Source organism: Salvelinus sp. IW2-2015, linkage group LG18, assembly GCF_002910315.2.
Source record: "Salvelinus sp. IW2-2015 linkage group LG18, ASM291031v2, whole genome shotgun sequence".
Classification (NCBI taxonomy): Eukaryota; Metazoa; Chordata; class Actinopteri; order Salmoniformes; family Salmonidae; genus Salvelinus; species Salvelinus sp. IW2-2015.
The window spans coordinates 46082936-46227114 of NC_036858.1; the positions used below are offsets into that span (position 1 = coordinate 46082936).

A 144179-nucleotide genomic window follows, 5' to 3' on the forward strand; every position below is an offset into this window, starting at 1 on the left:
ACAGTGAGGACACTCGCAAGGGAGAGAGGGGTCCCTACATGAGTAGGTTTATGGAGCTGAGGCCTCTGCATTCCTGACATGCATGGTTCTGCTTCAGTGAGCTGGTGACCCTGATCTGAGCGCACCCAGGAGGTCATTAGTGGCAGCGAGTAACAGACACACTGTCTCTGCACCAGTAGGGGTGGGCAGTTTGCATTGTGTGGAAGGCAGGCGTGGAGAACACACTGAGAAGCGGGCTTGGCTGGGGGCTTTTAGTGCCCTGTGTCTGTTCAGGTTGAGAGGAGGAACCCCTAACAGAGCTGGGAGTCTTCAGGCTCTACCAGCAGCCATCACGGAAACACTCCCCTCCTGTCACATTCCTGGACAGGCACAGCATACGGGCTTTAGTGGCAATCCAGAACAGGGTGGTGTCAAAAGGGGCCTTTTCACTGGCTCTCATCCATTGGTAATTTTTTAAAATCCTAAACTATGGGGATAAGGATTCTGTTTCCTGTGGATCAGGTTTGGTGGAGGAAATGTCCCGGAACGTTTTCCAACCACCCTCCTGTTCCGTGATCTAATCCTCACAGGCACCAAAGACAATAAACCGTCTAAAAGAGAAACATGTAGACTAGAGTGGGCACAGCCAATGGGTGCAGGTGCAGTCAAAACACCTGGGCAGCAACTGCAGGTACGGAATTCTGATCTTATCTGCCATTAATCAAATCCCACAGTTAAAATGAACTAGCATTCTGTCTGTAGAGAATTCATTTTTCTTGAATGAGAACTGAAGCGGGAGAGTGGTGCTGGTTCATCATTAAACCTCTTCTTTTTGACCCTGGACTGACTCTCTAACACTATTTGTTTCCATTTTTTATTAACCCATCTACCCTCTTCGTTTTTCTGCTACATATACATACATTTTACATATACATTTTGCATACATGGTACTTTTATATAAAGCAATCACATAACAATAATACATTACCAAACATAAACTCTTTCATCCCACCCCTCAGCCACTCTCAGCCCATCCCACCTATCACCATAGACCAGCCTCGTTTGGTTTCTATGTGCAATATATTTTTCAATTGTCCTGTGATGTTTTACATTTTGAACCTTTCTAATCATATAGTATCCACAGATTGTGAGCTAAAGATGAAAACCTTGGCTTTCCAAATTTCCCAACACTGCTATTTGTAAGATTAATTTTACCTGTAACCAGAAACAATCTACATGGGGGCAATACCAGAATAAAAAGTGTTGAATCAAGTGTTGTTTTTTTGTGCCAGTTCATAAACCATGTGCCTTGGAATCAATACATCGAAGTTCTCTTCCACACTGTATTTAGACGTCATTCGCTGACAAATTGTATTCGGATTTGGAACCAAACACTAAGATCTCTATTGAGTCACAAGTGGAAAAGTCATTTGCGTAACAGTTCCGACAAAACAGACAGATGTTGTCTAATGAAGGGAATGTATAGCTTAGAAAATTGTAATAATTTTGTGGGATAGTTGTAAGTTCCCAGTTTGTGGAATGCGCTATTTTATCTTCACAAATGCATTAGATGGAGATGCAGTCGGGCAGCAAGACATGATGTACAGTTATTCAAGAGTGAACTTGAGTAAAAAGGTCAAGTGTGTCCAACACAGTGGTGGCATTGTCCACTTCTCTTACGTACTGGCAGGCAATCAGATTATGATATCAAGTGGTCTATTCCAATCCACATTGAGAGTAAAGAAATACAGTTAGTGGTTGGGAGTCACATGATAACAAGTTGCTTGGATGAAAGTGCATAAAATAATGAGTAAGAGAGGAAGCAAGGGGAATTCCGACAATACATTTTCTGCAGAAAAGCTTTCTTTTTTTCCCACTATTTCCATGGGCATTGGGGTGAAAGGTGATAACATTTGTTGGCATCACAATTACTCCCTCCCTGGGAATGGTTCACAGTGTACTGTGTAGCTTTTTCCCCCTTCATCCAATGTGACAGCTAAGCTTTCATAGCATATCTGAGGCGTGGGTTGTTCGCTCAGGGCTAGCACCAGTTTCACACCAGCTGTGGCCCTTTTAACACCCCACCAAGAGCTTCTTTCACCACTTGTTAGTCCACCTCTAGGTAGTGTAGACATTTCAGGAAGCACAGCTCTATTCAAACAATAACACCTTGCTTAAAAAAAAAAAGCATCCACAAGAGCTAAACTGATTTGGATGACATTCTGTCAAAGCAAGTTGAGGAGACTAAACTGCTGGATTTAACCCTAGATAGCAAGCTGTCATGGTCAAAACATATTGACTCAAAGATTGCTAAAATGGGAAGAGATCGGTCCATGATAAGGTGTTTCTCTGCTTTCTTGACATCTCAGTCGACCAGACAGGTCCTTCAGGCCCTAGTTTTGTCGCAAATGGACTACTGCCAGGTTGTGTAGTCACCATAAAGAGGGACATATGGAAATTGCAGTTGATCCAGAACAGAGCAGCACGTGTTGCACTTACACTGAACAAAAATATAAATGTAACATGCAACAATGTCAAAGATTTTACAGTTCATATAAGGAAATCAGTCAATTTAAGTCAATTAGGCCCTTATCTATGGATTTCACATGACTGGGAATACAGATATGTATCTATTGGTCACAGATACTGTGGTGTATTGACAAATGTATTGTGTGTTAATGAGTTTAGAGGTAAAATGGTGGCAAATAGCCAATGGGATTTGCAGGGGTTATGCAGGGGTTGAGTTATTTGAATTAACAAATGATAAATGGGGTTTCCGTTCTTGCATTGAAGTGATTGGATTACGAGATGCAAGGGAAGTAAAAGTTCAGTGATGTATTGGAGAGCTGGGCTGAAGACACTGTAGACGACTGTAATATGTTAAGGAGAACATTAAATAAATCTGTTCCGTTTGTTATAAGTACGCTTTGGAGTCTTCAGTAAAAGAACCCAGCATCTTAGGATGCAACAGATACCTTTAAAAACAAGTATGGGCATAGATCAGAAAACCAGTCAGTATCTGGTGTGACCACCATTTGCCTCATGCAGCACGACTCATCTCCTTCACATAGAGTTGATCAGGCTGTTGATTGTGGCCTGTGGAATGTTGTCCCACTCCTCTTCAATGGCTGTGCGAAGTTGCTGGATATTGGCGGGAACTGGAACACGCTGTCATACACGTTGATCCAGAACATCCCAAACATGCTCAGTGGGTAACATGTCTGGAGAGTATGAAGGTCATGGAAGAACTGACATTTTCAGCTTCCAGGAATTGTGTACAGATCCTTGCAACATGGGGCCGTGCATTATCATCACATGAGGTGATGGCGGAAGATGAATGGTACCACAATGTGCCTCAGGATCTCGTCACGGTATCTCTGTGCATTCAAATTGCCATTGATAAAATGCAATTGTGTTCATTGTCCGTAGCTTATGCCTGCCCATACCATAACTCCACCGCCACCATGGGGCACTCTGTTCACAACGTTGACATCAGCAAACCACTCAACCCACCATGTGCCATGGAATCAATACATCAAAAATCTCTTCAACACTGTATTTAGATGTCAGACATTCGCTGACAAATTGTATTCGGATTTGGAACCATTCAAGCAGCTGGCACACAGTTCAGATACAACACAAGACATGCAATCAGAGGTCTCTTCACAGCCAGGTCCAGAACAGAGGCTGGGAAACGCACAGTATTAAAAGACAGCCATGACTACATGGAACGTTCTGCTACCCTAGGTAACTCATGCTAGCAATAAAAACAGATTTTAAAAAATTGATAAAAGAACACCTTACGGCACAGCGAGGACTGTGAAGAGACAGCCATTTTTATATATCTTGTATTGTAATTATGTATTTATTGTATTATGTAGCTGGGTGGCCTTGCACGAATCCTTGGCTTGTGCGAACCGGAACGCTCATAGGGCAGGAGCCATCTCCTCTTTCGTGAGGCAGCAGGAGATTATGTAGTATTATGTATTTTTGTTTCGTTTCCTGTTTGGACCCCAGGAAAGGCAGCGGCTAATTGGGGATCCCAATAAATACTGCTACTAAACAGAAATGGCACAGAACAGAATAAATAATCTATATAGTCATTCAGTCGATCTGTGCCACTTGAGAGCTGCAGTGGTCTAAGCAATTAATACTTAACAGACGAAGTGCAAATTGCACTGATAAGTGTGAGGTAGATCATGACAATTCAGAAATATATAATGAATATGGACACGCACACATCCCCAGACAATATACCAAAGACCCATTACCAGAAATGACCTCAAATTAAAAAGCACTCTTATAAAAATCATTGCAACTGGAGGCATTATGTGTGAGAAATTGATCTGATAAACCAAGATACTATTTTAATGCGATTTCATAAAGACTGGTATAAAAACAAAACGTATGAGACCTATGAAATATTCACGCTATAAATGTTGAGTTGTATCCAGTGTACACTGGATAGGTGCAGTGAAATGTGTTGTTTTACAGGGTCAGCCATAGTATGGCAGCACTGCAGCAAATTAGAGTTAAGTGCCTTGCTCAAGGGCATATCGACAGATTTTTCACCTTGTCGGCTCAGGTATTCAAATCAGCAACCTTTATGTTACTGGCCCAATGCTCTAACCGCTAGGCAACCTGCCACCTCAAGCAACCAGAGTCAGGCATTTAGAGCAAAATAAATGTAGCCTTAGGTGATGCTGCTTCGAAGATGCCCTGTATATGGTCTGTATTCTGGCCTGATAGAATAATCACTTTAAAACTGTGCAAATGATACATTGGAAAACAGCAGCAGCACTGAGGATATAACTTCCAGTACTGTTTAGCTACTGAATGAGTCATCCAATAAGGAGATTTTAGGATAAAACTACAGTCTGAGTAAGGGGTTCTAAGTGGTCTAAGGCTGTGTTTAAACAGGCAGCTCAACTGTCATATTTTTTCTACTAATCAGTCTTTTGACCAATCACACCAGATCGTTTCACATCAGATCTTTTTCAGTGCTAATTTTATTGGTAAATTTGGCAGAATTTGTAAACTAAGGGGTTTCCTCAAGAACCAAGGTAATGTTGGCCATCACTCTACTGGAATGTCATCTAGAGCAATTTTCTACAACCCTGATCCTTGGAACCCCCAGGGCATGCAGGCGTTATTTTTCCAGCCCAACTAATCAAGGGCAGGCTGATTCGCTGAAGCAGGTGTGTTCATAGTAAAACCTCTGCAAGGCCACCCTTAGCCTTGTAAATTTGCCGATTTGTAAGTTAAGATTTGTCTATATTCTTTTCTCAAAAGTCACTAGAAATAAGCATTTAAAAACAGTTTTTAAACATGTCAGAGGCCTTCCTACGCCCCCTGTCTAAGCCTACTAACACACCTGATTCAACTAATCAGGTGTGTTCATATATACTGGAATGAAAGACAACACAAAGGTCAAGCGGTCTGAATACTTTCCGAAGGCACAGAATTTTATATATTGTATATACAGTTAAAGTCGGAAGTTTACATACACCTTAATCATTTAGTAACCAAGAAAGTGTTAAACAAATCAAAATATATTTTATGAGATTCTTCAAAGTAGCCACCCTTTGCCTTGATGACAGCTTTGCACTCTTGGCATTCTCTCAACAAGCTTCATGAGGTAGTCACCTGGAATGCATTTAAATTAAAAGAAGGTGTGCCTTGTAAAAAGTTAATTTGTGGAATTTCTTTCCTTCTGAATCAGTTGTGTTGTGACAAGGTAGGGGTGGTATACAGAAGATAGCCCTATTTGGTAAAAGACCAAGTCCATATTATGGCAAGAACAGCTCAAATAAGCAAAGAAAAACGACAGTCCATCATTACTTTTAGACGTGAAGGTCAGTCAATTTGGAAAATGTCAAGTTTCTTCCAAGTGCAGGCGCAAAAACCATCAAGAGCTATGATGAAACTGGCTCTCATGAGGACCGCTAAAGGAAAGGAAGACCCAGAGTTACTTCTAATGAACTTATCCTCTTCAGCAGTGTTACCAGCCTCAGAAATTGCAGCCCAAAAAATGCTTCACAGAGTTCAAGTAACAGGCATCTCAACATCAACTGTTCAGAGGACACTGCGCGAATCAGGCCTTCATGGTCGAATTGCTGCAAAGAACCACTACTAAAGGTCACCAATAAGAAGAGACTTGATTGGGCCAAGAAACACGTGCAATGGACATTAGACCGGTGGAAATCTGTCCTTTGGTCTGATGAGTCCAAATTTGAGATTTTTGGTTATAACCGCCGTGTCTTTGTGAGACGCAGAGTAGGTGACGGATGATCTCTGCATTTGTGGTTCCCACCGTGAAGCATGGAAGAGGTGGTGAGATGGTGTGGGGGTGCTTTGCTGGTGACACTGTCAGTGATTTATTTAGAATTGAAGACACACTTAACCAGCATGGCTACCATAGCATTCTGCAGCAATACACCATCCCATCTGGTTTGCGCTTAGTGGGACTATCATTTGATAATGACCCAACACACCTCCAGGCTGTGTAAAGGCTATTTGACCAAGAAGGAGAGTGATGGAGTTCTGCATCAGATGACCTGGCCTCCACAATCACCTGACCTCAACCCAATTGAGATGGTTTGGGATGAGTTGGACCGCAGAGTGAAGGAAAAGCAGCCAACAAGGGCTCAGCATATGTGGGAACTCCTTCAAGGTGAAGCTGGTTGAAAGAATGCCAAGAGTGTGCAAAGCTGTCATCGGGGCAAAGGGTGAGTACTTCGAAGAATCTAAGATTTATTTTGATTTGTTTAACACTTTTTTGGTAACTACATGATTCAATATGTGTTATTTCATAGTTTTGATGTCGTCACTATTATTCTACAATGTAGAAAATATTAAAAATAAAGAAAAACCCTTGAATGAGTAGGTGTGTCCAAACGTTTGACTGGTACTGTATGTATGTATGTATTTTTTGTTGTTGTCGTAGTAGTATTTTACCCTCTTTCTCCACGATTTTGATATTGCCTCATTGCTGCAACTCCCCAACGTGCTCAGGAGGCAAAGGTCGAGTCATGCGTCCTTTGAAACATGACCCGTCAAACCACGCTTCTTAACACCCGCCTGCTTAACCCGGAAGTCAGCCACACCAATGTGTCGGAGGAAACACTGTTCACCTGACAGAGGTCAGCCTGCAGGCGCCCGGTCCGCCACAAGGAGTCGCTAGAGCGCGATGAGCCAAATAAAGCCCCACCCCGGCCAAACCCTCCCCTAATCCGGACGACGCTGGGCCAATTGTGATACAGCACGAGATCGAACCCGGGTCTGTAGTGACGCTCTAGCACTGCGATGCAGTGTCTTAGACCGCTGCGCCACGGGGGATTCATGAATTACTATTAACATGAATTAAACCAAAAAGAGAAATACAATCAGATTTTTAAATTAAACAATCATCTCACACTTACATTTTCTTTATGGGCCTCTTCACTATTCAACAACATTCACTCTCAACATCTCAATCAAAAGTTTTAACTTCTTGCAAGTCACAATTGTTCTTCATGGAAAATTACAATTTCTTTAGTTATGGTCTTATGCTCTGATTTTATTTTACCAATTGCCAATAAATTAAAATGTCCAAATTAGTTTAACACACTTTGTATGAATTACTGTTAACATGAATTAAAACAAAAAGAGAAATACAAATCAGATTTGTTTTAAATTAAACGCCATACTTTCATCCCACACTTACATTTTCTTTATGGTCCTCTTCACTATTCAACATTCGCCCTCAACAACACTCAAAAGGTAGCCCAGGGTGTGCCTAGGATAATTCATGTCCCACGCTGAGTCGCCAAACTCATTGGAGAGTCTTTCAATGGACATTGACCTAGAAAGTTAGAGTAAGTGACAAATAATAGGGCAAGTACAGTACATTTGCGTTTAATTTATTGCAGACTATACTGAAACGGAAAATGACAGTTTTTGTTTTCCATTAAAGGTGAAAAGACATGATACAGACCACTCCTTCACAATGAGGTTGGCATTAAGAAACATTAGTGTAAGTGATGCCTTTAATGCAGCAGTTATGGGGCAAAACATAATAAAGAGTCTAATTACCCCATTATGTATTGCCCCTGCATTAGGTCACCGTTTTCTACCTACAAATATTACTCCAGGTAGGAACGGCTGAGCTGACCATCTTGTGATGACCATTTACCAAGGGAATAATAGTTAATGTAATCAAACATTCAAGTCCTATGAGCACGAAAGTCAATTAACGATTCCCAATCAAAAGAAAAATGTTAACTGGCATATCATATACAGAACACATGCCTACAGTTCATTTCAAACTCATTTGCTTTTTGAAGAATAGTACCAAAAAATATAGAAAGATAGAAAATCCACCAAAGGTCAGAATGTATGTCCTGGTCCCATCAAAATAAATACCATAATATATTCTCTCTCTGAATATCCCACTTCTATACCTTATGTTCTAAACATCAGGGTCTGTACTGGCTGTACTGTGATGGGAGAGGGTTGATTCCAAATCGCTGTGGCGCTGCACCTAAGGCAGTTCTGAAACCTTGTTGTGATGAAGGCATCCCTACACCCATTCCCGGGTTCATACCCATCCCCGGCCCACTCCCCGGCCGGACTAGGTTTTGGTTGAGCATGTTGGTGTAGGGGGATGCTCCGTAGTTGAGGCCCATGCTGTAGGGCCTCTGGTGCTGGGTGCTGGGAAGCACCATGGGTTGGACATGCCTCCCTGGGGTGTTGAAGGAGAACTCTGGCGGTGGGCTGCTGGGTTTGGATGGGGTGGAGGTGAGCCGGTCCATGTCCTCAGAGGATTTGGGGGGAGGGGGGACAAAGCTGGACAGGCCCCCGTGGTCAGAGGGGCTGAGTGTGCTGGCTGGGAGCACACTCAGGGAAGGCCGGATCCAGTCATCCTTGAAAATCTGAACCGTCAGCGTGGACACGAGGGGGAAGAGGCGGTTGGTCACATGGGCCAGCACCATCTGCTCGTTGGCATCCCGGCGTATTCGGACATGGACGGAGCCAGCCTGCACACAAAGCCGGTGGAAACGACAAGGAGTTAAAGAGTCAGTCTGTGTGTTTACTCCACATTTTCTCGCTCCCTTTCTCTCCCTCTAGCTCTACTGGCAGTACGCTAGGGCATACAGTCTGGAGAGAACAGTGTGGCGACAACCCAGAACTGTGTGACAACAACTGAGCACAGCAGCAACACCACTGTATAAACTTAGTCTACACAGGAATTTACGAGTGCAGCCAAGAAGCTGGCCTATTTATCAATATGACAGCAGTGATGCTGTAATTGCGTAATGTTACCATTACATTATACTGCTATTATGCAGAGTGCAAATAAGTGTTATTTCATTGAATGAGATTTAACGTAGCAGCAGACCAGACAGAATCTGTATTTAAGTAATTCTACGTGAAGCAACATTGTTAGAGCCACAGTCTGAATAATTCACATCTCAGGCGTTTCAATGAAACCAGAATGACTCAATTTCTGTCTTTATGCCATATTCCCTGTATTGGAGTACGACGTGACAACTGTCATCTTTTTGTGTGACTACTCTGTCTTCACAAAGGGAATCAAAGAACATGGCCTTGCTTCTCCTAGAGGCAGAGCAAACAGTGTGAGGCATTTTGCTGGGAGTCTGCTGGGTATAATGAGGAGACAGCAGGGACAGAACGATGATGACATACCAGAGAGCCAAAGCCCACCGTCCAGAAGTGTTCGTTACGGACCTCCAGGACCCCATCCAGAGTGGAGACCTGATGGAAGACAAGTCCAGTTTTACACACATACAGCAGTACATACAGTCTAGAGGTCTGCTCCTGCCCGCTCCCGCTGGCTTTCTGTCTGACTCCCACCCGCTCCCGCAATAACTGGTCCCGAACACAACCGCAGTCCCGCAATGTTATTTTAGGCGTATGTGACGCAGCTTACTTGCCAGCCATGGTCCCAGCAATTCTGCACCCTATAGGCAGTATCCAAATGTGCAAAAATACCTAAGTTTCTTATGTCACATGGCCCATTATATTAGGCTATCGGTAGGTATTACTGGGCTATATCAACCAATAGGCTAGATGTAGTTTGAAGAGAGCAGAGTGGACACTTGCACTTTCTCTTGAGCTACATTTTATAGCCTACCTTTAAGGAGCAGGACAATTTTCAGATGGGACATATGGGTGATCAGTACTTATTTCAAGGCAATGTAGTAAACTATCGCATAAATCATATTTAGGAAGTACATTTCCTTGGAAATGATAACTGCCCCATGATTCTCCACCGATGCATAGGCTATAGCCTTCTGTATTTAATTGAGACCACATGCCCATCTGATCTTGCACGTACGGATACTGAACCTGAAGCAGCAAAAATGATGAGGGCGGACACTTCCACTTTTTCTTGAGCTACGTTTTGCATATAGAATGTAGACTACCTTCAGGAGCAGGACGATTTGCAGGCAGAGACAAATAAATGGGTAATTCATATTTATGGAAAAGGCGCAATGCTCACTCACGATGGTAGCCTATGCACGCGTTGCGCCTTTTCAATTATGATATTTTTTTTTATTGCACCTGGACTCACATTGGTTGAGCGCCCTACACTTCTTTCCATTATCAATATTACTTTACAGTCACCGTAGTAAACTATAGCCTAATCATATTGAAATTAATTTCCTTTGGAAAGATAACTGCAACGTGTAGAGCCCGACATTAAAATTGTCCGATATTGTTTTTTTTAATGCTATATCGGTTTAATTTCCCTGGAGTAGCCCCCCCCAAAAAAAAGGAATCAGTATTGGACCCCAAAAAACATATCAGTCGGGCTCTAGCCAAATGATTCTCTGCCCATGCATAGGCAGCCTACTCTACTTCACTGAAACCACACATACTGTTGGCGCACATGATCTCGCACACCCAACTAGGAGAGGAAGGCTACTGAACTTGAAGCAGCGAAATTCTGAGGGTGTGTGAATAACGCGACAAAGAGTTGCTTTTAATACAATAGGAAGGCTTACAAAGCAGAAAGACGTCCGTTTCCAAATAATCTGCGGGATCTGACCGCATCATGAAAAATGCAGACCACGCCACAATCTCTGTAGGGGTCTAACAGAGTCTCTGCCATGAGGGGACCAGTTTAACCTGATCGTGTGACCAGTCCCAGTCAACTCCCATGGTCTGAAAAAACTATAACTGGCTCTAGTTATAATATTGATAGAGTGGCACAATAGGACCCCAAGGGGCACAATATATTTTAAAACATGGTAGGGAATCATTTCAAGTTGTTGCACACTGTGAAATACACTTCAATAATATATGCATATAACGCACAGAGACAAAAATTGGCTTCAATACACATAGTACACGCAACACATTTCAACTGCCTTATTTAGCGAGTGCAACGGGCTTGAAAAATAGGAAAGAGGTCAAAAGAGGACAACCCTCAGCAAACGCATCACTGATTGCCATTAGGAGCAAAGATGAAATGTTCCCATTCGCTTCCAGCACTTTGCCCTCCACAACCATGGCGCCAAACAACTCAAGAGTTGTTGGACCATCAAAAATGGTGGGGAAAAAAACATTTTTTAAATGTTTTCTGTAAACGGTTTGATCACTGTGTAAATATCCCGTATTATGTAAATAATTTACATGTATTCCACCTCATATGCCTCGTTATTAACATTATATTTCATGTCTAACTAGCTCCATTTGGACATTACCCTTTGTTGTGCCGATGACGTGGATGTCGATTAAGGCAGCCCCCCGCACCTCACTGATTCAGAGTGGTTGGGTTAAAAGTGGAAGACACCTTTCAGTTGAATGCATTCAGTTGTACAACTGACTAGGTATTCCTCTTTCCCTTTATTGTTAGAATTATCTCCTCTCCACAATTCACTAGGGTTGTCCTCATTGCTTTTGTCTAGATGGAGTACAACTATGACCGGAAGTTACTTTTTGTAGCAGGTTAGGAGAGCATTTTAGCGAACCTGCTACGTTAATTCTTCAAACCCGCTGCCTAAGTTCTCCTAACCAGCTACAAAAAAGTACATTCCGTAGCTGTATACCACCTAGTTAAAACCGTCCTTAATTGACCTCCCATCCTATTTCAATAGTTAATTAAACAACAAAAACATCACCCCCACTTGAGTGCTCTTACCTCTCTGAGCAGTTTGTCAAGCTGACCGATGACATGGGAGGGAGTGGTCTAAAGGACAGGACAGAAAACAGCCAGGTGTGAGTCACCAGAGTGTCTCTGCTCAAAACACAGCACTCCAGAAAATCCACAGAAAAACTATTAGTATTTCTTTCATTAGTCCACTGTTGATGCAGTCCCAAAATGTCTCCTGCATCATCATGATGATGTGGCCTTTGCTTCTTAAAAGTCCAATATCTTGAAAACTTGACTGCTCACATGCTAAATATTTTGGGACTGTATCAACAATTGACTGACTAATGAGAAAAAACATCCCCAAATTAAATTTTGGAGTGGATTTTCCCTTTAATGAGTAATGAGCTAAGGTCCTTCAAAGAACATGCTCTCTTTAATTGATTTATTTAACCTTTATTTAACTAGGCAAGTCAGTTAAGAACAAATTCTTATGTAAAATGACGGCCTACCGGGGAACAGTGCCTTGTGCCTTGTTCAGGGGCAGAATGACAGATTTTTACCTTGTCAGCTCTGGGATTCGATCCAGCAACCTTTCGGTTACTGGGCCAACGCTCTAACCACTAGGCTACCTGCCGCCCCAACAGTGTACAGTGCTTCTTCCTTTAAAAGTTTTGAGCTTATGCCACGACCGTTTGTGGTAGATGGTGGCAGATTGTGGTAAATTGCGTCATTCTGACAACAATGGCTGACACTTAAATGACGTGCTGCAACTTTTAAAGGAAGAACAACTGTAAGGAAAACATAATCCGGACAGAACATAACTCAATCATTCCAAGAGTTTACAGTGTTGAGTTACAGTAAAGTTGTGCGATCCACATCACATCCTACAGAGAATCAATGATCCAGTTCAATTTAGACTGTGGACATGTTTGAATAGCCTACCTGAAGGAGCACCTTCCCGCTGTACACACTCATAGGATACATGGTGCCAAAGATCATGAGGCCGATGGCCACCGCCGAAACTGTGTCCACAGCATTGTAATTACTAGAGAGAGAGAGAGAGAGAAAATCATCAGGTACTTCATAATAGATAATATTAGTACGTTATTAAGTTAGGAGCATATAGCTGTCAGGATAGAGCTGGGTGACATGGACAAAAATCCATATCACAATAAACTGACTGAATTATCATGATAACGATACGTTTATAACATTCATGTATACCACCGTTACTCACAATCATTCATATAACTCAGTACTGTAGTCTTGTGGTTAGTGTCCACCTTGAGATTGGAAGGCTGTGAGTTCGATCCCCGGCCGAGTCATACTAAAGACTGTAAAAATGGCACCTTATGAGTCTTTGCTTGGCACTCAGCATCTTTTAAATTTATTTTTATTTAACTAGGCAAGTCAGTTAACTTCTTTGGGATAGGGGGTGGTATTTTGACATCCGGATGAAAAGCGTGCCCAAAGTAAAATGCCTGCTACTCAGGCCCAGAAGCTAGGATATGCATATAATTGGATAGAAAACACTCTAAAGTTTCTAAAACTGTTAAAATTATGTCTGTGAGTATAACATAACTTATTTGGCAGGCGAAACCCCGAGGACAAACCATCCAGGATTTTTTTTTTTGGAGTTCACTGTGTTTTCAATTGGTTTTCTATGGGAAACTAGATTTATGAGGCACCTGGTTGCAGTTCCTATGGCTTCCACTAGATGTCAACAGTCTAGAAATTGATTGATGTTTTTCCTTTGAGAAATGAAGTACGGCTATTCAGAATGAGTGTCAAGCCAAGTGGAGTCTTTTGTTTGGGGCGCTCGACCTGTAGCTCGCTCCACGTTGATTTTATCCGCTATTGAACACAGTATATTCCGTCTTAAATGTTATCGATTATTTACGTTTTAGCATACCTACGGTTGGATTAGGAAAGTTGTTTGAAATGTTTGGACCAAGTTTACAGGTAACTTCTTAGATAAATTGTAGTCATGTTGGATGAGTTGGAACTGGTGTTTTTCTGAATAAAACGCGCCAAATAAATTGACATTTTTGGGATATAAACAAGGAATTTATCGAACAAAAGGACCATATTTGTGATGTTTCTGGGACATATTGGAGTGCCAACAGAAGAAGATCTTCAAAGGTAAGGCATGAATTATATCGTTATTTCTGACTTTTGTGTCGCCACCTGCCTGGTTGAAAATGATTGTTATGCATTTGTATGATGGGGCGCTGTCCTCAGATAATCGCATGGTTTGCTTTCGCCGTAAAGACTTTTTGGAATCTGACACCGCGGCTGGATTAACAAGAAGTTAGCTTTATTTTGACATATTGCATGTGTAGTTTCAAGAATGTTAAATATTTACAATTCTGTAGTTTGAATTTGGCGCCCTGCACTTTCACTGGATACTAGCCTAGAGAGGTTTAAAGAACAAATTCTTATTTACAATGACGGCCTACCAGGGAACAGTGGGTTAACTGCATGTTCAGGGGCACAACGACAGATTTTTACCATGTCAGCTCAGGATTCGATCCAGCAACCTTTCGGGTTACTGGCCCAACGCTCTAACCACTAGTCTACCTGCCGCCCCTGAGCCCCTGCCGCCCACAGTCCTCAATACCTGCCGCATTAAGGAGATAGATTGAGGGTAAGGCCGTGCGATAGACAAGCTTTCTGTCCAGGGTGTGTACATGTACATTAAGCTGCCTCAGGCTCCTGCCCTATGAGCGGCTCGTGCAAGGCTATTTACATATAAGCAGACTTATTTCATTTCAAACTTCACATGTCTCTAGTATAGGCAACTTATCATTATGAGCGATATCAGCAAATGCCCACGATAAGTGGTCGGTGTCGATAATTTTCAGTTTATTGTCCCATCTCTGTCAAGAGTTATCATGGAGGTTGATAAGTAACAAGAGGGATGTCAAACACACATCAGGTCGATAATGGGGGCTTTGTGGAAACACAATTCAGAGTACACATTATTTCTCAACAATACTGATTTATAACTTCCCCGAATCCACTAACTAATTCCATTACACCATGTCGGACTTACTTGATCTCAATGAGCATGTAGGTGATGCAGAGTGAGAGAGCTCCGGCCACGTTGATTAAGACAAAGGGATTCATACGAGGCAGAAGGACACTGCTGAGACCAGGGATAATCCCACACAGGCTGAAAACATACAAACACAAAAATAAAATTACTATACTGAGCCATTCAACCCTGCGGTGATGCTCCAAACGTGTCTAAACTTGTTAGAGTTACTGTGACAACACACATTACCAAAGTGACAACACACATTACCAAAGGGCAACCAAAGAAATCACACAAACAATCCAAGACAGGGACTCACAGAAAGCACCTGTAATATACACATCTTCTTAAAAGTGAAAATATTAATAATGCTGAGACTAAGTGATTGTAATATTCTTTCTACAATCTACTAAACACAAATATAAATGCAAAACATTTCAACGATTTTACTGAGTTACAGTTCATATAAGGAAATCAGTCAATTGAAACAAATTCATTAGGCCCTAATCTATGGATTTCACATGACCGGGCAGGGGCGCAGCCATGGGTGGGCCTAGGAGGGCATAGCCCCACTACTGGGGAGCCTGGCACAGCCAATCAGAATTAGTTTTTCCACACAAAAGGCTTTATTACAGCCAGAAATACTCCTCAGTTTCATCAGATGTCCAGGTGGCTGGTGTGCTCACTGCGGTGCCAGACTCCAGAGGTGCAGTCAAATTGAAATATCCTCAAATCAAATGTTATTGGTCACATACACATGGTTAGCAGATATTATTGCGAGTGTAGCGAAATGCTTGTACTAAACCATTATTTGTAACATTACGATGCTGTCAAACATTGTTGATACTCCGAGTCGGGAATTCATGTCATACGAAAGAATTCCCCTCGACCACGACCACACATTTTGGAAAACAAACGTACTTCATCGACTTTTGGAAATAACAAAACATGCTGAAAAGCTGCTGTGTTGTTCAATGTGTGTTCAGAAAGTATTCAGACCTCTTGACTTTTTCCACATTTTGTTGTGTTACAAAGTGTGATTAAAATGAATGTCATTTTTCGTCAAAAATCTACACAAAATATTCTGAAATGTAAAAGTGGAAGATTTTTTTTTTTACTGATGTTAGAATTTATGAAATATGAAACACTAATATACATACACAAAAGTATGTGGACACGCCGTCAAATTAGTGGATTCGGTTATTTCAACCACACCCGTTTCTGACAGGTGTATAAAATCGTGCACACAGCCATGCAATCTCCATAGACAAACATTGACAGTAGAATGGCCTTACTGAAGAGCTCAGTGACTTTCAACGTGGCACCGTCATAGGATGCCAACTTTACAACAAGTCAGTTCGGCAAATTTCTGCCCTGCAAGAGCTGCCCCGGATCAGCTGCGAAGTGGTAGGCCACACAAGCTCACAGAACGGGACTGCCGAGCGCGTAAAAAACGTCTGTCCTCGGTTGTAACACACACTACCGAGTTCCAAACTACCTTTGGAAGCAACATTAGCAAAATAACTGTTCGTCGGGAGCTTCATGAAATGGGTTTCCAAGGCCGAGCAGCCGCACACAAGCCTAAGATCACCATGCACAATGCCAAGCGTCGGCTGGAGTGGTGTAAAGCTCGCCGCCATTGGACTCTGGAGCAGTGGAAACGAGTTCTCTGGAGTAATGAATCACGCTTCACCATCTGGCAATCCAATGGACAAATCTGGGTTGGCGGATGCCAGGAGAACGCTACCTGCCCCAATGCATAGTGCTAACTGTAAAGTTTGGTGGATGAGGAATAATGGTCTGGGGCTGTTTTTCATGGTTCGGGCTAGGCCCCTTAGTTCCAGTGAAGGGAAATCTTTGTTTCAGCAGGACAATGCCCCTGTGGACAAAGTGAGGTTCATACAGAAATGGTTTGTTGAGATCGGTGTGGAAGAACTTGACTGGCCTGCACAGAGCCCTGACCTGAACCCCATCGAACACCTTTGGGATGAATTGAAACGCCGACTGCGAGCCAGGCCTAATCGCCCAACATCAGTGCCCGACCCCACTAATGCTCGTGGCTGAATGGAAGCAAGTCCCCACAGCAATGTTCCAAACATCTAGTGGAAAGCCTTCCCTGAAGAGTTGAGGCTGTTATAGCAGCAAAGGGGGACCAACTCCATATTAATGCCCGTGATTTTGGAATGAGATGTTCGTTGAGCAGGTGTCCACATACTTTGACCATGTAGTGTATATTCTTGGGACCCAACTCTTCAATGTATTATTTTACAGACAGATGGATGCATTCATCCCGTGTTCTCTCTACGTGGTGTGTTTTTGGATCAGATTATATTTTATTTTTGGGATGTGCTTCGTCCTGTTCATAAATGACCAATGTCTGATCTAATTCAAATGGCTAGCCGTTCATTATGCCGTTGTGATACAATTCATGTACAATTACGCATTCATGTGTGTCGCTTTTCAGCATGTGACTAAAATAAATACATTGCTCTCATTTCACAAAAAGAAAAACAAGATTCCTATAGTGAGTGGAACCCCCTCAGATCTTACAGTTGTGTGGTGATGAGGCAGTGTGCATGCTTTACAGATCAGTTTTTTGTGTTTAATCAGAGATGTTAATGCAGTGCATTAGGAGGTGTAACCCATCAGAGTAGGCGTGATGATATGAAGTGATGTCCTACTCAGACAGATGAGTGCTGTCAACACTGGGGATCGCAGTGTCTGGGACCACACATCATACTCATCAGCATCAGTAGGGGGAGTAGAGGGCAATGAGTTCACTCACATTTAGCCAATGTGAAATCATACACTGACATTTAGCCTGTTTTATTTAATTTGCAGCGATGTATTCAGATCTTGGCATAATATTATTTGATTAGATAAATACTGAGAAGATGAATTCTATATAGTGTTTTTAAACTGCATCCCTGTCCAATGTCAACCTCTTATTAAACATGCATGGATACCAGTCCACTGGTGTCCAACAAGGACACACACAAAAAAATAGGCATTATCTTTAAAAAAGAAAAGAAAACCCATTAACCTTAAGAAGCTCGACCTCCGGTCACTTAATTTGAAGCCAACATTTGAGGGGGGTGAGTGGGGTGAGCGGGAAGCAGGATTTACAATCCCAATAATCTCCTAAATCTCCCCGCTGCATTGATATAATTTGAGTACTAGGGACAGGGTCGTGTGATTCCACGGCCGTCTGTCTGTGCGTCCGGCGCTGCCTAGAGAGGGAGAGAGAGAGCGAGAGAGAACACTGTGTGGATAGAGGGAGCTTTGTTCCAGAGTGACAGTTTGTATAATCCCACCCACTGGAGACAGAAATTGTGGGATTACGGTGAGACAAACACTTGATATGATGTCGGTCGGCTATAAATACAGGCTAAACGCTGTTGCCCAAATAATAGTACACAGTGGACTAGCTCTGAGGGTTATATAATGTCTACCCACCAAACCCCAGGGAGGGTGGTGAGGCCCAGAGACACGGATGACACGATTACAGCAGATAATGAAACAATGAGTCAAAGTAGTCCGGGACATCCTGTCCACTGTGCCTTCTATTCAGAACAATCAGAACTTTACTCTGTTATACAGCGCCTTCAGAAAGTATCCACACCCCTTGACTTTTCACACATTTTGTTGTGTAACACAGCCTGAATTTAAAAGTGATTAAATTTAGATTTTGTGTCACTGGCATACACGTGGCAACGTACACATACACTGGCATACAACGTACCCCATAATGTCAAAGTGGAATTATGTTTCTATACATTTTTACAAATGAATAAAACAATATTTTATTAATAATAGTATCAATACGTATTCAACTCCTTTGTTATGTCAAGCCTAAATAAGTTCAGGAGTAAAAATGTGCTTTAAATCACATAGTAAGTTTCATGGACTCACTGTGTGTAATAAGTGTTTAACAGGATTTTAATGACTACTTCATCTCCGTTCAATTATCTTTAAGGTCCCTCAGTCAAGCAGTGAACTTCAAAAACGGATTCAAGAACAAAGACCAGAGACATTTTCCAATACCTCGCAAAGAAGGGCACCTATTGGTAGATGGGTAAAAATAAAAAAACCAGACATTGAATATCCCTTTGAGAATGGTGGAGTTAATTACACTTTGGATGGTGTACAGTGCATTCGGAAAGTATTCAGACCCTTTGACTTTTCCACATTTTGTTACATTACAGCCTTATTCTAAAACTGATTAAATAGTCCGCCCCCTCTCATCAATCTACACACAATACCCCATAATGACAAAGCAAAATGTAGAAATGTTTCCAAATGTATAAAAAAATTAAAAAAAGTTTATTTATATAAGTATTCAGACCCTTTGTTATGAGACTCAAAATTGAGCTCAGGTGCATCTGGTTTCCATTGATCATCCTTGAGATGTTTCTACAACTTGATTGGATTCTGTGGTAAATTAGACATGATTTGGAAAGGCCCACACCTGTCTGTATAAGGTCCCACAGTTGACAGTGCATGTCAGAGAAGAAAAAACAAGCCATGAGGTGAAATAATTGTCCGTAGAGCTCCGAGACAGGATTTTGTCAAGGTAAAGATCTGGGGAAAGGTTCCAAAATATTTGTGCAGCATTGAAGGTGCCCAAGAACACAGAGCCCTCCATCATTCTTAAATGGAAGACATTTGGAACAACCAAGACTCTCCCTAGATCTGGCCGCCCGGCCAAACTGAGCAATCGGGGGAGAAGGGCCTTGATCAGGGAGGTGACAAAGAACCCAATGGTCACTCTGACAGAGCTCCAGAGTTCCTCTGTGGAGATGGGAGAACCTTCCAGAAGGACAACCATCTCTGCAGCACTCCACCAATCAGGCCTTTATAGTAGAGTGGCCAGACGAAAACCAATCCTCAGTAAAAGGCACATGGCAGCCCTCTTGGAGTTTGCCAAAAATGCACCTAAAGGACTCTCAAACCATGAGAAATAAGATTCTCTGCTCTGATGAAATCAAGATTGAACTCTTTGGTCTGAATGCCAAGCGTCACGTCTGGAAGACACCTGGCACCATCCCTACGGTGAAGCATGGTGGAGGGAGCATCATGGTGTGGGCATGTGTTTCAGCAGCAGGGACTGGGAGACTAGTCAGGATTGAGGGAAAGATGAACAGAGCAAAGTACAGAGATCCTTGATGAAAACCTGCTCCAGAGCACTCAGGACCTCAGACTGGGGCGAAGGTTCACCTTCCAACAGAATAACGACCCTAAGCACACAGACAAGACAACGTAGGAGTGGCTTCGGGGCAAGTCTCGGAATGTCCTTGAGTGGCTTGGCCAGAGCCTTGACTTGAACCTGATCGAACATCTCTGGAGACCTGAAAATAACTATGCAGCAACACTCCCAATCCAACCTGACAGAGCTTGAGAGGTTCTGCAGAGAAGAATGGGAGAAACTCCTCAAATCCTTCCTAACTCAGTTATTGGAGAGGAAGGAAAACCGCTCAGAGATTTCACCATGAAGCCAATGGTGACTTTAAAACGGTTACAGAGTCCAATGGCTGTGAGAGGAGAAAACTGAGGATGGATCAACAACATTGTAGTTACTCCACAATACTAACCTAAATGACAGTGTGCAAAGAAAGAAGCCTGTACAGAATAAAAATATTCAATGCATCCTGTTTGCAATAGTACACTAAAGTAAAACTGCAAAACATTTGGCAAATAAATTAACTTTCATGTCCTGAATACAAAGCGTTATGTTTAGGGAAAATCTAACACAACATATCACTGAGTACCACTCTTCATATTTTAATATTGCACCCCTTCTGAAAAAACCTACACTCGATCCCTCCGATGTCAACAACTACAGACCAGTATCCCTTCTTTCTTTTCTCTCCAAAACTCTTGAACGTGCCGTCCTCGGCCAGCTCTCCTGCTATCTCTCTCAGAATGACCTTCTTGATCCAAATCAGTCAGGTTTCAAGACTAGTCATTCAACTGAGACTGCTCTTCTCTGTGTCACGGAGGCGCTCCGCACTGCTAAAGCTAACTTTCTCTCCTCTGCTCTCATCCTTCTAGACCTATCGGCTGCCTTTGATATTGTGAACCATCAGATCCTCCTCTCCACCCCTCTTCCCGAGTGGGCATCCTGGCGGCGGCCCACGCTTGGATTGCGTCCTACCTGACAGGTCGCTCCACCAGGTGGCGTGCGAGAATCTGTCCCGCACCACGTGCTCTCACACTGGTGTCCCCCAGGCCTGTTCTAGCCCTCTCCTATTCTCGCATACACCAAGTCACTTGGCTCTGTCATATCCTCACATGGTCTCTCCTATCATTGCTATGCAAGACGACACACAATTAATTTTCTCCTTTCCCCTCTGATAACCAGGTGCGAATCGCATCTCTGCATGTCTGGCAGACATATCAGTGGGATGACGGTCACCACCTCAAGCTGAACCTCGCAAGACGGAGCTCTCTCTTCTCCCGGGGAAGGACTGCCCGTTCCATGATCTCGCCATCACGGTTGACAACTCCATTGTGTCCTCCTCCAGAGTGCTAAAGACTTGCGTGATCCTGGACAACACCCTGTCGTTCTCAACTAACATCCAGGCGTGACCCTTCCGTAGGTTCATGCTCTACAACATTCGCAGAGTACGACCCTGCCTCACACAGGAAGCGGCGCAGGTCCTAATCCAGGCATCTCATCTCCCGTCTGGATTACTGCAACTCGCTGTTGGCTGGGCTCCCTGCCTGTGCCATAAACCCCTACAACTCATCCAGAACGCCGCAGCCCGTCTGTGTTCAACCTTTCCCAAGTTCTCTCAACGTCACCCCGCTCCTCCGCTCTCTCCACTGGCTTCCGATTGAAGCTCGCATCGCCTACAAGACCATTGGTGCTTGCCTACGGAGCTGTGAGGGGAAGCACCTCCGTACCTTCAGGCTCTGATCAGGCCCTACACCCAAACAAGGGCACTGTCGTTCACCACCTCTGGCCTGCTCGCCTCCCTACCTCTGAGGAAGTACAGTTCCCGCTCAGCCCAGTCAAAACTGTTCGCTGCCTGGCACCCAATGTGGAACAAACTCCCTCACGACGCCAGTCAGCGAGTCAATCACCACTCTTCCGGAGACACCTGAAAACCCACCTCTTTAAGGATATCCTAGGATAGGATAAGTAATCCTTCTAACCCCCCCCCCTTAACAAGAGGTATAGACTTCTACACCTATCTGATAAATGGTTGTTCCACTGGATATCATAAGGTGAATGCACCAATTTGTAAGTCGCTCTGGATAAGAGCGTCTGCTAAATGACTTGAATGTAAATGTAAATGTTAAAGCTTGGTGGTGGCTGCATCATGTTTTGGGTATATTGGTCATCGGCAAGGACTAGGGATTTTTTTTTAGGATAAAAAGAAACGGAATAGAGCTAAGCACAGGCAAAATCCTAGAGGAAAACCTGGTTCAGTCTGCTTTCCAACAGACAGTGTGAGACAAATTTACCTTTCAGCAGGACAATAACCTAAAACACAAGGCCAAATGTACACTGGAGTTGCTTACCAAGACGACATTGAATGTTCATAAGTGGCCTAATTACAGTTTTGACTTTAAATCAGCTTGAAAATCTATGGCAAGAGCTGAAAATGGCTGTCTAGCAACTAGCAACCACCTTGACAGAGCTTTAAGAATTTTAAAAAGAATGTGCAAATAATGTACAATACAAGTGTGCAAAGCTCTTATAGACTTACCCAGAAAGACTCACAGCTGTAATGGCTGCCAAAGGTGATTCTAACATGTATTGATTCAGGGGTGTGGAAAGTTATGTAAATTATATATTTCTGTATTGAATTTTCAATACATTTGTTAAAATGTATATGAGGTGCTTTTGCCCTAGGTAACCTGGAGAGTGGGTAGGATTGTACGTGCCTTTTACTATTCAGGATGGAATGCGACAGAAAGCCACTTCAATAATATTTGGGGTTTTAGAATAGATTATGAGAGTCAATCTAATTTAGGCCTAGTTTTGTTTCATAGACTGCTACTGCTATATTATTTGAGATCAGGGTGTTATAGCTATGAGGGAACGCCTGCATAATGGAAAGCAAAATATAGCTGGACCTGCAATGAGTTAGAGGCTTGTTTCACATGAGCCTCAGCAGCTCATTCACATAACCCATTAGGAGGTAAGGGAGGGTTCTTTTTCAATGAGTCCTCCAACTCCAAACATGACTCAGCCTTTTGTCATTTTCCACTTCCTGAGTGGCATAATCCAGACCGGGGCACCAGCAGAGAAAGTAGAGGTGCAAAATGATCTCAACACTCTGGACTGAAACAAAACCCACCAACATCCATTATTCAGACAAAACAAGTGAGGCGATTCATCATCCTGGAAGCTACTATATGAGGAAAGGTGGAGGGGGTGGAGTTTCACTGTCAAGCCTCTCCCCAGCCCTGCACAGGGTCTCCAGGGGTGAGGGCCAGGAAGTGGCTGACCTGAGAGTATCCATCAGGTCTTAACCCCAGGGCAAGGGCACACAGCACAATATGGAGGAGGTGAAAGGGAAGATAAGAGTTTCACACCTGACCTCTACAGGCAGGTTTCGCCAGAGGGGGTCATTGTAATCCATTGGAAATGACATGAGACCGGCCCTTGCTGTCCAGATACCTTACAATAATTCCAAGAAGCTCAATTAAGCCAATATTTCCCTGAAAAAGCCACTCCCTAACATCTTGCTGAAAAAATATACTACTACACCCCATGTCATGTTTTATGTACATTTTGAAATGTTTTAGTCATTTCGCTCTTATCCAGAGCGACTTACAGAGTGCATTCATCTTAAGCTAAGTGGGACAGACACCCACATATCACATTCATAGTACCGGTAAGCACATTTTTCTTAAATAAAGTAGCTAGCAGCAAAGTCAGCGCTAGTAAAGGGGGGGAGACAAGTGCGAGTGTTAGTTCACGCAAGGGGGATGCTGTGGGATTATTTAAAATACTATTTGAAGAGGTAGGGTTTCAGATGTTTTCAGAAGATGGACAGGGACTCTGCTGTCCTGGCTTCAGGGGGAAGCTGGTCCCACCATTGGGATGCCAGGACAGAGAAGAGCTTGGACTGGGCTGTGGGAGCTGCCCTCCCGTAGAGGTGGGAGGGTCAAGAGACCAGAGGTGGCAGAATGGAGTGCTTGGGTTGGGGTGTAGGGTTTGAGTATAGCCTGAAGGTAGGAAGGGGTAGTCCCTCTTGCTGTTCTGTAGGCAAGTTCCATGGTCTTGTAGTGGATGCGAGCTTCGACTGGAAGCCAGTGGAGTGTGTGGAGAAGCGGGGTGACATGAGAGAGATTAAACACCAGGCAGGCTGCAGCGTTCTGGATAAGTTGCAGGGGTTTGATGGCACAAGCGGAGAGCCCAGCCAACAGCGAGGCAGTAGTCCAGACAGGAGATGACAAGTGCCTGGATTCGGACCTGCACCGCTTACTGTGTGAGGTAGGATCATAATCTACGGATGTTGTAGAGCATGAACCTGCAGGAGTGAGTCACTGCTTTGATGTTTGCAGAGAACAACAGTGTTGTCCAAGGTTCTTTGTACTCTGGGAGGGGGACACCGTGGAGTTGTCAACCGTGATGGAGTGGTCTTGAAGCGGGCAGGCATTCTACGGGAGGAAGTGTAGCTCCGTGTTGTTGTGCTTGAGGTGGTGGGCCGACATCCAAATGGAGATATATGCCAGGCACGCAGAGATGCGTGTCGCCACCTGGGTGTCAGAAGGGGGAAGGAGAAAAGTAGTTGAGTGTCATCCAAATAGCAATGATAGCAGAGACCATGTGAGGATGAGAGCAGAGTGACTTGGTGTATAGAGAGGGCCTAGAACTGAGCCTTGGGGGACACCAGTAGCGAGAGTACGTGGTGCAGACACAGATCGTCTCCACGTCACCTGGTAGGACTGGCCTGCCAGGTACGATGCAATCCAAGAGTGTGCAGAGCCTGAGAGACACCCAGCCCTGAGAGAGTGAAGAGGAGGATCTGACGGTTTACGGTGTCGAAGGCAGCGGATAGATCTAGGAGGATGAGAACAGAGAAGAGAGAGTCGGCTTTGGCAGTGCAGAGAGCCTCCGTAAAACACAGAGAAGAGCAGTCTCGGTTGAGGGACCCGTCTTGAAGCATGACTGGTTAGGGTCAAGAAGATCGTTCTGAGAAAGATAGCAAGAGTTGGTCAGAGACAGTACGCTGAAGTGTTTTGGAAAGAAAATAAAGAAGGTCTGTAGTTTTTGACGTCAGGAGTCAAGTGTTAGTTTAGGAGGGGAGCGATTCGGGCCATTTTGTAGTCAGAGGGGACGCAGCCAGTGGTCAGGGATGAGTTGATGAGGGAAGTGAGAAGGTCTCCAGAGATGGTATGGAGAAGGGAGGAGGGGATCGGGTTGAGCGGACAGGTTGTCGGGTGACCGGACCTCACTAGTCGCAGGATTTCATCTGGAGAGAAAAAGGGTCAAGGCGTAGGGTAGTTCTGTGTGTCTATTTACCCTTTAGCCTCAGTTTGATTGGGACAGACTGCTAATCACATTACACACATACACTGTGGTGCATATATTTCCTGAGGGATGCTTGGGAGGGAAACTGTCCACTTCTGGACTACAGGGGGAAAACAAGGAGGATCAATACAGCAGGATGACTCATTGAAAGAGGATCTTACCTTCGACTCAGGTCTGCGACATGCTCCTGGAGCCAACTGGTGCTGGCAGCTGTTGGGAGGATGGTGCGGGAGGGAGAGAATGAGGGATGGAGAAAAAAAAAGAGAGAAGACAGAAGACAGGGGTCAGAATTACACACATCAACACAGTGAGAGAGCATCACTCTAGCAGCCCTTATCTGCAGTCTGTTCCCATATATCTTCCTCCACAGTTGCCATTGTTGTGGTGGTAACAGGACCCGAGTGCCATTTGATCAGCAAGCAGAGTGTGTCCTCAGCTGTCCACCCCGCAGGATGGGTTACAATCACAGACGACTGACCAGGGGAGGGCACATATATGATTTTAGAGTATCCCACCGCCATCTGTGATGTTTAAACACAAATGGCTACAGAGCAAACCTCTCAGCTCATATTGGCTAGTTTACTGTGGTTTAGGCAGATAAGTGAGAGGCATTGAGAGAGACTACAAAAAAGCCTTCCCCAAATCCAATTTTCACTCCCCCACATAAGCCTGACCACACCAGGAGTTTTGGGGTGTTTGTGTATGTGTATGTGTGTTTGCTCTCCTTGAACATGTCTCTCCCTGACTCTGAGATGACAGGACACAAAACATCCACATTTTCAAAGCAAAGCTAAATGTTTGGTCCAGATTTTGTACGACAATATTCTCTGAAAGAGACTATGGTGTGGCAAAAAGGGACAGGACATAGTCTTATGCTCTAATTAATTTGTACTGATAAATCATGTGCATGCGCAAAAACACAAAACGTTAATAAATTGATAACAGTTGCAAATGTGCAATAAAAGCTATTGCTTTTTTCCCTCCGCTCTGCTGAGGAGTATTTTTCTCCGCTCTGCTGAGGAGTATTTTTCTCCGCTCATACAGGAGTAATAAAAGGCCTAGTACAATAAGTATTTTTTTTTAAGTATATTTTTTCCCAGTTGCAGCATCCTCAGCACCCGTAGTTCCCATGGCTATGATATTCGGTAGGCCTAAGACATGGTAAAAAACAACTAGACCTAATGGTTCCTTGTTGCACTTTATGATTTTTTTTTTTTTTGTAGCCTATATTCAAATCCAGATGCATCTTATTCGAAAGACATAGTCTATGGGATAGGCAAAAATGTTCCGTCAAACCATGAAAATATATTTTAAAACTAATTTAGGTTGTTTCGCATTTTGTTTACACAACTTAACTAATGTATTTTATAACTTGCTGGCCTGTATTTAGGATTTGTACAGTACGATAGGAAAAAGGCATACCCAAATAGGCCTGTTAGTTTTAAGCGAATGCATAAGCAAATGTTCATTTGTTTTCATGTGTTAGGCTATAAAGAATGTTATAAATATTAATTTGCTTTATCGGTTTATATATTTAGGATTATTACAGTTTGACAGGCAAAAGGCATATAGCTTAAGGATAATAGGCCTATTCGTTTTTTCGCCTAAGCCAATGTTCATTCAAGTGTTATAAAGGATGTTATAGGCAAAAAAACTTTTTTTATCTGATTGTTGTTGACACCTTGACTTTTTCCACATTTTGTTACGTTACAGCCTTATTATAAAACTGATTTAATAGTCCCCCCCATTAATCTACACACAATACCCATAATGACCAAGGAAAAATATGTAAAAAARAAAAGAAAAAAGAAATATCACATTTACATAAGTATTCAGACCCTTACTCAGTACTTTGTTGAAGCACCTTTGGCAGCGATTACAGCCTAGAGTCTTCTTGGGTATGACACCACCGTACAAGCTTGGCACACCTGTATTTGGGGAGTTTCCCCCATTCTTCACTGCAGATCCTCTCAAGCTCTGTCAGGTTGGATGGGGAGCGTCGCTGCACAGCTATTTTCAGGTCTCTCCAGAGATTTTTGCTCGGGTTCAAGTCCGGGCTCTGGCTGGGTCACTCAAGGACATTCAGAGACTTGTCTCGAAGCCACTCCTGCGGTGTCTTGGCTGTCTGCTAAGGGTCATTGTTCTGTTGGAAGATGAACCTTTGCCCCAGTCTGAGGTCCTGAGCACTCTGAAGTAGGTTTTCATCAAGGATCTCTCTGTACTTTGCTTCGTTCATCTTTCCCTCGATCCTGACTAGTCTCCAAGTCCCTGCCGCTGAAAAGCATCCCCACAGCATGATGCTTCCACCACCATGCTTCACCCTAGGGATGGTGGCAGGTTTCCTCCAGACGTGACGCTTGGCATTCAGGCCAAAGAGTTCAATCTTGGTTACATCAGACCAGAGAATCTTGTTTCTCATGGTCTGAGAGTCCTTTAAATGCCTTTTGGCAAACTGCAAAAGGGCTGTCATGTGCCTTTTACTAAGGAGTGGCTTCTGTCTGGCCACTCTACCATAAAGGCCTGATTGGTGGAGTGCTGCAGAGGTGGTTGTCCTTATGGAAGGTTCTCCCATCTCCACAGAGGAATTCTGGAGCTCTGTCAGTGACTCAGTTTAGCCGGACGGCCAGCTCTAGGAAAGGTCTTGGCGGTTCCAAACTTCATCCATTTAAGAATGATGGAGATCACTGTGTTCACTGACTACATCTCAGCGTTCAACACCATAGTGCCCACAAAGCTCATCACTAAGCTAAGGACCCTGGGAGTAAACACTTCCCTCTGCAACTGGACTGGATCCTGGACTTCCTGACGGGCCGCCCCCAGGTGGTAAGGGTAGACAACAACACATCTGCCAAGCTGATCCTCAACACTTGGGCCCCTCCTGTACTCCCTGTTCACCCACGATTGCGTGGCCAAACACGTCTCCAACACCATAATTAAGTTCGCAGACGACACACCGGTGGTAGGCCTGATCACCGACAACGATGAGACAGCCTATAGGGAGGAGGTCAGAGACCTGGCAGTGTGGAGCCAGGACAACAACCTCTCCCTCAATGTGAGCAAGATTCAAATTCTTACTGGGTTGGTAGGTGATCAAATACTTATGTCATGCAATAAAATGCTAATTAATTACTTAAAAATCATACAATGTGATTTTCTGGATTTTTGTTTTAGATTCCGTCTCTCACAGTTGAAGTGTACCTATGATAAAAATTACAGACCTCTACATGCTTTGTAAGTAGGAAAACCTGCAAAATCGGCAGTGTATCAAATACTTGTTCTCCCCACTGTATATAGCCTTATTATTGTTATGGAATTTTCTTGTGTTACTTTTTAATTTGATTAGATTTTTTTTACATTAGTTTATTTAGTAAATATTTTCTTAACTCTTTCTTGAACTGCATTGTTGGTAAAGGGCTTGTAAGTAAGCATTTCACAGTAAGGTCTACACCTTTGGCGCATGTGACAAATAACATTTGATTTGATTCTTGGTGACCTTCAATGCTGCAGACAATCCCCAGATCTGTGCCCCGACACAACCCTGTCTCAGATCTATCTCTATTGACAATTCCTTTGACCTCAAGGCTTGGTTTTTGCTCTGAAATGCACTGTCAACTGTGGGACCTTATATAGACAGGTGTGTACCTTTCCAAATCATGTCCAATCAATTGAATTTACCACAGGTGGACTTGCACCAAGTTATAGAAACATCTCAATGATGATCAATGTAAACAGGATGCACCAGAGCTCAATTTCGAGTCTCATAGCAAAGGGTCTGAATGCTTATGTAACATAAGGTATTTCTGTTAATTATTTTTAATAAATATGCATTTTTTTTGTTGAAAAACCTGTTTCCGCTTTTTCATTATAGAGTAGTGTGTGAAGATTGATGAGGATTTTTATTTTATTTTTTTTAATCCATTTTAGAATAAGGCTGTGACGTAACAAATGTAGATGAAGTCAAGAGGTCTGAATACTTTCCGAATGCACTGTAAATGCAAAATTTGTAAGCTATTGAAAATGATATTAAAAAGCGTTGTTGCGGGAGCTTATGCCGATTGCCCACTGAGCAATTCAACGACAATAACAAACACTTTGATAATATTAGAAAAATGAGCCTATATTGTTTAATTTGTGAAATAAACATTTACTGCAACTTTTATTGACAGTAGCCTATGTGTAGGCCTATATTATTGCCTGTTTGGTTTGCAAGGAGGGATTTCCCAAGGGCACAATTTATTTGCCTACACTTCAACTAAAGCAGAAACGTACCAGGTTTGTTTAAACTTCCTATTTGATAAGTCTCTCTTGCAATTGTTTGTTATCTCTCTCATTATTACTAAACAACTTTCTGAGATGGTTGATCATGAAAGAGTAGGCTATGCCTAGGCCAACAAGTCACATTAAAATCGATTGGAGATTGGGGAGATAAAGATTTTAAAACAATACGCCAGAGTGTCTGCTGCAAAAGGCCCATGATAAATCGACATTGGAAGGATGGAATAAAACATGTTAGGCCCTATCTGACGTTTTGCTCTGCTTTGGTGCTCTCTGCTCTTTCTACACTACTGAGCAAAAATAGAAATGCAACAATCTTACTGAGTTACAGCTCACATAAGGAAATCAGTCAACTGAAATAAATTAATTTGGCCCTAATCCATGGATTTCACATGACTGGGCAGGTGCGCAACCATGGGCGGGCCTAGGCCAATCAGAATGAGTTTCCCCCCACAAAAGTGCTTTATTACAGACAAAAATACTCAGTTTCATCAGGAATTGCAGTCAAATTCAAATATGCTAAACCATTGTTTGTAACATCACAATGTCGTCACCATCGGTGATGGCTGTCAAACATTGTTCATACTCCGAGTTGCTTTTCATGTAATAAGAAGGACTTCCGTGACCACGGCCACAAATTGGGGAAAACAAACATTTTCCATTGACCCCCAAAAGTATGTGGACACCACTTCAAATTAGTGGATTCAGACTTTTCCCGGGTAGTGTTATAATCTGTCCTCGGTTGCAACACTCACTACCGAGTTCCAAACTGCCTCTTGAAGCAACGTCAGCACAAGAAATGTTCATCAGGAGCTTCATGAAATGGTTTCTATGGCCGAACAGCCGCATACAAACCTATCCCCATGCGCCAAGCGTCTGGAGTGATGGATCACGCTTCACCATTTGGCAATCCGATGGACAAATATGGGTTGGCAGATGCCAGGAGAACACTACCTGCACCAATGCATAGTGCCAACTGTAAAGTTTGGTGGAGGAAGAATAATGATCTGGGGCTGTTTTTCATGGTTCAGGCCCCTTAGTTCCAGTGAAGGGAAATCTTTGTTTCAGCATGACAATGCCCACGTGCACAAAACGAGGTCCATACAGAAAAGGTTTGTCAAAATCAGTGTGGAAGAACTTGACTGGCCTGCAAAGAGCCCTAACCTCAACCCCATCGAACACCTTTGGGATGAATTGGAACACTAATTGCCCAACATCAGTGCCCGACCTCACGAATGTTCTTGTGGCTGATTGGAAGCAAGTCCCCGCAGCAATGTCCCAACATCTAGTGGAAAGCCTTCCCAGAAGAGTGGAGGCTGTTATAGCAGCAAAGGGGGGACCAACTCCATATTAATGCCCATGGTTTTGGAATGAGAATGTTTGATGAGCAGGTTTCACATACTTTTGGTTATGTAGCGTAGAACGTGTTATTGATTTGACAGTTGAAAAGTTCTATAGACGATGCAATCGTAAAATACCCCAACCCTAGTATCATGTACCGCTTCTTAAGGATATGAGTCTGAGGTGCTTGTGATGGAGACAGAATAGTCCTAGAAAGTCTGCTTGCTAACCAACAGATAAGCAATCCTCTTTCAAGTTTACTGTCCATAGCCCCATTTCCGTTACAGCATTATAAAGGTGTTAAGTCTATAAATGTTCATTTGAATAATACATTACTAATCATTATGAATAAAAACAATTATTTATAATCATAATGCAAACCATCTTAGTGTACAAAAACAGTCAGAGTAACACATGAAACCCACCCCCCATTCTGGGACTTGTGTTGAGTAAAGCCACAGGAAGGGTAATTTTGCTGGGCCTACTCCATGAATGAACCATTTTAGCAGAGTGACTTATTTATGATATGGCAGCCTGTCTGGCTGCCTTCAGGGATCTGCCGTCTGGAACATGCTTATATAATACAATTTTGAACTCACTGTGTGTGTGTGTGTGTGTGTGTGTGTGTGTGTGTGTGTGTGTGTGTGTGTGTGTGTGTGTGTGTGTGTGTGTGTGTGCCTTTAGCGTGACTAATGCACTCCTGGCAATGAGATGTTAAATGAAGTTAGCCTGTTAATTTAGCCTGGTTTATTTGAGTGTGGGGTAAAGTGAATGACCCAGACAAAATGTACCCAATGTACAGCTTCACCACAACTCATCAATCACAAACAGCACAATCTAAATGTGCATACTAACATGAAAACCATCTGTCATTGTGCACTACATCACTGTTACTCAATGCAACCTGCTAAGGGCCAAAACACAGGAAGAAATCCTTCCAAACCAAGGAGAGGACTGGTGGAGAGAGGTACAACTAGAGCCATTCAGAGCTCTTCTCTGTGGCACGTGACTGGGTAACAGACAGGCTGAAAGAGAAGACAAGTCGTCCATGATCTAAGTCTCGTCTCGAGTCCTAATAATGTTCCTCGAGCAGATTAAGTCATTCCAATGAAAGGCAAAGGAGGAAGGCAAGACAGTCGTAGTGCTCCTAATCAAGCATACTGCTCAATTAAAGCCCTTAATTACATAAGAGCAAAGCTATATAGTCTCTAAGAGGCCATGGACCACATCTGGACCAATCAAAAACATTGGGCAAATCGGAGCTGACACTAACACAGCACAAACCATAGGCGAAGGGGACACAGACAACATTTTGCTTGTGTCGTAAACATTGGGCTCAAAACAAACAAACAAAGACAGGAAGAACAGCTTTCTATGCTGGCCTTTACTAGGTCAAGTGCTGACTGTGTGATCTCCAGGTATTGTATTTTCCTCCCGTCTCCATTCATTCTGGCTCTCTTCTATGGCCATTCTCATCTCTTTCTCTCGCCTTACCGCATCCCTCCCATCTCTCCTAGCAAACTTTTTCTCTGAATACGTGGTTCAATCTTGGGCTAGAGTAAAGACAGTGCAAATGACGTGCCCAGGGCTGTGTGTACACGGTGTATACAATTAAAAGTCTCATTGGATTTCAGGCAGACAGATTTAGAGGGTCAACTAGTCTGGGGTCTGGATTGTCCTAGAGTCCATAACTGTGTCAATGAGGATTTACAAACAAACAGTGTGCCATGACAGCTTGGGCCCTGCTTAGTGGAGCACTGCAGCCACAGGCATCGTGCAGCGCCAGGCCCCCTGCTGGCAGCTCAGGGAATAACAGACAGACTGCAGCAGACAGACCCACATACAGCAGGACCAGGGACAGTGAGGAGGCACCATGGTACTAGGACTGGCATGTACTACAGCTATAATTGATTATCAATGACCGTGTGGAATCCATTACTCACAAAAACAGCTGAAAACCTGATAGTATCCCAGAATGAACCACAATAATGATGCATTATAAATTGGCATAAATTATTATATATTATTATTGACACTAATATTGTCAACCTCTTTTTACACACAGTAAGTTAGTATAGCAGTTTATTATAACCTCAGACATACTAGGCAGTGAGAGGTGAGGAGAGTCAGAGTTGACCTACCTTCTGAGACATAGACAAAGGGCTTGTTCTTCACAGAGAGCAGAGTTAACAGGTTGAAGAACAGCGCTACAAAGGTCCCCACCAACAGACGACCCCTACACACACAGAGGACCATTATCAGTACAACATAGATGCATACTTGTAACACATGTCAAACACAACACATACTCTCCATGGCTTATACAGTAGTCTCCGTTGACTTCAATATTATTGCTAAAATTAATTTGGAATACATGACACTTTCACAATGAAGTGAAATAAGTGAATCATAATGGGAAACAAACACGTGTAAACGTTTCCAAAACACAAACATCCACATAAACATAAAAATAGAGGCAGATTTTAATGCTGGAGGAATTCAGTTGGTGCTGCAGTGTAAATGGATGTTCTCCACTAGATTAAGTGTTCTGGTACCTAGAACATGTGGCGTCTTGCCTGGCTGGCACCTGCTGCCCAGCAGTGATAATAATCTGTAGTTTTAGTGATATTTCCCTGCATTACACACAACATCACATCTCCAATGTTCCACTGCTTTGAAAGGTAATCTCGTCAACGAAGACGGGTTTAAGTCGGTCGTGTTTTCATCAAACTACTAATCTTTGTTTCATAATGGCGATCCAGGATGGTGCAGCTGCAGCGAGGGACGGCAACCTGATTAGCTGAGAATCCCATTGCGTACAGTTTAGAGGGATGAGAGGAACGGTAGGCTAATTCTATCTGGACCCAGACCCAGCTGTGATGTTTGTTTGGGCTGATGTTCTCCCTGGAGTGTGTGTGTGTGTGTGTGTGTGTGTGTGTGTGTGTGTGTGTGTGTGTGTGTCGTGTGCTGTGTGTGCCTTGTGTGTGTGTGTGGAACAGGGGTGCATGGGAGTGCGTGTGTGGACAGGGGCCTACTTACGTGTGCACCTCCGGCTGCTCCACGAATCTCTCCACACTGACAAAATAACAGAAGGGAAGAAAAACTGTCACACAGAAACATGGGGCAATATGGGACAAGTAAATAAACAAACAAAAAATGTTCCACGTGACCTGACCGGGAAAAACTGTTGCCTGTGCTGAGATGTTAAAGCAGAGTGATATAATAGATGGCCAGGACACGCTGGGAGCTAAATGGCTGATTAAGTCTGATAGTGACACTAGTACCACTCACCGTGACAAAAGATATTCAGAAACACCCCTCAAGGCTATACAGAAGTGTTTTTGCATATTTCAACAGGATAAATTCCAACATGTAAACATGACAACATCAACTTGACCCTTTTAAGGTGGACGATCAAAACCTGTGTCCAGTATTCATGGTGGCATGGAGGGAAGAAGGCATGCAGCCAGTCTATATTTACCATACATTTACCACAAATACACAGTATGTATTCTCTCATATTACCCTCCCCTCCCCCTCTGTTTCTCTCTGAATACCGGAAGCCTTGTTACACACATGCTTGTATGACGGTGTAACATCATCATCTCTCCCCTCCCCTTCCAGAAACGTGACCTTTAGATAAACCATGTCTTCTATAATGTGTGCTTCAGGCTAAGGTGTGGACATATGCAGGAGCAAACATGACCACAGCTCTGAAATATGTCCTACACTCATCAACACAAACATACATCTTCTCCTCATACAACCCCATTCAGTCCGGTTCTTTCTTACTCTCTATGCTATTGGAATTAAGGGCCACACAAACACACACACATGGTTGATGTACTAGTTGGCAGCACTCACTCCCCTCCTCACCCCTTCCCTGCCTGAGCCGTGACCGCTGGATAAACCCTGGTTCTGGGCGCTTGGTCCTAGGTGTGGGCACAGGCAGGAGGAGACATTCCCACAGCTCTGAAATATTCAGAAGCCCCAGTCCCCCACCCCACTCCATCCCCTGTCACAAACAGGGGTAAACCCTGGTTCCACCCACCTCTCCTTCAGGATGAACAGAGCTCCCAGCTGCACCAGCACCGTGGAGGAAAACACAGCTAGGACCTCCAGCCGCTCAAACCTGGAGGAACACATGGTAACACTTTATTTGGATTGTCCATCTGTAGACGGTCTAAAGACTATCAGTAACATTTCAATTAACTAACTAACTATCTACTAACCGTAGCCCTAACCCTTATCCTACCCCTAAACTTAACTTTTACCCTTATTCTAAACCTAACCCTAGCCATAACAAGCAATTGCTTATCAACAGATAGTTTGTTAATCGTATGACCATTGAGCCCAGCTCCATGAGGCGGCTAAAGGGGGCACAGCCCCCTCGGTTAGTTTTATGTCCCTTTATAAAAATAGCTAAAAAGTTAAAATGAGTGACAGGTTGGCGCAAAAAAAATCTACAACTCCTCTGCGCTGTGTCAGCACAATGGACAGGACGTGCCGTGGTGTGTGTAGGGGGGCTACGGAAAGCCACTGGGCGGTTAGGTAGGACTACTTTGGGTTTCCACAAAAATCATGAAAAAAGGCTTCTTATCTGTCATCTCGGTGGCAGGCTAAGTGAATAACGTGAATACACCTGTAATATTTGATTTTGATTTATAAGGGCGGGGTCAAGTTTACTATTGAAGCTGCTTCACGCTTAGCTAGCTGTAAAAAGCGTTAGTGTTATTAGCCTTAGTCTATTTAGCTAGCTCGAACCAGCTAATCTGCCACGATCAGAAATTTGCTTAGCCAAAAGTACCCAAACAAAGGAGAAGGAGAGTGATGAGCAGCAGCATCAAACCACCAAGGCCGCTGCCGAGCTCCAGCTAACTCCTTGTGCAGAGCCTACCCACCCTTCCATAAGTGCAGCCAGGATAATGGCTCCAAAGTCGCCTCCACCTCCGACTGTTCCTAATGATCTTGGAACAGAGGAGCCAGCCCAGGTTAGCTTAGAATCCTACCCCAGCCGCAGGTTCTATCCAAAAATGTTAATTTATAGCAACTGGTTCATAGGAAGAGAGTGGCTGGAACACTTGGTTACTGCAGGTGCTATTATGGTTTTCTTGATAGCCTATTGGTTTCCGTTTCTGTAAATTGAACTGTATATAATGGAAACGTTTCTATGGTATTGCTTAATTGATTATGTAGGTCAAATTTGATTCACAGAAGTGTATTGTGCCATATCACAACGTGTTGCTGAACTCATGAGCGAGTGGCATGATTTTCTATGCTTGAAGCGGGCCTGTATAGGCCTATTTATTTGTCAAGACAGCTGTACATGGCTGCTAGGGCTGGGCGATATGGCCAAAATATCATATCACAATATTTTTCACATTATTGACGGTATGATGGTTTTTAATCTTTTTGAATAATACAAGTTCTAAATATGTTTTGGTATTTATTAGGATCCCCACTGCAAAAGCATCAGCTACTCTTCATGGGGTCCACATGAAATAGTACAGGACTTTATTAGTCAAGGACTGAAATACATACATTTAAAACGTCACACATATCAATACATACAGTCGTGGCCAAAAGTTTTGAGAATGACACAAATATACATTTTCACAAAGTCTGCTGCCTCAGTTTGTATGACGGCAATTTGCATATATTCCAGAATGCTATGAAGAGTGATTAGATGAATTGTAATGTCCCTCTTTGCCATGCAAATGAACTGAATCCCCAAAAAACATTTCCACTGCATTTCAGCCCTGCCACAAAAGGACCAGCTGACATCATGTCAGTGATTCTCTCGTTAACACAGGTGTGAGTGTTGACGAGGACAAGGCTCGAGATCATTTTGTCATGCTGATTGAGTTCAAATAACAGTCTGGAAGCATCAAAAGGAGGGTGTTGCTTGGAATCATTGTTCTTCCTCTGACAACCACGGTTACCTGCAAGGAAACACGTGCCGTCATCATTACTTTGCACAAAAAGGGCTTCACAGGCAAGGATATTGCTGCCAGTAAGATTGCACCTAAATCAACCATTTATCGGATCATCAAGAACTTCAAGGAGAGCGGTTCAATTGTTGTGAAGAATGCTTCAGGGCGCCCAAGAAAGTCCAGCAAGCGCCAGGACAGTCTCCTAAAGTTGATTCAGCTACGGGATCGGGGCACCACCAGTACAGAGCTTGCTCAGGAATGGCAGCAGGCAGGTGTGAGTGCATCTGTACACACAGGGAGGCGAAGACTTTTGTAGGATGGCCTGGTGTCAAGAAGGGCAGCAAAGAAGCCACTTCTCTCCAGGAAAAACATCAGGGACAGACGGATATTCTGCAAAAGGTACAGGGATTGGACTGCTAAGGACTGGGGTGAAGTCATTTTCTCTGATGAAGTCCCTTTCCAATTGTTTGGGGCATCCGGAAAAAGGTTGTCCGGAGACAAGGTGAGCACTACCATCAGTCTTGTGTCATGCCAACAGTAAAGCATCCTGAGTAGAGGTCGACCGATTATGATTTTTCAACGCCGATACCGATTATTGGAGGACCAAAAAAGCCGATATTAATAATGCAAAAACAAAGTGTTGGAGAAGAAAGTAAAAGTGCAATATGTGCCATGTAAGAAAGCTAACGTTTAAGTTCCTTGCTCAGAACATGAGAACATATGAAAGCTGGTGGTTCCTTTTAACATGAGTCTTCAATATTCCCAGGTAAGAAGTTTTAGGTTGTAGTTATTATAGGAATTATAGGACTATTTCTCTCTATACGATTTGCATTTCATATACCTTTGACTATTGGATGTTCTTATAGGCACTTTAGTATTGCCAGTGTAACAGTATAGCTTCCATCCCTCTCCTCGCCGCTACCTGGGCTCAAACCAGGAACACATCGACAACAGCCACCCTCGAAGCAGCGTTACCCATGCAGAGCAAGGGGAACAACTACTCCAAGTCTCAGAGCGAGTGACGTTTGAAACGCTATTAGCACACACCCCGCTAACTAGCTAGGCATTTCACATTGGTTACACCAGCCTAATCTCGGGAGTTGATAGGCTTGAGTTCATAAACAGCAGAGCTGCTGGCATAACGCACGAAAGTGCTGTTTGAATGAATGCTTACGAGCCTGCTGGTGCCCACCATCGCTCAGTCAGACTGCTCTATCAAATCATAGACTTAATTATAACATAATAACACACAGAAATACGAGCCTTAGGTCATTAATATGGTCGAATCCGGAAACTATCATCTCGAAAACAAAACATTTATTCTTTCAGTGAAATACGGAACCTTTCCGTATTTTATCTAACGGGTGGCATCCATCAGTCTAAATATTCCTGTTACATTGCACAACCTTCAATGTTATGTCATAATTACGTAAAATTCTGCCAAATTAGTTCGCAATGAGCCAGGCGGCCCGAACTGTTGCATATACCCTGACTCTGCGTGCAATGAACGCAAGAGAAGTGACACAATTTCACCTGGTTAATATTGCCTGCTCACCTGGATTTCTTTTAGCTAAATATGCAGGTTTAAAATATATACTTATACCAACGTCTTAGTTTTTGTGCGCTCAACTTTTTCACCCTGGACACTTTATCTGGACAGGGTTCTAGAGAACCTCCACCAGCCAAAAAAGCGAAGTAATAACATTAACGCTGTGCCATCTAATTGTAGACGCTGTACTCATAATATGCAGGAGAACTACTGCCTTATGGTGAGGATAGCCGAGTTGCAAGCCCAGCTTCAGACGCAATCGTTAGGCAAAGGAAATTTAAGAGTAGGAAAGGAAGAAACAACATCTGTGCCACCAGTAAGTACAGATAGTAGTACAAATCCCCCCCGCACAATCCACGCAGTCTGACAATTTTCTCAAGGCTTCTGGAAAGAAATGCTGTCGGCATGCTCAACCGGAGTTGCTCATTTAGCCAGTTAGGGGGAGTGATGAGCCCTACAGAAGTCTCACAACTCAATCGCTGGTTGAAAACTGGTTGAAAACTGTTTTCTGCCCCTCTCAAAAGATTGAATTTGTAGATAATTGGACCAAGCATGACATGCTGAGGAGTGACGGACTCCATCCTAGCTGGAGGGGTGCCTTCATCTTAACTATCAACATAGACAGGGCTCTAAATCCTCTAGCTCCACAATGAGATAGGGTGCAGGCCATGCTGCAGGTTGTTAGCTAGCCTGTCAGTTTAGTAGTTTGACACTAGCATAGTCAGTATAGTCAGCTCAGTTATCCCCATTAAAACAGCATCTGTGTGACTTGATCTAGGTTGGGCAAAAGTAAACATGGCGGTGTTTGCCTTAGCAATCTCACTGGAATAAAGACCTCCTCCATTACTGTCATTATTGAAAGAAATTCTGATATCTCAAAATAGGGCTACTTAATGTTAGATCCTTCACTTCCAAGGCAGTCAAAGTCAATGAACTAATCACTGATCATAACCTTGATGTGATTGGCCTGACAAACATGGCTCAAGCCTGATGAGGCCTCTCCTCCTGGTTACACTAGTGACCATATTCCCCATGCATCCTGCAAAGGCGGAGGTGTAGCTAACATTTCCAACAACAAAATTTACCAACCCAAAAAATGACTGCGTCTTTTGAGCTTCTATTCATGAAATCTATGCAGCCTTCTCAATCACGTTTTACAGTCACTGTTGACAGGCCTTCTGGGCCATATACAGCATTCCTCACTGAGTTTACAAGGTCCAATAGGAAAATTTGGGGTCAAGGCTGAATTGTTTTGGGTGAGTTTACAAGGTCAAATAGGAACATTTGGGGTCAAGGCTGATCATTTTTTGGGGTGAATTCAATATCCACATGGAAAAGTCCACAGACCCACGCCAAAAGGCTTTCGCAGCCATCAGACTCAGTGGATGTTGTCTAACATGTCTCCGGACCTACGCATTGTGACAGACATACCCTGGATCTAGTTTTGTCCAGAGGAATACATATTTTGGATCAATTTTTTCCCCCTCATAATCCTGAACTATCGGACCACCATCCTATTACGTTTGCAATCGCAAAAAATAATCTGCTCAGACCCCATCCAAAGATTATCAAAAGCCATGCTATAAATTCTCGGACAACCCAAAGAGTCCTAGATGCCCTTCCAGACTCCCTCCACCTACCCAAGGACGTCGGAGCACAACAATCTGTTAACCACCTAACTGAGGAGCTAAATGTAACCTTGCGTAATACCCAAGAAGCAGTCACACCTTTAAAAACAAAAAATATTTGTCATAAGAAATTTGCTCCGTGGTATACAGAAAATACCCAAGCCCTGAAGCAATCTTCCAGAATTTTTTTACGGAAATGGCACTGTCTAGGAAAGATAGTACCGTGCAATATCGAAGCGCCCTCACTGCTGTTCGATCATCCTATTTTTCCAACTTAATTAAGGAGAATAAGAACCCAACATTTATTTTTGATACTGTCGCAAAGCTAACTAAAAAGCAGCATTCCCCAAGAGAGGATGGCTTTCACTTCAGCAGTGATGAATTCATGAACTTCTTCAACGAAAAGATCACGATCGTTAGAAAGCAAACTACGGACTCCTCTTTGAATCTGCGTATATATGCAAAGCTCAGTTGTCCTGAGTCTGCACAGAACTGCCAGGATCTAGGATTAATGGAGACACTCGAGTTTTTAAAATCCTGTATCTCGACACATTCACGAAAATAGTCATGGCCTCTAAACCTTCCAGTTGCTTACTAAACCCTATTCCAACTAAACTACTGAAAGAGCTCCCTTCCTGTGTTTGGCGCTCCTATGTTGAACATAATAAATGGTTCCATAACCTCCGGATGTGTACCAAACTCACTAAAAATGTCAGTAATAAAGCCTCTCTTGAAAAAGCCAAACCTTGACCCGGATAATGTAATAAACTATTGGCCTATATAGAATCTCCCATTAGTCTCAAATTTTTTTGAAAAAGCTATTGTGTATCAACTCACTGCCTTCCAGAAGACAAATAATGTATACGAAATGCTTCAGTCTGGTTTTAGACCTGAGACTGCACTCGGGAAGGTGGTAAGTTACCTTTTAATGGCGTCAGACCAAGACTCTGCATCTGTCCTTATGCTCCTAGTCCTTAGTGCAGCGTTTTACACCATCGATCCACACATTCTTTTGGAGAGATTGGAAACCCTATTTGGTCTACACGGACAAGTTCTTGCCTGGTTTAGTTATCTGTCAGAGAGATATCAGTCAGTGTCCGTGGATGGTTTGTCCTCTGACAAAGTAATTGTACGTTTCAGTGTTCCTCAAGGTTCTGTTTTAGGACCCCAATTGAATTCACTAAATATTCTACCTCTTAGTGATGTCATTCGGAAATGCAATGTCAACTTTCACTGCTATGCGGACGACACAGAGCTGTACATTTCAATAAAACATGGTGAAGCCCCAAAATGGCCTACACTGGAAGCCTGTATTTTAGATATAAGGAAGTGGATGGCTGCAAATGTTTTACTTTTAAACTTGGACAAAACAGAGATACTAGTTCTAGGTCCCAAGTAACAAAGAGATCTGCTGTTGGATCTGACAATTAATCTTGATGGTTGTCCAGTTGTCTCAAATAAAACTGTGACGGATCTCGGCGTTACTCTGGACCCTGATCTCTCTTTTGACGAACATACCAAGAATATTTCAAGGCCAGCTATTTTCCATCTTCGTTTCAGATTTCTGAAAAATCAGAAACTCTTTGTCCAAAAATGATGCATAAAAGTCAATCAATCCTTTTGTCACTTCTAGATAAAATTACTGCAATGCTCTACTCTCTGGCTAGCCGGATAAAGCACTAAATAAACTTCCGTTGGTGATAATCACGGTTGCTAGAATCTTGACTAGAACCATACTATTTTATCATATTACTCCAGTGCAAGCCTCTCTACACTAGCATCCTGTTAAGGTTAGGGCTGATTTAAAGGTTTTACTGCTAACCTACAAAGCATTACATGGACTTGCTCCTACCCATCTTTCCGATTTGGTCCTGGCTTACATACCTACACGTTCACTACGGTCACAAGACGCAGGCCTCCTTATTGTTCCTAGAATTTCTAAGCAAACAGCGGGAGGCAGATCTTTCTCCTATAGAGCTGAATTTTTATGGAATGGTCTGTCTATCAATGTGAGAGACACAGACTCGGTCTCGAGATCTCTTCAGTAGGTCCTATGATTGAGTGTAGTCTTGCCCAGGGGTGTGAAGGTGAACGGCAAGGACAAACCGCCCTTGCCGTCTCTGCCTGGCCGGCTCCCCTCTTTCCACTGGGATTCTATGCCTCTGAGTCACTGGCTTACTAGTTCTCTTCCATGCTGTCCCTAGGAGGGTTGCGTCACTTGAGTGGGTTGAGTCACTGACGTGATCTTCCTTTCCGGTTTTGCGCCCCCTCGGGCTCGTGCGGTGGAGGAGATCTTTGTGGGCTATACTCAGCCTTGTCTCAGGGTAGTAAGTTGGTGGTCTGTTGATATCCCTCTAGTGGTGTGGGGGCTGTCTGGGGGACCACCTCTGTCTCCGCCTCCAGTATCTATTCTGCTATAGTCTATGTACCGGGGGCTAGGGTCAATCTGTTATATCTGGTGTAATTCTCCTGTCTTATCTAGTGTCCTGTGTGAAGTATGCTCCCTCTAATTCTCTCGCCCCCTCTTCCTCCCCTAACGGAGGACCTGAGCCCTAGGACCATGCCATAGGACTACCTGGCCTGATGACTCCTGGCTGTCCCCAGTCCACCTGGTTGTGCTACTGCTCCAGTTTCAAACTGTTCTGCCTGCGGCTATGGAACCCTGACCTGTTCACCGGACATGCAACCTTGTCCCAGACCTGTTGTTTGACTCTCCCTCTCTCTACCGCACCTACTGTCTTGACCTCTGAATGATCGGCTATGAAAAGCCAACTGACATTTACTCCTGAGGTGCTGACCTGTTGCACCCTCTACAACCACTGTGATTATTATTTGACCCTGCTGGGCATCTATGAACACCTTGAAGAACAATCTGGCCTTAATGGCCATGTACTCTTATAATCTCCACCTGGAACAGCCAGAAGAGGACTGGCCACCCCTCAGAGCATGGTTCCTCTCTACGTTTCTTCCTATGTTCCCTGCCTTTCTAGGGAGTTTTTCCTAGCCACTGTGCTTCTACGCTGCCTGCTGTTTGGGGTTTTAGGCTGGATTTCTGTATAAACACTTTGTGACATCTGCTGATGTAAAAAAGGCTTTATAAATGAATTTGATTGATTGAATGATTGATATAAAATGGCTGTGTCCCTTCACCCTCCCCTTTGTGCATTAAGGTGTTCTTTTTTCTCTTTTTTTAAACTGGTTTTATTGCTAGCTTGAGTTACCTGGGGTGGCAGAGAGTTCCATGTAGTCATGGCTCTATTTAATACTGTGCGTTTCCCAACCAGTGGGAGGCCCCGGTGGAGGGAGGGAGACTCACGCACGCCTGTTCTGAAAGGCCCCAGAGTCTGCAACACCACTAACCAAGGGGAAACACCAAGCAAGTGACACTACAAAGACCAAGAAGCTCTCCAAACAGGTTGTGGAGAAGTACAGATCGGGGTTAGGTTATAAAAATATATCCGAAACTTTGAACATCCCATGGAGCACCATTAAATCCATTATTAAAAAATGGAAAGAATATGGCACTACAACAAACCTGACAGAGGGCAGCCCACCAAAACTCACGGACCAGGCAAGGAGGGCATAATCAGAGAGGCAAAAAGAAACCAAAGATAACCCTGAAGGAGCTGCAAAGCTCCACAGCGGAGATTGGAGTATCTGTCCATAGGACCACTTTAAGCCATACACTCCACAGAACTGGGCTTTACGGAAGAGTGTCCAGAAAAAAGCCATTGCTTAAAGAAAAAAATAAGCAAACATTTGGTGTTGGCCAAAAAGGCATGTGGGAGACTCCCCAGACATTTGGAAAAAGGTACTCTGGTCAGATGAGACTAAAATGTTGCTTTTTGGCCATCAAGGAAAACGCAATGTCTGGCACAAACCCAACCCCTCTTATCAACCAGAGAACACCATCCACACCATTTTTCATTGGCAGGGACTGGGAAACTGGTCAGATTGAAGGAATGATGGATGGAGGTAAATACAGGGAGATTCTTGAAGGAAACCTGTTTCAGCCTTTCAGAGATTTGAGACTGGGACAGAGGTTCACCTTCCAGCAGGACAATGACCCTAAGCATACTGCTAAAGCAACACTCGTGTGGTTTAAGGGGAAACATTTAAATGTCTTGGAATGGCCTAGTCAAAGCCCAGACCTCAGTCCAACTGAGAATCTGTGGTATGACTTAAAGACTGCTGTACACCAGCGGAACCCATCCAACTTGAAGGAGCTGGAGCAGTTTTGCCTTGAAGAACTTGGCAAAACTCCCAGTGGCTAGATGTGCCAAGGTTATAGAGACATACCCCAAGAGACTTAATAGCTGCAAAAGGTGGCTATACAAAGTATTGACTTAGGGGGGTGAATAGTTACGCAAGCTCAAGTTCAGTTTTTTTGTCTTATTTCTTGTTTATTTCACAAAAATATTTTGCAACTTCAAAGTGGTAGGCATGTTGTGTAAATCAAATGATACAAACCCACCAAAAATCTATTTTAATTCCAGTTTGTAAGGCAACAAAATAGGAAAAATGCCAAGGGGATGAATACTTTTGCAAGCCACTGTATATAGTAAAATACAGAATACCACCCAGCCCTACTGGCTGCATCTCACTGTAATAGGCTATGTTTTGGTTATTTGGATCTCCATTCACCTTTTGTTTACTGTTAATGTAACTAGCCTAAATATAATTTGTCATGCATTTTTTATCTGATATTTTGTTTACTAGGCCTACTACTTGGCACCGCTGTTTTATTCGGTTTGCATTCGCAGTTGTCAGTATTCTAAGGCAAACTGCTATTCAGTAGGCCAGTACTTTCAGCATTTAGTTTGCATTATTTTGGTAAAACAGCTGTGTACAGCTGCATTCAAATATGCTGTTTGTAATAGGTGAATGCCCGTTCTAGCTTGTAGCCTATATTCATTACCCAAACGGCCTAGCTGTAGGGCGCTGTCCATTGTGCTGATACAGAGCAGCAGAGATAAGCTACAACTTTCAAAAGCACTCAATGATCTCGGAGTCTTGGATTTGAATGTTACGTTTATTGTGGTGTAGCATGATAATATAAGCAGAATTCAATATAATTCCAATGCAAGAAGCCCAAAACATTTTGCCTCCTCGCCGATTTCAACTGCCCCGGTTAGTGACTTTATCCTGGCACTGGGTCTGATGACCATCTGTATAGCATCTACAGATGGACTATCCTGACTATCCAAATAAAGTGTGACCGAACACACACCAACACTGAATACACACAATACATGAGCAATCAAGTAAACCGACATAACTGAAAATACACATGACTGACATCAGAAAATGTGCTTTGTACCATGCATTTTCATTTAAATTACTGAAAGACTACTAAAATCCTTGAAAATAGGATTTAAAAAAACATTTGTCACTGATCTCATTGTGTCTTATGAAAACCTCAACAGAGAGGTAAATATAAACATTCTGTGAAACAATAACAGATGTCCATAAATAAAACAACATACAATGTATGAATTTTGGGACTGGGTGATATGACGCACAGGACAATTCCCTGTAAGCCTTAATGAAAGTGCTACTGTATCATTTTAATCCCAGATAACACAAATGTCCATTCATCTTCAAAAACTGTTCCCCTGACCGGGATACAAACCAGTACGCCATCTTCAGCCTCAGTGGTCTGCCCAAAACCCAAAGACAAACAACAATACTAATGTACATCAGTTGGGTTGATGTTTACTGGCAACTAGAATGTCAAATTAAAACTCATGTGTCAAATGTTGCATACCCAACTTCTGTTTTGCTAACACACCATAACACTGCCCACAAAAAGCAGAACACAAAAAGAGGGTGAGGCATCGCATATCCCCAAAATGAAGCCTAATGGGGTGTTTGGGCAACAGAGTGCCATGTCCCATTCTGTGGGGCCGTCAAGCCAACATTCAAATGTCACTGGGTCACTCTGGTGTTTGCCAGAACTGCAAACAGACCCTTTAGTTGAACTCAAACACACCCCTGTAAAACAAAGGCTCGATATTGACCCCCCCCAGCTCCGCCCACTAAGCCTAGCCAAGTTCACAGAGAAGTGTAGACTATTGTTTTGTTGCGAAATATTGTTTTGTTCCTGTTTGGATGCCAGGAAAAGTAGCGGCTGCCTTGGCAGCAGCTAATGGGGATCAAAATAAAATGCTAAATACTGCATTAGGGGCTGAGCAGAGAAGTGGAGCGTGGCTCCCAGTACTGTACTACTGTGAGCCTTTTGGGGGGCCCTAAGCAAGATTTGGTTGCCCCCCCCACCCTAAAATTGTTAAAGTTAATTTCCTGCAATTCTACACATCTTGCCATAGGCCGGAAAGAATTTAGCAATTGTATTAATCATTTCATGCAATTCTACTCATTTTGCCATGGGGTGGAGAGAAACATTTGCTGTTTTAAAGCGAATTATGAAATTCTACACATTCTGCCATGATTTATGCCATGTTAAAATTATAACTAACAAAATCAAAATGGGGGTCCCCTGGATGTCAGGGAGCTGCAGAGAAGTGTACTGCTGTTAGGGGCTGAGCAGAGAGCGTCGTGAACCCATTAACTCACTGGGAGGGAAATCCATATCAATGAGCTCATCCTAAACTGACCAAAAACTGTGCGAACAAAACGGCCACAAACAAATTATGAATACGCTTTTCCTATATATTCAAAATCATACTGAATAATGTTAACAAAACAAAACACATCATTTTCAGTTATAAAATATTCTACTTTCTGTTTCACAAAATTTGTGGGGCTAACATTTTGAAAGCAAAGGCACGGAAAAATACATCTCAAATTCCATATCTCAGTATGTGATCATATACCCTTGTACATTTATACCAATGTTTAAGCCTTTCCAGCTGTAAAGGGGCAATCAGCAGTTGCTACATACATTTCTTCTTATACATTAATGATATGTACCCACTGGTTACTGAAGAAAATAACTTATAAATGCCTCATGAGCTTAGTTCAACTGTCGTACCCCATCAAGGCAACAGTAAACATGTTGTCCCTCGCCCCCAATTAGTGACAATTTTTAAAATGTATGTTGCATGGATTAATTAGAGAGAGAGACAAAAAACAATCAAGTATTTTTTCCCCTCACTTGAAACCAAAACTTGATAGCTCAAAATGGACGGGATTTCAGAGAACGGACTCCACTGCTTGATAGGAAGAAGCATTGATATAAACAGGATTTATTTTTATGGGCAGACGAGAGACAGTTATACTGATAGTAGTCTCGCTAGACTAAACTGAAAGTAACAGAATGGTCCCATGTCAATGAATTGACTGAAATATTCACATCGATCCACTGTTGTAGATCGTATCTATACAGTAGGCATGTAAGACACTCCTAGGGCATTTTAAATAATTACTCACCTTAAATTATTATCAAGTACTCGCAAAAAAACCTAAGTTGAGAATATCTAATGCATGCACATTTATGTTAATTTGCCTAACGCCAGCCAGTATATTTTTTGTTAGTCTTTAACAATTAACCAAGGTTTCTGATTTCATAACAATGAAAATAAGTGAACAGGCAGATGTCAGAGCTGTTGCAAAAATCTGAATATCAGTTTAAAAAAAAATATATATCTAAAAGCAGCAATTCTGGGGGCCAGAGCGAGATTTGCACATTGTGCAAAGTTTTGTGACAAAATACCAGGCGGTTATGTAGTGTCATCAAATCATATAGGAAGGAAGAGTAGCAGCATTATATATTTTTTTAATCTATTCCCCACCACAATTGTGGGGGACAAAAAGTATAATTTGCCAGAAAATGTAATTGCCGGAGCTTATAGGTCCTAACGGGAAACTTGCTGCTCATGAGAGGATGAATAGGTGTACAACATTTCATGACTGTAGCTCAAATGGGACAGGAGATATGTTTGTTCAAAGTTTGGAATTTCAGTCGATTACTATAGCATCCCTTGGGCCAATCAGAGTTATTTTGTAAACTAACTTGCGAACAGACGGAGACAGATCCATAGTCGTTGTCGTACCCCCAGGGGCTTAAACAACCTAAGCTGTGTTGGTATGTAAGTGTTGTATCACATACATTAATGCATACACACCACAAAAGAACACCACACATATTAATAATCAATACAGGCCAATGGAAACACGATCATCTAATGACTACATTTTTTAAAGATTAACAGTGGGGGCTTCTGTAGAATCAGTGTGCTAATGGACTTACCCAAAAGAGAAGAGCTGACTAGGCTTCTTCATTGCCACCCAAGAGCTCAGCAAACAGGTGATCAGACTGTGGGCCAACAGGTACACACACATAAGTCATCATGACTAACAACAACAGCTCAACACAAGCAGTTGCATAGCAGTAAAAAGAGCTCAACACAAATGTTAAGTACACAACTTAGCTTAGTGTAAAACTTCTTCAGACAGCGCTGACAAAACATAATGAACCCCAGGATTCCCACTTACTCACCTGAAGAGATCGAAGATGGTGAGGTACGTGAATGCAGTTAAGGCTGAAATGAAAGAGAAATAGATGATCATTGAGTGCTATATTTTAATTGAAATTATTGTAATAGAAATCAAGGAAATATTTTTTTTGCTCTGTAAAAGCTATTGCAACACGTTTAAGTAGGAAGCTGGTAGCTGCAATACACCAGTTGAAAGAATATAGCCAATTTTGGTGAGATAAACCGCAATTGAATATACTGTCAATCAACAAGACAAATGTTCTATAATGATACATTGGTCGTAACACCCTTAGTGTACCAGCCATTTCACAGACACACAAACATTAATATCCTCTGGTTGACAAAAACGGTGTTATTCCTATCCAGTCGAGATGACAGTGTAGCTGTGGTGTCTAAATTAAAATGCCAACTCCCACGCATGCTGATAGACAAAGCCAGTAATTGTGAATAGACTCAGTGAACAGGCCTTAACCAGTCTCCAGCCACCTACGGCTCCCCAATGTATCTACACTTTAAAAAACACAGGGAGTAAACTCCCTGGTCCTAGGGGGCGCTGTAGAGTAGAGAAGCAGTAGGCTGGATGACGAGGAGGAGACAGAGGTGGAGGCAGAGTGATATCCGCCGGCCTGCAAACCCGGCTTTATGTAAGCCGAATATGATGGAAAGATTAGCAAAGCTTTGCATGGAGAGGAACATTTTGTTTTCACACTGCTCTACCATGTTGACTAAATTGAGTTGACGTAATCCATTATCCGTTCACCCAGTGGATCTATCGGACTGACTGAGCTCTGCTTGTTCTGTCCAGGCCACGCTGCCACAGTGACGGCTCAGCACTGTGTCACTGCCAGAGCAAACAGGTATATGAGATCACCTCAAATAGGGTATCATCCCATATGGCTTTTCAACTGTGGCCCAATCCTATAAAATCCACTGTGGTACAGGCATTAACATTAGGTTTTAATCATGTGAATGTACTAGAACATCAGGGAGGACATAGGCTAGACTTGCCTATTGGTAAATACATTATCCAATTGGATGAGCCCTGGTGCTAAGCATGGGCTATTCACTCAATGATTAGAAGACGGACCATGTTTAATAAAACAATAGAGGGTGAGATTTTCTTCCGGCCATATCAGCTCAGCGCCTTTACAATGTACTTTACATCCATCACACAGTGTTCTATTCACGACACACTGCGTCCGTTAGGACACATATCCTACCCAATTGTCTGAATGAGTTTAATGCTAAGCGTTTTACACACTGACCCACCTGACTGTCTCTGCTCTCTTTTGTTTTAAAATAGACTTCCATCCAAATATCATGGATACAAACACTGGCACTCAAAACACTTGTCTGGTATCATGCAGCACAAGTACATTAGTCATAACTTCGGCTCCCTCCGGAGCTGAACCCAATATGTGAAGCATAACGTGTCCAGATTAAAGGTCATTTGTGTATGTTTGTAGACCTGATCAATGGGAGATAAAAGGGAAGGAGCAGAGTGGAGGAATATGACCCGGGAGCTGCATATTTAATGATGTCTGCAGAGCAGAAGCCCAAACAAGTCTGATCGGCTGACTGTGCCCCATGCCTTTCTGCCATCCCAGCCCCAGCTCAATCCCAGCCCCACCTCCTAGCCCCAGCCCATCAGTCGCACCCACCCCAGGGAACAAAATCCATTAACGGTATTAAGTGCTGCCTGGTTATCGGAGGATAAGCAAAAGTTAAAAGGGGCCTTTGGACCATTGTTGTGTATCACCTTTCCCTGGGCCAGGCCATGTTGGTTCCTAACTGCCTTGGCGCATAGACAGTTTCACACAGGTATACACTAGGGTTGAATGGAAGGAACCCGGTTTCTGAGATCAACCGCCCAAAACTAGTCCCTTTTCCCGGGATAAATAACTGCGAGAAACCGGTCAATTATAATAAATGATTTTTATCAACAGCATGACGTGAAATGGAACTGTTAAATGATATACAATGACTAAATCTGGCTTCTCTATGACCTTCTCTCTGCATGATCAAATCCTCAATGCTCATGGTGGGGACAGACAGCCCATCTCAGTTTGGAGTGCAGTTTACAATGGATGTAAACCTATCATCTCATCATGGTAACTTTTTTTCTTGTGACAGGTAGGCCTACATTTTAAAACAGCCTATCACTCAAATATCATTGCTTTAAATCAGAGCATGAGTGAGCAGTCTCTCTCTCAGCATCAATTACATCCAAAATAGATAGATATCTTGAACAGGATTTATCGAGATGTCCTATATACCTCTTCAGGTAATAAATTCAATGCAGTATTAGCCTTATATTTAGCTAATGAATGATGGGTTATGCATACATTTCTAACATAGCTTCGTTATTGCGCAATATGCACCCACCTATGTTCCGCTGGCCTCTCTTCCTAAAAAAAAGAAAAAAAGAAAAAAAAGAAAACACTCCTTAGCTCTTGGAGTCCCATGCAGGAAAAGCTAGACTAGAATAGCTTGCTGGACATTTTTTTAATGTAGCATTTCTTTTACCAATAGACTATTCGAAGAGGGACGCTAGCTTGTTGTTGTTTGCTGAATGTTAAATACAGCAGCCAATAGAACTCACGGGTAGTTTGAAAGAAGAGCGAAAGCGCGATGGCGGTAGGCTATAGCAGTTATTTATCCAGACCAATAACCATTCAATCTTCAATTTTATTTAACTAGGCAAGACAGTAAAGAAATATTCTTATTTACAATGATGGCCTACCCCCCCAGCCAAACCCTCCCCTAACCCGGACGACGCTGGGCCAATTGTGCGCCGCCCTATGGGACTCCCGATCACGGCTGGTTGTGACACAGCCTGCGAATGAACCATGGTCTGTAGTGACGCCTCTAGCACTGCAATGCAGTGCCTTAGACCGCTGCGCCACTCGGAAGACCATGAAGAGAAGTGAAAGCCGTCTGCATCTAATTCTAGTCCTATATTTTTCAAGCATGTCATTAGAATGAGGAAAATAAAGACAATGAAACGTATTTCACTTAACTGTTGAAAGCGAGAAAGCAATGAAGCAACAATAGAGAGAGGAGGAGGAGGTAGGCTAATAACATTAGGGGAAATATTATGAAAGGCATATCTGCGTCAGCCTACTAATTATAACAATAGGCCAAATTATATTTCCAAATTAAAATCAAATTCGCTAGCCTACACTTGTAACTAGAGGTCGACCGATTAAATCGGAAAGGCCGATTAATTAGGGCCGATTTCAAGTTCATATAACAATCGGTAATCGGCATTTTTGGACACCGATTGTGGCCGATTACATTGCACTCCATGAGGAGACTGCGTGGTAGGCTGACTACCTGTTACGTGAGTGCAGCAAGAAGCCAAGGTAAGTTGCTAGCTAGCATTAAACTTATCTTCACATAAATCACTAGTTACCTAAACATGGTTGATGATATTACTAGTATATCTAGCTTGTCCTGCGTTGCATATAATCGATGCGGTGCCTGTTAATTTCTCATCGAATCACAGCCTACTTCGCCAAACGGGTGATGATTTAACATGCGCATTCGCGAAAAAAGCACTGTAGTTGCACCAATGTGTACCTAACCATAAACACCAATGCCTTTCTTTAAAATCAATACACAAGTATATATTTTTAAACCTGCATATTTAGTTAATATTGCCTGCTAACATGAATTTCTTTTAACTAGAGAAATTGTGTCACTTCTTGCGCTCCGTGCAAGCAGAGTCAGGGTATATGCAGCAGTTTGGGCCACCTGGCTCGTTGCGAACTGTGTGAAGTCCATTTATTCCTAACAAAAACCTTAATTAATTTGCCAGAATTGTACATAATTATGACATAACATTGAAGGTTGTGCAATGTAACAGAAATATTTAGACTTATGGATGCCACCCATTAGATAAAATACGGAACAGTTCCGTATTTCACTGAAAGAATAAACGTTTTGTTTTTCGAAATTATAGTTTCCGGATTTGACCATATTAATGACCTAAGGCTCGTATTTCTGTGTGTTCTTATGTTATAATTAAGTCTAGGATTTGATATTTGATAGAGCAGTCGGACTGAGCGGTGGTAGGCAGCAGCAGGCTCGTAAGCATTCATTCAAACAGCACTTTCCTGCATTTGCCAGCAGCTCTTTGCCTGTGCTTCAAAGCATGAGCTGTTTATGACTTCAAGCCTATCAATTCCCGAGATTAGCTGATGTAACCGATGTGAAATGGCTAGCTAGATAGCGGGGCACACTAATAGGTGTTTCAAATCGGTGACTTCACTCGCTCTGAGACCTTGAAGTAGTTGTTCCCCTTGCTCTGCAAGGGCCATGGCTTTTTGTGGAGCGATGTCGGTAACGATGCTTCGAGGCTGTTGTCGATGTGTCCCTGGTTCGAGCCCAGGTAGAGGCGAGGAGAGGGACGGAAGCTATACTGTTACACTGGCAATACTATAGTGCCTATAAGAACATCCAAAAGTCAAAAGGTATATGAAATTCAAATGGTAGAGAGAAATAATCCTATAATTCCTATATAATACTACAACCTAAAACTTCTTACCTGGGAATATTGAAGACTCATGTTAAAAGGAACCACCAGCTTTCATATGCTCTCATGTTCTGAGCAAGGAACTTAAACGTTAGCTTTCTTACATGGCACATATTGCACTTTTACTTTCTTCTCCAACACTTTGTTTTTGCATTATTTAAACCAAATTGAACATGTTTCATTATTTATTTAAGGCTAAATTGATTTTATTGATGTATTATATTAAATTAAAATAAGTGTTCATTCAGTATTGTTGTAATTGTCATTATTACAAATAAAAAAAAACAAAACATTTTTTATTATATATATTTTTAATTATTATTTATTTTCGTATTAAAAATATATATATATATACAGTGGGAGAACAAGTATTTGAAACACTGCCGATTTTGCAGGTTTTCCTACTTACAAAGCCTGTAGAGGTCTGTGATTTTTATCATAGGTACACTTCAACTTTGAGAGACGGAATCTAAACAAAAATCCAGAAAATCACATGTATGATTTTTAAGTAATTAATTTGCATTTTATTGCTAGACATAAGTTATTGATACATCAGAAAAGCAGAACTTAATATTTGGGTACAGAAACCTTTGTTTGCAATTACAGAGATCATACGTTTCCTGTTAGTTCTTGACCAGTTTGCACACACTGCAGCAGGGATTTTGGCCCACTCTCCATACAGACCTTCTCCAGATCCTTCAGGTTTCGTGGCTGTCGCTGGGCAATATGGACTTTCAGCTCCCTCCAAAGATTATATTGGGTTCAGGTCTGGAGACTGGCTAGGCCACTCCAGGACCTTGAGATGCTTCTTACGGAGCCACTCCTTCGTTGCCCTGGCTGTGTGTTTCGGGTCGTTGTCATGCTGGAAGACCCAGCCACGGCACCCATCTTCAATGCTCTTACTGAGGGAAGGAGGTTGTTGGCCAAGATCTCGCGATACATGGCACCATCCATCCTCCCCTCAATACGGTGCAGTCGTCCTGTCCCCTTTGCAGAAAAGCATCCCCAAAGAAGGATGTTTCCACCTCCATGCTTCACGGTTGGGATGGTGTTCTTGGGGTTGTACTCATCCTTCTTCTTCCTCCAAACACGGCGAGTGGAGTTTAGACCAAAAAGCTCTATTTTTGTCTCATCAGACCACATGACCTCCTCCCATTCCTCCTCTGGATCATCCAGATGGTCATTGGCAAAACTTCAGACGGGCCTGGACATGCGCTGGCTTGAGCGGGGACCTTGCGTGCGCTGCAGGATTTTAATCCATGACGGCGTAGTGTGTTACTAATGGTTTTCTTTTGAGACTGTGGTCCCAGCTCTCTTCAGGTCATTGACCAGGTCCTGCCGTGTAGTTCTGGGCTGATCTCTCACCTTCCTCATGATCATTGATGCCCCACGAGTTGAGATCTTGCATGGAGCCCCAGACCGAGGGTGATGACCGTCATCTTGAACTTCTTCCATTTTCTAATAATTTCTAATAATTGCATTTTCTAATAATAACAGTTGTTGCCTTCTCACCCAAGCTGCTTGCCTATTGTCCTGTAGCCCATCCCAGCCTTGTGCAGGTCTACAATTTTATCCCTGATGTCCTTACACAGCTCTCTGGTCTTGGCCATTGTGGAGAGGTTGGAGTCTGTTTGATGAGTGTGTGGACAAGGTGTCTTTTATACAGGTAACGAGTTCAAACAGGTGCAGTTAATACAGGTAATGAGTGGAGAACAGGAGGGATTCTTAAAGAAAAACTAACAGGTCTGTGAGAGCCGTAATTCTTACTGGTTGGTAGGTGATCAAATACTTATGTCATGCAATAAAATGCAAATTAATTACTTAAAAATCATACAATGTGATTTTCTGGATTTTTGTTTTAGATTCCGTCTCTCACAGTTGAAGTGTACCTATGATAACAATTACAGACTTCTACATGCTTTGTAAGTAGGAAAACCTGCAAAATCGGCAGTGTATCAAATACTTGTTCTCCCCACTGTATATATTTTTTTTAATCGTTTAAAATCGGCATCGGCTTTTTTTGGTCCTCCAAGAATCGGTATCGGCGTTGAAAAATCATAGATCGGTCGACCTCTACTTGTAACTTTGTAGGCCACATGTGCTACACCAGAATCGCATGTTCACTCAGCTTTATCATGGTTTGAAAGAGGTGCGTAAATCCAGTCCAGATAATACAATTCACACCCAAAAAGACTAGCCTACTGGAGCTTTACCCAAGAGAGCATATAGCTAGCTACATCTATGGGCTTTTATGTTTTTCTGTTGTGCATAATGTGCAGTATACTGCAGTATACTGCTCTCTTGGATAACGGCACAATCATTTGGGCTTTTCGAGCTTGGGCTCATAAAATATCTTTAATGTAGGGCTCATAAAATGTTTTTAATGTATGGCTCATCAGACCAGAATTTTCGATCAAAGCCTATTTGTATGCTTTAAACTGAAACTTCCGGTTTGGGCGGGAAATACCAGGTTAACCCAGAGAAAAGTGATTTTTCTTGGGATGGAACATTTGTAAAATACCTGGAAAATATTCACCCTAGTATACACCCATAGCACCTTCCCCACACACAGTATCTCAGATAGGAAAGATTTGCTAACTGCAGCTGTGTGGACTGTCATTGCGCAGAGAAACACGCATCGACCGGGGCATCTCGGGTGTCTGTCGACGCGGCACATTAAAACAACAATAAATCGCTCCATATGTAAACTAAAAGCTTTATTGACTTACTACATAGAAACACCTGGCAGGGGAAATGGGAGCTGTGCAAAGGAAGCTGCTGCTGGTCTGGGCCAGTGCTGACAGCCACGGGGGGGGGGGTGACCAGGGAAACACACTCAGGGCTGCCTGCTACATAGCATTGAGAGCTGAGAGCACACACACTCACACTAGGAATGTGACAAATGTGATTTTTATTAAATGTTTAAACTAACCTTTTTTAATAATTTAATTGATAAAAAAAAAAGCATGACATGACGTGAATTCCAGGGCCCCCATCATCCGATCTGAAGCATGAAGTCACAAGCCCTGGTCTACCCTAGAAAGCCTATATAAATGATAAATTACCAAAATCGCCAGAACGGCCAAGCACCAACAACAAAAAATGGATGGACGTTTTGGCCTCCAGCAATACGGCGCGCTTCAAATTCAAATACTTCCGGCTTCATGCGCCATCGGGGGTTTTCCACAGGAATACGTGGATGACGTCTGCGCTATCACTATCTACTGGTGATTTCGATGGTGAATTCAAAATGCAGATATGGTCCTGCATGTGACAGCTAGGGGGCAATGTAGTTCAATCTACCGCAGTCATGTCTACCAGACGGCACTCACCTTAATGCTGTCCCCCACCCACTCAGCAACGATGGTAGTTGATGCCGTTTTTAGGTTCCCTGCTGTGTGCCTCTCCTCCATGATCACAGTGGTCAGTAGATGGGACTTCATGTCACACTTCTCATCGATGTGATGGCTCGTTGCAGCGATGTATGACAGTGTGTTCATAGACGTCCAACAATCTGTTGTTAACGCTATGTATGTGGTTTGAGAGCTCGCACTTCGGACTTGCAGAGCAGTCATTGTACAATTTCTCCACACGTTTTTCGACATGGTATCTGGTAGCCTGGTTCTAGATATGCCCTCAGGGCATTGAAGCCGACATCCTCTACCATTGACAATGGCTGCATATCAAATGTAATAATTTCTGTAATCAGCGCTGCGATTTTCTCACTCCATCCCTTATCGTACTTTTGTGTGACGAGCCTGTCGAATGTCTGTTGTTGGGGGTCTGCGCTGCTAACAGCAACGGTTTGGGACTCACGGTGCCACCCTTCCAGGGAAGCATTGCACCTGTACTGACACCGTAACTTAATTGCAAAGTTGGCATTTCACCACCTTCTTATTGAACTTATTGTCATATAAGCTGGTGTCGCTTCCCTGTCTCACTGCCATTTTTCTGTTGATGACAATGACGTGGCAAATAACTTGAAAGATGCATATCACCTCCTACTAGCATTACAGTATTGTATTAGGTATTTGTAAAAAAATATATACACTGCTCAAAAAAATAAAGGGAACACTAAAATAACACATCCTAGATCTGAATGAATGAAATATTCTTATTAAATACTTTTTTCTTTACATAGCTGAATGTGCTGACAACAAAATCACACAAAAATGATAAATGGAAATCAAATTTATCAACCCATGGAGGTCTGGATTTGGAGTCACACTCAAAATTAAAGTGGAAAACCACACTACAGGCTGATCCAACTTTGATGTAATGTCCTTAAAACAAGTCAAAATGAGGCTCCACGTGCCTGTATGACCTCCCTACAACGCCTGGGCATGCTCCTGATGAGGTGGCGGATGGTCTCCTGAGGGATCTCCTCCCAGACCTGGACTAAAGCATCCGCCAACTCCTGGACAGTCTGTGGTGCAACGTGGCGTTGGTGGATGGAGCGAGACATGATGTGCTCAATTGGATTCAGGTCTGGGGAACGGGCGGGCCAGTCCATAGCATCAATGCCTTCCTCTTGCAGGAACTGCTGACCACACTCCAGCCACATGAGGTCTAGCATGGTCTTGCATTAGAAAGAACCCAGGGCCAACCGCACCAGCATATGTCTCACAAGGGGTCTGAGGATCTCATCTCGGTACCTAATGGCAGTCAGGCTACCTCTGGCGAGCACATGGAGGGCTGTGCGGCCCCCCAAAGAAATGCCACCCCACACCATGACTGACCCACCGCCAAACCAGTCATGCTGGAGGATGTTGCAGGCAGCAGAACGTTCTCCACGGCGTCTCCAGACTCTGTCACGTCTGTCACATGTGCTCAGTGTGAACCTGCTTTCATCTGTGAAGAGCACAGGGCCCAGTGGCGAATTTGGCAATCTGGTGTTCTCTGGCAAATGCAAACGTCCTGCACGTGTTGGGCTGTAAGCACAACCCCCACCTGTGGACGTCGGGCCCTCATACCACCCTCATGGAGTCTGTTCTGACCGTTTGAGCAGACACATGCACATTTGTGGCCTGGAGAGGTCATTTTGCAGGGCTCTGGCAGTGCTCCACCTGCTCCTCCTTGCACAAAGGCGGAGGTAGCGGTCCTGCTGCTGGGTTGTTGCCTCCTACGGCCTCCTCCACGTCTCCTGATGTACTGGCCTGTCTCCTGGTAGCGCCTCCATGCTCTGGACACTACGCTGACAGACACAGCAAACCTTCTTGCCACAGCTCGCATTGATGTGCCATCCTGGATGAACTGCACTACCTGAGCCACTTGTGTGGGTTGTAGACTCCGTCTCATGCTACCACTAGAGTGAAAGCACCGCCAGCATTTAAAAGTGACCAAAACATCAGCCAGGAAGCATAGGAACTGAGAAGTGGTCTCTGGTCACCACCTGCAGAATCACTCCTTTATAGGGGGATGTCTTGCTAATTGCCTATAATGCCACCTTTTGTCTATTCCATTTGCACAACAGCATGTGAATGTATTGTCAATCAGTGTTGCTTCCTAAGTGGACAGTATGATTTCACAGAAGTGTGATTGACTTGGAGTTACATTGTGTTGTTAAGTGTTCCCTTTATTTTTTTGAGCAGTGTATATTAAAAGCCCTATATCCCTAAACAATTTATTCATTTATTTATAAACGATAACAATCCCAACTTTGTTTAAACGTTCACACGCTTCACACACATTACCTTCACACACACACCCTAGGGCCCAGGGGGAAAGTGTGTCATAACACACCACATATAGTTTTGCACACAAACACAAGTGTGTGTGTTGTATATATATTTACACACTACACACAACACACACACACACACACACACACACACACACACACACACCACACACACACACACACACACACACACACACAACACACATACAGTGGGGAGAGCCAGAATTCTTACTGGTTGGTAGGTGATCAAATACTTATGTCATCCAATAAAATGCAAATTAATTATTTAAAATCATACAATGTGATTTTCTCGATTCTCTCACAGTTGAGAAGTGTACCTATGATAAAAAATTACAGACCTCTGCAGCTTTGTAAGTAGGAAAACCTGCAAAATCGGCAGTGTATCAAATACTTGTTCTCCCCACTGTGTATATATTTTTACATACATACACACATATATAAAACACGACGTGTGATGAGATAGAGGTGAACCATCAAACTTGACCCATCAGTAACCAAAACCTGAAGCTAGCTGTGACTACTAGCTCTCACGAAGAACTTTCACCAGACCACTAATAAATGGAGTAACTGCTTGAAAGAAAACCTGACCTCTGAGATCAACATTATATTCACCATTCAGTGGAAACAAAGTGAAGATGGGTACACGACTGATTTAGGAGGATAGTGTTATGATAATGGTCAAGGTATAGTGTTGTAACCACAGAATTTAATGAGATTGTATTTTTATGGTTTTAACCACATCTTTAAAAAGCTGCAGTTCTATGTAAAGATTTCTCACTTGGTCACTCTTGACAGTTGGTGTTTCACAGCGCAGCACAGCCTAAAGACAATTCTAGTTGTATCAAAAATATAAAATAACTACCTGCCCGTCAATTCTCACCTTATTCCAAAGTTTAGTGTAATTGAGCACCCCATCCCACCCCCCTTATACAAGGTGGCCCTACTGTTGTCAGAGTGACAAGCTACAACTGAATCCTGATGGATGAGGCTAGTAGGATGTAGCCCTCTGAATAGGAAGACATGGGTGAGCAGCACATAGTTTTTTTCCAATAAGGAATAGGCTTGTGTAACGCGAGGCTACAGATGGAGACTGGAACTCTACACTTTAAGTAGGCTGTCAGAAATGAATAGGGGTACAAGGACAGGCCCTGAGGAGCTTCAGACCAGCTTGTAGTGATATCGTCCCTGCCCTGGAGACAGGAGAGCGAGCTCCCTGCTCCAACCCTGAGCTGAATACACTCTGGCCAGACTTGGCTTGGATAGGCTTCTGTTGTCAGGGTGGATCTCAGTCTGTGCCTGTGGAATGTCTTAGGTGTCTTACTACAGTCTCCTCTTAATTAACAGCAACAAAACCGGATGCCGCTATTAGATTAGCTCATTCGGACGGATGTAGCTCTAAAAATATTACATAAGATGAGGCAGATAGGGACATACATTAGTGTACTGAACATACAGTTGTGGCCAAAAGTTTTGAGAATGACAAATATTAATTTTCACAAAGTCTGCTGCCTCAGTTGTTATGATGCAATTGTGCATATACTCCATGTTATGAAGAGTGATCAGATGAATTGCAAAGTCCCTCTTTGCTATGCAAATGAACTGAATCCCCAAAAACATTTCCACTGCATTTCAGCCCTGCCACAAAAGGACCAGCTGACATCATGTCAGTGATTCTCTCATTAACACAGGTGTGAGTGTTGACGGGACGAGGCTGGAGATCATTTTGTCATGCTGATTGAGTTCGAATAACAGACTGTAAGCTTCAAAATGAGGGTGGTGCTTGGAATCATTGTTCTTCTTCTCCAACCATGATTACCTACAAGGAAACACGTGCCGTCATCATTGCTTTGCACAAAAAGGGCTTCACAGGCAAGGATATTGCTGCCTGTAAGATTGCACTAAATCAACCATTTATCGAATCATCAGAACTTCAAGGAGCGGTTCAATTGTTGTGAAGAAGGCTTCAGGGCGCCAAGAAAGTCCAGCAAGTGCCAGGACCGTCTCCTAAAGTTGATTCAGCTACGGGATCGGAGCACCACCAGTACAGAGCTTGCTCAGGAATGGCGCAGGCAAGTGTGAGTGCATCTGCATACACAGTGAGGCGAAGACTTTATGGAGCCTGGTGTCAAGAAGGGCAGCAAAGAAGCCACTTCTCTACAGGAAAAACATCAGGGACAGACTGATATTCTGCAAAGGGTACAGGGATTGGACTGCTGAGGACTGGGGTAAAGTCATTTTCTCTGATGAATCTCCTTTCCGATTGTTTGGGGCATCCGGAAAAAAGCTTGTCCGGAGAAGACAAGGTGAGCGCTACCATTAGTTGTGTCATGCACAGTAAAGCATCCTGAGACCATTCAGTGTGGGGTTGCTTCTCAGCCAAGGGTGTGGCTCACTCACAATTTTGCCTAAGAACACAGCCATGAATAAAGAATGGTACCAACACATCCTCCGAGAGCAACTTCTCCCAACCATCCAGGAACAGTTTGGTGACGAACAATGCCTTTTCCAGCATGATGGAGCACCTTGCCATAAGGCAAAAGTGATAACTAAGTGGCTCGGGGAACAAAATATCAATATTTTAGGTCCATGGCCAGGAAACTCCTAGACCCTAATCCCATTGAGAACTTGTGGTCAATCCTCAAGAGGCAGGTGGACAAACAAAACCCCACAAATTCTGACAAACTCCATAGCATTGAATTATGCAAGAATGTGGCTGCCATCAGTCAGGATGTGCCCAGAAGTTTTAATGGATTAGCATGGCTTTGCGGATTGCAGAGGTCTTGAAAAAGAAGGGTCAACACTGCAAATATTGACTCTTTGCATCAACTTCATGTAATTGTCAATAAAAGCCTTTGACAATTATGAAATGCTTGTAATTATACTTCAGTAGTCCATTGTAACTTTTGGCCACGACTGTACTGTCGACATCACCTAGTTCTAGCCTATTAGCTACATGTCTATGAAAAAAGCTAACCCCATGGACCGATTATTACCTTTAAATCACGGTGTGCTTTACTTAGACAGATTCTAAGTAAAGCAGATGTGATCTTCCTGATGCGGTCGTTTGGGGAATAAAGTAAGTGAGTTCATTATAGGCAAAGCTGAGAATCATTTGGAACAGACAGTGAATCTGAATGTAGGACTGTTCCCTTTACTCATAGCCCTGTGGGACTCAATGGCTTCACCAGCTGTGCTCTAACGTGGAAGAACAGGAGGGGCCTGGGGACTAACCAACTCTCCCTTCACCGAAAACACACACACACACACACACACACTTACACACAGCCGCACATGTACAAACACACACTGACAAACAAACACACACTGACAAACAAACACACACTGACAAACAAACAAACTCATGGACAGTTGGACACACATGCTGCAAGAGCCTAGCGAGGACAAGCTCAGTCTCAAGTGCCACACACATTCTCTTTTTCCATCACTCTCAGTCACACTCTCTTAACCACATACGTTTTTGGGGGGCATCTGCATAGAGTTTGCCACCATGCCAGTCTCCTGAGAGCCACACTGGGCCAGCAGCTCAGACTAGGGGGGTTGTCCGACAGGGTAAACCCTTTCATTCAGCTCTCTCGCTCCCTGAGCAGGAGGAAGGATGAGGATGGGGAAGATAAGGGAGGATAAGGGAGGAGGGGTGTTTATAAGCCTGCAGAACAGGCACTTGACCTCCTTTCGCTTGGCTTCCTCCAGCTGTAGAAATACGGTGTACGGCGGGAACACACAGTCCCAGAGACTAGTGCTTCTGACAGGATGCTGTCTGATATAAAAGGAGCAGAAAGACATCAGATGCACCAACTAACACAAAAACAAACATAACCTATCACATGAAAACACACTCACACTGATCAACTAACCTCTGTGTGTGTGTGTGTGTGTGTGTGTGTGTGTGTGTGTGTGTCCATGTTCCATAACACCATCAACGCTGAAAAGTCCTGAATTTCCAGAAATCACAAAGGAGCATTAAAAATGCTTAAAAGTAACCCACTATAACCATCCAGTATAATCCCCCGTATCAATTTAGCAGAATAATTGGCATAGTAAACAAACACAGTATAAGAAGGGAATAAACCTAGAGGATCATTGGCCTTGAAAACATTAACTGCGTGCAGTCAGTTTGTGTTTGTCTGTAATGACCTACACAACCCACGTTCCGCAGCGAGTATTGATCCAGCTAAAAGAAGTGTTGACAAAAGAGGAATGTGCATATCAAATTAAAGCATTTTTCAAAAGCTTGAAACTTTATCTAGTCTACCGGTGCAAAATTTGATCTGGACCAGCTGACAACACCAAACGGCATCCTGTAGACTCATATGTTTTATTCTGAAAGGCTACGGAACAGCTCACCACTTTAGGATAAGTTACACACACACAAAATGCGTTTTGAGGAAGAGGTGAGCAGAGGACGCAAAGAATCAAGGAAATACAATTTAAATTCCCCTCTGGAAACCTCCCAACACCACCCTTTAAGGCACCATTATCAGATACTTGCCGTGCGCTGCTCGGCAACATCCAAAAATTACACAAATGCCTACTTTGTAGTCCTACAGACTGTCCCTACCTCTGACGCAGTGGAAATCATAATTACCACAGAGCAGGTGACAAAGGTTTTTAAACAGCTGAACCCAAGGAAGGCCTCAGGGCCAGATAATGTGAGCCCACTCCTCCTCACCGCTGAGGAGCTTGGTCCAGTCTGGCAATCCATCTTCCAGTTATCCCTCGACTCACACACAATACCACAAACCTGGAAAACATCTCACATCATCCCAATCCCCAAAAAAGCCATGCCCCATGGAGCACAATGACTACTGACCAGTGGCCCTGACCTCAGTGCTCATCAAATCTCCGGAGAGAATAGTGGTTCGGTACCTAAAAATCTCTGTGGATAGGAATGTGGACGCCTACCAGTTTGCCTATAGAAACGGGTGCAGTACAGAGGAGGCAGTGACCACCCTCACACCTGATCCAGAAACACCTTGACCAACCAAAAACCTACACCAGAGCACTCTTTATAGATTCCTCTGCCTTTAACATCATACAATCAAACCTTCTCCTAACCAAAATGAAAGAACTGGACATTAACCCACACCTGATTCCCTTCTATCACTCATTTCTCAGTGACAGAACTCAGTTGGTCAAGGTAAACAACACCCTTTCCCCCTCCTGTGGTCACCAGCTGCGGGGGTCCGCAAGGTTGTGTGAGCTCACCCGTCCTCTTCATTCTGAATACCAACGATTGCACAAATCAAAACACCAAGCATCACATAATTAAGTTCTCAGATGACACCGTCCTGCTGGCCTTAATGGGTGACAACAGCAACCTCCCTCTGTACCTAGACAGTGTAAACAGCCTGGTGTGACACAAATTCTCTGGTCCTGAATGTAAAAAAAAAACACGTCGTTATCTTTGACCCCACGTCAGTGGCTGACCGGAACCAGGTCATCATTCACAGTGAACAGATGCAGCAGGTCGACTCATATAAATATCTGGGCGTACATGTTGACCATGACCTGAGATGGAGTGTCCATGTGGACTATGTGTGCTAAGGTGCAACAACGCATGTACTTTCTTTGCAGGCTGAGGTCTTTCGGGGCAGGCTCAGAAATTCTGAACTTGTTCTTCTCCACTATCCAGAGTGCATCACTGCTTGGTACAACAGTGTCACGGTACAGGCAAAAGCTAGGCTAACAAGTCTGCTGAAAACTGCCTAAAAAATAAATATTTGACTCAACATTGCATGACAAAGGCATTGTTGGCAGAAAAGATGGATGCAGTTTAATGACTTGTAATGTCCATACAATCAAACTAACAAGGGCAATGATCACCAGTCAGTCATAAATTGGCTAATAGGCTAGCGTATTTATTTATGTAGCAAGCTAAAAACATGGAGCCTAACGTTAGCTAGATAGCTAGCTGCTAGGAGAAGGTCATGTCATTGGAGTGATTAAGTGACTTTTTCCCTCCTCATATTGTTTCTTATCGGTGGCTATACAAAGCTAGAAATGCAGGGGTAATTTGGGTATCTAACAAGAAGTTGAACAACTGTTATCCAGTTAGCATCTCTTTCGTTTGCAAATTCACTCTGGCTATCTACCCCAATTTCAGAGCACACTCGTCTGTGTTCCAGAGCACAGAATAACTAAAACCAGCTCAATCTGCCCGCTGTCAGTAAACGTAGGCAGAAAAAGTAATAGTTAGTCATGAACACTCTAGAAAACATGTAAACAGCCTAACCAGATCAGTCAGGGTGAGTAAAATGGTCAGTGTGGTGTTCCCTCATTTGTTTCTGGAAGTAGCTAGCTAGCCAATATTAGCCAGATAGCTTGCGTGATTGGTTGGGACAAGCATGCATTGGCAGGCAAGCTGCAGAAGGACAAATAAGCTACAATTACCCATCGTTTATCAGTGCAATTTTGACATTCAACAAACTGAAAAAGTTTGAGGTGTTATCAAGATATTCCTTTTTTGCTCATCATGCTGTGGCAAGCATTAGTTGTTGATATTGTTGATGTGTATAACTGAGGGAGAGATAGCCTACCTTTTCATGGTTGTTTGATCAATAGGAATGTAATGTTCCCAAATGTAAGAGGACTCCAGTGGTACTTACATACAGTTGAAGTCGGAAGTGTACATACACCTTAGCCAACTACATTTACGCTCAGTTTTTCACAATTCCTGACATTTAATCCTAGTAAAAATTCCCTGTCTTAGGTCAGGTAGGATCACCACTTTATTTGAAGAGAATATTAGCAGAGATAATTATTTATTTAATCACATTCCCAGTGGGTCAGAAGTTTACATACACTCAATTAGTATTTGGTAGCATTGTCTTTAAATTGGGTCAAACGTTTCAGGTACCTTCCACAAACTTCCCACAATAAGTTGGGTGAATTTTGGCCCATTCCTCCTGACAGAGCTGGTGTAACTGAGTCAGGTTTGTTGGCCTCCTTGACCCTTGGCACAACGCTTTTTCAGTTCCTCCCCACACATTTTCTATAGGATTGAGGCCAGGGCTTTGTGCAGGCCACTCCAATACCTTGACTTTGTTGTCCTTAAGCCATTTTGCCACAACTTTGGAAGTATGCTTGGGTCATTGTCCATTTGGAAGAACCATTTGCGACCAAGCTTTAATTTCCTGACTGATGTCTTGAGATGTTGCTTCAATATATCCACATAATTTTCCTGCCTCATGATGCCATCTATTTTGTGAAGTGCACCAGTCTCTCCTGCAGCAAAGCACCCCCACAACATGATGCTGCCACCCCCGTGCTTCCGGTTGGGATGGTGTTCTTCGGCTTGCAGCCTCCCCTTTTTCCTCCAAACATAACGATGGTCATTATGGCCAAACAGCTCTATTTTGTTTCATCAGACCAGAGGACATTTCTCCAAAAAGTACAATCTTTGTCCCCATGTGCAGTTGCAAACCGTTGTCTGGCTTTTTGATGGCGGTTTGGAGCAGCGGCTTCTTCCTTGCGGAGCGGCCTTTCAGGTTATGTCGATATAGGTCTCGTTTTACTGTGGATATAGATACTTTTGTACCCATTTCCTCCAGCATCTTCACAACGTCCTTTGCTGTTGCTCTGGGATTGATTTGCAGTTTTGCACCAAAGTACGTTCATCTCTAGGAGACAGAACGCGTCTCCTTCCTGAGCGTATGACGGCTGCGTGGTCACATGATGGTTTATACTTGTGAACTATTGTTTGTACAGATGAATGTGGTACCTTCAGGCATTTGGAAATTGCTCCCAAGGATGAACCAGACTTGGAGGTCTACAATTTTTTTTCTGAGGTCTTGGCTGATATCTTTTGATTTTCCCATGATGTCAAGCAAAGAGGCACTGAGTTTGAAGGTAGGCCTTGAAATACATCCACAGGTACACCTCCAATTGACTCAAATGAGGCTAATTGACATATCAAAAGCCATGACATAATTCTCTGGAATTTTCCAAGCTGTTTAAAGGCACAGTCAACTTAGTGTATGTAAACTTCTGACCCACTGGAATTGTGATACAATAAATGGTGAATAAGTATTAAAAATAAAAAAATAAAAAATAAAAATTCTGTCTGTAAACAATTGTTGGAAAAAATGACTTGTGTCATGCACAAATTAGATGTCTTAACCGACTTGCCAAAACTATAGATTGATAACAAGAAATTGGTGGTGGTTGAGAAACGAGTTTTAATGACTCCAACATAAGTGTATGTAAACTTCCGACTTCAACTGTATTTGCAGAAATCCATTCAAGTTTATTTTGTGGCTTTTTGCAAATACGTTCTTATGATCTAAAGTCACGCTGCTGCAACTGCCTGTAAACACACAGTCCAGTTCAAAGTGTATGATGGCAGGCCCGTGTGGCAAAAAGTGTATTTGCATAAAGGCCTACTATAGCTCTGATTGGCTATAGCGCACTGGTCTGCGTAGACTCCGTCCTGGACGAGACATGTTTTTATTAGGTTTAAATTCCTGCAGTGTCTATTATTTGTGCAAATGCACGGCCGCTTTCCCACTCTATATTGCTATAGAATTTAAACAAAATGCCTTAGTATACGTAATTCCCAAATGATGAAAACGTGAAAATTACCATATCTAAGTGCTCGCTTGACTGTGTCATATTCTTCCTGGGGGTGTATATGAACACATTAAAATAACATTTCATGTTGCTAAAATGCTGTCAGTTCCACTTTAAGCGGTCATTATTCTTGTGTATGTTTGATGTTATGTCGGGCCTATGCCATGTCTTTCACCATATCACAGTGGATTTTCTTGTATGTTAAGCAAATTTCTGTGAAAATCAGACAAAGAAAAATCGAATCTAATACTGCTATCGAATGGGAACATTTTCAGCTGAAGAAATGGTTGTGGTAATATGCACATCCATCAAGAAACGTAGGTGCTGGGCTAATGGTACATACGTGAAAAGAACAAAGGCCTACACACTGTTTGATGCCAAATATTTTCCCCATTTAATCTCGTTTTGATCCAGAAGATCTTAGTCGGGTCAAAACATGTACAAATATTTCCGGTAGCTACCTTATAAAAGTCTCAGAAAAAAGCATATATTATTCTTCCAGAATTGGCAACAATTCAGTAAATTACAAGCTAATATCTTCCCACTATTTTTCATAGCTATTAGGCTAGGATAATGTACATATATCAGCAAAAGTAGCTTCCTAAGAGATCAAGGACTCTTTTTTTTTTTTCAGATGAGAAACCAACTCATTGGTTGCAGTGCAATGTCTTCCTTTCGAATTTTCAAGACTTCTTGGTAATGGTATCTTAAAGGATAGGCCACCTTTTCAATTTATGGTGTTCTCGATTCATCCAGACACTCGATATACAAAAAATGTGACCTAAATAAGTAAGTAGCCTCACCCGAGCCAGAACAGCACATAGGCTCCTGCCCTATCTCCTGTTTCTGTAATGTGAGGCAGCTGGAGAGGGCACTAGTTTATTGCAGGGCCTAGATGTATTCTATTCACCATACATGGTAAGCCAAGTAATAGCCTGCAATGTCACTGTTAATTATGTGTTCTCTTCCAAGTAATGTTGTGAACACTTGTTTAACAACCGCTTTATGAAATGTACTTTAAGTATACCTAAAAGTCAGAGAGAGGGTGTCACTGAATTGGAAAGTGGAACAATGAGATCATTTTATCTCAGTTAATCATTATCTCGCTTCACGACAAACCCTGAGCTTGAACTTTACAGATCAGTGAAGGCCGCGTCACCCTCCGGTTTGCATCAAACTCTGTGGAGTGAACATTGATTCTATCCAACCTGCAAGGAAATTGTAATGGAAACACAGATCCTGCTCAAGTTTACAACGGGAGATCTCTTCAGTAAGCCGCTGTCTCACAACCAAGCAGCTACATTCACAGCTAAGACCAGTCACAGTGATGAAGCTCAGTGCTGCTGATGGGGACTTCAGACTTGTTCTCAGCCCTTCCTCGCTCTTCCTCTCCCTGTGACTATATGGCCGCTGACAGGATAAATTATGGCCTGATTATGCAAACACCGCATTCTGTGGTTCCCTGCTGCATGGCCTTGGTGCATTATCGTATAAAAACGCAATTAGAGATTCTCGTAATCACACCGTCCCTCAGGTCATGATTATTACACTCTCCTGGAATAATTAAAGTCCACCCAAGGCACCAGAGGCAGTACAGCACAAGTATGACAATCGTACATCTCCTTTGCAGCAGCAGCTGAGGTAGTGTAACTTTGCTGTAATGGTGGCATTGTTTACTATGAAGTGGGAGGGATGGAAAGAGAGGACAGGAAGGAAAGGGAATCGAATGAACCAGAAACCAAAACGCGCAGAGCGCCACATCAGGGTCTTTATGCAATGACTGGAAAACTTATTGAGATGTGGAAGAGAGCTACACTGAACAAAAAAAAAAATGCAACATGCAACAATTTTAAAGATCTTACTGAGTTACAGGTCATAAAAGGAAAATCTGTCAATTGAAATAAATGAATTAGGCCCTAATCTATGGATTTCACATGACTGGGTTTACAAATATACATATGTTGGTCACAGTTTTTTTTTTTTTTTTAAAGGGTGGGGATAGGGCTGTGGCGGTCACAAAATTTTGTCGGCCGGCGATTGTCAAGCAAATAACTGTCAGTCTCACGGTAATTGACCGTCAATTAACATAAACAGATTTAGCATCTCCTGGCTTCCACATATACTGTAACCTACAAGCCATTTTAAAAAGTCTAATAAATCCATGTAATATAGCCTACACCTTCACAATAAATCCATAATTTATTTTAGACAGGTCTAAAGAAGCATGATATGAAGAAAATGTCTATTTCAGAAGAACATAATAGCATACTCTGAGTTGTCCTTACGTTAGGTCCTGATCTGGCTATGCCAAATGGCTGTGGGCTACACTAGTTCATTTAGCAGACAAGATTTGCTTAGAAATCCATTGCATTATTTTATAGTATGAAGAATACAATTGAACAAAGCTGGAAAAAAAAAATACATATTTTCTCAAAACGGTTTGAGGGAGTCCACATGCATCTATTCTTTGTTGAGCGGTTTACAAAGAAATTGGTACTCCTACATGCTTAATTTAGTTATTAATGTAACTTTAGTTGTTCTACAAACGTTGGGCTATATGTTTAGATTTTTAATACATTGTAAGGCTGCATGATGTGACTAATGATGATTTGAAAAAAGTCGCTTGAAAGGCATGAGCTCTGCTTTGGTTTTTTTGCGCAGGCTGTACACACTCCAATAGTCTGTCATTCACAATTTGACCAGCACTTGATAATTACTTGAACTTCACAGCCGCATCCCCTTTGTGGCCATAATGCACCCTAAAAAAATCCATGCCTTTTGAGGCCCGGAGTGATGCGTTGTGCCCTTCTCCCTGAGTGTGCTGCGCAATCCGAAGCTTCTCTCACTCAACCTATTCTATTCTGTGTGAGAAATAAATATTCCAAACAGTCTGGGAAAGTTGTGGGATGCGATAGATCCCAAATTAATACAACCATTAGCATAAAAAAAAACTTTTTATGAAATGTGGCAGAACATTTAGCTTAAAATGTTGATTAACTATGAGGTTATTTCTTCACATAAGAGCAGAAATGCGCACATGGTAGTAGGTTATAAGCACGAATGTTCCATTAGCAGAAAACAACATTATCAAAAGTGACCGCAAATGCAATTATGCATGAAATGCTTTTATTATAAAGGTGCAAATTATAACATAATTTGGTGAAAATGATCTTCCGTGCTGCTTATACATGCCAGTTAGACTCTACAACCCTTGTAAAGCGGATTAATGTGCTTTAATTTTAAGAAGTTATACAAACCTTATTAAAACATATAGGCCTATGGGCTAGACTACATGAGGTGTGCGACTATGAGTTGAACAAGTTGCAAAAAAAAAAAAAAGGCATTGTTTCTTATGCTGGGCATCATTCACAAGTGACATGTAATTCACAAGTGATAGGGTAAAATTGGCACCCATCAGACTATTCTTGATTTAATATTGTCTTTACATATACTAAATAATATATATGTGTGACATTTGTTTTGATTTAGAATGGACCATTATCATGCACCTGAAAAAATACATGTCATCTATGCACTTAAATAGCGAATTGAGGACGATTTTCCCGGGGGTTTATTTTCATGCCAGCAAGGTAGGCTATACTCCTGTTGTAAATATAATCAATGTGCTTAATATAGTAGGCCTAGCCTATAGAAACCTGATGGAATCCTCTTTCTATTAGCGGAAATTGGGTAGCCTATAGAAATGTTGCGCAACACGAGCTCTCATGAAGTGTTTGTTTGTTTAGATTTTCTATTACATTTGCATTGATGTCAGAGTGATTAGAGGGACAATAGAGTGCTGAGTACCAGGCAGTTAGCAAGTTTTGTAGACTACTAATGACCATCATCAGCAGCAGAGATTGGAGACGCCTAATTACCGTGACTAAACGGTCATGTGGAATTTGACTGCCTCCATCACTTGTGATGGCCGGTGTGGCGGTAATATGGTCACCGCAACAATCCTAGGTGTGGATCAGAAAACCAGTCAGTATCTGGTGTGACCACCATTTGCCTCATGCAGTGCAACATATCTCCTTCGCATAGAGTTAATCAGGCTGTTGATTGTGGCCTGTGGAATGTTGTCCCACTCATCTTCAATGGTTGTGCGAAGTTGCTGGATATTGGCGGGAACTGGAACACGCTGTCATACACGTCGATCCAGAGCATCCCAAATATGCTCAATGGTGACGTGTGGTGAGTATGCAGGCCATGGAAGAACTATGGCATTTTCAGCTTCCAGGAATTGTGTACAGATCCTTGCGACATGGGGTCGTGCTTGATCATGCTGAAACATGAGGTGATGGCGGCGGATGAATGGCACGACAATGGGCCTCAGGATCTCGTCATGGTATCTCTGTGCATTCAAATTGCCAAAGATAAAAAGCAATTGTGTTCCTTGTCCGTAGCTTATGCCTGCCAATTCCATATCCCCACCTCCACCATGGAGCACTCTGTTCACAAGGCTGACATCAGCAAACCGCTAACCCACACATCTGCCCGGTACAGTTGAAAATGGGATTCATCTGTGAAAAGCACACTTCTCCAGCGTGCCAGTAGCCATCGAAGGTGAGCATTTGCCCACTGAAGTCGGTTACGATGTTGCACTGCGGTCAGGTCAAGACCCTGGTGAGGACGACGAGCACACAGATGAGCTTCCCTGAGAAGTGGCCTTAGTGGCCTTTTGTCCCCAGCACAAGGTGCACCTGTGTAATGATCATGCTGTTTAATCAGCTTCTTGATATGGCAAACTTGTCATATGGATAGATTATCTTGGCAAAAGAGAAATGCTCACCAACAGGGACGTAAACAAATTTGTGCTTAACATTTTAGAGAAATAATATTTTTCTGCTGGGATCTTTAATTCAGCTCATGAAACCAACACATTACGTTTATATTTTGGTTCAATGTAATTTGCCCCGCTGCCACACTATAATAACGCTAAAGCCCACTACAGAATTGCTCCGGTCTGAGCACCAACCAGACATCCCTCTGCGAAAACAACATCCACTAGCTTCTACAGCGCACACACACACAGTAATTATTCTGATTAAGTAACTTTTTTACAAATTAGAGGCATACAAATACAAAACAAATTTGGTCCAGTGTGGAAATGATAAATGAGTGAAGGAAATGCAGAAATTTATGAAAATGCTGAACATTTTGATTGAACAGTATAAAACTATCAGCAGAGAGAAAGTCCCATTAAAACCACTTAGAATGTATTTGTTGCCACATTAGGGTCAAGCACTACTCATGAAGCATAATTTGAACATAAAACATAAAATAACATAAAAATGAGAAAAATATTGTGATAGGATATTTTGGCCATTTCGCCCAGCCCTACTAGACATTCGAGCACCACACACCAATGACTGTATATATGAATGGACAAAGCCATCGATCACGTGACACCATTCATTACAATGTGAAGACTCAATAGCGCATTGAAGCCATATTAAGTTGGTTAAGATTGCGTTTCATGGAGACATAACAGTTTGACATAAGTTTACTTCAGGAAGTGACGTTGCAGGCTAACTCAGTGCAAGCCTGCAACGACTAAGTCAAGTTGAAGGCCGACCGGGGTACTGCAGGCTGACATTAGCAACTATATTATCCTTATCTTCTTCTTTGTGTGATTTTAAAATAAAATCGGTTCAAGGACATACATTTGGACATACACAGACTGGAATATGTTCCGGGGATTCTTCCGATAGCATTGAGGAGTACGCCACATCAGTCACTGGCTTCATCAACAAGTGCATCGATGACATCATCCCCACAGAGACCGTACGTACATGCACTCAACCAGAAGCCATAGATTACAGGCAACATGCGCACTGAGCTAAAGGGTAGAGTTGCCTGGACGCAAATAATAAATCCCGCTATGACCTCAGACGAACCATCAAACAGGCAAAGTGTAAATAAAGGACTAAGACTGAATCGTACAACACCGACTTCGACGCTCGTCGGATGTGGCAGGGCTTGCAAACGATTACTGACAAAGGGAAGCACAGGCGCGAACTGCCCAGTGACCAGAGCCTACCAGACGAGCTAAATTACCTCTATGCTCGCTTCGAGGCAAACAACACTGAAGCGTGCATAAGAGCATTAGCTGTTCCGGACAACTGTGTGATCACTCTCTCCATAGCCGATGTGAGTAAGACTTTTAAACAGATCAACATTCACAAGGCCGCAGGGCTGGACGGATTACCAGGACGTGTGCTCCGAGCATGCGCTGACAAATGTCTTCACTGACATTTTCAACCTGTCCCTGACTGAGTCTGTAATACCAACATGTTTCAAGCAGACCGCCATAGTCCCTGTGCCCAAGAACACTAAGGTAACCTGCCTAAATGACTACCGACCCGGAGCACTCACGTCTGTAGCCATGACGTGCTTTGAAAGGCTGGTCATGGCTCACATCAACACCAATATCCCAGAAACCCTAGACCCACTCCAATTTGCATATCGCCCCAACAGATTCACAGATTATGCAATCTATATTGCACTCAGCACTGCCCTTTCCCACTTGGACAAAAGGAACACCTACGTGAGAATGCTATTTATTGACTACAGCTCAGCGTTCAACACCACAGTGCCCTCAAAGCTCATCAATAAGCTAAGGACCCTGGGACTAAACACCTCCCTCTGCAACTGGATCATGGACCTCCAGACGGGCCACCCCCAGGTGGTAAGGGTAGGTAACAACACATCTGCCACAGTGATCCTCAACACGGGTGCCCCTCAGTGGTGCGTACTCAGTCCCTTCCTGTAATCCTTGTTCACCCATGACAGCATGGTCAGGCCCTCAGATCAAACTTTATTCGTCACATGCGCCGAATAGTGTACACTTTACCGTGAAATGCTTACTTACAAGCCATTAACCAACAGTGCAGTTCAAGAAGAAGAAAATATTTACCAAGTAGACTAAAATAAAAAAGTAACAAAATAAGAATAACGAGGCTATATGCAGGAGGCACCGGTACCGAGTCAGTGTGTGGGGGTACAGGCTAGTTGAGTTAATCTGTACATGTAGGTGGGGGCGAAGTGACTATGCATAGGTAACAAACAAACAGCGAGTAGCAGCAGTTACTTAACATCATCATTAAGCTTGCCGACGACACAACAGTGGTAGGCCTGATCACCGACAACGATGAGACAGCCTATAGGAAGGAGGTCAGAAACCTGGCCGTGTGGTGCCAGGATAACAACCTCTCCCTCAACGTGTCAAAGACAAAGGAGTGGATTGTGGAATACAGGAAAAGGAGGACCGAGCACACCCACATTCTCATCAATGGTGCTGTAGTGGAGCAGGTTGAGAGCTTCAAGTTCCTTAGTGTCCACATCACCAACAAACTATCATGGTTACGACAAAGCCTATTCTCTCTCAGGAGACTGAAAAGATTTGGTATGGGTCCTCAGATCGTCAAAAAGTTATACAGCTGCACCATCGAGAGGATCCTGACTGGTTGCAGCACTGCCTGGTATGGCAACAGCCTCCGACCGCAAGGCACTACAGAGGGTAGTGCGTACGGCCCAGTACATCACTGGGGCCAAGCTTCCTGCCATCCAGGACCTCTATACCAGGCGGTGTCAGAGGAAGGCCCTAACAATTGTCAAAGACTCCAGCCACCCTAGTCATAGACTGTTCTCTGCTCCCACACCGCAAGCGGTACTGGAGCGCCAAGTCTAGGTCCAAAAGGCTTCTTAACAGCTTCTACCCCTTAGCCATAAGATTCCTGAACAGCTAATCAAATGGCTACCCAGACTATGCCCCCCCCCCCCCCCCCCCCCCTTTTTACGCTGCTGCTACTCTATGGTTATTATCTATGCGTAGTCACTTTAACTCTCCCTACATGTACATATTACCTCAATTATCGCGACTAACCTGTGCCCCCGCACATTGTACCAGTACCCCCTGTATATAGCCTCGCTACTCTTATTTCATTGCTGCTCTTTAACTATGTTATTTTTTACTTAACACTTATTTTTCTTAAAACTGCATTGTTGGTTAAGGGTTTGTAAAGTAAGCATTTCACGTAAAGGTCTACACCTGTTGTACTCGGCGTATATGGCAAATAACATTTGATTTGAATGAGGGATCCTATTTTCTGCATCATTACATCTGGATGATTTCTTTTTAGGCGCACTGGTCCGCCCAAATTAAAAGCCGAACAGCAAAATATTTAGGAGCATATGCGGCCACAATGGTCGCACTTTAGAGCCCTGAACACACCATCACAATAACACCAGCAGAGATCTAATCTGCGTGGGGGTGGGAGGTCAGAACATAGTAGATTAATTACTATTCCTATGGGTCAGCAGGACTCTGTAATATGGGATCTCTCCCCCTCTGGATATGTGACATCATAAGTGGATCTAGGAAGCTGGAGAATAATCACTATAATGGTGGGAACTGCAAGTGCCCTAGGTGAAGAACTTAAGGGAGAACAGAATTATGTCTGAGCACAGTATCAGAACAATGTCAGTACATAGTGTTCTCACTGATGTACTCTACTATGTAGTATCCAAAGCTGTAGTCCATAGATGTCCTTGTTTACTCAGTGGGCCCTCTAACCTCTAGGCTAACTCTGCCTGGCTGGCTGTGTGGAACACTGTGTCATGTAGATGAGTACTCACCCATACTGTTGGTGGAGCTGCACCACATCAGCAGGCAGCCAGTACAAAGAACATTCAGCATCCCGAACACCAGGATTCTCCATGACTAAAACACAAACAGAACATTAACCAGAGCTTTCTAAACCAATGAATTCATTTAGATCTATAGGATTGCTTGGAGTGGTGTATTAATAGCTAATGCAGGTGGATGATAGGTTAGGTTATGTTATGGCATTGCCTAACCTATCTGTCAGCTAGGCTAATGTAATAATATTGTATTGTTAATTTGCCAATTCAGGGAATACTTTGTTGCAGACAAACCACGTACAAAATGGAAAGCAAAAATGTGAGGACGGTACAAACTCAAGGCTATCCACCACGTCTTTGTCTGTCACTTCGTGTTGGAGTCAGTGGCTGTCCTTGGAGTGCTGTGAAATCTACAATTACTGCAGTGCACCGTGTTATGACAGGGCTAGGGCGTCTTGTGACAGCCGGAGCCAGGGATAGAGATGGGAGCTGAAGTGTGTGTGTGTGGGCCTGTTGCAGCTTCAGGGCCCTGTAGATAGCTGTGCCTGTGTCTGTGTGCAAACAGAGCAACAGCATGCCGCCCAACACATACAACCCCCCCACCCCACACGTTTTCTGGGAAAGCAGGGAACAACGAGATGTCACTGCCACCCTCTGGGTGAAGGAGGTATTGCAAGTAAACATGTTTGCACATCTTTTCCTGAGGGTTGTTCTTTAGACATCACATATCTAGGTTAAATCTTAAATTGGAGTGACACATTCGCAAACACCTTCAGGAACATCAGCCTCCCTGAGTCACAGAATACTGTCGCTGATATATCATCTGTAGATAATATGCCTACGTCATGTACTTCATCATCAGCTTTAATCTAGACGAATATAGGTCTACTCAGCAGCACAGAAGGAGAGAAGAGTTTTACTGCCAGGTCAACAGCAGCATCAGTCTGGAAGATTCCCACTGCCTAGTGCATGGATGGAGCAGATACCCAGTGTCAAGCCATAGTGAGCCTAACCTAAATAATCACACATCATCACACCCTTATGAAGAAAGACACCACTCTCCACTTCCTCCGCAAAAATAACTTTATTTTCGGAAAACTTAGTCTCCTCTCCATGCATGTGAAGTGAACTCCATTGACTCCGTTTACCCCGATCAGTCTCTCTGGTCCTATAGAATCTAACCCAGTCTTTTCCATACAGCTTCTAGGGAGAGCAGTCTCCACAAATCAAATCAAGTTTTATTTGTCACATACGCCGAATACAACAGGTGTAGGTAAACCTTACAGTGAAATGCTTACTGACAAGCCCTTAACCAACAATGCAGTTTCAAGACAAAAATAGGTGTTATGAAAGTATTAACTAAATAAAACGGAAGTAAACAAATGAAAATAAAAATAAAACAATTTAAGAAAATAGAAAAATAACAAATAATTAAAGAGCAATAATAAAATAACAGTAACGAAGCTATATACGGGGGGGGTACCGGTACAGAGTCAATGTGCAGGGACACAGGTTAGTCGAGGTAATATGTATATGTAGGTAGAGGTAAAGTGACAATGCATAGATAATAAACAGAGAGTAGCAGCAGCGTAAAAACGCAAATAGTCCTGGTAGCCATTTGGTTAGATGTTCAGGAGTCTTATGGCTTGGGGGTAGAAGCTGTTAAGAAGCCTTTTGGACCTAGACTTGGCGCTCCAGTACACTTGCCGTGCGGTAGCAGAGTGAACAGTCTATGACTAGGGTGGCTAGAGTCTTTGACAATTTTTAGGGCCTTCCTCTGACCGCCTGGTATAAAGCTCCTAGATGGCAGGAAGCTTGGCCTCAGTGATGTACTGGGCCGTACGCACTACCCTCTGTAGTGCCTTGCGGTCGGAGGCCGAGCAGTTGCCATACCAGGTGGTGCTGCAACCAGTCAGGATGCTCTCGATGGTGCAGCTATAGAACTTCTTGAGGATCTGAGGACACATGCCAAGTCTTTTCAGTCTCCTGAGAGAGAATAGGCATTGTCGTGCCCTCTTCGCAACTGTCTTGGTGTGTTTGGACCATGACAGTTAGTTGGTGATGTGGACACAAAGGAACTTGAGGCTCTCAACCTGCTCCACTACAGCCCCACCGATGAGAATGGGAGCGTGCTCGGTCCTCCTTTTCCTGTACTCCGCAATCATCTACTTTGTCTTTACCACGGTGAGGGAGAGGTCGTTATGCTGGCACCACACTGCCAGGTCACTGACCTCCTCCCTATAGGCTGTCTCATCGTTGATCACTGTTGTGTTGTTGGCAGACTTAATAATGGTGTTGGAGTCGGGCTTGCCATGCAGTTATGGGTGAACAAGGAGTACAGGAGGGGACTGAGTATGCAGGGGGGGCACCTCTGTTGAGGATCAGCGTGGTAGATGTGTTGTTCCCTACCCTTACCACTTGGAGGCAACCCGTCAGGAATTCCATGATCCAGTTGCAGAGGGAGGTGTTTAGTCCCAGGGTCCTTAGCTTAGTGATGAGCTTTGTGGGCACTACGGTGTTGAACGCTGAGCTGTAGTCAACGAATAGCATTCTCACGTAGGTGTTCCTTTTTGTCCAGGTGATAAAGGGCAGTGTGGCGTGCAATAGAGATTGCGTCATCTGTGGATTTGTTGGGGCGCTATACAAATTGGATTGGGTCTAGGGTTTCTGGGATAATGGTGTTGATGTGAGCCATGACCAGCCTTTCAAAGCACTTCATGACTACAGATGTGAGTGATACGGGTCGGTAGTCATTTAGGCAGGTTACCTTAGTGTTCTTGGGCACAGGGACTATGCTGATCTGCTTGAAACATGTTGGTATTACAGACTCGGTCAGGGACAGGTTGAACATGTCAGTGAAACCATGCCTGCCCAGGACCTCCACATCTGGCATCTTTACCTGTGGGATCATCGGAGACCAGCCACCAGTACAGCTGATGAAACTGAGGAGCATTTCTATATGTAACAAAGCCCTTTTGTTGGAAAAAACAAATTCTGATTGGCTGGCCCTGGTTCCCCATCAGGTGGGTCTATGCCCTCCCAGGCCCACCCATGTAACTCAGAAAAATCGTTGAGATTGTTGCATGTTGTGTTTATATTTTTGTTCAGCATAGCATTTTTATATTTTTTATAATTAATGATCAGGAAAAAAATGGTGCATGTTGATAACCAGGTAACGTTAGGTAGCTACGTTGGCTATTAGCTCCTATCTTATATCTTTGCACCATGTTTGTAAAGCCAGATAGCATAGTATCTAATATAACTAGCTAGCTAGCTAACACCACAGATGAAAGGTTTAGTTATCATCAACTTTGCTAACATTTCACATAGCTATCTACTTAGCTAGCTAGCTTGCTTATTGCATGCATGTCTGGGCAAGTCGACACAAGCCTTACTATTAGTGAATAAACTAAATTAATATTTGCAACATGTTCTATTTTGGTCAATGTGTCAATTCATCAGTTTCTCAATACTGAGCTAGCCTGCTTCTGATTTTCCCAGCTAGACATTCCTCGGCACTATTCAGTGCTCTTGGCTCAGACAGTGAGTGGCGGCTGGGATAGCAGCAGTTTTTAGAGTCGACACTTGGATTTGCTATGTGAAGGGACTATTGGCAAAGTTTATAGAAAAGGGTGCCGAAAGACTAGAAAATAGCAATATCGGCACGATATATCGGCTTGGCCGATTAGTGGTCGTTCTCTATTGTCCATGCTAAAGAGAGGAGGGTCTCAGCTTGCTGTAGGTATAATTTGTATTTCTCAAATCTCATTATTGAGCTCAAAGCACACGTTTTTACAATTAAGATTTCTGATATGGCTTTGAAATACAAAGCATGCAAAATGCGTATTGGTCATCGCGACTGCACTAGACCTGATTGGATAGTAGGCCTACTACCAATGCAAAGTTTATTTTAAGGACATTACATTTACTGTTAGATTCATACATTGCTACTAGCAGCAGGTGTTATTTTTAGAGTTAGCGATCTAGCTAATGTATTTTGAGTTTCCACTTCCTCAGGAGGTTAATTGAATTAGGCCAATATGTAATATTAGCGCACATAAAGATGAAGGCAAATTCATCTCTATTCTGCAGACCTATTTTAACAGAAAATTATAGCATGAATAGTCTAATTGTCGACCTAAAATTCATGACAATCACTGGATTAGGATGAATATTAAAATATGTTGAATCATGCATTCCTGCCTGGACCTGTTAGATGTAACAACGATTTTAATGAATACCATCTCAGTAGTCTATTATCACACTTCTTAATAAAGCATTGTGAATGACTTAATGATTGATTACTCATTTTTCTATTGTGTGACGCTGCAAAATAATTTTTTGTGGTGCAACCAAATAATGGGCTGGTGCCACCAACTAAAAACGTTTGAACGATTAACATGAGGTGTTAGGGTGCTTGCCTATGAGATGAGATGTCTAAACAGCTTACCAGAATAATGCAATAATAAAGTAAGCGTCATTTTACAGGGATGGGGAATTCCAAAACAAAGAGCACTGTGGGACAGTTGTCTCTGTGGCATGTTAATGTACACGCATGCACACACCCCTTACTAATTCCTTACCCGTCTGTCTGAAGTCACCAAGCGGAATTCTTGAGAGAGTTTCCCAAAGAAGGATCTGTGCGTCTTCCGGAATGGGTGTATAGTGCCCTGTGGGTACCACACAAACACACAGTCACATGGAAGGATGTGAGATTAAGGACTCAGAGAGAAGCACCACCATCTAGTGTTTATTCTTCGTATTTAGCTACAGTAGGCTGCCTGTAAAACTAAATTCTGCTTTAGACCAGGGGTGTCAAACATATAGCATTTTGGGGGGGGGACATACTCAATATACTTTATGACTGAAACCAAATCAAAAATTAGTTGTGTGGAAATGTTCTTGACCGTGTACAGCTCGCTAATAAATCACCTAAATGAAAGCTATAAAGTCAGGGAGCATCGGAAATGCCAAAAACAATGGATGGAGCAATTTTTTCTCTCACATTTTTTCAGTAAGACCCTCCGGACCTCGTTAAAGATCAAATGTGGCAAAATGAGTTCAACATCCCTGCTTTAGACCCTACCAACTGGTGTCTTGAATAAGGAAAACTTACCATCAAATACATGTCAGTTTCTTGCTTTTTTCTGTGGATTGGGATATCTGCAAAGAAAGTATTTGGTTATGAAAAACAGAGAACAACAGATGACTGATATGGACAGTACACAAAGTGAAGTTTAATCTAACTTTATTTTCAAGATACCAGGACGACGCATGTCTGATTAAGCATGTTTTCCAAAATGTCACCAATAATCTGGTTGGTCTGGTTTAAACTGGCTATACATTAGACAATTTTTAACTGAGATTTTGCCATCATTTTTATTTATTTCACCTTTACTTAACCAGGTAGGCAAGTTGAGAACAAGCTCTCATTTACAACTGCGACCTGGCCAAGATAAAGCAAAGCAGTGCAACACAAACAACAACCCAGAGTTACACATGGAATAAACAAACATACAGTCAAAAATACAATAGAAAAGGTCTATATACAGTGTGTGCAAATGAGGTAGGATAACGGAGGTAAGGCAATAAATAGGCCATAGTGGTGAAATAATTACAATATAGCAATTAAACACTGGAGTGATAGATGTGCAGAAGATGAGCGTACAAGTAGAGATACTGGGGTGCAAAGGAGCTAAATAAATAAAATAGATAACAGTATGGGGATGAGGTAGTTGGATAGGCTAATTACAGATGGGCTATGTACAGGTGCAGTGATCTATGAGCTGCTCTGACAGCTGGTGCTTAAAGTTAGTGAGGGAGATATGAGTCTCCAGCTTCAGTGATTTTTGCCGTTTGTTCCAGTCATTGGCAGCAGAGAACTGGAAAGAAAGGCGGCCAAAGGGGGAATTGGCTTTGGGGGTGACCAGTGAAATATACCTGCTGGAGCGTGTGCTACGGGTGGGTGTTGCTATGGTGACCAGTGAGCTGCGATAAGGCGGGGCTTTACCTAGCAAAGACTTATAGATGACCTGGAGCCAGTGGGTTTGGCGACAAATATGAAGCGAGGGACAGCCAACGAGAGCATACAAGTCGCAATGGTGGGTAGTATATGGGGTATTGGTGACAAAACGGATGGCACTGTGATAGACTGCCTCCAATTTGCTGAGTAGAGTGTTGGAGGCTATTTTGTAAATGACATCGCCGAAGTCAAGGATCGGTAGGATAGTCAGTTTACGAGGGTATGTTTGGCAGCATGAGTGAAGGATGCTTTGTTGTGAAATAGGAAGCTGATTCTACATTTAATTTTGGATTGGAGATGCTTAACTTCACTAGGGTAGGGGGCAGCATTCAGAATATTTAGATCGAAAGCGTGCCCAAATTAAACTTCCTGCTACTCAGCCATAAAAGCTAGAATATGCATATAATTAGTAGATTTGGATAGAAAACACTGAAGTTTCTAAAACTGTTTGAATGATGTCTGTGAGTTTAACAGAACTCATATGGCAGTCAAAAACCTGAGAAAAAATCCAACCAGAAAGTGGGAAATCTGAGGTTTGTAGTTTTTTAAGTCATTGCCTATCAAATATACAGTGTCTATGGGGTCATATTGCACTTCCTAATGCTTCCACTAGATGTCAACAGTCTTTAGAACCTTGTTTGATGCTTCTACTGTGAAGGAGGGGGGGAATGGGAGCTGAATGAGTCAGAGGTCTGCCAGAGTGGCATGAGCTGACCACGCGCATCCACGTGAGAGTTAGCTTGCATTCCATTGCATTTCTACAGACAAAGGAATTCTCCGGTTGGAACATTATTGAAGATTGATGATAAAAACATCCTAAAGATTGCTTCTATACTTCGTTTGATATGTTTCTACGAACTGTAATATGACTTTGTCTGAACTTTCGCCTGGACTTGCACGTGCCTCGTGTGTTTTGATTGTGTACTAAACGCGCAAACAAAAAGGAGGTATTTGGACATAAATGATGGACTTTATCGAACAAATCAAACATTTGTGGAACTGGGATTCATGGGAGTGCATTCTGATGAAGATCATCAAAGGTAAGTGAATATTTATAATGCTATTTCTGGCTTCTGTTGACTCCACAACATGGCGGATATCTGTTTTTGTGTCTGAGCGCTGTACTCAGATTATTGCATGGTGTGCTTTTTCCGTAAAGTTTTTTTGAAATCTGACACAGCGGTTGCATTAAGGAGAAGAGGATCTAAAATTCCATGCATAACAGTTGTATCTTTTATCAATGTTCATTATGAATATTTCTGTAAATTGATGTGGCTCTCTGCAAAATCACCGGATGTTTTGGAACTACTGAACATAACACGCCAATGTAAACTGAGATTTTTGGATATAAATATGAACTTTACCGAACAAAACATACATGTAAAGCCCTGTAAAGACATGAGTGTCATCTGATGAAGATCATCAAAGGTTAGTGAATAATTTTATCTCTATTTCTGCTTTTTGTGACTAATCTCTTTGGCTGGAAAAATGGCTGTGTTTTTCTGTGACTTGGCTCTGACCTAACATAATCGTTTGGTGTGCTTTCGTCGTAAAGCCTTTTTGAAATCGGACACTGTGGTTGGATTTACAACAAGTGTATCTTTAAAATGGTGTAAAATACTTGTATGTTTGAGGAATTTTAATTATGGGATTTCTGTTGTTTTGAATTTGGCGCCCTGCAGCTTCACTGGCTGTTGAAGAGGTGCTAGCGTCCCACATTCCCTAGTGAGGTTAATGTGAGTCTGGAAGTAGAGGTTAGTCTAACCAGACACCTAGGTATTTGTAGTTGTCCACATATTCTAAGTCAGAACCGTCGTGATAGTAGTGATGCTGGGCGGGCGGGCAGGTGTGGGCAGCGATCGGTTGAAGAGCATGCATTTAGTTTTACTTGCATTTAAGAGCAGTTGGATGCCACGGAAGGAGTGTTGTATGGCATTGAAGCTTGTCTGGAGGTTAGTTAACACAGTGCCCAAAGAAGGGCCAGAAGTATACAGAATGGTGTCGTCTGCATAGAGGTGGATCAGAGAGTCACCAGCAGCAAGAGCGACATCATTGATGTATACAGAGAAAAGAGTCGGCCCGAGAATTGAACCAGGTGGCACCCCATAGAGACTGCCAGAGGTCCGGACAACAGGACCTCCGATTTGACACACTGAACTCTGTCTAAGAAGTAGTTGGTGAACCAGGCGAGGCAGTCATTTGAGAAACCAAGGCTGTTGAGTCTGCCGATAAGGATGTGGTGATTGACAGAGTCGAAAGCCTTGGCCAGGTCAATGAATACAGCTGCACAGTAATGTCTCTTATCGATGGCAGTTATGATATCGTTTAGGACCTTGAGCGTGGCTGAGGTGCACCCATGACCAGCTCAGAAACCAGATTGCATAGCGGAGAAGGTACGGTGGGATTTGAAATGGTCGGTGATCTGTTTGTTAACTTGGCTTTCGAAGACCTTAGAAAGGCAGGGTAGGATAGATATAGGTCTGTAGCAGTTTGGGTCTAGAGTGTCTCGCCCTTTGAAGAGGGGGATGACCACGGCAGCTTTCCAATCTTTGGGGATCTCAGACGATACGAAAGAAAGGTTGAACAGGCTAGTAATAGGGGTTGCAACAATTTTGGCTGATCATTTTAAAAAGAGAGTCCAGATTGTCTAGCCCGGCTGATTTGTAGGGGTCCAGATTTTGCAGCCCTTTCAGAACATCAACTATCTTAATTTGGGTGAAGGAGAAATGGGGGAGGTATGGGGTAGCTGCTGTGGGGGGTGCAGGGCTGTTGACCGGGGTAGGGGTAGCCAGGTGGAAAGCATGGCCAGCCGTAGAAAAATGCTTATTGAAATTCTCAATTATCGCGGATTTAAATCGGTGGTGACAGTGTTTCCTAGCCTCAGTGCAGTGGGCAGCTGGGAGGAGGTGCTCTTATTCTCCATGGACTTTACAGTGTCCCAGAACTTTTTGGTGTTTGTGCTACAGGATGAAAATTTCTGTTTGAAAAAGCTAGCCTTTGCTTTCCTAACTGACTGTGTATATTGGTTCCTAACTTCCCTGAAAAGTTGCATATCGTGGGGGCTATTCAATGCTAATGCAGTACGCCACAGGATGTTTTTTTGCTGGTCAAGGGCAGTCAGGTCTGGAGTGAACCAGGGGCTATATTTGTTCCTGGCTCTACATTTTTTGAATGGGGTATGCTTATTTAAGATGAGTGAGGAAAGCACTTTTAAAGAATAACCAGGCATCCTCTACTAACAGAATGAGGTCAATGTCCTTCCAGGATACCCGGGCCAGGTCGATTAGAAAGGCCTGCTCGCTGAAGTGTTTTAGGAGCATTTGACAGTGATGAGGGGTGGTCGTTTGACTGCAGACCCGTTACGGACGCAGGCAATGAGGCAGTGATCGCTGAGATCCTGGTTGAAGACAGCAGAGGTGTATTTGGAGGGCAGGTTGGTTAGGATGATATCTATGAGGGTGCCCGTGTTTACGGATTTGGGGTTGTACCTGGTAGGTTCATTGATAATTTGTGTGAGATTGAGGGCATCAAGCTTAGATTGTAGGATGGCCGGGGTGTTAAGCATGTCCCAGTTTAGGTCATCTAACAGCACGAGCTCTGAAGAAAGATGGGGGGCAATCAATTCACATACGGTGTCCAGGGCACAGCTGGGGGCAGAAGGTGGTCTATAGCAAGCGGCAACGGTGAGAGACTTGTTTCTGGAAAGGCGCTCAAATTGTTTGGGCACAGACCTGGATAGTAAGACAGAACTCTGCAGGCTATCTCTGCAGTAGATTGCAACTCCGCCCCCTTTGGCAGTTCTATCTTGTTGGAAAATGTTATAGTTAGGGATGGAAATTTCAGGGGTTTTGGTGGTCTTCCTAAGCCAGGATTCAGACACAGCTAGGACATCCGGGTTGGCAGAGTGTGCTTAGGTAGTGAGTAAAAGAAAACTAAGGGAGGAGGCGTCTAATGTTAACATGCATGAAACCAAGGCCTTTACAGTTAAAGAAGTCAATAAATGAGAGCGCCTGGGGAATGGGAGTGGAGCTAGGCACTGCAGGGCCTGGATTAACCTCTACATCACCAGAGGAACAGAGGAGGAGTAGGATAAGGGTACGGCTAAAGGCTATAAGAACTGGTCTTCTAGTACGTTCAGAACAGAGAGTAAAAGGAGCAGGTTTCTGGGCACGATATAATAGATTCAAGGCATAATGTACAGACAAAGGTATGGTAGGATGTGAATACAGTGGAGGTAAACCTATGCACTGAGTGACGATGAGAGAGATATTGTCTCTCTAAACATAATTTAAATCAGGTGAGGTCACCGCATGTGTGGGAGTTGGAATTAAAGGGTTAACTAAGGTGTATTTAGCAAGGCTAGAGGCTCTACAGTGAAATAAGGCAATAATCACTAACCAAAACAGCAATGGACAAGGCATATTGACATTAGGGAGAGGCATGCGTAGCCGAGTAATCATAGGGGTCCAGTGAGTGGCTCGGGCCGGAGACACGGTGATTCAGGCAGCTAGCGGGCCAGGGATAGCAAGCTAGCAGAAGGGCCTTAGAAGGACGTTGCGATGGAAGAAAGTCTGTTATAGCCCCCTCGTGCTGTTATGTCTGCAGACCAGTCGTCGCGTATCAGCAGGGCTTTGTGTGGTAAAAGGGGTCCAGGTCAATTGGCAGAATAGGTATAGTGGCCAAAGAATTTGTCCGATGGGCCTCTTAAGCTAACAGTCCAATATGCTCTAGACAGCTAGCGGGCCACGGCTAGTAGGCTAGCAGATGGGCATTCAGGGGACGTCGCGACGGAGGAGCCAGTTTTGGATCCACAACAAATTCCGGGGACTGCAGGTACATCCTAACATCGTAGGCTACAACCAAGACGTCGTAGGTCGCATAATGTGAGCGAGTGAAAGACGTGCAATTATGGGACTTGCGTTCTGCCGATCCGTATTTTAGGTCCCGATTATTTCTCTGGTTTGCCAGAAATTTCCGGTCGTATCTTGTGCAGCAAGGGGGTGCTACGATGTGACAATGGAAGATGAAGCTGCAGTAGATAGCTGCAGTATTACGGGCTCCTGACCAAATCTTCTATTTTGTATGTTTTTTAAAGCTGATTGTCATTTTTAAATCATATTTCCGCCATAATTTCATATGACCAGCTTCTGGACATCACAACAGCGATCACTAACGTCAATTTGGATGAAGATTTCTACTTCAATGAGTCAGCATCTCTGGACGTGCTCCTTCTGGACCAGGGCCTAATCCCCGGTACTTGAAAGAGGAAGACATAGCACAAGAGAGGCAAACGAGCGGGCTGCCTGACGAGACTACATCAGCAACTAAATAAACCGCTTCTACCTTCCTTTCTATTGGCGAACATACAATCACTAGAGAACTGGACAAGTTCTGTTCGAGATTATCCTATCAACGGGACCTAAAGACTTGTATTATCCTATGTTTCTCAGAGTCATGGTTGAACAAGAACAATACACATCTAGATGGTTTTTCTATACATCGTCTAGACCGAACGGCAGCTTCGGGTAAGGTTAAGGGGGAGGTGTGTGTCTGCTGGGGCGTGATCTCTAAATTTAAGGAAGTCTTGGGGTTTTGCTCACCTGAGATAGTATTGTCTGCAGCTTATCATGAGGGATTCTATTTACCAAGCAAGTGCATCTATATTTTTTTGTAACTGTCTATTTACCACCACAAACCAGGACAACAACCTCTCCCTCAACATCAGCAAAACAAAGGAACTGATGATCGTGGACTACAGGAAACGATGGGCCGAGCACGCCCCCAACCACGGGGCAGTAGTTAAGCGGGTCGAGAGCTTCAAGTTCCTCTGTGTTCACATCACTAAGGAATTATAATGGTCCACACACACCAACACAGTCGTGAAGAAGGCACGAAAACACCTTTGCCCACTCAGGATGCTGAAAAAATGTGGGCCCTTAGATCCTCAAAAAGTTATACAGCTGCACCATTGAGAGCATCTTGACTGGCTCCATCACCGCTGAGTATATGGCAACTGCTTGGCATCCGACCACAAGGTGCTACAGAGGGTAGTGCATATGGCCCAGTACGTCACTGGGGCCAAGCTCCCTGCCATCAATGAACTATACCAGGCAGTGTCAGAGGAAGGCCCAAAAAATTGTCAAAGACTCTAACCACCCAAGTCATTGACTGTTCTCTATGCTTTCGCATGGAAAATGGTACAGATGCACCAAGTCTGGAACCAACAGGATCCTGAACAGCTTCTACCACCATGCCATAAAACTGATAAAAAGTTACTTAAATAGTTACCAGTAATATTTGCATTGACCCTTTTTCACTACCTCTTGTGTCTCATCATATATGCTGCAGCTACTGTTTTTTTATTTTATCCATCCTGCTGCCTAGTCACTTTATCCCTACCTACAGTTACATATCTAATCTCAATTACCCCTTACACTTGCACACAGACTTGGTTACTAGTACCCAGTGTAGGCCTATATAGCCAAGTTATCATTACTGATAGTGTATTTATTCCTTGTGTTATTATATAATTTTGATTGACAGATCACAATGTGAGAACACCGGTCACAGACTTCAGGATGAAAAGATTATGCAGATAATTTGCATAAGTGCTCCCCTGATGTAAAGATTTGTGTGTCTAATGCATGCCTAGCTTTAGCCATAACCTTCGTGTCGTAACGTTAACGTGCAAAATGGATGCAGATGGAAAAGGTTTAAAAACTGTGCAGGCACCTGTGGAGGCACCTAGCTAGCTACAGTTGAAGTCGGAAGTTTACATACACCTTGTCCAAATACATTTAAACTCAGTTTCTCACAATTCCTGACATTTAATCCTAGTAAAAATTCCCTGTCTTAGGTCAGGTAGGATCAACACTTTATTTTAAGAATGTGAAATGTCAGAAAAATAGTAGAGAATGATTTATTTCAGCTTTTATTTATTTCATCACATTCCCAGTGGAGCAGAAGTTTACATACACTCAATTAGTATTTGGTAGCATTGCCTTTAAATTATTTAACTTGGGTCAAACGTTTCAGGTAGCCTTCCACAAGCTTCCCACAATAAGTTGGGTGAATTTTGGCCCATTCCTCCTGACAGAGCTGGTGTAACCGAGTCAGGTTTGTTGGCCTCCTTGCTCGCACACGCTTTTACAGTTCTGCCCACAAATGTTCTATGGGATTGAGGTCAGGGCTTGTGATGGCCACTCCAATACCTTGACTTTGTTGTCCTTAAGCCATTTTGCCACAACGTTGGAAATACGCTGGGGTCATTGTCCATTTGGAAGACCCATTTGCGACCAAGATTTAACTTCCTGACTGATGTATTGAGATGTTGCTTCAATATATCCACATAATTTCCTCCCTGATGATGCCATCTATTTTGAGAAGTGCACCAGTCCCTCCTTCAGCAAAGGACCCCCACAACATGATGCTGCCATTTCGTGCTTCACGGTTGAGACGGTGTTCTTCTCTAGGAGACAGAATACGTCTCCTTCCTGAGCTGTATGACGGCTGCATGGTCCCATGGTGTTTATACTTGCGTACTATTGTTTGTACAGATGAACGTGGTACCTTCAGGCGTTTGGAAATTGCTCCCAAGGATGAACCAGACTTGTGGAGGTCTACATTTTTGTTTTCTGAGGTCTTGGCTGATTTCTTTTGATTTTCCCATGATGTCAAGCAAAGAGGCACTGAGTTTGAAGGTAGGCCTTGAAATACATCCACATGTACACCTCCAATTGACTCAAATGATGTCAATTAGCCTATCAGAAGCTTCTAAAGCCATGACATCATTTTCTGGAATTTTCCAAACTGTTTAAAGGCACAGTCAACTTAATGTATGTAAACTTCTGACCCACTGAAATTGTGATATAGTGAACTATAAGTGAAATAATCTGTCTACAAACAATTGTTGGAAAAATTACTTGTGTCAGGCACAAAGTAGATGTCCTAACCGACTTGCCAAAACTATACTTTGTTAACAAGAAATGTGTGGAGTGGTTGCCAAAACTAGTTTTAATGACTCGTATGTAAGCGTATGTAACTTCCGACTTCAACTGTATATCTGCTTCGGTCAGAGGCGGAAGAGGAAGCGAGACATCCCACCCCCTCATTTTTTCTGGTTCAAATCAGTCAAATTAGTCAATGAACTAAGCAGACCAGAGATACTGTATATAATGACGAGATGGTATTGTCTCCTGTCTCCGCCCTAACAATGGGAGTTGTTGTCCCAACGGCGGGAATAAGCACAATCGCTGTATTCCTACGTGCGCAGATTTTGACAGGAGTGGACCCTCTCTGACCAGACGCAGATTCTAATGAAATTGTGCCTATGTGAGAGCAAACCGGTTAAGCAGACCAGAACTTACTTTCTTTTTTTTATGGTAAACAGCCTGAGTGGGACATCTTAATTTATCCACCATCTTTGCTTTGGTTTCCAGGCCTAGCTAAACTTTTTACATTTGAGATATATATATATATATTTTATTTTAGTACTTATTAACAACAAATCAATACAAAAAGTACACGGGGGGAACACAAGTATATATAAAGAATATACAAAGGACAACGTTACATACCTTTCGTTAGATGATAGAGCATTGCTAATGTTAGTTAGCTTTGTCCCGGAATTCAGGTAAACTCTAAAGCAAGTATTGTCTTGGCAATGAATAACAATACACTAGCTAAAGTGAAGATTTAGCTAGTTCGCTACTAGCGACACACACAGTTGTGGAAAGAGGCTTCACATCTGTATATGGGGCTAGCTAAACGTGGCTAGGCAGCTAGCTAGGTACCCCAAATAAATTGCATTGCACTGGCTAGCTAGCAAAACTAGCTAGCTACCGGTAACGTTAGCAGCTACCTGAGTCGTTGATGTTGACAACGTCCACCGCCACCATGTCAGGTTTATCAAGGGGACCAACTTTCCTCTCGGTCACCCCGGACGGCACCACGTCCGGCTTGGAACCGAATTTTCTGGGGTAAAAGTCCCCAACATTGTGATACGATAGGTCTGATGGAGACGTGGACATGCCACCGTCCATCGCCATTTTTTACTCTTCAGCCACAAAATGAATCGCCTGCGCAAATGCACAGATCTGTAAATAATATAATCGTGATGTAACGTTAGCTCTTCGCTATGCCAAAATAAGATGGTTTACAATGCTTAGAAGTCAGTGATTTCAGCGCGTAATACAACGGAAGTCGAGAAAATATACTTTTTGTGGCAAAAAAAAACGCAAATTTAATTAAATCACAGATCTCTGAATGATAAATTGAAAGCCCACTTTCTGTTTGAAAGAAAAGTGTAGTTATGTTGGTGGTTGATAAGAAAAATATACATACACATTTCCAACATAGTTGCGATCAATGTTGGAAATTTAGCTATTTTTTACCAGTCTGTATTCTTTTGTTGAGAAAATCGTGATTAAAGTTGCCGTTTGAAAATTGTTAGGCCTTTTTATGATCCATGAACTGTACACGACACAGACAATTACCTAGCAAAATGTCGTTGAAAAGACTACTATGCCCGACGTCCAATCTACAGTCGGTGTTGGTTGAAAGTTGAAAAGACAGTATCTTTCATGTCATTGAAAAGACGACTACAAAGATGTCCGTCTACATTCGGTTTTCGTTGAAAAGACGTTTCAGGTTACTTCAACGAATTGAAAACATAATTCCAACGTACTTGCGTACACATGTAAACAGTATTTAAAAAATGGTCTTTGGCTGGCAGGCGATGTATATCAGACCGTATCCCACGGGTATGACAAAACATTTATTTTCACTGCTCTAATTATGTTGGTAACCAGTTTATAATAGCAATAAGGCACCTCTGGGTATTGCGTCGTGCATAAGAACAGGCCTTGGTATATTGGCCATATGCCCAGTGGCGTTTTTAGCATGTAAATCTTGGTGGGGCAAACTCTCAAACATTTTTTTAGATGCATGCCAGCAAAGACACTAAACAACACTAAACAATACATTAATTGCACTATAATGGCGACAAGCAGTGCCCACAAACTGTTCTTGTTCTGAGAAATTATGGCTATTCCATGCGAGAAATTGCCAAGAAACTGAAGATCTCGTGCAACGCTGTGTACTACTCCCTTCACAGAACAGCGCAAACTGTCTCTAACCAGAATAGAAAGAGGAGTGGGAGGCCCCGGTGCACAACTGAGCAAGAGAACATGTACATTAGAGTGTCTAGTTTGAAAAACAGACGCCTCACAAGTCCTCAACTGGCAGCTTTATAAAATAGTACCCGCAAAACATCAGTCTCAACATCAACAGTGAAGAGGCGACTCCGGTATGCTGGCCTTCTAGGCAGAGTTGCAAAGAAAAAGCCATATTTCAGACTGGCTAATAAAAAAAATGAATTAAGATGGGCAAAAGAACAAAAAGAACACAGACAATGGACAGAGGAACTCTGCCTAGAAGGCCAGCATCCCGGAGTCGTCTCTTCACTGGCAATCCGCCTGCTCCTTCTGACAGCGGATGGCGCGCTGGAGCCTCACATGAGCATTGTTCTACACCTCTTCTGTGCGCCTGAACCACTCGTTCACCACAGGCGCTTCGGTCTGGCTTGGAGTCCATGAGGCCAGGACTGTCTGGTAGCCCAGAACACACTGGAAGGGAGTCAGCCCGGTGGAGGAAGGGCGCAATGAATTCTGGGCATATTCCGTCCAAGGAAGGAATTGGGCCCACTCCCTGGCAGTGACTCCTCAGGAACATCCCCAACTCCTGGTTCATCCTCTCCATCTGCCCGTTAGACTGAGGCCAGTAATCGGAAGTGAGGCTGACCATGACCCCCAGCTTCTCCATGAAGGCTTTCCATACCAGTCACGTGAATTGGGGGTCAGGGTCGGAGACGATATCCTAGTTGGTAAATTCACTCTGGCTATCTACTCCGATTTCAGACCACGGGTAAGATAGTCTAGCTAGCTACATTTTCAGATATTACACGTTTCTAATTTTGACATTAAGTATTTTCAAGCTAGCTAGCTAACATTAGCTGACTGGCTCGTTAGCTAACATTATGTGTATTATCTTATTATTCGTATCTCAGAGCCATTTGCTTTGCTTGTTATAGACTAATGTTAGCTAGATAACATTGGACCTGGATGGTTAGCTACCTGCAGAATCATGCAGGGTAGTAACGTCATGAGTTGTGATTATGGTTCATTGTTTAGCTAGCTAGCTAGCTACGTGTCTTAACAAAAAACTCCCCAAACACCTCTGGGAGGAATTGGAACGGCGACTGATGTTGGAACAATGGCAACAATAGAAGAAACAAGATATACAGAAGGCAAACTTTTACTTCATAATTATCAGCTAGATATGTGAATCATAATAATCTAGCTAGCCAACTAGTTAAACAGACAAAAATGACCTAAAACAAATTTTATACAAGGTAGATGTACATTTTTTGTGGGTAGCTAGCTAACAATTATTTGTGGCTATTAATGAGATGTGAATAAGCAACATTTCATTCCGAAGTCTGAGTGCATTTTCTCTTGCTTCAGCTCAAATTTCTTTGCATACTTTCCGTTGAAGCTTGCATCGATGCATGCTTAAAAATATGTACAAACGGAGTACGCATTCGAGAACTGCCTTCCATACTCCGTTTTGCATACTTTTTATTTGGACTCGTAGTCCGACCCTCCGTGCTCCAATTGGTGTGCACGGAGCACGGTAGTATGAATTTTGAGAAACAACCTTAGTTTAAGTTTAGTATCACTTTTCAACCAATCCAGTGGATTTTTGTTGAAAATGAAAAACTATGAAATCCCCAATAAGTCAAAGGATTTAACTACTGAAAACTGAAACAAACAAAGACAAAACAGATCAATCCCACTTTTCAAACAAAGCCAAATAGATCAATCCCACTTTTCAAGCCTGCTGTAGGTGTGGTAAACACTACCCCCGGCTCTACCAGGGGCATGCTTGAGGTGATATCCCACAGCTCTGCATATGTCAGAGATTGATTTCTAATTGCTCACTTTAATCCATTGTACAGGATGCAAACAAGTGACTGCTGTTTTGAGGTCAAGCTGATGTCTTCCTCAGAGTGACCTGACCATTGCACATTGATCCTATTTGTAGCAATTTGTAAGTCGCTCTGGATAAGAGCGTCTGCTAAATGACTTAAATGTAAATGTAAATGTAGCCTAGTGGCCCATTGAGACACAACAATGTAAAATATTTTATAATGATAATGTTTCAAGGTAAATGTCAAATTATAGCACAAAAAATAAGCGAAATAGTGTGTCTCGTTAATCAATAGTTAATGTCAAAATATACAGGTGATATTTGGGTGTCTGTGAATCCGGAGACACAGACACCCCAAAAAACAAGGCAACAACATTATAGAAACAAGGACAGTGAAAATCATAATTCAGCCCCTTTGGATCCACAGTGTCTAAGGAGTACTTCCAGAATGCCTCTTTGTTTTAGGCTATCAATTGGAGCTATGTGCAATGGTCAGGTCACTGACGAAGACGCCAGCTTGACGTTGAAACCTCAGTCACCTGTTCGCATCCTGTACAATCGATTAAAGTGAGCAATAAGAAATTAATCTCAACCTTTTTTTGTTGAGTGCTCCAACTCCTTTTTACTTTGAATTAGTCCTTTTGGAAGTTTTTCTTGGTAAGCCATTCTCAAAATAAAGAGATCGTTGATAAGCTTAAATGTCCATCTCCCACCCATGGAGAGACCTACAGTGCCATGAAAAAGTATTTTCCCCCTTTCTGATTTTCTCTCATATTTGTAATACTGAATGTTATCAGATCTTCAACCAAAACCTAATATTACATAAAGGGAACCTGAGTTAACAAATAACAAACAAAAATGGATACTTATTTTATTTATTGAACAAAGTTATAACACCCAATTACCCTTACACTCAATAACTGGTTGTGCCACCTTTAGCTGCAATGACTGAAGCCAATGCTTCCTGTAGTTGTTGATCAGTCTCTCACATTGCTGTGGAGGAATTTTGGCCCACACTTGCATTGCAAAACTGCTTTATCTAAGCATGTGTGGGGTTTCAAGCATGAACTGCTCGTTTCAAGTCCTGCCACAACATCTCAATTGGGATTAGGTCTAGATTTTGACTAGGCTGTTCCAAAACTTCAAATTTGTTGTTTTTTAGTAATCTTCATGTAGACTTGATCGTGTGTTTTGGATCATTGTCTTGCTGCATAACCCAGCTGCGCTTCAGCTTCAGCTCACAGACGGATGGCCTGACATTCTCCTGTAGAATTTTGATACAGAGCAGAATTTGTGGTTCCTTCTATTAAGGCAAGTTGTCCAGGTCCTAAGGCAGCAAAGTATTCCCAAACCATCACACTACCACCACAATGCTTGACCGTTGGTATGATGTTCTTACTGTGGAATGCAGTGTTTGGTTTTCGCCAGGCATAATGGGCACCATGTTGTCAAAAGAGTTGACTCAAGTTTGCCAAAAAGAACCTGGAAGCACCTGGATGATCATCAAGACTCTTGGAAGAATGTTCTTTTTGACAGATGATGCAAAAGTATAACTTTTTGGGCAACATGGGTTTTGAGGCTATATAGTTGTCACGAGGTGGCCCTTTTGGGTGTATATCATGGCTCCTTCTTGCCAAAACTCCTAATCCCTAAAATTGAAGAATTAAACAACATTTATATTTTTGAGAATGTGGGAGTGGTCCGTGGACACTTAATTAAGGGGCAGTCATTTTGAGTGTGTTTCATTTGGGGATCTCATGAAGGACAAGAAACACACATTACTGTGTCTTTGGTTGTGTACTGTTCTCAATTATGGGGTTTGCATCTGAATATGGTATAAAATATCTGATTAAATATGAAACTATTTGTGAGAAGATGAAATGTGATGTTAGCCTTCTAAATGAGAGTATGGGTTTTCATATCAAGTTTTAACTAGTCAGTGATGACACCCTGTGAGTACAGACATTTACATTGCCGTCATGGACCGCCCCCTTTTCTACTCTAGTATAAAAGCCACTTCCAACAAAATTGACATTAGTCAAAAACTCAGGAACGGGAGTTCCCATGTTGAAATGGCTAAGAAATCTACAAACTAAAGAACAAGTATTCAGGCTGCAGCTGTTTAAATAGTTTAGTCTGGTAAACGCACCCGACCTAAGAACAATTCAGAATGGTACTCTGAAGTATCCATAATAACAACCTACAACTCCAACAGACTTTGATCTCTGGTGGACAAACCAGAGGCTTTCTGTTTACTGACTATTCAGCAGACGGACCAGTGATCACAGAGAGGGACAACAAAGGCATGCACTCGTAAATATGTAAATTGCTATTTCTTTTTGAATGTTCATGCTGTTCATATTAAAAGTACTAGCATTTCATGAGTGTAGTTATCAACTGTATTACAGTGAATTCTCTCTGAGTTTCCCGCTCTTGAGCTGTCCCCACCCCCTTTCCTTTGTCTACCAAGCCGTCATATCGGCTTAGCCCACTAGGGACTTTTCTATCATGTCAGTAACCAATGTATGACCTATTGTCTGTGTGTTTATGCAATAACATGTAGCCTAAGCTATGATATTGGATAGCCTATTTGTATCAAGTATCTATTTTCATAGTGTGAATGATGAAAAGTAAACATTTTTATCAAATGATTAATAGGCATCAGAAAGTGTGACGTGGTAAGGTTGGACCTAGGTGCAGAGAAGAGACCAGACGAGGAATCAGTGGTTAAGGATAAACATAATACTTTACTAAGAAATGGTAGCCGCAGGAACACAGTACACTTGAAAAAACAACAAACACTAAGTCTCGAAAACTCACTCAGGAAACACATGCACACAGTAAACAATTCAAGCTCTGCAAAGGACAACAGAAAACACACCTCTTTTAACATGGAAATCATAATGAGTAAATTGGACACACCAGAGTGTTGTTAATGTCTCTAGGACGGTCTCTGCCGCCCTCTGGTGACAGGTGGAACCATGACAGTACCCCCTCTTCTAGGCCGCGGCGCCAGGGCAACCACCACAAAGTTGGTTGAAGTTCTGAACAAGTCCCGGATCCAGGATGTCCCGGGCAGGCACCAACGCCCGCTCCTCAGGGCCGTAGCCCTCCCAGTCCACCAGGTACTGCAGGGTGCCTCGGACCCGACAAGCCCCCAACAGATGCTGGATAGTGTAGGCCGGGTGACCAGCAAAATGTCGAGGGCACAGGGGCAGGTGTGGGGGGAGTGAAGGGACTGGTCCTTACCAGCTTGAGACGGGAGACATGGAAGGATGGACAGACCCTCAAAGACCTGGGAAGCTTGAGACGATAGGTGACCGGATTGATGCGACTCATGATCTTGAATGGCCCTATGCAGGTGGAGCGAGCTTCCGCGAGTCCACCTTTAAGGGAAGATTACAGGTGGACAGCCACAACCGCTGACCCGGTCGGAGGAGCCCAAGAGGCCTTCGGTGCTGGTTTGGCTGGTGTAGGTGTCGGGCAAAGAAGCGGAGCAAGGAGGATCGCGCTCTGATCCAGGTGCTCTGATCCAGCACCCCCGCTTCGACCTCTTGTTCAGGAAACGGAGGGGGGGGGGGGGGCAAACTGACACTCGAATGGCGACAGTCCAGTGAACGAGTTCGGCAGTGTCTTCTGAGCATACTCTGCCCAGACGAGGAACTTGCTCCAGTTGCTGGCCTGGGTGGAGACGAAACAGCTGAGGAACTTCTCCAGCTCCGTGTTGGCCCGCTCTGTTTTGGGGGGTGGGTGGAATCCCGAGGAGAGACTCATTAACGCCCCCAACAGGGACCAGAAGGCTTTCCAATACCGTGCGATGAACTGGGGCCCACGATCCGAGACGATGTCCTGGGGAAGTCTGTATAGTCGAAAGACATGGGTAATCATGAGATCAGCAGTCTCCTTCGCTGAGGGCAACTTGGGTAAGGCAATGAAATGGGCTGCCTTGGAGAACTGATCAACGGCCACCAGGATAGTAGTAAGCCCTTGGAATGGAAGTAACCCTGTGATAAAGTCTATGGACAGGTGGGACCAGTGCCGGCTGGGGACTTGCATTGGGCATAGGTGGAACAGGCCACAACAAATCGCCCGTTCACGTCATGAGCCATAGCCCGGTGCACACCGGTTCAGCTTAGTCGAACTCCCTCATTCATATGCGGAAACAGTGTCAAACAAGGTATAGCCACATGGGCAGTAAATGAAATACACTTCAACAAAGGTTCAGATGCTACTATGCTATTTGATAAGATAACAAGGAAAGTTAGTGTTAAGTAATTACACTGTGGTATGACATGAGAAGGAGATCACCTTACTTAAAACAAAAACAGTATACTTTTTTGGTGTTTGTGTACTTTCTCTGTAAACCGTATTACATACCGTGGGGATATACAAAACATAACAGTATATTGGATTGTTAAGCACAAACGGAAGTCCTTTTAAGTATGTGGCACTGCACTATGCAGTACATTGGACCTCATCTGAATGTTTTGTATACTCAGTGTATATCTCAACAAGCTGCCTAACTGGTCTGTCAGTGTTTTACCACCTGGCCCAACCCACTTGTTATCAACACCATTACATAGTCAATAGTTAAATAGCTGTAAATATTGCTCATGGACTCTATAGTTTCCACAAACATAAAAAAACAGTACTATATAGTATTTCGTTTGCACAAATAGTTAGCAAAATATGTGACCAACCAAGTAGATAACAATGAAAAACAAACAAACATGAAACTGTGTTTATATGAGGCTTTCATCCTTAATTGTACTTTACATTTTTTATTGATTCTAGAAATAATATCATAGAACAGGTGCAAAAGCCCAGTAAATCTGGACCCAGATCTGCTCACACCCCTTTTTTCTTGGTTGACCACCACAATAGTCATATGCCTACTACATTCTTCGGATTCTGCAGTAATAAAATAGAAGATATAATCCCGGCGTTTGACCAGCAACTTAACTTGTTGTATAACTGGAAACACGTAGTGTGGGTGTAAGCATTATTCTGCAGCTACAGAGACTTATAATAATAATAAAAATAATACACATAACACAAAGCAAAGTGCTGAATGATTATTCAACAGCAGGCTATGTGATTCAGCTGGGTGATAACAGCTCTTGTCTAATACAAGAGCAATATTAGCAGATCCTTAAACCTTTGGCTCCCTCATACAGACAACGTATCTCTCTTTTACTGTCTTTACATAATACAGTCCCACACAAATGGGCTTTCACAGTGAATCAAAGCTAACTTGACTGCCAAGCACTTGTCAGCAGTGGGAGACAATTTTGAGTGATCCATGAACATGCCAGTGATGGTCCAGTTTGGTTCTACTGTTACTCTGTATTTCACTCTGTATCTCTGCACCTCATACAGTCGGTTTACATTATTTCTCCCCAGGTTATCACAGTGTTATGTGCTTGCTACAACACTGCAGAGCTATGGGAGAAGGCTGTGTTGTTTGTGTTCAGATTCACATCCGCACTCACTGAATTCACTTGGTCATCCAGCCGTTGTAAGTCCTGTAGTCACTTGGAGAGACTGGAGGCCTGCTAGAGCTTCTTATGTTTAGCACAGGGCACATCTCCTGACTGGCTGTTTGGAAAGGAGGACCTCATCTTTTGAAACGCAGTCACCGCTTTCTCTCCAATAGGCTTTGACATGTGTCAAGGTGAGTTAGAGTCTGGGTGCTGTGCAGCTTTGGGTGATAAAACACCCTTATGTGCACTTGAGTCGTTCCATTATAGTGCTCTGTGTGGGTGGGTGGGTGGTATACAGTATGTAACTTGTCTAAGTCATCCAGAAAAAGAGTATCGGTCCTGTCGATTGTACATCAGCAGGGTCAGAATAACCACAGTCATAACATATCACATCATGTCAAAATCTCATCCAATGCACACTTTCACCACTAAGCCTGTACCGCATACAACTAGGCCCAGCTAGACCTAAATAAACTAGGCCTGTTTTGGGCTTTTATGGGTTGATCGGGTGTCATCATTTTCCCTGTATGGATGTCTCAGTAAAGAATAGTCCAACAACAACAACCTAAAAGGGATAATTAATGATGTATGCATACTGAGATTATAGCATGATACACTTTGCAGTGAAACCGAGAAAATTATCTAACTAAAACCTCCCATTTTATTAATTTACGCCCCGTTAATACTTTCCTATTTCAATGTTGATCGACCTCTGACGTTGTCTATTGCCGGCACTGTTGAATGGACCTCGATTTCAAAGCATTATTCAGAGATTATTCATTTCCAGTAAGAGTATGTGAAAATGTGAAGCGTAACCACATGCCATGCTTTATGTCCTGCTGGGTGTTTGAGTTGGTGGCACCATGCCAGAGGGAGGCCAGAGAGGAAGCTTATTTGCTTATTTCTATAGGCATGAATAGTCACATTGTACAGAAACGGTTAATCAAGTGACAGTAAAAAATGTGAATAAGGCAACAGTTTTTACTTTTGCCTTTGAGTGGATGAAGCTATAGGGGCCACTAGATTCTAAGGGAAATACATCCACATAGGTATTGTTTATAAAAACACTTGTGGCAGGACATTTCAACATCTGGGATATTTCAAACGTTCAAACGCTCCCTTACATAATGGCAAAATGTGTAGCAAGGGATACACAGCATTCTCTCAAAGTGATTCATTTACAGTATGTTCACTGTCAGATAGCACGGTGTTGTTTAGACGCTTAGGAAAGAAAATGATGTAATAGAAATAGTTTACTTCCATGCAACATTGGACAGATATTGGCCAGCTGTCTTTGGATACCCTCCCCAAACAGTTCCTTCCATTCAATGACCTACTGTTGTCTTAGCTCTAGCGGTCCCTCCCATCTGGTTAGTATTGCACAGGCATCTCCCCATCAATCACACAGGACACCAGATCTTCCATTCTCCCCTACAGAAACCAGGAAACTCCTGCTTCTCACGCAAGCTCTGTCTTTGAAAGACGTGCCTCCTTCTCTTCCTACTGTACTCTCTCTCTCACACACACCCACATTCACACACCCACACTCATACACAGAGCGGAGCTCGTGGCCGTCCAGCTGCACAAATACACTGGATGCCTGTTAGCGGTGGAAACTGAATTTTCTTTACCTTGAGATTTTCTGCAGTATTATCCAAAATGAGTAGCTCTTTCTCAGCCAAAATGGAACTGGCTAAAGATATGAAGGAGGAGGATAAGTTGTACAGATATAATGGAGTGCTGTACCCTGTCATCATGAGTCCAGTGGAGAACCTGAAGGCTATGGAGAGGCTGGAAGCAAGAGCAGATGATGTAATGTTAGTTGCATATCCCAAATGTGGTAAGTCAAAAATATTTGAATGTGGAAATAGTGTTAAACATTTAGATGGTCATCCTTGGGCAATGGACATCTTGATTAAGCATTTACCTTTTCTAATAGTCATTCACTATATAGCCATGTTATTTTTACTCGTTATTGTCATTATTTACAGTAGTGTCACTATTTACATTTTTATTTTGTATCTTATCTTTTAATCTTTAACTCTGCATTGTTGGAAAAAGACCCGTAAGTAACATTTCACTGTTAGTCTACACCTGTTGTCTATGAAACATGTGACGGATACAATATGATTCGATTTCTGATTTGATTTTACTATTATATCAAGTTTAATCATTAAAATAAGGAGTGTTCCTCTTGGGCTTCAGTTGTCTACTCTATGGCCTTACCTACATAAGGTTCAAAGTTCAAGTTCATTATACAATTGGGGCAATTCATCTTACTTATAGTGTTGTCTTACTCATAGCTCATAGTGTATGCCATTTTATTGCAGCCATACAAAAGGTTTTTGATTTGCTGAGTGGGTTTGGGGTATTCTCTTACAAAAGTGACCTATAATTCAATTTCACAATGGATGGGCCTCTGAGCATTTGGACTTGCAGAATATGATCTGTGTGCTTTGGGGTAGGGCCTCCCCGGCAGGCAAAATTGGTTGCAATAAAGTCTGTTTCTGGTTTTGACCTTGTTATTACAACCCAAATTTGCAGCCAGTTTTGCTCGCTTTGTCAGTTCTTTCCTCTGCACACTATAGAGCGATGTAAGATAAGCAATCAGTGTTGATGAATGTTGAATTTAACACAAGCCACTCAACATACTGCAGACATAGCCCCCTTGTAACAACGGTTCATGTAATAACTTTAATATTTATAATGTAATAAAACCGGTTAATGTAAAACCATGAAACAACTTTTTGGATTAATAGCCAAAGTATGTGCAACCAATCATCTTATAGCGTACTAAAATAAATAAAAATATGTATCATTTCCCTTATTTGAATGCACATACCACTCTCCACCTATTGAAAATACACACACAAACCAATGCGCACTCTTACACACACACGCACAAGCACACATTGAAATGTACACACATGCAGTCATAGACACACACACACACACACACACTCACACACAGACAGACACACACACAGAAACACAGGTAACACTTTATATGAAGGGGGTAACATCTTTATGACACCAGTTATAACACCTTTATGAGTGTTACAATATCATTCATAACAACCGTTATTACACATTTATTCAACATCATTCGTAAGGAACTTTAAAAAATAAAACTTCCTTTGAATAGATCTTTATTTATTATTACAAAGGAAGTTTGTATTTTTGCTGCCACGGTACCTAACCCCCTGACACACGATTTATGCAACAGTCTGGGGGCACCGGGTAAGCCTCAGGTCCCAGTCTTAAAAATATTTATTCTGGATAATAATGATCCGGATTGTGTAATCCCCTTTTTTTATCCGATTTTGAGACAGTTTTTTTTTAAAGGATCGGAATAGGATCATTTTGATCCAGATGCCACAATATCAAGACAGAATCCAGATTTTCTTTGAATACGCCTACACCTTGCCATCTACTGAGATGGTCATGTTCCCACTTTTACACGGTCATAGAGAAACAGATGAATTAACTACATGAATAAAGGTTACTAATAACAAGTGAAAGAAGAGTCTGACTAGAAACTTCATATGGAGAAAAGGAGTGCCGTATTCTCTGTTGTGAACGCACAACTTCATTATAGGACAAATACTGTATATGCACTTATTTGACACTACTCAATATAACAACGAACCACATATATACAATGCCTTTAGAAAGTATTCATACCCCGTGACGTATTCCACATTTTGTTGTGTTACAGCCTGAATTCGAAATGGATTAAATATGATTTTATTATCCACACAATATCCCATAATGACAAAGTGAAAACATGTTTTGAGAAATAAAAACAGAAATACCTTATTTACAGTGGCTTGCGAAAGTATTCACCCCCCTTGGCATTTTTCCTATTTTGTTGCCTTACAACCTGGAATTAATACGGATTTTGGGGGGGTTTGTAACATTTGATTTACACAACATGCCTACTACTTTGAAATGCAAAATATTTTTTATTGTGAAACAAACAAGAAATAAGACAAAAAAACTGAAAACTTGAGCGTGCATAAATATTCACCCCCCCAAAGTCAATATTTTGTAGAGCCACCTTTTGCAGCAATTACAGCTGCAAGTCTCGTGGGGTATGTCTCTATAAGCTTGGCACATCTAGCCACTGGGATATTTGCCCATTCTTCAAGGCAAAACTGCTCCAGCTCCTTCAAGTTGGATGGGTTCCGTGGATGTAAAGCAATCTTTATGTCATACCACAGATTCTCAATTGGATAGAGGTCTGGGCTTTGACTAGGCCATTCCAAGACATTTAAATGTTTCCACTTAAACCACACGAGTGTTGCTTTAGCAGTATGCTTAGGGTCATTGTCTTGCTGGAAGGTGAACCTCCGTTTCAGTCTCAAATCTCTGGAAGACTGAAACAGGTTTCCCTCAAGAATTTCCCTGTATTTAGCGCCATCCATCATTCCTTAAAATCTGACCAGTTTCCCAGTCCCTGCCGATGAAAAAAATCCCCACAGCATGATGCTGCCACCACCATGCTTCACTGTGGATGGTGTTCTCGTGGAGATGAGAGGTGTTGGGTTTGCGCCAGACAGAGTTTTCCTTGATGGCCAAAAAGCTCAATTTTAGACTCATCTGACCAGAGTACCTTCTTCCATATGTTTGGGGAGTCTCCCACATGCCTTTTGGCGAACACCAAATGTGTTTGCTTATTTTTTTCTTCAAGCAATGGCTTTTTTTCTGCCACTCTTCCGTAAAGCCAAATACCTTCAGTGCCATTTTGAGGAGTGTGCGGCTTAAAGTGGTCCTATGGACAGATACTCCAATCTCAGGGTTATCTTCGGTCTCTTTGTTGCCTCTCTTATTAATGCCCTCCTTGCCTGGTCTGTGAGTTTTGGTGGGCGGCCCTCTCTTGGCAGGTTTGTTGCGGTGCCATATTCTTTCCATTTTATTAATAATGGATTTAATGATGCTCCGTAGGATGTTCAGAGTTTCAGATATTTTTTTAGAACCCAACCCTGATCTGTACTTCTCCAGAACTTTGTCCCTGACCTGTTTGGAGAGCTCCTTGGTCTTCATGCGCTTGCTAGGTGGTGCCCCTTGCTCAGGGGTGTTGCAGACTCTGGGGGATTTCAGAACAGGTGTATATATACTGAGATCATGTGACAAATCATGTGACACTTAGATTGCACACAGGTGGACTTTATTTAACAAATTATGTGACTTCTGAAGGTAATTGGCTGCACCAGATCTTATTTAGGGGCTTCATAGCAAAGGGGGTGAATACATATGCACGCACCACTTTTCCATAATTACATTATTTAAAATAAAATAAAAATCATTTCACTTCAACAATTTGGACTATTTTATGTATGTCCATTACATGAAATCCAAATAAAAAAATCTATTTAAATTACAGGTTGTAATGCAACAAAATAGGAAAAACACCAAGGGGGATGAATACTTTTGCATGGCACTAAGTATATCACACCCTTTTGCTATGAAACTCCAAATTGAGCTCAGGTGCATCCAACTTCCTTTGATCATCCTTGAGATGTCGCTACAACTTTATTGGAGTCTACGTGTGGCCAATCCAATTGTTTGGACATGATTTAGAAAGAAACATACATGTCTATATAAGGACCCACAGTTGACAGTGCATGTCAGAGCAGAAAATATACCTCGAAGTCCAAGGAACTGTCCGTAGATCTCTGAGATAGAATTCTTTCTCTGAGATCTAAGGACAGTTCCTTGAACTTCATTGTATAGTTTCTGCTCTGACGTGGTGGAGCACAGAGCAAAAACAAAACAAAAATTGTCACTTCCCAATACTTTTGGAACTGTGACAGTATCTGGGAAAGGTATAAAACAATTTCTAGAGCGATGAAAGTTTCCAAGAGCACAGTGGTCTCCATCATTGGGATATGGAAAAAATATGGAACTACCTAGACACTGCCTAGAGCTGGTCGTCTGACCAAACTGAGCAACTGGGCAAGAAGGACCTTAGTCAGGCACAGGGAAATGACCAAGAACCCAATGACCACTCTGACAGAACTACAGAGTTCCTTGGCTGAGATGGGAGAACCTGCCAGAAGGACAACAGTGTGTAGAGCACTTCACCAATCTGGGCTTTATGTGAGAGTGGCCAGACCGAAGCCACTCCTGAGAAAAAGGCACATGACAGCACGCCTGGTGTTTGAAAAAAGGCAAGTGAAAGACTCTGAGATCATAAGGCAAAAGATTCTGTGGTCTGATGAGACAAATTGAACTCTTTGGCCTGAATGCAAAGCACTATGTCTGGAGAAAACCCGGCACAGCTCATCACCTGTCTAACACCATCCCTACCGTGAAGCATGGTGGTGGTAGCACCATGCAATGGGGATGCTTTTCAGCAGCAGAGACTGGGAGACTAGTAAGAATAGAGGGAACAATTAATAGAGTCAAATATAGGCAAATCCTTGATGAGAACCTGCTGCAGAGGGCAAACAATCTTAGACTAGGGCAAAGATTTACATTCCAACAGGACAATAACCCCAAGCATACAGCCAAAGCAACACTGGAATGGCTTCAGAATAAGAATGTGAAAGTCCTTGAGAGGCACAGGCAAAGCCTACCCTTGAATCACGCTACTCCCAATCTAACGTGGGAGATTTACACAAATATCTATTCCTGTACTAGCAGACAATACGCCACCTTTTTAAACACAAGGTGAGGTCCTTGGGACTAAACTAAGCACAGGTTCTTTGCATCAAGGACAGACAACTGAAGCGATGCAACAATTTATTTTAGTTTCAGCGCCACAGAAATAGCACAAGCTCCATAGGCTTACATCATTTCCATACAACATCTCAAGGTCTAAGAGCTCCACACATCTGTCCTTCAAGACAAACTTCAGTTGTTAGCAGCAATATCAGATTTCTCTCACAAACAAACAAACATTACTATGATTACGTTTCTCACAAAACTAATGTTCAATCAAACGTTGGTGTTGCAATATTCATGGAGGGCGTGCACAGGGAGAAGGTCTTCAGTACCAGTCAAAAGTTTGGACACACCTACTCATTCTGTCACACCCTGATCTGTTTCACCTGTCTTTGTGCTTGTCTCCAACCCCCTCCAGGTGTCGCCCATCTTCCACATTATCCCCAGTGTATTTATACCTGTGTTGTCTGTTTGTCTGTTGCCAGTTTGTTTTGTCCGTCAAGCCTACCAGCGGTTTTCCCCTTGCTCCTGTCTTTTTCTATAGTTCCTGTTTTCTAGTTTTCACGGTTTGACCATTCTGCCTGCCCTGAGCCTGCCTGCGGTTTGTACCTTGTCACATCGCCCTGGATTATTGACCTCTGCCTGCCCCTGAGATTGCCTGCCGTTCTGTACCTTTTGACTCTGATCTGGAGTACTGTCCTCTGCCTGCCCTTGACTTGTCCTTTTGTCTGCCCCTGTTCTAGTAATACACTTTTGTTACTTTGACACGTCTGCATCTGGGTCCTCCCTAAAATGTGATACATTCAAGGGTCTTTCTTATTTGAAGTATTTTCTACATTGTAGAATAATAGTGAAGACATCAAAACTATGAAATAACACATGGAATAATGTAGTAACCAACAAAGTGTTAAGCATGATCATTACACAGGTGCACCTTATGCTGGGTACAATAAAAGGCCACTCTAAAATATGCCGTTTTGTCACACAACACAATGCCAAAGATGTATCACATTTTGAGGGAGCGTGCAATTGGCATGCTGACTGCAGGAATGTACACCAGGGTTGTTGCCAGAGAATTTAATGTTAATTTCTCTATCATAAGCCGCCTCCAATGTTGTTTTAGAGAATTTAACGGTACGTCTAATCGGCCTCACAACCGCCGACCACGTGTAACCATGCCAGCCCAGGACCTCCACATCCGACTTCTTCACCTGTGGGATCGTTTCGGTGGACCCTTTTGTGGGGAAAAACGAATTCTGATTGCCTGGGCCTGTCTCCCAAGTGGGTGGGCCTATGAACCCTCCCAAGCCCACCCATGGCTGCACCCCTGCCCAGTCATGTGAAATCCATAGATCAGGGCCTAATGAATTTATTTCAGTTGACTGATTTTACTGTAACTCAGTAAAATAATTGAAATTGTTTCATGTTGAGTTCATACAGTATTTTTGTTCCTTGGGTTTATATGCCTGGCTCAAGTCCACGATGGAGCCAGACCTGGATGTAAATTGTAGGCCCTATATTTCAAATGTTTTAACTCAATGTACTTGATGATTGTGCTTTCCTGGCGCAATGGAACCAATGGAATAGTCCCAAAAGTGCAAATTCTTCTGGCACTCCAGGCAAACCCTCAAAGTACTGGAACGATTTTAAATACTATATAAACCCAGGTCTGGAAGGCATCAGTGCAATTGGTGGCATTGTAATATGTCAACTAACCTTGCCTGAGACTTGCATTAGCTCCACAAGCGAATTACTTGGCTTTAGCTCAGCAGGTCTAACACAGGCAGTAACACCAGCAACTGTCCGGCTCACTCCCACAATATATTTCTAATAAAATTAATTGTAATGCTGTAATGAAAAAAAACTTTTATTTTGAAGGTTCCATATGAATGATATTGTATAAATGTGTTATACAGGTTGTTATAAATGATACTGCAACATTCACAAAGCGGTTATGAATAGTTAAATAAAGGTGTTATGAATGTATTATATATCTTTAATTTAACCGTAACACACATACTGGTATATACCCACACATACAGACTCAATGTGTATTACAAACACACAAATGCACATTGCACACACACTCACAGGTACACGTAGTGACGTGACAAAATAACACACACACTAGTGGTGCGCGGGTCAGCTGTTTGTTCAACAGCCCGCAATTGCTAATAACCCATCCGCAACTGATGAAGTGAAAATCTTAAGTCCGCACCTGACCCACATATATAGAAAATGCGCTGTAGGCTACAGTCAGAGATGGCGGCATGAGTTTTTGACAGGGGATGCAAAAATATAAATTGCCAACATTTTATATGTTTCTGCTCATAATTTCCAACATTTTGGTAGGCTATAATAATAATACAAATACATGCAGCTTCTCTTCTGTTATTATATGTTGCCTTAGACTAAATAAAGAATAATGTCATAAAGTATAGAATGAATACTTCAATCTAGTTGACATTGGTAAAGTTTGCTCTGTCATGTCTGCTTCTTGCGTGGAGCAAAGACGTTTAGGGACCTGAGAGAAAATGGAATGACAAAAAAAATGTACATCAATTTGACTGGTTGTAAGGAAATAGAAAGCTGTGAAAAAGACCCAACATGTTTCTGATCAGATTTCAGTTCAGCTTGGATGCATATTTTATGTGGTTGAAGAGACCTTCATTTCCGAACTTTATCTCCAAGTTCTCTTTTAAAAAATCACCTTTATAATAAAGCGCTTGCAGGCTAACAATAATATACGATTCCTAATGTGACGAGTAGCCTAATCATAGAACAATATTCGGTAATAGTATTCACTACAGCCTAAGTTAATTTACCTCATGACTGTTTGCAAAACAAAATAGACCGTTGTGAACAGACCGTACATGTCTTTGTAGTGCATAATTACAATGGGTCTGTGTGTGAGAGAGAGAGAAAATTAGATGAGTTTTGTAACTAAATTACTAAAAACAAGATTGTTACAATTAAAACTGAGCACAAATGGACAGCTGTGCAATTCATCCTCCTTTTTAAAAATATTGTTCCCATTTTAGCCAAGTTTAGAATTGTAAACTAATAGAAAATATAAGTGGAAAACTATTGTGAGCATGCTCCAGATCACTTAATATCCACCACAAGGGGGAGAGAAAAGAAGAGGGAGCAAAAGATGAGAGAGGAACAGAGAGGGAGAGAGAGACCCCACTCAACTCAAACTAAACTGTCTGTTGTACAGAAGAGCGTGTTTCTGACTCCAAACCCCCACAACTGAATAGAAAAGATCATGAACGCACCACTTACAAAACAGAGCTGAGAGCTTTCCATGCAGAGATGTTATTTTATTTAACCTTTATTTAACTAGGCAAGTGAGTTAAGAACAAATAGTTTTTTACAATGACCATAACCTGGACGACGCTGGGCCAATTGTGTGCTGCCCTATGGGACTCCCAATCATGGCCAGTTGTGATACAGCCTGGAATCAAACCAGGGTCTTTAGTGATGCCTCTAGCACTGAGATGCAGCGCCTTAGATTGCTGCACCAGTCGGGAGCACCCCTAAGAATGGGATCCCTATATAAATATCCCATGTTTTTTCTCTCCCTTACCCCAATCCTAGTATAATTTATAGCAATAGTGCAAAGGAAAAATAGTTTTGTCGTTTTCATTGCAACAACACAAATTGTTACACCTCTTCTGCAGGGAGTGGTGCTATTTCACCATTTCACCACCCAAGCACCACTACCTCCCGTGGCTCTGCCTGCCCTATACATTGTTAATTTGGTGTAAATAAAGGTATATCTTTTACTTCGCTCCTTTTGGAATCTTCAGTACACAGTTCAAATAGTTCAAAGCATACATAGCCTACCATTCAAAGTATCTTGTAAGGACAATGCAAATGGTAAAGAACAATTTAGAAAGTGCAAAGAGCACTCTGAGTATATTTCAAATCCTGATTTTGAAGGTGTGTCCCACCCTTTACCTTGTCTCCCCTTTTAGCCTCAAACGGCCTCATTGATGTTAACCCTGTTTCTTTTTTAGCTGTATCTTTCACAGTCCATGAAACCATTTTATGGATATTACAAAACACTAAGGGCTGGCTTTCAATGGAGACTCTCAATTGAGAATGGTTTTTATACCAAGACAAGACTTCATCTGTCTCTGGGAAACTGCTCCTTAGCGGATTGCCACTCACATGACAAATATTTTGGGATAATAACTTAGAACTCACTCTTGCCTAATTGTGAAACGTGGGGAAGCATTTTTAAGAATATCAAAGGACACTAACCCTTTCTATTCCTGATCCCTCTGTGTAAATTGAACAACCTTCTCTTATGCTCAAATGTTTAATGGACCTGAATGTTCACTGTCTCTGGCAGGTTTTAATTGGATGGTGGCGGTACTTCGTAAAATACTAGCAGCAGCAACTGGTGAGAAAGCAGAGTCCCAAATCCCTCCATTGATGGAGTTCTTTGGGCCAGAAATGCAGCAGGTATGTTATACTGCTTGTCTCCCCTGTAGTTTTAGCAACACTGCAGGTTTGTCTGCAACAAATAAATCAAACGTGTAAATAATGGAATATGCTTTGTGTGTAATAATTGGAAATGCTGTGTATGTGTTGTGTGGGGTTGTATGGTTCACAAATTCACACATTCCCTGTTGCATAAAGAGGTGCTGTAGTTATATTGGGACGTTTTTAGCCCACTTTAGGTCCATAAAGTAGGTTTTCATGACACAACATCAGGTCAGGACACTGTTCTCTATGCTACTTATGTCACAAACAGAGAGAATATCTATACAGTCAGGTGTAAAGGACGTCACGCTGCTTGCTTAGCAAGTACTGCTTCCTAATGATTCGGCTCATGCAGAGGCTCCAACCCAGGACCTCTGCCTCGCAAACACGTGTGATTGCACCCCTGAAGCATCTTACCCAGTCGCGCCACCACCATCTCTTCACCAGCGCAAGTGGAGACACTTCAGGCTGAGGAGTGAGTTTCACAGATCCGCATCTGTTACACAGGCAAACAATAATGTCATTTTACTGTTCTGTAACTAGTCACAATAATTAGATGCATGTGTTGCAATCATGCTGTGATCCACTAAGGCCCATTAGTGAATGTTAGTGAATTACAAACATGTGCTGTGAGTGGCCTCCAATGAACGCCCTCATGAGCCCTTGTGTGTGGAAATGTTAGCACAGCTAGACCTTAAACCTCATCCAACAAGAGTGGTCTACCTACAGTATACACCCATGATTCTCACACCGAATGCAATTAACATGGAGGATATAGTGAGATGGTATAATATAACAGTGTTTTGTATGGCCAACTGTGTCAGGATTGAAGAGTGTGTAACTGTTCTTACATTGGTTCCCTGTGATCCCCTATGCCTAAAACAACATAACATGCCTGTATGCACAGTGTCTGTTCAGTATATGACCGTAAGAGCAACAGCATACCATGGCTCATGTAGCGTTAAATGGAAGCCTTGTCTAACTTTCAGGCTATTCACAAAGCACCGTCCCCCAGATTTCTAGGGACACACATGCACCCAGATAACATTCCTGCATCCTTCACCACAAAGAAAACAAAGGTATGTACTTTCAACAAGGTATCTAAGTGTTGTTGTGATGGAACTCACGATTACCATGTTTATTTTTCCAGCAGTGTTTTTATGCTTCGGACCCACAGAACTTCCTCTTTTGATATGAGTGATATGAAATTCTACCACGACTTCCTCCAAACAACAACTTGTAATTCCCTTGTTATGTAATTGTGAAAGCTTTTCCTGTGCAGTGTCAGAGCTAGTGTTTCTCTGCATACAGAGTACCACACAGACATAGATATATACACTGCAAAGAACAAACTGAACAGAGAACATGGTAGACAGAGCAAAGAACAAAACATACACACGTAGGACACTATTCAGCAGACAATCACACTCCACTCAAATCTAAAAATATATATAACTCGTATGATATGTTACGAATTACAATCTGTTGTGGCTAATGTTAGATAGGTAGCTAGTTGGCTAACGTTAGCTAGGCTAGGGGTAAGGGGTTTAAGGTTAGGGTTAAGGTTAGAAGTTAGGTTAAAGGGTTAAGGTTATGGTTAGGTGAAGGGTTAGCTAACATGCTAAGTAGTTGCAAAGTAGCTAAAAAAGTAGTAACATGCAGCCTTTGGATTTCTAAATGTTCGAGTTATATGCTTACCCATCCAACCACCTTCCTTTTGGTTTTGCCTTAAGTAATATTCTATAAAATATATCGTGTCTGTAAAATAGGCTTAGAACTTTTGTGAAACAGCACAGTTAAAAATATATGGCAAATAGAACTGGATGGTCTTCAGAAATAGACAGAGAGGTTGAGGGTAACGGAAGTGTGTATATAGTGTGTATAAGCTGGAAGTAGAAGCCTAAGTGTTGTTGTTCATTAGTTTACTCCAATTGTCACCCTGATCTGTTTCAACTGTCCTTGTGCTTGTCTCCACCCCCTCCAGGTGTTGCTTATTTTCCCTGGTGTATTTATCCCTGTGTTTCCTGTCTCTCTGTGCCAGTTTGTCTTGTTTGTCAAGTCAACCAGCGTTCTTGTTTCTCAGCTCCTGCTTTCCCAGTCTCTCTTTTCTTTCTCTCCTGGTTTTGACCCTTGCCAGTACAGACTCTGAGCCCGCCTGCCTGACTACTCTGCCTGCCCCAGACCTCGAGCCTGCCTATCGCCTGGTACTGTTTGGACTCTGACCTGGTTTATGAACTCTTGCCTGTACCCGACCTGCCTTTTGCCTACCTCTTTTGTCATAATAAATATCGGAGCTCAACCATCTGCCTCCTGTGTCTGCATTTCGGTCTCGCCTTGTGCCCTTCCATGACAGACCCAGCAGACTTGGACCAGCTCCGTCATCTTGTCTCCCTACAGGGAGGCACCATTGGGAGGCACGAGGAGCTACTTCGGCATCTTTTGGAAGGGCTTCGTTCCCTGATGGAATGCCACGACCAAGGGTTTAAGGCGATAATGGAGCAAATCCGTGAAGTAGCTCATAGGCACGCCACATCTGAGACCTCCCAACCACCCAGTAACCTTTCTACTAGTTGTGGATTGGTTCAACCTACCCCGGCTCCCCGAGAACCCTGCTTACCTCCTCCGGAGCGTTATGCAGTTGATCCTGGTACCTGCCGGGCATTCCTTTCCCAGTGCTCCCTCATTTTCGAACCCCAGCCCTCTTCGTTCCCATCGGACCGATCGAAGATAGCGTATTTAATCACGCTAATGTCCGGAAGAGCGCTCTCCTGGGCGACAGCTGTATAGGAGCAGCAATCCGTGTGCCATAGCCTGGAGGAATTTATGGCAGAGGTGAGGAAGGTTTGCGATTCTCTGGTGCCCGGGAGGGAGGCGGCTCGAAAACTACTGCAGGTACGTCAGAACTCCCGTAGTGTGGCAGACTACGCAGTAGATTTCCGCACATTGGCCGCGAGTTCCTGTAATCCGGAGGCTCTTTTAGACACCTTCCTCCATAGACTGTCGGAGGTGATAAAGGACGAGCTCGCAGCTCGGGAAATACCACTGGAACTAGATTCCCTCATCGCCATTTCGATTAGGATTGATGGGCGCTTACGAGAACGCCAGTGTGAGAGGAGGTTGGGCCTCGGGTACTCTCGTTCATCGGGAACACTCGTCTGCCCTAAGGAATCCGGAAATCCCTGAAGTGTGTTTTTCCAACGAGAGCCGAAAACACCCGAGGTTCCTCGAGAATCATCGGCGATAGGTGAGATGGATACTCCAGAGCCCATGCAACTGGGAAGAGCTAGATTATCGGTTGGGGAACATTCACATAGGCTGAGTTCTAACTGTTGTCTGTACTGTGGAGGTGTGGGACATTATATAGCCACCTGCCCTGTCAAGAAACCCTTTTCTCTAGTGGGTACAAGTATTCTGGTGAGCCAGACTGGGAGTTCCCTAATTCCTATCACCCGTACACCTTTTTTTGTGATTCTGCTGTGGGGAGACCAGTCTAAGTCTCTCCGGGTGCTCATTGACTCTGGGGCTGATGAAAGTTTTATAGATGCTACCATGGTTTCTGAATTAGGTATTCCCACTCAACCTCTCTCTGTCCCCATGGATGCAAGGGCACTGGACATAAATTCAATTGGAAGAGTCACCCATAGCACAGTGCCCGTTCAGATAAGGGTTTCAGGAAACCACAGTGAGACCATACAGTTCCTCCTCATCGATTCACCCCATGTTCCTGTTGTTCTGGGATTTTCTTGGCTCCAAAAACACAACCCTGTTATTGACTGGACAACAAGCTCCCGTTTTGTCATTCCCATTGCCTTAAAGCAGCACATCCGTCCCCGAGACGTCCTCCTCAGAGCATAAGCAAAGCCTCGGATGTCTCTGCTGTTCCCATTGAGTTCCATGACCTCCTGGAGGTATTCAGTAAGGCACGTGCTAATTCTCTTCCCCTGCACTGTCCTTATGATTGTGCCATTGATCTCCTCCCCAGCACCAAACCACCATGTGGTCGGCTATATCCTCTATCCGGCCCGGAGACCAAGGCCATGGAGGAGTACATTGAGGATTCTCTGGCTACTGGAGGCATCCGTACATCTGCATCTCCTGCCGGTGCATGGTTTTTCTTTGTGGAGAAGAAGGACAAGACCCTGCGGCCGTGTATTGACTACCGGGGTCTTGATGATATAACGATCAAGAATCGTTACCCCCTACCACTCCTCTCCTCGGCTTTTGAACCTCTCCAGCGGGCCACCATTTTTTCCAAGCTGGACCTTCGGAATGCCTAACACCTGGTTGGATACGCGAAGGAGATGAGTGGAAGACAGCATTTAACACAGCCAGCAGACATTATGAGTACCAGGTCATGCCGTTTGGACTCACCAACTCCCCCGCTGTCTTCCAGGCCCTGGTAAACGATGTGCTCCGGGACATGCTAAATTGTTTTGTGTTCGTCTACCTTGATGACATCCAGGTTTTTTCCCAGTCTGCCCAAGAACACAATCTCCATGTCAGACAAGTCCTTCAGCGCCTCCTGGAGAACCAGTTGTTTGTGAAAGAAGAGAAGTGTGAGTTCCACCGCTCTACATATCCTTTCTGGGATATCGCATTGCTGATGGAAATGTCCAAATGGATCCTGAAAAGGTGAAAGCAGTGGTCGATTGGCCTCAACCTACGTCCAGGGTGCAGTTACAACGTTTCCTGGGGTTCGCTAACTTCTACCGCTGTTTCATTCGGGGCTACAGCACCCTGGTGACCCCACTCTCTGCACTCACCTCTCCCAAAGTACCTTTCACATGGTCTCCAGCTGTTGACAGAGCCTTTGTGGACCTGAAGCATCGGTTCACCACAGCACCCATCCTCGTCCATCCGGACCTGTGTCGACAATTTGTGGTAGAGGTTGATGCTTCTGATGTTGGAGTGGGGGCAGTCCTGTCCTAGCAATCTGCCCAGGACCAGCTCCATCCCTGTGCCTTCCTGTCCCATCATCTCAATCCAGCAGAGAGGAACTACGATGTAGGCAACAGAGAACTTCTGGCTGTCAAGATGGCGCTGTAAGAGTGGAGGCACTGGCTGGAAGGAGCAGAACAGCCTTTTTTGGTTTGGACCGGCCATAACATTTTTGAATATCTCCGTACAGCCAAGCGCCTTAACTCCAGGCAGGCCCGGTGGGCTTTGTTATTTACAAGATTTAACTTCACCCTTTCCTACTGCCCAGGGTCCAAAAATATGAGTCCTGACACCCTCTCCAGCCTATACCGTTCCTCTGCCACACCCTCGGTCTCCAAAACCACTCTCCCTACCTCATATGCCTTGCGGCTTCATTGGGTTGGGGTTTTGAAACCCTGGGTCGCAAGGCACAACGCTCCCAGCCTGAACCTGAAGGGGGCCTGGCTGACCAGTTGTTTGCCCCAAACTCAGTCCGGTCCCGGGTCCTGGAATGGGCTCATTCCTCCAGGCTGACCTGTCATCCAGGTTCCGGTCGAACCCTAGCCTTCCTCCGACAACATTTCTGGTGGCCCACAATGGTTCCTGACGTCTCTGCCTTTGTCGCTGCGTGCACTGTGTGTGCTCAGAACAAGACTCCACGGCAAGCTCCTTCTGGCTTCCTTCAGCCACTAACTGTCCCTCATCATCCCTGGTCCCATATCTCTCTGGACTTTGCCACTGGGCTCCCTCCTTCTGATGGCAACACCATCATTCTGACGGTAGTGGATCGGTTCTCCAAGGCCGCCCATTTCATTCCTCTCCCCAAACTACCCTCTCCCAAGGAGACGGCTCAGCTCATGGTGCAGCACGTCTTCTGGATCCATGGACTCCCGGAGGACATTGTCTCCAACCGTGGTCCTCAGTTCTCGTCTCAGCTCTGGAAGGCGTTCTGCAATTTTAATGGGTCGTCGGCCAGCCTATCCTCCGGATTCCATCCCCATCCAACCGCCAGTCAATTTCTCGCATGGAATAGCCTTCTTTTCTCAGAACAAGAATAGACTGACCAGTTTCAGAAAAAAGGTCTTTGTTTCTGGCCATTTTGAGCCTGTAATCGAACCCACAAATGCTGATGCTTCAGATACTCAACTAGTCTAAAGAAGGCCCGTTGTATTGCTTCTTTAATCAGCACAACAGTTTTCAGCTGTGCTAACATAATTACAAAAGGGTTTTCTAATGATCAATTAGCCTTTTAAAATTATAAACTTGGATTAGCTAACACAACGTGCAATTGGAACACAGGAGTGATGGTTGCTGATAATGGGCCTCTGTACGCCTATGAAGATATTCCATAAAAAATCTGCCGTTTCCAGCTACAGTAGTCATTTACAACATTAACAATGTCTACACTGTATTTCTGATCAATTTTATGTTATTTAAATAGACAAAAAATTTACTTTTCTTTCAAAAACAAGGACATTTCTCAGTGACCCCAAACTTTTGAACGGTAGTGTATATATTTACAAAATAATATATGGAGGATTGGAAATTATGCAGACAATTACATTGATGGAAGCTACAATCTATCTGCAATATAAAAGCTGGTCTACCCCTTAAAAAAATTATATATACAGTATATATAAAAAAAATATATATTAACCTTTGTGTTATGTAACCACACCAAACATAACATATCATACATATTTGAGTGATGTTTGTTTACTATGTTGCGTCTAGTCTATGAGACCAGGCTGCCTGGATCAGTCTAAAAAATATACTGTTATTATTATTATGTTATGGTCTTCTGTTGATCAAAAACAGATGCTGGTGATATTCAGGAACCCGAAAGACACAGTGGTTTCCTTTTATCACTTCTCCAACAAAAATCCATGTCTACCCACTGCCGAGTCCTGGGACCGCTTCTTCTCAGAGTTTATGAGTGGAAAAGGTACCTAAAGTAAAGAGCCCTTATGAACATTGGGTTTATATTTTGGGGTTTGCTTAATCTAAAAATACAACTTGAGTCATTGGTATTACAGTAAGAGATGTATCTATACATTACAAAGCCTCATCAGAATAGTATGTGCCTATTCCTAGTTCCCTGGGGTTCATATTTCGACCATGTACTTGGCTGGGAGAAGAGAATGGATGACCCTAACGTGATAATAGTCACCTTTGAGGAGTTAAAACAGGTATCAAACATTCCTTGTGTTTTGGAAACAGACCATATTTTTGATAGGTTTGCTTTTTGTCATTTACATTCTGTCTTGTTAATTGTGACCCACCCAGGACCTGAGTGAAGGTGTGCGAAGGGTCTCTGAGTTCTTTGGTTTCAGTCTCAGTGATCCTCAGATCCAGGCCATCACAGAGGAGAGCACTTTCAACGCTATGAAGGAGAGCTCCAATGACTCACACGGCCAGATGGGCAACGTCTTGTTCAGGAAAGGTGTGTGTGTTGAGAGAGAGAGGAGAGAGCTGTATGAGGGAGCTTTGTTCCAGAGTGACTGTGTTTGTTTAATCCCACCTACCTGAGACAGAAAATGTGGCATTATGGTGAGACAAACATACACTTGATATGATGTCTGTCAACTTTAAATACAGACTCATGTCTCAGGTCTCCTGGTCCTCCAAAAACAACCCTTGTCCTTTTCAGGGAGAGAAAGCTAATAACCTTTGGTAACCTCCTATAAGTTGAATGCATTAATCAATTACTGTCTGTCTGCCTAACAAAGCATGACTGTTACCCCTAAATACAGTGCAGTATATAGTCTGTCATTCATTGACTTGTGTTGTTTCACTCTGCTGAGGTATGATATAGGTAGCATAGGAGAACATCTCTCTCTCTCTCTCTCTCTCTCTCTCTCTCTCTCTCTCTTTTTCTACATGACCTCACACAACCTTAACATGCCTGTGCTGAACAGACAGCCTCATGCTGGGCGTGTCTTTGAACATTAGGCCGGTAGTTTAACAGCTTATACGTGATATTCACGCATGTATAGCAGGCCAGGGGTCATATATGGCACTCTACAGCATATGTGACATTGAGCTCACTGAAACTTATTAAAGGATACATATACAGGTATTTTTTTACAATTTATAATATTATCCATTGTGTATTAGGATTAATTGAGATCGCAAATGTGTAAATATAAAAATAAAAAACAATCCCACTTGCTAATCTAATTGACTGCCAGTTATATAATGCAATCATATGTCAGCTTTGTCCACTGATCACAATGGATAATAGCAGAGCACACTCCATACACAATCCTGAAAGGCTGTTGCACACTTGTTTAGTTAGTTTCATACATGATTATCACACCACCAACATTAAACTTGGTGGACTGGGATTTCTCGGTTACATTTGTGTAATTATACTGTATGTTTCATACTCGCCATGCACATTCACTACGGTATGCTGCATGTCTTAGGTGTGAGGTTGAGGTAATCTTATTATCAATCAAAGTTATATTTTATAATATGTTGGTTACCTCACACTACCTAAAAGACTAGGTCAACTGTAATCTATGAATAACTGTAATCTAAAGATAACTTATGTTATGTACTTGCTCTACATTGATCACGTGTTTTAGTCTTGCTCATGTGTGTTTAATGGGTATTTCCTCCCCAGGTGAAGTAGGAGACTGGAAGAACCATTTCAGCCCAGCCCAAAGCCAGGAGATGGACACAGCATTTGAGAAGCACCTGGCAGGGACTAAGCTGGGGGCTAAACTGAAGTATGACCTGTACTGCAAGTAGATAGCAGACAGGATGAGCACTGACTGAACTGAGACAGGACGCAAGGGAAACACTGACAGAGTAGGAAAGTTCAACCCCAACCGGCAGGAGAGCTGGTATGCAGTAGCTAAACTGACATAGACAATGAGGAATTTGGTGGTGTGACACTTGTTACTCCACTTGACTGTCTTACACTGCAGCCATTCAAGGGCATTTTTGTGAAAGTGTGACATGAGATAGAGTAGACATGATATACTTCATGTTAGATTCTTTATACACATCTTGTAATCCTTGTTTTTATACCACTGCACTTAAGTATGTTAATTAAAGTTGGTTCAATGATTGATATCAGCCTCCTTGTCTGTATTTTATGATATCAATCATTCAGTTCAGAGTAACGGAATTTTACCCCAGGATCATATGTGCCACACAGTGTAGTTCCATGAATTACATGCCACATGAGGTGAACTATAATAATCATGTTCAAAGTCCTAGTAAGAATGCCTTTTGACGTTGGCACTGGCTTTTGTCGTAATGGCCATGCTTGCCAACAATGTGACAGGTTACACGTAATAAGACCGTTGGATTGAAATGCATACAATACTAGAAGAAAAAAATATATATATAATTATTTGGTGACCAAGCTGAGACCATCTGTAAATTTAAAGTCTAACATACTGTAATATAAATTCTTTACTGCTCAAAGGCGTTAAGAAGGAAAGAAATTCCACAAATTAACAAGGCACACGTTTAAATTGAAATGCATTCCAGGTGATTACCTCATGAAGAATGCCAAGAGTGTGCAAGCTGTCAGTAAGGCAAAGGGTGGCAACTTTGAAGAATCTCAAATATAAAATAGAATTTGATTTGTATAACACTTTTTTTTAGGTCCAAAAGGCTCCTCAACAGCTTCTACCCCCTAGCCATAAGAATGCTGAACAATTAATCAAATGGCCACCCAGACTATTTACAATGACCCCCCCCCCCCCCCCCTTGTTTTTACACTGCTGCTCCTCGCGTTTTTTAATCTATGAATAGTCACCTTATATCCCTGCCTAAATGTACAAATTACCTTGACTAACCTGTACCCCCACACAGTGTCTCGGTACCAGTACCCCATGTAAATAGCCTCGTTATTATTATTTTATTTTTTACTTAATATTAAATGTTTTACTTTAGTTTATTTAGTAAATATTTTCTTAACTGTATTTCTTGAACTGCGTTGTCGGTTAAGGGCTTGCAAGTAAGAATTTCACTGTAAAGTTGTATTCGGCCCATGTGAGAAATAAAATTTGATTTGATTTGAATAAACTTTTTTACATACAGTTGACCTGGCAGCGACTCCGGAAAGGCATTATACAATGTTCGATTGAATGTTTTTCTTCAGTTACCATACACATTACATGTCTGTCTCAAACAATATTCCCTCTCATTTTGCTGACAGAGAAATTAAAATGGTATGATACAATGTATAATTTCATACATGTTTCAGCCAGGGGCGTCATGCACCAATAGTTTCAGAGGGGGCAAGAATTTTGTGAGGATGGAGGGGGGTAACTGGTGGAAACTGTTGTTCCTGTTGTTCACAAGCAGATCTGCCCTCTCATTGGCTAGAATGGTCCCACCTGATCTTGCCTCCTTCCATCTGACTTCCATTTTTGAAGACATGTATTTTCAATGTTAGAGCGACCACTAGAGTATCTGGTCAATATTAATGGGTAATCTGTGGTGTCGCTCGACACTCTCTCTCTTCCTCAACTGACTATACTGTCTGAACACCGTCTGCAACTGGATCCTGAGCTTCCTGACGGGCCGCCCCCAGGTGGTGAGGGTAGGGAACAACACATCCGCCGTGCTGATCCTCAACACGGTGGCCTTCAGGGGTGCGTGCTCAGTCCACTCCGGTACTCCCTGTTCACTCATGACTGCATGGCCAGGTACGACTCCAACACCATCATCAAGTTTGCCGATGACCTGGTCGTGTGACCTGGTCGTGTGGTGCCAGGACAACAACCTCTCCCTCTACGTGATCAAGACAAAGGAGATGATTGTGGACTACAGGAAAAGGAGGACCGAGCAAGCCCCCATTCTCCTCGACGGGGCTGTAGTGGAACAGGTTGAGAGCATCAAGGTCCTTGGTGTCCACATCACCAACAAACTATCATGGTCCAAACACACTAAGACAGTCGTGAAGAGGGCACAACAAAGCCTATTCCCCCTCAGGAAACTGAAAAGATTTGGCATGGGTCCTCAGATCCAAAAAAGGTTCTACAGCTGCACCATCGAGAGCATCCTGACTGGTTGCATCACTGCCTGCTATGGCAACTGCTTGGTCTCCGACCGCAAGACACTACAGAGGGTAGTGAGTATGGAACATCTAATGAACATCTAATCAAAGGGCTACCCAGAGCCCTCTTTTACGCTGCTGCTACTCTCTGTTTATAATCTATGCATAGTCACTTTAACTCTAGCTACATGTACATATTACCTCAATTACCTCAACTAACCGGTGCCCCCGCACATTGACTTTGTACCGGTACCCCCTATACATAGCCTTGCCTGTTATTTTACTGCTGCTATTTAATTATTTGTTACTTTTATTTTCTATTTTTTACTTAGGCCAGACAAAATTGATTCACAGTTTAACTTCTTATGGCTGCAGGGCGGTGCCGGTACACTTATGACAACAGCCCGTCCAAGTGCAGGGCGCGAAATTCAAAAGATATTTTTTAGAAATATTTAACTTTCACACATTAACAAGTTCAATACAGCAAATGAAAGATACACATCTTGTGAATCCAGCCAACATGTCCRATTTTTAAAATGTTTTACAGCGAAAACACCACGTATATTTATGTTAGCTCACCACCAAATACAAAAAAGCACAGACATTTTTCACAGCACAGGTAGCATGCACAAAACCAACCTAACTAACCAAGAACCAACCAAAACAACAAGAAACAACTTCATCAGATGACAGTCTTATAACAAGTTATACAATAAATCTATGTTTGTTCGAAAAATTTGCATATTTGAGGTATAAATCAGTTTTACATTGCAGCTACCATCACAGCTACCGTCACAATAGCACCGAAGCAGCCAGAGTAATTACAGACCCAACGTGAAATACCTAAATACTCATCATAAACATTTCTGAAAAATACATGGTGTACAGCAAATGAAAGACAAACATCTTGTGAATCCAGCCAATATTTCCGATTCTTTAAGTGTTTTACAGCGAAAACACAATATAGCATTATATTAGCTTACCACAATAGCCAGAAACACAAGCCATTTACCAGCAGCAAAAGTTAGCGATCGTAACAAACCAGCAAAAGATATATAATTTTTGACTAACCTTGATAAGCTTCATCAGATGACAGTCCTATAACATCAGGTTATACAATACACTTATGTTTTGTTCAAAAATGTGCATATTTAGAGCTGAAATTCGTGGTTATACATTGTGCTAACGTAGCATCTTTTTCCCAGAATGTCCGGATATTTTTCTGACACTCACCTATTCTAACCAAATAACTATTCATAAACTTTACTAAAAAATACATGTTGTATAGGAAATGATAGATACACTAGTTCTTAATGCAATCGCCGTGTTAGAATTCTAAAAATAACTTCATTACGACATCCAGCTTACGTTATAGCGAGAGAGTGCCCAAAATCTGGGCGCAAACTAATAGTAAACATGTTCTGACAGATATATGAAATAACATCATAAATGGGTCCTACTTTTGATGATCTTCCATCAGAATGTTGTACAAGAGGTCCTTTGTCCAGAACAATCGTTGTTTGGTTTTAGAATGTCATTTTTCCCTCTTGAATTAGCAAGCATAACTAGCCAAGTTGCGCGAAGCTCTCCTTCCTGAACAAACGCAGACAACGCAACACGCCTAACGTCCCGAAAAAATTTCAATAATCTAATAAAACTATATTGAAAAAACATACTTTACGATGATATTATCACATTTATCAAATAAAATCAAAGCCGCAGATATAAGACGTCTATAACGAATGCTTTTCAGAAGCCAAAACTGGTGACCTTTATGCGCTTCCTGAACAGAGGAATTCTGGGGTCATGTCATTCCAAGCTGTCTCTTTTGACCATAGAAATACCTAGAAACCCCATTTCACCTCTCACAGCCTATTGACATCTAGTGGAAGGCGTATGAAGTGCATGTATACTAATAGATATAAAGCACATTTATAGGCAGGCCCTGGAACAGAGCCTCGATTTTTCACTTTCTGACAGGAAGTTTGCTGCAAAATGAGTTCTGTTTTACTCACAGATATAATTCAAACGGTTTTAGAAACTTGAGAGTGTTGTCTATCCAATAGTAATAATAATATGCATATTGTACGAGCAAGAATTGAGTACGAGGCCGTTTGAAATGGGCACCTTTTATCCAGGCTACTCAATACTGCCTCTGCAGCCCAAAGAAGTTAACGGATTTCCTTCCCAGAAAGTGAGGCGCGCGAGTGAAAAAAATACAAATATACATATATACAGTGAGGGAAAAAAGTATTTGATCCCCTGCTGATTTTGTACGTTTGCCCACTGACAAAGAAATTATCAGTCTATAATTTTAATGGTAGGTTTATTTGAACAGTGAGAGACAGAATAACAACAAAAATATCCAGAAAAATGCATGTCAAAAATGTTATAAATTGATTTGCATTTTAATGAGGGAAATAAGTATTTGACCCCTTCTCAATCAAAAAGATTTCTGGCTCCCAGGTGTCTTTCATACAGGTAACGAACGGAGATTAGGAGCACACTCTTAAAGGGAGTGCTCCTAATCTCAGTTTCTTACCTGTATAAAAGAYACCTGTCCACAGAAGCAATCAATCAATCAGATTCCAAACTCTCCACCATGGCCAAGACCAAAGAGCTCTCSAAGGATGTCAGGGACAAGATTGTAGACCTACACAAGGCTGGAATGGGCTACAAGACCATCGCCAAGCAGCTTGGTGAGAAGGTGACAACAGTTTCTGTGATTATTCGTAAATGGAAGAAACACAAAAGAACTGTCAATCTCCCTCAGCCTGGGGCTCCATGCAAGATCTCACCTCGTGGAGTTGCAATGATCATGAGAACGGTGAGGAATCAGCCCAGAACTACACAGGAGGATCTTGTCAATGATCTCAAGGCAGCTGGGACCATAGTCATCAAGAAAACAATTGGTAACACACTATGCCGTGAAGGACTGAAATCCTGCAGCGCCCGCAAGGTCCCCCTGCTCAAGAAAGCACATATACATGCCCGTCTGAAGTTTGCCAATGAACATCTGAATGATTCAGAGGACAACTGGGTGAACGTGTTGTGGTCAGATGAGACCAAAATGGAGTTCTTTGGCATCAACCCAACTTGCCGTGTTTGGAGGAGGAGGAATGCTGCCAATGACCCCAAGAAACCATCCCCACCGTCAAACATGGAGGTGGAAACATTATGCTTTGGGGGTGTTTTTCTGCTAAAGGGACAGGACAACTTCACCGCATCAAAGGGACGATGGACGGGGCCATGTACCGTCAAATCTTGGGTGAAAACCTCCTTCCCTCAGCCAGGGTATTGAAAATGGGTCGTGGATGGGTATTCCAGCATGACAATGACCCAAAACACACGGCCAAGGCAACAAAGGAGTGGCTCAAGAAGAAGCACATTAAGGTCCTGGAGTGGCCTAGCCAGTCTCCAGACCTTAATCCCATAGAAAATCTGTGGAGGGAGCTGAAGGTTCGAGTTGCCAAACGTCAGCCTCGAAACCTTAATGACTTGAAGAAGATCTGCAAAGAGGAGTGGGACAAAATCCCTCCTGAGATGTGTGCAAACCTGGTGGCCAACTACAAGAAACGTCTTACCTCTGTGATTGCCAACAAGGGTTTTGCCACCAAGTACTAAGTCATGTTTTGCAGAGGGGTCAAATACTTATTTCACTCATTAAAATGCAAATCAATTCATAACATTTTTGACATGCGTTTTTCTGGATTTTTTTGTTGATATTCTGTCTCTCACTGTTCAAATAAACCTACCATTAAAATTATAGACTGATCATTTCTTTGTCAGTGGGCAAACGTACAAAATCAGCAGGGGATCAAATACTTTTTTCCCTCACTGTATATATATTTTTTTTTTCATTCATTAGGGGAATAAGGAATAACAGTACTTTACCACATTGTCCAATAGGCGAAATATTCCATTTCAGACTGATTTTCTGATTATTATTATTAATACACACATTAACATTAATGAACATTATTCACATAGGATGTATAATAGAATGTAAAATTCTATCATATTCAAAAATTATTTTTAAAAAAGTAAAAAGTAATGCATGAATGTATTATCAGTTCATTAATCTCTTGAATTGTATAGCCTAACAAATTCAGGAATGATTGACAATAAATAATTTTAATCAAATTAAAATGTTGATGCATAATAATGAGTTAATTACCTGAAAGCATCTCTAAAGCCTAGGCGTTAACAAAATATTCATACAAATATGATTAGGCCTCTCATAGACTAGGCCTTGTAGAAAGAGGGTCAATCAAGTTAGTTCTGCCAAATTAATGTAGCATTGGGAAAAATACATAAATCCAGCCATAGAGTATAACCTTTAATCATAAAAAAAATGTTTGTTTACAAGATGCACAATTAGAAGCATCAATCTAGCATCAATCAAGCGTGACTAAATTCGAGCCCAGTAACTTTGCTCAGAGCAACCTCCTTCGATTGTCTCGTCTGGCTGCCACGAAAAGCCCCCACCTGCTGATCTGCACTAAGTTTGTGCGTGCCACTGGCGATGTACTTTGCTGGACATGCTAACTCTTCTCGGCGGCGCATCATTACTTCAAACGCATTCCGTCGTGGTGTTATCGGTTGGCCTACTACTACTGGTAGTACCGGTAAAATGTAAGTTATGAATCGCAAATCACCATACAGCTGACACACAAAATACTATCAGCTTGCACTGCGTCTTTGCTGATGAATGCACTGATCTTTGGCCAGTCAATTGGTTAAATGACATTGTTGTTTCGTCTCTTAATCGCTTCTAATAGATGCAATAATGATGAAAATTTGGCAATAACCATGAATTCAACTGATTGTTTGTTTATAATGAGGGACGTCCCACGTTTAATCTGGACACATAAATAGTAGCAATTTGCGCTGGCTTCACATGCTGACCAGACCGGACACATCGCGTGCGCGAGCGTTGCAAAGTAAATTTAGAAATCCATGATATTCAATTATTGCACCCACACTGGCGCCAACGAGCATCTAAAATAGAACTCCTTTCTATTTCTGACGCAGATCGCGCTGCAAGTCCTGCCTCTCCCATCTCCTCATTGGTTTATAGAAGCAGGTAACCACGTGCCATCTCCTCATTGGTTTTACCCACTTGGGTGATTGAAAGACGAACTGTTTGCCGGTTGTCGTGGTAATACTATGAAAGTGTAGATGCCAATCACCATATAAGTTCAAAGATGAAAAAGCCTGGAAGGAGGAGAGATGACTAGAAACGATTCGGTTGACCGTTTTATGTGTGAATTAATTGTCGGGGTAGAGGACCTTGTGCGTTTCAGGTAAAATAACAACTCAATGTTTATATTCCTGGACAAATTAGCAAGCAACAGCAAGCTAGCTAAATAGGACAAATTAACTAGCTAGCTAACTAGCTAGCTAAATTGCCATACATGTTTAATGCATTTCGACCTGTCCCCAAATTAATGTCATTGGTTCAGAGTTTGTTTTGATATTTTAACCTGCGTGTCGTGATCGCATGACCCTCCAGCATGTCAATGTCACCAGCCATACTGCTCGTTATGTGAGGGATTTCCTGCAAGACAGGAATGTCAGTTCTGTCATGGCCAGCGAAGAGCCCAGATCTCAATCCCATTGAGCATGTCTGGGACCTGTTGGATCGGAGGGTAAGGGCTAGGGCCATTCCCCCCAGAAATGTCCGTAAACTTGCAGGTGCCTTGGTGGAAGAGTGGGGTAACATCTCACAGCAAGAACTGGCAAATCTGGTGCAGCCCATGAGGAGGAGATGCACTGCAGTACTTAATGCAGCTGATGGCAACACCAGATACTGACTGTTACTTTTGATTTTGACCCCCCCTTTGTTCAGGGACATATCATTCAATTTCTGTTAGTCACATGTCTGTGGAACTTGTTCAGTTTATGTCTCAGTTGTTGAATCTTGTTATGTTCATACAAATATTAACACATGTTAAGTTTGCTGAAGAGAAACGCAGTTGACAGTGAGAGGACGTTTCTTTTTTTGCTGAGTTTATTTTCAGTACCAGTCAAACATTTGGACACACCTACTCATTCCAGGGTTTTGGTTTATTTTTAGTAAAAAAATTGTAAAATAAAGAAAAACCATTGAATGGGTAGGTGTGTCCAATCTTTTGACTGGTACTGTATGCATATACATATGCATTGGATGTGATTGATATTGGAAGATATCATTTTGTCAGTTGTATTTCCAACTGAAAAGTAAAAGGTTCTGACAGTCATTCTAGAGGCAGCCTTTTGTACTCCCTGCTCAAGCACAATAGTTGATTTGAAGCACTTTTCATTATGTGGAATGTTTCCATAAAGCCAATAGAAGTGATAGGTTAGCTCCAAACCAGCTCATCACATAATATATGTAATACATTATCTATGTAGATGACCCAACTCCATTTAATTCCTATTAGGTGTAATATGTTTAGAATGTCAACAAAAGCATTAACTGCTCAAAATGGAAAGAAAACAACAGTTGGTATGAAGCATTATTTTGTTCACCTCAGAAAACAGAGTTCTTTTGACAGCCCTATTGAGTCTCTTTTTTTCTGTATCTGTTGTTGTGTTTTTGTGTATCCTCACATGTGGGTTGCGTGTGTTCTGCTGAAGTTTACAATATGGGGGCAAATGCGTGGGTGGAGGGGAAGGGGAGGGTTCTCTCTGTGGTTGGTATCCAGAGAATAACCCCCACGCAGAGAGAGAGAGAAAGAAAGACAGAAAGAAAGACAGAAAGAAAGACAGAAAGAAAGACAGAAAGAAAGAAAGAAAGAAAGAAAGAAAGAAAGAAAGAAAGAAAGAAAGAAAGAAAGAAAGAAAGAGGGAGGGAGGCAATCACAAGGTAGATTCAGGCTACTGCACATGGAGGACACATTTCCTGTTTTGTGACAAATGTTCTGTTCTGTACCTAACCGTGGTATCAGGCTTTCCATCTGGCACCATGACAAAGAACCCACAACAAGACCAATAACCCCCATCAGGAACTTAAAGTGGGGCTAGTGGTCTTGGTACACACACACACACACACACACACACACACACACACACACACACACACACACACACACACACACACACACACACACACACACACACACACACACACACACACACACACACACACACACACACACACACACACCACACATATATATATATTCGGGCCATGTGGCCAGTTTTAGACATTTGTAGAGTGTCAGACATACAATCAGGGTTACAGTGCCTTCAGAAAGTATCCACACCCCTTGACTTTTTCCACATTTTGTTGTTTTACAGCCGGGAATTTAAAATTGATTAAATAGCTTTTTTTTTCTTCACTGGCTTACCCATAATACCCCATAATGTCAAAGTGTAATTATGTTTTTCCCAATTTTTATAAATGAATAATAGATGAAGAGCTGAAATGTTTTAAGTCAATAAGTATTCAACCCCTTTGTTATGGCAAGCCTAAATAAGTTCAGGCGTAAAAATATGCTTAACAAGTAACATAATAAGTTGCATCAACTCACTCTGTGTGCAATAATAGTGATTAACGTGCTTTTTGAATGATTACCTCATCTATGTACTCCACACATGCAATTATCTGTAAGCTCCCTCAGCCGAGCAGTACATTTCAAACACAGATTCAACCATAAAGCCAAGGGCGGTTTTTGAATGCCTCGCAAATAAGGGTAAATGGATTAAAAAGAATAGCAGATTATGAACATCCCTTTGAGCATCATGAAGTTATTACTTACATTTTGGATGGTGTATCCCAGTCACTACAAAGATGCAGGCATCTTTCCTAACTCAGTTACTGGAGAGGAAGGAAACCGCTCAGGGTGAATTTAAACAGTTACAGAGTTTAATGGCTGTGATAGGAGAAAACTGAGGATGGATCAACAACATTGTAGTCACTCCATGATACTAATCTAATTGACAGAGTGAAAAGAAGGAAGCTTGTACAGAATAAAGACATTCCAAAACATGCATCCTGTTTGCAACAGGGCACTAAAGTAATAAAGTACACTTTTTATCCTGAATACAAAGTGTTGTGTTTGGGGCAAATCCAATACAACACATTACTGAGTACCACTCTCCATATTTTCAAGACTAGTGGTAGCTGCATCATGGTATGGGTATGCTTGTAATCATTAAGGACTGGGGAGTTTTTCCAGGATAAAAAATAAACGGATGGAGCTAAGCACAGCCAAAATCCTAGAGGAAAACCTGGTTCAGTCTGCTTTCCACCAGACACTGGGAGATTAATTCACCATTCAGTATGACAATAACCCAAGAAGAGAGTGAATGTTCTTGAGTGGCCGAGTTACAGTTTTGACTTAAATCTACTTTAAAATCTATGGCAAGATCTGAAAATGGTTGTCTAGCAATGATCAACAACCAATTTCACAGAGCTTGAAGAATTCTCAAAAATATTATGGGCAAGTGTTGCACAATCCAGGTGTGGAAAGCTCTTAGTGTCACAGGTCAGGTTTTCTCCCAGGAGTGTAATACCTGAGATTGCATCTGGAGAGCACCCTTGGGTTACTTCTAGTATCGAGGTGGCCCTGATTGGGCTTATTGGGATCACCTGCTGGATGACTATTTAGGTTCCTCTGTGGACTGGGCCAGTTGCTCAGGTCTCATGTTTTGTTCAGTGTTCTCGTGGGCCCTTGCTTTGTTGTTTTGCTATGAAGACCTTAAGTAAATATTCTGGATTTACCCTTACCTCTGCCTGCTGTGTTTCTCTGGGTCCGAGTTCGTACGAGCACTAATGTCACACTTAAAGACTTGCAGCTGTAATCTCTGCCAAAGGTGCTTCTACAAAGTATTGACACAGGGTTGTGATTGTGAATACTTCTGTAAATTAGATATTTCTGTATTTAATTTTCAATAAATTAGCAAAAATGTCTAAAAACATATTTTCACTTTGTCATTATGGGGTATGGTGTGTAAATGGGTGAGGGGGAAAAAACGAATCAACCTTTTACTGCAGTGGACTAAATCAGGGTCACACAGTGTTTCTTGGTAGTCAAACAAATCTACTTGAAACAAAAGTATACACCACACACATGGTTATGGGCTTAAAAAAAAAGAAGACACCTGTACCATGTCAGATATAAAGTTGAAATGTATTCAATTTTGAGTTTGCGTCCCAATATTACACTTTATATTCATCACATAAGACTGAAATATAACAAAACCGTTTGGCATAGAAACACTGGATTTCTGGAATAAATTTTTTCTTCATGTTAATTAATTAATAATTATGAAATTAAGACAACTATTAAAGCAATTCAGCCTTGAGGCCACTATCGGGCGATTTGGTCATTTTACTCCAGGAAAATGCTACCCAATTTTGAATTCAGGCTGTAACACAACAAAATGTGGAATAAGTCAAGGGGTATGAATAGTTTCTGAAGGCACTGTAGCTGTGTTTGAACAGTACATTGTGTAACCACTGTTAGCTTTGTCTTCAGAGTTGAGACTACTGTACTTGGAGGATAGGTTGTGGGGATGTCGTCTGTGTGAGGACTTCCCCTCTGTGTTAACACCCAGGTGTGTTCTCTTCTGTGGTCTGGCATCGTGTCAAAGCAGATTGGGGACAAACCTTGACATAGTAGAAACATCTGTGTGATCTTTCTGGTTAACACATCTTAGCAGTAACATTGGACTGTCAATCGTACAGTTAGGGTGTACAACTTAAACAATACATCTGAAGTACATAATTTGCTTCTAACAATACCAAAAATTAGAACAGGTCATGGAAGAAATAGTTTTAGTTACTTAGCTCCGTGGTTCTGGAATTCTCTCCTGAATATTTTAAAATTTGATGATCTAGTTTCGTTGGTGGAGTTTAAACACTTGATCGATGTAATATCATAGAAGAGTGTAATTGTCTTTAGGAGAGCTGTTTTTAGTCAAGACTTCTGTGTTTTAAAAGTAATATGTAATTGTTGTACAGTATGTGTGTTTGTAGTTTTGTTTAATGTTGTGTTAGTAAGTTGATTTGTCTGAAACGTTGTTCCACCTGCTGCTATTGGACCAGGTCTCTCTTGGAAAAGAGATGTTATCTCAATGAGAAAAACCTGTATTAATAAAGGTTAAATAAATAAATAACATCTGAGTGTCACATTACATGAACTTTACAGTATCTTGGTTAGTTAGCTTATGTCATCAAAGTTAGTATATTTTGCCCTTCAGTCTAGAAATCAGAATATGAATGGTAACAGTGTGTCCTTTTGAGATGGCAGTATCTTCATGTACCCTGTAAACCAGCCTATATACCACCATCCATCGCCTTTGTCTACCCAAACCCCCCTCCCACTCTCCCCTCTGAGACACCTGTGCTGTTTTAGATATGCAGTAGTCAGAGATAAGCTTTGTAGTGCTTCCAGAGCAACAGGTGCACATCAAGGCATGTGTGTGACGATGACCACATCTCAACATACATTCCACAAAACTAATGTTCCACCACATCAGCATATGCATACTCACAGTACAAAACATGCACACACACAAAATGTAAGCCTCCTTCATGCTCTACTCATTCCTCACTCTCTTCCGCTCTCCTCTCTCCTTCCAGTCGTCATTCAGTTTGGGCAGAAGGACAAGGAAGAGTTGAAGATCATTAAGCACCAGACCCAGTACCATAGACTGATGCCTCACCTGGCTGCAGCTCTGGCTCTCACCTTCACCACCAGATACTTTTAAAGAGATCCTCCGGTACTTTTGTATACTTTTTAGCCAGTATACTTTTTAGCCAAAAGTGGTCCCCGAAAATGGTGTATTCCATCACATATGTACAGATATGTGCACCACGTCATTGCTCTCTCTCTTGCTCTGCTGGGCGTGCATCATGTGCTTCTTGCTAGCCTTCACTGAAATGGCGAGGGGCTGAAGCTCATTGGTTGAACAGGAATTGCTAGGGGGCTGGCCCATGTGGGAAAAAATCTGGCAGCACAGCTTTCAGAGAAACAGTCACTTTCAAACTAGGGATTTTGTGGCTAATTGAGGTAAGACAGTAATTCTGCTCAAACATTATGCATGTATGAACTACACATTGACACATACAGCCCAAAGCGGGAGGTTTAAAAAAGAGTTAGTAGTCGCCAAAGTTCCGGAGCATTTCTTTAACACTACCTCTAGACACACCAATACCATCATCAAACACCACTTAAAACTGCCTCCACTCTCAGGACCATACACTGGGCTATATAAACACTATTCTTTAAAAAAAAATCCCCTCACATACTGATTGATGGGTTTGATATATGACTGACTTCGTGGTGAAAAGAGCACTGGTATCTGATGCCACTAGATGGCAGTCTTGCTATTATGATGATGCATTCTCAAATCAAATCAAATTGTATTTGTTACATGCGCCGAATACAACAGGTGTAGACTTCACCATGAAATGCTTACTTACAAGGCCTTTCCCAACAATGCAGAGTTAAAAAGTACAAAAATATTAGCAAAACAAATAGGAATAGTAACACAGTAAAATAACAATAACGAGGCTATATACAAAGAGTACTGGTACAGAGTCAATGTGCAGGGGTACGAGCTATTTGAGGTAATTGAGGTAATATGTATATGTAGGTCGAGGTAAAAGTGACTAGGCAATCAGGATAGATAATAAACAGAGTAGCAGCAGCGTATGTGAAGAGTGTGTGTGTGTGTGTGTGTGTGTGTGTGTGTGTGTGTGTGTGTGTGTGTGTGTGTGTGTGTGTGACTGTGTGGGTAGAGTCCAGTGAGTGTTCATAGAGCCAAAATACAAATAGTCCAGATAGCCATTTGATGAACTGTTCAGCAGTCATATGGCTTGGAGGTAGAAACTGTTCAGGAGCCTTTTGGTCCTAGACTTGGTGCTCTGCTACCACTTGCCGTGCGTTAGCAGAGATCACATTTTTAGGGCCTTCCTTAGACACCGCCTGGTATAGAGGTCCTGGATGGCAGGGAGCTCGGCCCCGGTGATGTACTGGGCCACACGCACTACTCTTTGTAGCACCTTGCGGTCGGATGCCAAGCAGTAGCCATACCAAGCGGTGATGCAACCAATCAAGATGCAGCTTAATAACCTTTTGAGGATCTGAGAGCCCATGACAAATCTTTTCAGCCTCCTGAAGGGGAAGAAGCGTTGTCGTGCCCTCTTCACACCTGTGTTAGTGTGTTTGGACCATGGTAGGTCCTTAGTGATGTGGACACTGAGGAACTTGAAGCTCTCAACCACGTGCAGACGTGTATGTGACGTGCATTATTCCAATCTTATCTTAAATACCACTACTCCCCACTACTAATTTAAAGACCCAGGCCCATTGTCTTGTTGTGGATCTGGTCCATGAAGGAGTGCCGAGGGTTCTTGGACGATGCAATACTGCGGTCGTAGAGGATGGTTTCATTGTATCAAGTCTCTAATAATGTGATGAATAGGTTTGAGTGTTTCTCGTTGAGGTGATGTAAGGGCAACTTGGGAAACCACAACACTGCACCTTGTCATGTGGGAGTGCTCGCATCTCTTGAGTGTCTGATCCTACACAGACCGCACTTTGTAGTGACATCGTCTGAAATTTAGCTGCTCATTTCACTGCTTTCAGAAGTGAAGCCGTTGTGATTTTTGAATTAACTGTGAACATGAGTCCCATTTCTCAAAAGTCAAAATATTCAAGGTTGTAATGTTGATCTATTATTTAATTTGGTCAACATATTAGTCAACGACCCTGCTGGTTCCTGTACCATGATTTGCTGAATCAGGTGTTCTAGTGCTGGACTGGAATTTAAAAAAAAACATAATCTGTGGCATTTTAGGACCAGGGTTCCTGACCACTCATTTCATTTACATACTGTACATGAATTGTAAATATGAATGTGAAGCCCATCACTACTGTATGCAAATTAGGTGTGTCTTTATACCAGTAGATGGCAGGTTTCTGTGTGTTCTTCTCTCTGTTAGGGTTTTATAATGGAGAATTGAATCCCAGCTCTGAAGTGTAACTGATGTATTCCTCACGTTTGAAGGTGACAACATCGTCATGTGACATGTAGGAAAACCAAAAGCAGGTCAAAGTTCTCTTCAATATTTTCCACACCCCTTATCTGAAATGTCAAGTACCATATTACGTTGTTTTGTTCATCACACTTTTGATGTGAAATGTTTTAAATACTAACCATGGCTTCTAGACAAACATGTTGATAGCGCTCACAGAGTCTGCTATTGTTTCTCAAACGAGTGAGATGAACCTCATATTTTTGGCAAAATTATAGACTGAGATTTTCTAGAAGGTGATTGTGCTTTGAGATAAAAGGTCGTTAGTGTGCGTTTTCACACAATTTAATTTGCAATAACTTGATCTGCGCATAGAGCCATCAGCTTTATGGGATGAAGGGCATTTCTCCTTCTTTGCGAGTTGTAGAGGGAAGCTACGTAGCAACTTGGACTGAAGTTGAAGTGATGAGTGTACCACACACGCACACACGCACATACCCACACACACATGACTCTCTGGCCTCTGAGATAATAGGAACAAGGTCACCATTCAGATACAGTGCTGTCGGGGTAGAGGGAGACTCAAAAATCAGATTATTTCATCATAAGCTCATAAACTGGATAGTGAAATCATTGTCCAAGTTTGATTTCATCGTGGAGGATGATACTGTATCTCTATAGACAGGTGGTTGAATTGGTTGAAGTGTGTTTACAAGGGTGTGACTGTGTGAACATGAAGGTGGTTTTGTGTCAGACCAACTGTTGTACAATCATATACTAAATGACCAAAAGTATGTGGACACCTGCTCGTTGACCATCTCATTCCAAAATCATGGGCATTAATATGGAGTTGGTCCACCCTTTGCTGTTATAACAGCCTCCACTCTTCTTGGAAGGCTTTCAACTAGCTGTTGGAACATTACTGTGGGGACTTGCTTCCATTCAGCCACAAGAGTATTAGTGAGGTCGAGCACTGATGGTAGGCGATTAGGTCTGGCTCGCAGTCGTTGTTCCAATTCATCCCAACGGTGTTCCATGGAGTTGAGGTCAGGGCACTGTGCAGGACAGTCAAGTTCTTCCACAATGATCTTGACAAACCATTTCTGTATGGACCTCGCTTTGTGCACAGGGGCATTGTCATGCTGAAACAGGAAAGGGCCTTCCCCAAACTGTTACCCCAATGTTGGAAGCACAGAATCGTCTAGAATATCATTGTCTGGTCCACCCTTTGCTGTGCGCAGAACAAGACTTCTCGGCAAGCTCCGGCTGGTTTTCTTCCCTCACCGTCCCTGGTATCACATATCCCTGGACTTCATCACGGGTCTTCCCCTGTCTGATGGCAACACTGCCATCCTGACAGTAGTGGACTTTCCGCCCACTTCATTCCAAGCTACCCTCTGCCAAAGAGATGGCCCGGCTCATGGTGCAGCATGTCTTCCGGATCCATGGAATCCCAGTGGACATGGTCTCCGACCGGGGTCCTCAGTTCTTGTCCCGGTTCTGGAAGGCGTTCTGAACGCTCATTGGGTCGTCGGCCAGCCTGTCTTCTGTGTTCCACCCCCAGTCCAATGGCCAGTCGGAGCGAGCCGACTAAGACTTGGAAAGGACTCTTCGCTGCCAAGAAACATGAGCAATGGACATTAGACCGGTGGAAATGTGTCCTTTGGTCTGATGAGTCCAAATTGGAGATTTTTGGTTCCAACCGCTGTGTCTTTGTGAGACGTGTTGTGGGTGAACGGATGATCTCCACATGTGTATTTCCCACCATAAAGCATAGAGGAGGAGGTGTTATGGTGTGGGGGTGCTTTGCTGGTGACACTGTCTGTGATTTATTTAGAATTCAAGGCACACTTAACCAGCAAGGCACACAGCATTCTGCAGCGATGCGCCATCCCATCTGATTTGCGCTTAGTTGGACTATCATTTGTTTTTCATCAGGACAATGATCCAACACACCTCCAGGCTGTGTAAGGGCTATTTTACCAAGAAGGAGAGTTATGGAGTGCTGCATCAGATAACCTGGCCTTCACAATCCCCCGACCTCAACCCAATTGAGATGGTTTTGGATGAGTCGGACCGCAGAGTGAAGGAAAAGCAGCCAACAAGTGCTCAGCATATGTTGGAACTCCTTCAAGACTGTTAGAAAAGCATACCAGGTGAAACTGGTTGAGAGTGCCAAGAGTGTGCAAAGCTGTCATCAAGGCAAAGGGTGGCTATTTGAAGAATCTCAAATATAAAATATATTTTGATTCACAAAAAGCTCGATCTTGACTTCCTGAACTCTTTAGGAACTCGCCTTTCATCTCATATTGATCTTGTCCATCTATGACAAACAGAAAGTGTTTTTTGTTTAAAATCTATTAATTATTTTAGATTAATGGCTATAAATCGAGCTCTGGATGTGCTATAGTGATGAAACAACTCTCTCCTGCTGCACTACACTCTAAAAATTAGGGGATCAACATGGGTGCTTCTAAGACCCTCAAAGTTCTTTGAAGAACCTTAGGGTTCTTGGCTCTGAAAACTGCCCCCAAAAGGTTCTTCCAAGAACCTCATAGGAGGTGGGGGTTCTTGCAGGAACCTAGCTGCCCAATTGAAACATTTGGATTTGAATTTGAAAGGACAGCAGGTGCAGAAACTTAACTGGAAAAAAAAGTAAAGATCTCCTAAATTTAAGGTAAGTTATGTCCCTTGTATGATCTAAAATGATATTGTTTTATGATAACCATTATCATGACGTTGGCCTGAGGGGGGGGGGGGGGGTTATGACCCCCATAAATACCTTTCCCTTTTTCCCCTCTCTACTCTACCGATGTGACTATTGAAAATCACTTTGTTAACATTGAGAGAGAGTCTGGTGACATCAAAAGATGGGAAACGGAACCATATTTTGGTAATCCAACCAGTTGAAATATGTGTTGGGACTTAATGAATATGATGTCAGTTCAGTTGGCGTCTGAGACATGATTACTGATGATAGGACGACATAAACTGTATCTTGGAAAATCTACACATTCTAGTTATCAGATTCACATGGAATTGTTATGAAACTATTTGTGAAAAGATTAAATGTAAGTTTTAGCTTCTTAAATGAGAGAACAGTTTATCATAGAGAAACTCTGCTCAATGCCCATGTGAACAGACACTGGTTGTAAACTATAAAACACGGCCCTCTCTCCCAATCCTATATAAGCCCTTTACGAAAATGTAACTTCCTGTTCCAAGGACGTGCGGACTGGCAGTCCCCACGTTGAAAGGACAAAGACCACCTACAGAACTAAGCCAACATCAGCAAGAACCTAACGAAATTGGCATCGAATTTCAATGTGAAGGTGACGACCTACACAAGGATGAATTTCGACTATACCAGCCAGAATATAGCATGAGCTTACAGTATGGCAACTTGGTATGAACTTTGAACTCTTATTCACTAAAGAAGTGATACCTCCTAGCCGCCGCGTTAGCGCAGAAACTGTAGACGTGGGCTAGGAGAGGACGGACAGAGTATGTGTTCTACCACAGAACGACGGTACTACCAAGTATCCATTCTACCACCAGAGATCCATGCTGGACCACCCGGCCTCCCATCTACAAGCAATCTACCGAAGCGCAGCTCAGAGTAAATATTTATTACATTTTCCTTTTTCAAATGGGCGGTTATTTAGAATGCATAAGATTCTGTATTTACGATAGCATAGCTTCTCCCTTTGTTACTCAGTCTTCCCGCTCTTTCACTCAAACCCAACCCCCTCTCTTTGTGTAACCAGCCGTCGTATCTGTACCGTCCACCAGGGACGTTTTCTTTATGACATAGTTTGTAATCAATGTATGAACCATTCTGTGTAGATGTAATTCTGTGTGATTATTTAGGTATTTAGTAAATAAATAATTAAACCAAATTTTGTATTGCTGATTCAACTTGTTAGCCAGGGTTTGTGAAGATAACCAAGAATTTACAACTTTCAGATGAGACTGAATAAAGTGACGATTAAATAATGACTGCTATTGATGTAAAAGATTACTAGGTCTTTAAGAGTTTATTCGGAAGATAACAGCTCCATAAACATTATTTTTCGTGCACCGTCTTTCTAGTTAATTACATTCACCTGATTATCTTAATCAGGTAACATGAATTACAGAGAAATTGTTTTATAGAATAGCATGTCACATCACTTAATCCGCCATAGCCAAAGACACGACACCATCTATCTTTTCATGTTTGTGCAAATCCTTCTAAAACAGAAAATGGACACAATTCAATGGATATCAATCAACAAAGAGGAAAGAATATGTAGGCTATAAGAATATGTTGAAGGCTAGCTGTATTGGGTGCAGATGACTGAACTGCTCACTTTTGTTTCTGTGTCTGCAGGTATACAGATGAGGACGCATACTATGGTATATGAATTGGTACTGGTATGTTATGTAGATCACAGTTACCATCCTCCTCCCTTACCTCTTCAATAAATATCCCATAGGCCTCTACATTATGGACAAGGTATGTCTATGAAAACCATTATCAAGCGTTTTTTCTTTCATTCACATTAACCACAAAAACCAAGGTATGAGTACTGTCGTGTGCATGTTTTTTTAATCATCTGTATAATTTTTGGGCGATTCACAGACTTCACCCTCCCTACACCTCTGATGAATATGACAGGAAACCTGTTCGATCACCATTCACTGCAAAATCATTCTGGCTATGGATACGGAGAACATCAACACACCAGAGGATAAACGCATTGGACTTGGGGCTCTGCTGTGAGTTTACCTCATATTTGGATTTTTCTATTCTGCTTTGCCACTAAAATCATAATAAGCACTGAAAACTAAAATATTGTGTTATTGTTGTTATTGTTATGCATATTATTATTCATAATAATAATAATAATAGAGGCGGTGGGGGGGTAGTTCAAAAATGTACCCCAAAGGGGACTTCAAAAGGTTATTTGAAGAGCCATTAAACAGTTTCAATTTGAAGAACCTCTAAAGGATACTCCGGGAACCTTTACTTTTTAGAGTGTATGATGTAAGGATTGCAGGCATGTGTTTTGTCAGTATTTGTGACATAGGATTCAGCCAGGAGTTGATGGACAGTTGAAATAGCGAGTTAAATGGTAGGAGGGACATCCCTGCTTCAAGTTCTTTCAGATTTCACACCCAACGTCACACAGGAGGACAAAATATACTACTGTGTCTGTGGGAACCAGTGCTATCGCTCAATGCAAGCAATTTCAAATGTATCTGTTCACAGATATATTTATAAACAAAAATGTCAGTTGGAACCGGTACCAGAAACACGGCAATCTCCGAAACAGGGGACTTTGACATTTAAGACATTTTAAGTTATAATTTTTTTTGTCCTTCTTAAAAAACCTCATCCACTTTAATGGGATTTCTTCAAAATATCTAAGTGTGACATCATGACTTCCAACATTTACAGTAAACAATGTAACTTTTGACACAAACCAGCTACTTTAACCACTTTCCCAAAAAGTTAGAGGGTACAGATGCAGGATCTTAATTTGATTAATCTTGTTGCTGAGAATTTTCCTGCACAGCAGAAAATGCTAATTTGTAGTGTATTTGAAGTTTAAAAAATGCTTCTAAAATGTGTCATTTCCACTTTAAAACGTTAGACTATATTTTTCCCTAGCGGAAAATGTATCAACCCCCGCAAACAAATTCCATGAATTATAATACACATAATAATTAAAATTTCCTGTTGCTGCAGCCAACAAAATAATGTTTGAATGCATGCAAGTGTTGTTGCAATTAGCCTAGTTTTCAAAAGGGGGCGGTGGTTTACATAGAGCCCCCTTTAAGTATTGTAACTGTCCAGTGTTTCCAGATTTATAGGGAATACAGTTGAAGTCGGAAAGTTTACAGTAGAAGTTGAAGTCAGGAGGTTGGAGTCATTAAAACTCGTTTTTCAACGACTCCACAAATTTCTTGTTAATCAACTATAGTTTTGGCAAGTCGGTTAGGACAGCTAATTTGTGCATGACACAAGTAATTGTTTGCAGACAGATTATTTCACTTATTATTCACTGTATCACAATTCCAGTGGGTCATAAGTTTATATACAAGTTGACTGTGCCTTTAAACAGCTTGGAAGATTCCAGAAAATGATGTCATGGCTTTAGAAGCTTCTGATAGGCTAATTGACATCATTCGAGTGAATTGGAGGTGTACATGTGGATGTATTTCAAGACCTACCTTCAAACTCACTGTCTCTTTGCTTGACATCATGGGAAAATTAAAAGAAATCAGCCAAGACCTCAGAAAAACAATTGTAGACCTCCACAAGTCTGGTACATCCTTGGGAGCAATTTCCAAATGCCTGAAGGTACCACGTTCATCTGTACAAACAATAGTACGCAAGTATAAAACCATGGGACCACACAGCCGTCATACCGCTCAGGAAGGAGACGCGTTCTGTCTTCTGAGATGACGTACTTTGGTGCGAAAAGTGCAAATCAATCGCGGAACAACAGCAAAAGGACCTTGTGATGATGCTGGAGGAAACAGGTACAAAAGTATGTATATCCACAGTAAAATGATCCTATATCGACATAACCTGAAAGCCCGGTCAGCAAGGAAGAAGCCACTGCTCAACAACCACCATAAAAAAAAGCCAGACTACGGTTTGCAACTGCACATGGGGACAAAGATCGTACTTTTTGGAGAAATGTCCTCTGGTCTGATGATACAAAAATAGAACTGTTTGACCATAATGACCATCGTTATGTTTGGAGGAAAAAGGGGGATGCTTGCAAGCCGAGACACCATCCCAACCGTGAAGAACAGGGGTGCAGCATCACGTTGTGGGGGTCTTTGCTGCAGGAGGGACTGGTGCACTTCACAAAAATAGATGGCATCATGAGGGAGGAAATTATGTGGATATATTGAAGCAACATCTCAAGACATCAGTCAGTAAGTTAAAGCTGGGTCGCAAATGGGTCTTCCAAATTAACAATGACCCCAAGCATACTTCCAAAGTTGTGGCAAAATGGCTTAAGGACAACAAAGTCAAGGTATTGGAGTGGCCATCACAAAGCCCTGACCTCAATCCTATAGAAATTTGTGGGCAGAACTGAAAAAGCGGGTGAGCAAGGAGCCTACAAACCTGACTCAGTTACCACAGCTTTGTCAGGAGGAATGGGCCAAATTCCCCAACTATTGTGGGAAGCTTGTGGAAGGCTACCCGAAACATTTGACCCAAGTTAAACAATTTAAAGGCAATGTTACCAAATATTATTGAGTGTATGTAAACTTCTGACCCACTGGGATGTGATGAAAGAAATAAAAGCTGAAATAAATAATTCTCTCTACTATTATCTTGACATTTCACATTCTCAAATAAAGTGGTGATCCTACCTGACCTAAGACAGGGAATTTTTACTAGATTAAATGTCAGGAATTGTGAAAAACTGAGTTTAAATGTATTTGGCTAAGGTGTATGTAAACTTCTGACTTCAACTGTATGAACTATAATTAATTACAATATAAGTTAAATAGTTTCATTCCAAAATGTTTAATTATGTATGTTACAAAAACTATTTTTCTTATTGAATGTGTGGGCGTACTCAAACTACAGAATGGTGTGGGTCATTAAATAGTCACCAGTCATTAAATATACTCATGCAAATCAACCGCTAATTAGCCAGCTCAGCCAATGAGCCAACATGACATCATGTTCTATGGGAATAGCATTTTTTTAAATGGTCTGTTCGAGATCCAAGTTTGAGGTGGGGGTTTTGTGTCTTTAATCAGGTCACACCCGCAAGACCATGGGCCTAATTTATGCTTTGGCCACAAATACGAGTATAGGACGAGTCAACAACATATATTTGGGTATAAGTTAACAGAATATAAACGTTTAAAAGTGATCTTTCACTGGACAGTTACTTTAAAACATCATTCAACTACTCATCAGAACCTTATACAGTGGGAGAACAAGTATTTGATACACTGCCGATTTTGCAGATTTTCTACTTAAAAAGCATGTAGAGGTCTGTAATTTTATCATAGGTACACTTCAACTGTGAGAGACGGAATCTAAAACAAAAATCCCGAAAATCACATTGTATGATTTTTAAGTAATTAATTAGCATTTTATTGCATGACATAAGTATTTGATACATCAGAAAAGCAGAACTTAATATTTGGTACAGAATCGTTTGTTTGCAATTACAGAGATCATACGTTTCCTGTAGTTCTTGACCAGGTTTGCACCACTGCAGCAGGGATTTTGGCCCCCCTCCCATACAGACCTTCTCCAGATCCTTCAGGTTTCGGGGCTGTCGCTGGGCAATACGGACTTTCAGCTCCCTCCAAAGATTTTCTATTGGGTTCAGGTCTGGAGACTGGCTAGGCCACTCCAGGACCTTGAGATACTTCTTACGGAGCCACTCCTTAGTTGCCTGGCTGTGTGTTTGGGTCGTTGTCATACTGGAAGACCCAGCCGACCCATCATCAATGCTCTTACTGAGGGAAGGAGGTTGTTGGCTAAGATCTCGCAATACATGGCCCCATCCATCCTCCCCTCAATACGGTGCAGTCGTCCTGTCCCCTTTGCAGAAAGCATCCCCAAAGAATGATGTTTCACACTCCATGCTTCACGGTTGGGATGGTGTTCTTGGGGTTGTACTCATCCTTCTTCTTCCTCCAAAACAAGCGAGTGGAGTTTAGACCAAAAAGCTCTATTTTTGAATCATCAGACCAAATGACCTTCTCCCATTCCTCCTCTGGATCATCCAGATGGTCATTGGCAAACTTCAGACGGGCCTGGACATGCGCCTGCTTGAGCAGGGGGACCTTGTGTGCGCTGCAGGTTTTAATCCTGACGGCGTAGTGTGTTACTAATGGTTTTCTTTGAGACTGTGGTCCCAGCTCTCTTCAGGTCATTGACCAGGTCCTGCCGTGTAGTTCTGGGCTGATCCCTCACCTTCCTCATGATCATTGATGCCCCACGAGGTGATCTTGCATGGAGCCCCAGACCGAGGGTGATTGACCATCATCTTGAACTTCTTCTATTTTCTTCTATTTTCTAATAATTGCGCCAACAGTTGTTGCCTTCTCACCAAGCTGCTTGCCTATTGTCCTGTAGCCCATCCCAGCCTTGTGCAGGTCTACAATTTTCCCTGATGTCCTTACACAGCTCTCTGGTCTTGGCCATTGTGGAGAGGTTGGAGTCTGTTTGATTGAGTGTGTGGACAGGTGTCTTTTATACAGGTAACGAGTTCAAACAGGTGCAGTTAATACAGGTAATGAGTGGAGAACAGGAGGGCTTCTTAAAAGAAAACTAACAGGTCTGTGAGGCCGGAATTCTTACTGTTGGTAGGT

General features: G+C 42.6%; 2 protein-coding genes across 6 annotated transcripts; one reads left to right on the forward strand and one right to left on the reverse strand.

Annotated features, from left to right (window-relative positions):
• Positions 1-7864: 7864 nt before the first annotated feature.
• LOC111978074 (zinc transporter 6) lies at positions 7865-91843 on the reverse strand. Of its 5 annotated transcripts, none has more exons than XM_070448553.1 (16): positions 91780-91843; positions 81380-81426; positions 80847-80933; positions 79031-79162; positions 76258-76342; positions 48793-48835; positions 48544-48609; positions 35276-35356; positions 34264-34299; positions 33366-33460; positions 25770-25818; positions 15135-15254; positions 13022-13124; positions 12128-12175; positions 9667-9735; positions 7865-8996 (listed from the first exon to the last, which is right to left on the reverse strand). In XM_070448553.1, exons 2-16 carry the CDS (start codon positions 81389-81391, stop codon positions 8436-8438), a joined length of 1587 nt encoding a protein of 528 aa, XP_070304654.1. In that variant the 5' UTR covers positions 81392-81426; positions 91780-91843; the 3' UTR covers positions 7865-8435. The 5 variants fall into 5 exon arrangements, with proteins under 5 accessions (XP_070304654.1, XP_070304652.1, XP_070304653.1 ...); XM_070448551.1 differs by lacking the exon at positions 91780-91843 and adding an exon at positions 91146-91416; XM_070448552.1 differs by lacking the exon at positions 91780-91843 and adding an exon at positions 90862-91017.
• Positions 91844-101305: 9462 nt separating this feature from the next.
• LOC111978773 (sulfotransferase 6B1) lies at positions 101306-119694 on the forward strand. The gene is made up of 7 exons (XM_024009013.2): positions 101306-101596; positions 110786-110898; positions 111909-111998; positions 117655-117781; positions 117931-118025; positions 118123-118279; positions 119465-119694. Exons 1-7 carry the CDS (start codon positions 101416-101418, stop codon positions 119590-119592), a joined length of 891 nt encoding a protein of 296 aa, XP_023864781.1. The 5' UTR covers positions 101306-101415; the 3' UTR covers positions 119593-119694.
• The last annotated feature ends 24485 nt before the right edge of the window (positions 119695-144179 follow it).

Bases quoted from the DNA above. Each gene is read 5' to 3' on its own strand.
- LOC111978074 (XM_070448551.1), bottom strand. From the start codon at position 91,332: ATGGCGATGGACGGTGGCATGTCCACGTCTCCATCAGACCTATCGTAT. The intron at 25,819-33,365 runs GTAGGTCAACTC...TCCTCCCAACAG, and splicing joins CTTTGTCTATGTCTCAGAAG to CTGCCAGCACCAGTTGGCTC. The intron at 15,255-25,769 runs GTAAGATCCTCT...GTATGTTTTCAG, and splicing joins GTCGCAGACCTGAGTCGAAG to CCTGTGTGGGATTATCCCTG.
- LOC111978773 (XM_024009013.2), top strand. From the start codon at position 101,416: ATGAGTAGCTCTTTCTCAGCCAAAATGGAACTGGCTAAAGATATGAAG. The intron at 111,999-117,654 runs GTATGTACTTTC...GATCAAAAACAG, and splicing joins TCACCACAAAGAAAACAAAG to ATGCTGGTGATATTCAGGAA. The intron at 118,280-119,464 runs GTGTGTGTGTTG...TTTCCTCCCCAG, and splicing joins CAACGTCTTGTTCAGGAAAG to GTGAAGTAGGAGACTGGAAG.